Genomic DNA, 111,293 nt, shown 5'->3' with positions numbered 1-111,293 from the left:
CATTGAGATAAAGATAAATTCCCTGTACCAAAAAATGTATTTCGCAATTGAATATTTGGCTTGTGAAAGGGAGTCTTGCATTAAGTAAATAAATTTGACTTCTTGATTTGCAACATACTTTTGCATTGATGAAATTTAATTTAACGTAAATCATCTCAGTTGCTTCTATTTTTATTTATTTTCCAATAAATCCTTTTATACTATTTATAATCATACATTTTGTACAAGTTGATTTGTAAAGCTGTGTAAAATATTGTTCTAATACACTTAAAGTAGTATAAATAGGTACAATGGAATTTAAGTATAACATTTACTCAAAGCTTAAGAAACGAAAAGTTAAAAAAAAAAAGTTTTCAGTAGTCTCAGCATCGATAGTTATTTCAAGTTTCCAGTTGGTTTATCTATTCTCTTGCACTTCAAACTCTGGTCAGTTATTACTTTTTCCTCTAATTTCTGACTTTTGCTTCTCTGCCATTTTAATTGGTTTTCTTTTGCTGGCCGGCGACCACAAACAACGGGCCAAACTTCTTGGCAACCAAAACTTTTTACCACTCTGGACATGTTTATTACTTTGCCACAATTAAGCCATATATTTCTTGGACAAGAGTTGCTCTCCAGCTGCTTTACTACGTTTTTTCCTGCCTCCAGTTGTGGGTCAGTGGATTAGTTTTCAGGCTTTCCAGCATTGTTTTTCCCAGTTTGAATGCATTCGAGTGTCTCCCACTCTCTAATGAGCTGTGCCCGCAATGAAGTTCAATGTTGTGGCTTGTAAATCTCCCCACATGTGCTCCACTTTCCGGCAGAATCCCATTTCCATAAATATCAATTAAGCGAGAGGAGCGACTATCAAAAGTGACAGAAACATGTGGATGAGTCTCGAGTTTCCCCGCACAGTTGGCTTCTGGGCTTCTGGTCTTCTGGTCTTTGGTCTTCTGGTTTCCCAACTGGCTACCTGCCCTACGCAGTTTTATAATTGGACAATTTACTGAGGGGCTGCCCCTGGAAATGTCCCCCTCCTAAACTCTCCAGTCGAGCTCATCAAGTTCTGCAGTCCATGGTCTGGAGTCTATAAAATGTAACTGGGGGAAATGTTACCATTTAGGCGTTGAGGCGTGAAGCGCAATGTGGGCGTGCCCATCAGAATTGAAGTCGTGTGCTGGGGTTAAAGCTACGCCCCATTGGATATACCCGAATACTCCAATACCCCAAAATTCAATTAGTCAAAGTCGAAAAGCTTTGCTCACAGTCCCGTAAGCAGCTTAGTTTTCCACAAACACACACACACACTCACACACACGAAAATTGTTATGAAAATGCTTTCACTAATTTTCAAAGCTCTTCTAATTACACTTTGAGTTTGGGGCTGGAATTTTCCCAACGAGATGATGTTTCTTAGTCATTTGGCATCCACTAAGCGGTCACTAAGCGTCAATATTTCATGCCTAAGCCTATTAAAGATTATTGTGCCAGCTTACACAGACGCAAATGACAAGTGGCGGGAAAATCGGAGGAAAATGGAAACTGGCGGGACATGCCAACAATGTGTGGAGTGTCAAGCCTTGATTGGAGCGCATATTGGCTGGCTGATTTGCATAATGTTGGATAAATAGTTGTACAAGTATTCAGGGATATTATTAAACTTGTCAAGTACTTAGTATCGTATCGATTTTTAAAGCTATAGTCTAGTTTTGGCCACATAGTTTTATTTAAATTAATTAGAAACATGTTTAAAGACATAAATAAAATTCTCAAGTATTAGTACAAGCAGTATATCATTTTATCAGCTTTAGAAATCAAGTTACACAATTTACGACCCCATTAAAGCTCTTTAATTTAGCATTAATGAAAAGTGCAACCTACTGGCAAACTCCCCCAAAAACCCCCGTACAAATATGGCCCCTTTTCCTGTCAGTTCAAACCCTGATTGTTAGTTAACCTGCGAGGCATTTACACTTTGCTGGCAAACATTTCATGAATTCATTTGTGCGACAGCCTGGAAAATGTGTTGCCAAAATGAAAAGTTGCCCAGCCAGACGATGCCAGTTGGGTGATAGAATAAAACGTGATTAGCAGGCTGATTTTCTGCTTTAAATGGATCATCCATCACAGTATCCAGTTTAGTTGTGAAGAGTCCAAGAGACATGAAGCTTCAGTTACTTTTGATCGGTTTGTCTTGCGGCTTGTGTTTTTCTCGTCTAACCGACAAGAGAATTCGGCCAACTAAAGAAAATCTTTTTGAGTGGCTGGGCTCGATATTTCTACCACCAGTTACTACAACAACGACTTCAGCTCCTGTGATAGGAACAACTTCAACTACAACCAGAAGGACAACAACAACGACAGCCACAACTACAACTACAACTACGACAACGACTTCAAGACCTCCGGTGGAAAATTTTCCTATAGATAGGGATTGCGCTTCATGTCGTTGTGGACTGATCAACACCCTACATAAAATCGTAGGAGGTGAGGAGACGCGGGTTCATCAATATCCCTGGATGGCAGTGATTCTGATCCACGATCACTTCTATTGCTCGGGATCACTGATCGATGATCTATATGTCCTAACAGCAGCCCACTGTGTGGAGGGAGTTCCACCTGATCTTATTTCCCTGCGGTTTCTCGAGCACAATCGTAGTCATACGAATAAAGATATAGTAATTGAAAGACATGTCTCCAGGGTAAAGGTCCATGAACTATATAACCCCCGAAGTTTTGACAACGATATAGCAATCCTTCGACTCAATCAACCCGTTGACATGGAGAATCACCGATTGAGACCCATTTGCCTGCCCGTACAAGCCTTCAGTTTTGATCATGAGTTGGCAATAGTCGCTGGTTGGGGATCTCAGAAGGAAGGAGGCTTTGCCACCGACACTTTAAGGGTGAGAAAGAAGCTATAAACTGTGAGTGTTAGCTAACAAAATTTATTTAAAATTCAGGAAGTTAAGGTTTTAGTGATACCCCAATCGGATTGCCGGAACTCCACTTCATACAAGCCGGCACAAATAACGGACAACATGATGTGTGCTGGATACATTTCGGTGGGTGGCAAGGACGCCTGCAGCGGCGATAGTGGAGGTCCACTGCAAACGACCTTCGATGAGACGCCGGGGCAATATCAGCTGGCGGGGATTGTTTCCTGGGGCGCCGGATGTGGCAGACCCCAATCTCCGGGAGTTTATACCAGGGTCAATCAATATCTCCGCTGGATAGGATCAAACACTCCAGGAGCATGTCATTGTATGCCCTATCCCGAGGAGGATTACTGACATTGGTATTTTAAAAAATGTTTAATTTAAAACAGCATTTATTATAACACAATATTTTATAACAGAACAATAAATAAAATATAATAATAAATCAAAAATCATAAATAATGATTAAATAAATTCTAAACTGTTTGAGTTTTAAAACAGTTTACTAACACACCTTTTTTTAAAAATATAGTACGTACAGGCAATTAAAATTATACATCTAAGTTTGCTTGATAATTTAATTAAATATTTAAATATACTCAAAAAGTTGAGTGTTAAAACATTAAAGATATTTTGCAAAGTGCACAAGTGTACACATGATTGCAAGCCATCCAGCACATCGATCAAAAGTTTGAGCTAACTTTTTGGGTAGATTTTAGCAAATGTTGCATAAACTACTTGGAATTCGCTTTGCATACCCCCTGGGGAACATCTCTATATCCATAACCACATCCGTAACTGTAGCTGTTGGCAAATAAAAAAGCAATTCGGAACTGGGTTACAACACTTGAAGGTAAGCTACATACTTCGGTCCTTATAGCTCCTTGGAGAAAAGTTTGCCAAGCAGATGGAACGAGGCCATATCTCATACATATAAATCCCAATTTACTGGCGAAATATTTTGTGCAATTGTGATTGTTATGCATTTTGCATTTGTGCAATCATGAAATAACTCTCTACCTGCTCGCAAAAATGGAAAGAAAGCCCAAGGACGCGGCAAACTCACAGGAGCAAGTTTCACTGCCATTTGTGGCTAGTTTTACAGTCCGTGTATTGCTTATTTACAAAGTTGGATTTCGAAAAGGCATACAGATAAGCGCAAAGTTCTTAACAAATGTACATCAAATTATTTACACGGGGGAACTGGTAAATTGAGTTTCGATTTGTTGGTAATCGAAAGTTAAGGTTCGTGAGATGGAAAGTTTTTAATATGAATAAAATTATGTTTTTATGATCTTTGTTATATTGGTAAAATGAAATGAAATTTAAATTTTATTGCTGGCATTTTGATTGATGATATGGCCAATCAGCGATGTTAATATATGGATGATATTTTCTAAGTTTCGCCGTATAAAAACTATTAAATTGCTATCTATATACGATTCCTCTTCCCCTTTATAACCATATATAGCCCACACTCAACACCTCATTTCCTTTGGCATTTTCCCATCAGAAGACAAATTGCCAAACCCTAAGGAGAGATCTTTTCGTGTTGCCCCCCATAAAGCATAAAGATACATATGTAAATAGTTTTACCATCGCTTTGCGTCATTAAAAATCTTTACGACTCCATATTAAAGTCAGACAAAAAACGGGAAAAATACAGGAGAGAAGGGAGAAATACGAACAGTAAAGGAACATTAATGCCTTGCCAATAAATTTGTCTCACCACCAGAAACTCGTAAAGATTTCCTACTCAAACCCATAAAGCAGTCTCAAAAAAGTTTGTGCGTCTCAGAAGTTAAAGTACTGCCGACCTGCATGGATTTCCAGCTAAACGACAAATAACTTGGCATTTAATAACTCCGCATTCGGAGGGCCTTTGGCTCCCCCAAAACTTCCCCGCCCCTTCCCCCCAACATCGACTTCATTATAATGCAGCTAAAGTCCCGACTTCAGTCCTGTTCCATAATTTAATACTTGCGCGCTTTGTCGCAAAACGAATTTATGTGTTGAAACTAAAGCTGAAATTGCGGCTTTTGGCCAAAAAGGTGTGTTTCTTCGTGTGCGTATGGGTTATATTAAATGGGTGCGTGTGAGAAAATAAATAAGGTTGCGATTTAGCTTGGAAAAAGAATCTCAACAAATTAGGCGTTCCCTTTGATTTATAATTAGGTATCGTTACATGGTAAAATGGTAAACGAAAGCTACTAATTTTTCCCCAAAACATCCGAAATGTATTACTTATATTGTATTTATTTTTTTATTTTCAGTCATATCATATCATATATATCATATAGCTCCAAAGCAAAAAATAATTTTTTTCTAATTGTAACTTTTTTTTTAATTTATTTAATTTTTTTAATAATTGTTTTGGACAAAGTATTAAATTTATAGCTTACAATTATCTTTTAGTTTTATTCAAATCGGAAAACGATGTCGATGTAGATCAAATTGGAAATGAAGATTTATTACAATGCAAAGACTTTCTTTAAGGTTCAATGCCATGTCACCTGGTCAAGTTTGAAATTTATAATTTAGTAATGTTTTTGGCACTAAACAAAAAACTTAATGTCGTTTCCCCAAAACACACTCTATACACCCCCTAATATCCAATAAAACTCCTGCTCAGATCATCGTTTAAACATCAAATTTAATAATCAGGCTGTCATGTTCATAATTGTGGCTCTTGGGGGCAGACAGGCAGGCAGCCTGGTCATCGAGCTTATTCTCCATCTGGCTGTGCTCCTCGATGGGCAATCATGGCAAAAGCCACCGGATTGGAGAACAAGAAACATTTCTCAGAAGGCAAAACATGACACATCTCATTATGACGACTCCCAAAAGATCTCAACCGCAGAATCCCTCGGCTTCTCTCATTTCGTGTGCTGCTGTCAGAGCATTTTGTTTATGATTTTGTAGCTGTCATAAAGTTATTAAAAGTATGTGACATTTTTATGACATTATGACGTCCCGACTCAAGGTTCCTCCTTTTGCCAACCGAAAAATCTGCTTTTGGGGATTTTTGACGGGGGAGAGCGGGGTAAATAAGAGGATACCGGCTTTTGTTTTCATCGCTCGAAAGTTCTGGGAGTGAGCCTGAACAGCTTCGCCCTGCCGTCCGCCTGTCTTGAAATATGATATCAAATAAAAAGCAAATTAAAGACGATAAAAATCGTGTCTGGGCTCACGCTGAGTTATATGAAAGATGCTTTTTTTTGCGCCTCTTGCAAATGCTGTTCAAGTCCCCAAACCAAATCCCTTCGAAATCAAGTATCGTTTAAGTTTCGCTTTTGGTTTTGGTTCTGGTTTCGTTTTCGTTTTCGGTTGCCTGTTGTTCATCTTGTTATTTGGTGGCTCATAAAACTTGTAAACATCCGACTGATTGTGCCCCTGTCTGGCTTTTTCTGTTTTTTTTTTGTTGTATTTTTAGTGTTTTGTGAGTCCGTGTGGGTGCTGGCATTCAGTTCGAATTGGTAAGATATTTCCAGATGATATTACACTTTTGATTGGCTTTGGTAATGGGGTACTGAGGGCGTGAGAGATCAAAGGGCGATAAGCGATTTAATTGCCCATATGTCCAAACTTATTGCCTTCGAAAGAGACCAACTCAAGTTACTATAATGGAAGGTTTAGATATGCAGAATGGGAAATGCTCAAAGGAATGGGATTCGAGTTGAATAAACAAAAGATATGGCCGAGGTGAGTGGTCAAGAGATGCGACCTGTGGCACCGTAAAAGGGTTCTAAGGTTTGGTCACTTAAAAAAAACACAAATGCTTACTTGCATGTTACTATTAAAATACTTAGTATATAAGATCTAGCTATTAAATTGTACCTTGTTATAAGCACACATATATCATATATTTCATTTCAATAAATAAATTTAATTTTGGTATAAAATATTACACTGATTTTAAAATTATTTATTAAATATTTTATTTCTAGCCAGTTTAAAAAACAAAAACTCAATATTTTGTTAAGCCCACCGGTTTTTCTATAAGCAAACTGATTTTTAAGAGGAATTAATTATTTTTTTATTGATTTGAGGAATGAAATTTTCCTCTCAGTCTTGTAATCTTCAATTAGATGTAGTTTAAAATAGATTTAAATAAATATTTTCCATCCTAATTGCCTTGGGGACTTATCACTTAGTTTAGATTATTGGCGACATCAACTTCAAAGTGCGTTTCGTTTGGAGGTGCGAAGATTATATCGTTGTCTTTTTGGCGGCTCTTGAGCGTTCTTGTACTGGGTATTTTTGTCGATATAATCGTCATCGTCCTCATCCAAGTCGTCCTCTTCGTCGTCCTCATCATCGTCCTCGTTCTCGTCCTCATCCTCCTCATCGCATTGCTGATCGTTTGTCTTTCCATCTTTCGGTTCCGCGTTTTCTTGCGTCTCGGAGTCCACTTCGATTTCCACAATATAGGAGATGGAATCTTCCTCTGTCTTCAATTTTAAATTCTTCGGTTTTCTAGATTTCGTTTCTTTAAGTGCCGGAGAATCTTCGCTGTCACTTGAGCTGGACTCTAGGAATTTGGCCACACGTTTCGGGGGCTTGGCATTGGCTTGTGGCTTGGCTTTTGCTTTCAACTTACTGCTGCTGCTGCTGGTCTGTGGACCCTCATCCTCCTCCTGATTGAGATTCGAGCCGCCACACAATTCCTGCATGGCCTGCTCCAAGTCCGAATCCTCCACGGCCTTGCCACCAGATGATTTCAATTTTCCCGCTGCCGAGGTGGATGGTAAAAAATCCATTTCCGGTCCCGAAGAAATTGGTGCGAGGCCATCGTCTTCATCGTCCGAGTAATCCATTCCAATGGGCAGATTCTGTTGGAAGCCAGTGGACTTGTTGGTGGCATCCATTACGATGTCCTTGTAGCCGGTGATCTTACTGCCATAGCGCGGCAGATACTCGGCGAAGAAGTCGTTGACCTTGGATAGTTCCACCTTGCCATAGTAACCAGCATAATCGGGCGCCTGTCCGATGCCCAAGTTGATCACCGATTCGTGGGGCCTCACGAATTTGTCCAACGAGGCGCCTTTACTGGGAGTCATGTCCAATAAGGCATTATTGAAGGCACTGCGACCCCGTTTCACATTCAACTGCGCCAGGATCTGTTTGTTGAAGAGATCGTTGCTATTGCGCTCCCTCAGGACCCCCAAGTCCGCCTGATAACCCAACAGAGTTTGGAACTGACATCGAGCCACCTGCAGAGGCGAGCGGCAGGTGAACGAAGTGGAGCAGAGGTCTCCTCGTCGGCTCATCCTGTCGATGTGGGCAGCATTCGCCAGGTGAAGCGGTGGCAGCCGAGACTCCTTTCTCTCCGCATCCTGATCTCCAATTTCCTGGGCCTCTTCGACCAGCGTTTGCAGCTTCTGGAGCGACTGACCCCTGGTGAAGATTGGGTTCTGATAGATCAGCAGGATGCTGGACACCTGCCGATCGGCCGGTGCAGCACCCTCCCGTCGCTCGAAGCCGTGGGCCAAAAGCAGGCCCGTGAATTGCAAGGGGTTCCGACAGTGGAAAATGGAGCTATCGCTGGCCAAATGCTCCTGCAGGCCACCATAGTCCAGCTCCAGTTGGCGACCATTGGTCGACCACTTGAGGAAGTCCACCGAGTCACTGGAAGTGGCCAGGAAAAGTTTGAGGACAAAGGGATAGCCCATTAGCGGGTGGTCCGACGGCGATTCTGGGATACGAATGCCCAGCTGGCGGTAAATCCTACGATGATCTTCCACGGCCTCTTGATTGATGTTGGAATTATAAGCAGAATTGAATTTAGATGTCCGTGGCATTGGTTTTGCCTCGTGCACCGGACTAGCTGAATCGCTGAACTTCTGCAGAGTTTCCAGGGTGTCCTCAAACTCCAGAAAATCTAGATTTTCCGGCGACGACCTTGACTCCAGCTGTTTGCTCCCATTTCCCCGACTTGTTGCAGCTATTTCTTCCACCTCGTCAGCTGATTCCCCCACAACACATTCCTTCACTTTCTGTTGGCCGCGCAGCTTAGTTCTAATCCCCGACATTATCTTTCCGTATAGACAAATTTCTACGACTTTTTTGTAGAACGTAAGTAGTAAAATTTTTTCACAAACGAGCAAGCCGGAAAAATATTTAGACAATCGATAGATTTGAGTTTACGTAGGGTTGTCGTAAACGTTAAAAACAAAAAGATACAGTGTTGTTAAAGTGTCTTTATGGTTACTTACCACTTTTAACGATGATTTAAAAGGGGTGTCCCAACTAATTTAGCCAAAATTTCAAAAACGGCAACACATATTTTTAGCAGTCACTTAAAAATATTATATTGTTATGAAAATTTACCATTATATAGTATGTACGTATTCTTTTTATTCTGTTTATTTTTCTAATTATTTATTTATTTATATTGCATCCTAGCAGCATTTTAGGCTTATAACATCATATATTTATTGCGGCGCAAAAAAATTATTATACTTTCTACTAATCTCTAATATTGTTTGTTTTCATTTATCGAACAATGAAGTTATGAACATAAATAAAATTATTTCTTCCTTAGTCTACCATAATATAAAATACATACTATTTAAATGAAAATTCAACTCTAGTTAAAGAGTGGAGAAAAGCCGAAACCAAACAAAGCCCATTTCATTCTATTTGAATGCGTTGCATGCATTGTTTGCAATAAATCTATTGTTATTTATACCCCCAAAACCCCCAAAAACCCTGTTTTTCGCTCACCCTTTTGTTCCTAAGGGCGGCAAAGTTCAAAAAGCAAAGTAAGGGAAGCCTTTCAAATGGGGATTCATGGGCTATATCAATAATAATGCAGACCGAAGCCGAGACAACAAAAAAGCCGCCAACATTGACACTCAACTGGTCTATAACCAATCAATGGGAAAAAAGGAGAAGGCGATAGCGGGCAGAAAGAGACAGCTACAGAATAGTAGCTTTAAATTGTCATTTATATGAATATTTAATAAACATCCTTTAATCATGAGGCATCCGTTGCGCACGCCCCAAATTATTCTGACTGATGAACGTTATTTGGATGAATGGATGGCTGAATGTGACCTGTTGTTTGATTCTTCTTTAATTATTTTTGACGGTGACGTAAAAAAATCAGACTACCAGCAGTTTTAAACAATAATTTAAAGTGTCACCGTAGGTAAACTACAAAAAATTAAGGTGATATAAACATTTCAAACATTTGAAAATACAAATACTCTACTTTAAGTTTTACAATACATATTTTTGGAACAGATATTTGGAACTGTTTTATTTCAAAATATTAAATTATTCAAATAATTTATGGTGAACCTTATCTATTATCTTAATTTATTCATTGTGAGTAACTTGCACTTTTGTTTCCTATATTCCTGCTTAAGTTATTATACTTATTCTACTGAATATATTAATGTATTTTATTACTCATTTACTTTTGCGAATATTTCCGCCAATTTTATTGTTCTTTTATTACAGTCGTTGTTATTTTGCGATCCCAAATTTGATGACAAAGTTGTAATTTCCTTCTGAAAAACATAGGGCAGCCCATGAAAAGCTGCATAACAAGAACGACAGCTGTATATGACGAATAAATTTACAAGTCCAGTTGGAAAAAAATAGTGTCCCAGCACGCACGTGATTTTGACAATATAACTCCCCCTACTTTTTTCATTGCTTCCTATTTTTTGTTGCTGTTACTTTTGGCGGAACGAAAAAAGTTTTCTTTGTTGTACTTTTTTATGATTTGAGTTGGTCGTGTGACGGAAGCCATACTTTATATGAGTTCATGAAAAAACTACATGAGTTTCGGTTTCAGTTTAACATTTTGATGAAGGGCTGGGGATTTAACTCCTTATCTGGTCAACCGATAAGCTTCGATCGAATTAATTTTTCCGCCCAGTCAGATCTCTCATCTCTTTTTTCTAAAAATATTTTATTAAAATTGGGAAAGATCATGAAAAGTAAATGCTAGAATGCCGCCGCCAAAATACTGCTTTGTTTTTGTTTAATGCGTGTCAAGTGGTCATAGATTATGTATTTTTATTGTTTATGGGGCGCTACTCCAGCGGTTTTTTCTTTTAGGTTTTGTTTTCCAAGCAATAAAATAAGAGGAAGACGGGACATGACCTTCTACCCCGTATTTTCCAGCTATTTTCCGCCCTTTTTCGTTGTCAATTGCATTTTTATGATCCCGATTCCAATTTCGATTATTTTCCGTTTTCTGAAGTGAGTCACTGCAGCAAGTGATACACTCTATAAGCTTCTCTTTTTCGAATGACTCATTTGTGGAGACAATCGAGTTCCAATCCATCAATCATTTCACATGCCATAAGCCAAACCTTGGAGCCCCATTGAACTTATTTGTCTGCTCTTCTTTTTCTTCGCCTTTAGCTTCGGCTAATTAATATAAATGAATAATTTCCATAATTTTTGAAACTGCATATTAAGGGACAAAGAGCTGGGGACTTGACAATTAGCGGCTAAAACATAACTTTGTATTGGGTAGCATGCAGATAAATCATTTTTCAAAACACAATGCATATTAATGATCATGGGGTAAGTTTAATCTTTTTCTTGAGAAACACCATAATTAAATATTTCGAAAGAGTTTACAATAAAGTTCATTAAGCAAAGGATTTCTGGGAATAGCTTAAGGAAGGGAAATGTAAGAAATATATTGGTTTATAAAATGGGATCTTTGTTTGACCATATCACATTTTCTCGTGCTATTAAACTTTGGAAACATCTACCAAACCAACTTAAAACAATTAAAGGCACTTTACAATTCGAAAACAATCTTAAATCATATCTTTGTTACAGTTGTTGTTAAATTTCAAGTGGCGTTATAAACAGAAAAAGCGGTTTCAAAGGTATTTTTAAAAAAAAACTATCCAGTCATAAATAACGTTTACAAAAATTATATTTCTTCCAATGTCGCATTTAGTGAAATTTCTCAAGACAAAATCAGTTCAACGAAAAATGTATATCTCCCAAAATTATCTACAATCTCTCACCCATGTTAAAAGTGACTAATTGAATGCCTATTATTCTCCCTCTTTGGCTGACCCTCAATCGCTTGTGCTCTAAAAAAATGCATTCCCGTTAAGACTAGAGGCAACTCCCGGTTTTGGTAATTTGATATTTTCGTTGTCCACAAATTTTTCACTAAATATGTTTAAACTCATTTCCCTTTTTCGTATCGCTTTCGCCCCTCGTGTCTGTAGTTATTCCATTCCCTTCGGTTCTTTGTCGCTTTGTCTTTTGGTTGCAGTGTTTTGTCTAATGAAGCGTTTAAACTCCCGTCCGTGGATGATAATTAACACAACTCCATTTCCGAACTGTACTGCAAAAAGGGATCTCATTAACCCTTGACATTTGTCACACGAACTCAGGGGAATTTTATTTGGCGTTTATTTTTTTTTTTTTGTTTTTTTTGAGTAGAAGGAGCTGTCGAGTGGATCCCAAGTTGGAGTTGAAGTTTCGGGCTCCTTTTGTCTGCTGTACAAGTCAATCTACGTGACATCCTTTTCATCCTTACTTTTTTACTCCTTTTTTTTCCCTTACCAAATTGTTGAAACAGATGTCAAATTGTTGTGCATTTCTTACTTTTTTGTTGCCTTTTCCTATTGTATTTGTTTTCTTTGCCATCACGGTGGTGGCCCCTTTTGTTTTCGTTTGTTTTGGTTCATTGACTTAGCGCGGTTTCGAGTTTCTGTGAAACACTCCACTCCACTCCACCCCCATGGCCAGAAACTCCTCCAGGGTTCCTCAATCGATTTGCAGTCCTCGAATAGGGCAACTTGATATGTCCCTCACTTTAGTTGGAAGGGAATCGGGAGTGATGAAAGTGAAGGGAGCAACACATGTGGTTTCGAAATTTGTAGATTCTATTAAAGATAATGCAATCTAGAGTTATGGACCATCTTTCGAGTAGTTGCCAAGGCTGGGTCGTATATTTAGAGTCCTAATTTTTCCGTGAAGTTATGGTTGTTAAAAGTAGATCTAAATTAGATCTGTATAGATCATTGGGCATACAATTTATATGTGGTTTGCATGGTTCGTAAACTTTTACGGGCTGAAACTATGAAATTAAATAGAGGTAGTCGATTTTTAGGCTATTCATGTTTCGAATTGTAATTTTTATACTAGAATTTGAATATTAATATAACTAATTATAAATAAAACATACGTTTGCAAAAAAAGTATTTTGATGGGAAGTAAAAACCATTGTTGGGAAGTAAACAAATAGTCAGCAATATTTTATGCCACTCTAAAGTTATGCCATCCGTTTCCCTAGTTATATATTCTCCATCTTGTCATTCTTGTTCTTTTTCCACACCTTTCTGAGCGAAGAAGACGTAGGAGACAAGCGAGGACACGCGGAAAGTGCGAAGAATCATTTTGCGATAAATAATACAACTTCATCAGCGACAAACGAACCCCCAAAAGCAAAGTCCCTCCCCCCGAGAGAAACCCCCAACCCCCCGCCCCGAAAAGCGTGAGGCGTGCATAAGTGAAATGTGCACAAGATACAAGATACAAAGATACATTCAAGACAACGGCGAACGGAGCAGCCAAAAAGGTAATTAATCATCGTCATGGGGCGTGTGCACGATTCGCTTAACGTGCGCCTTTGGCGGTGGTTCCCCCCTCAAAAGGGGCGGCCAGGGGCTCACGGAGGGGTCTGCGTGGGGGGCTGCGAGGGGTGCTGGCTGAGGGTCAGAGTTTGGTCTGTGCAGAGTCAGACAAACATATTACTCAGGGCATTTCCATATGGTCTACTCGAAAACTACACTTGAAAGACATAGCTTTTGCTCTATGAATTTGTACTTATAAGTTTGGTTTAAAATTATTAATTTAAATATATTTTGTTTTCGTTACTTAAGCATATAATTATGAATTACATTTCGAACTGTCGTTAGGCTAAATATAATTTATATATTTGTTGCTGCGAATATCAATATGGGCACTATGTTTTTATTCCTTATACTTAATCAACCAACTTTTACTATTAAAAGTCTTATACTAAATAAAATATAATCAGCAATAAAAATTAATTAATTAATATTAATTAAAAAAGAATTAACAGCTTATATTAAAAATGTATTTAATAAAAATATTAAGTTTATTTAAAATCGGGTACAAACAAACCCAATTTTTTTTCTCTGTATCTTCTTCTCCGCCAGCTTCGAACAAGGAGGCGTCTTGGAGGGGGCGTGGTATGGCGTGGCAATAATCATAACGAGCCAAATTAATGCGTTTCATTCTACATCAAGCAGAAATCCCGTGCACTTTTTTTGCCCACCCTTCTGGGTGACACATTTGCTGATTTAGCAAATATGGGGAGTTGTTGGATGCTTGAATACTTGGATACTTTTCCCCCTTCCCATGTTTTCTGCCCCCCAGAACATCTAATATTTTTTAGGCATGTGTGTAGGCGCCACTTCTTCATAATTTGAGAGTTTCTAAATTTTTAATTGATTGTGTGCATGATTTCAGCGATTCCGCGAGCCATTTCGTTTGGCCAACGAGGCGTGGTAGGCTGTATTTATTTAGCTAATTGGATGCTGATTAATTAATAAGATACATGCACGAGAAAACAACAGATTAAAATAGACTGCGGTATTTATATTAAAAAATATATATTTATTTATATTTTCGATTGTCATAAAATAGAAAAAAAATCTCTTCTGACAGTGCTGTTATCAGTGCTCTTAACATTCCCTGTTAATTTTCCCGCTACCTGTGGCCGCGTTATAAATTCTCTTGGATCGGTAAAAAAATCCACGTGCTTACAAGACAATGAGAGAATTTATTGAAATAAACAAAAAACAGCTGTTGATGGCAAAGGCAACAGCAATGCAAAACGAAGGCAAAGAGAGCCTGGCGACCAGTGAGAGAGAGAGTTGCTATAAAAAGCGAATACATCACTTAAAGGGATTTTTATAGCAAGTGTGTGGGTTTTAAATGTTAAAATTTTGTACAGGAAATAACTGGTTTTTATCTTTTCAAAACAGTTTTATTTAAATTTTTTTGAATTTTTTACATTTGCTTATTTTATTCAATTTTTGTGGATAAATGTTTTGCCAAACTGAAGTGTTTCAAAGAATTTTTAAGGTAAGGCACTGATCTATATATATTAAAACAATATACTTTAAAAAATGAAACGTTTCGACTGAATTTTTTTTATTTTGATATGTCAATTATGTATAAAATGAGTACAATAAAGTGAACCGACCCCTTTTAAAAAACAATATGGATGTATTCAACATAATGGTTTTTAAATACTTTTAAGCCTACAATTTTGTAATATCCATTAAGATTTTTGCAATAAATAACTAAGGTTAAATTCCCATGCACCGGCATTTATTGCTGTTTTCTCTCTGAACATCCCAGACTTATCCCATGCGATTTTCCGGACAACCAGAGAGCGCTCGTTCGGAACGAGAGAGAGGCCTGTTAACTCGCTGTTAACCGATTTATGGGCTTCTTTTACACGGTAACTTCATAGAAATCGCTCTGACTTGAGAATTCTTGTTCTCGCAAGGGCTAACTTCCCATACAAAACTCGCTCTTAACCGCTAGCTGTTAGCGTTGCTGCTGTTAATTCCAGCCGTAGGCCATTGAAAATTCGAGAGAAGTGGTTCGTTCGTTTGCTGAAGCCGCTGCCTTCAGTTTGAAAAATAATTTCGACGAAGGCGGTTCCCACGCGGGTGATTTACCGGATAACAGAGTATCTGCGCTCCTTGGGATACAAATTTACGTAAAATTCGCTGGCCAATTGGAGTGCGCGAGCTGGCCTTAAAAGTTAAGAGGTAGTTAAAAGTTTCGGGCCATAAAACACAATTAGAAGTGCAAACGAAAAGAAAACAAGTTATATATGGATCAAATTCAAACAGAGAACGTGCTGCTGTTCTAAAGATTTTATTGGCCCTTTGTGTGCGTGTAATTGCCAATTGCCTTGATTGATAACCGTTGACAGCGACTTTCGCACCCCCGCCCAATAAATTCCGCAATTATATTAAAAGCCAAGGGCTGCCGGAAAGTGTGACCAAAGTGCGCTAGAATTCAATAAGTGAAGAAGAAGAAGAAGAAGAAGAAGAGGAAGTCGGGGCATCATCCCCACTTTTTTACGCCTTGCCAAGCGTGCAAATTTGCGGAATTTTCAATAAAAATTACCACATCAATATAATTACAAAGACGGTTGCACAGTGCAAATAAAGCAATCATAATAAAGGATTAATTGAGCCTGACAGAATTTGCTTGACATAAATTAAAGAGTGTTTGCGTAGAAGGTGGAAACATCGGTGCTGCCATTATTTATCTCTTTTAAAAGGTAAGTCAGTGTACGAAATTTTTAATTGATGGACGTAAATGCATTGCAATTAAAGAGCCACACAAAACCTGATTCGTTGCATTCTTATCGAAAGTGCTCAATATTTATGATTTGGAGTGCAGTTCGAAAATAGTTGTAAGACATTCTCCGATTTAAAACAATTTTAAGAAAAGAAGGTGAACATATTAAAAATATCTTTTGAATAACTTCAATATCTTTTTAAATAAAATTAATTACACAAGCCAAACTAATATGTAAATTCTATCGAGCCATTGAAAGTGTCAATAGACTGGCAGTTTTTCGGTGGTTTTCCTGCCTCACCTTTTTACTTCCTTACCTTTATGGTCAATTTGAAGTGGGTCAGAACTGCGTTTTCAGAATGCCAGGCAGGTTTGACTTTTCAGTTCTATTCGACAGGGCCCAACCCTCGAGTGTTGATTAGCATAAATGTACAAAGGGCCTTTTTGTTAACTGTGGCTGGCATCTAATTAATGTGAATGTTGCTGTTGCAGTCGCTGGCTGCATTGAATTTAAATTGAAGTTGGCGGCAGTTGTTAAGGCTTTCCCGAGCCGTCTAATTATGCGGCGTGAAAATGCAACGCATGTACAAATATTGACGCATCTTGTTGTTGCTGCAGTTGTTAACAGTAATTTCTAGTTGCTGGCTTTGTTTGCTTTTCGGTACGTGCGTCTTTTTAAAGTGGATCTTGAATCGAACCTTATTGAAACAGTTTGAAGTGGCCCGAAGGCATTTGTTTAAACAAAAACATGCTTGTAGAATAATGATGGATGCAGACAAAACATTCGACTTATGTGCGATGTAGTTGAAGTTTATATAATTAAGTAAAGTTAGAATAAAAAAAAAAGTTATAAAAATAGTCATTGAAGAAGGGAAAAAGTTGAATTTTAATTTTCTCGTAATAATGCTTAAGTCAGTAAAAATATTTCATTCAACTTCAGTTAACTACTTGAAACTGTGCGAAGTGGCTTGAAGGCAATTGTTTAAATAGTAAGATGCTTGTTATATAATGATGGATGCTGGCAAAACAATCGTTTTATGTTTGACGTGATAAAATTATGTAATGTAAGGAACAAAGAAGAAATTTCCTTAATAATTTGATTATGAATCAGCGAACAATTAATTTGTTTTTGCTCAGAACAAAACAAAAAAAGATTATTTGTACCCTTAGCTCTTTATCTAAACCGTATTGTTGCCCAAATATATTAAGCTATTAAAGTCAAATTAATTCTTTCTATAAAAGTTTTAAAAGTATTTAAATAATATTCAACCATGGTTTTTCGTATGATTTTGCATTATTTTCCTCTTAATTTTTGTATTGCCATCAAAATGTAACTAAGGCAAGGTCCTTTACTCACCTTAACCCAAACCTGTCACTCGACAGACTCAAGTCACAATAAGAACATTGCTGTGTTCTTCAAAATATGTGGGGTTGAAAATCTAGTTCAAGTGCTTGGAGAGTAATTAGTGAATGCAAGCATTTGTGTGTGTCATGTTGCCTGGAAATTGTGCATCAAAACATTCTTAATAAATATTTACGCACAAAAAAAGGAAACGAGCTCTCTCGCTGAGCAAAGAATTTACCTCAAGTGGACCCTCAAGTGGCTAAGAAAATTTAGGAGAGGGAGCTGTGTTAATTAAAAAACACCAAAACTATGCCGAAGGAATGGAAATTGCTTTTTAATATTTTCAACAAAATGAAGACTGATTTCCACTTTAAGATTAGCCGCGGAGGAGCAACTGTGCCTGCACCTACGCACTTGAGTGACAGACAGGGGTTAAGAGGTGCGGGAAAAGGCCCCTACCTGGCTATGCTCCATCTCTTTTTCCCGGATGACAGCAACTGTCACACGTTACGCATTAGCGTTCTTCCCTCTCCCTCTGATCCCTCGTCTACATCTTTTTTTTGTATATTTAGCTGGGGACTGGGGGCTTGTGCAATGTTTGTGTAAGTGTGTCGGATCGCACACAGCTGACACAACTTAACCCACCTCTTGCCGAAAGAAAGTGTGAATGAGATGCGAACTGCATTAGTAAATCGAGTTAAGTCGGGCTAAGTAAGTACTTTGCCCGCTGCACTTTCGTTAGCGTCATGAAAGTGTCAGAGGTGTTGGCTCTTATGGAGTTATTCCCGGAAAATGTGGGTAAACAGCTGCACTTACATCGGGTGATACCCAGAAAACGATATTCTAAACACGAATTACCTTACTCTATGGGTGTTGAATAAAACAGGATCTTTCTTTTTGTTTAACATTTTTTTTAATACTTGAACAACTTACACACACTGTTTACTTTAACCAAAATTAAGAAATAAAAAAAAATTAAAGATGATAGAGTTTTCCATCCAAAAGAAATACTTATTTAGAAAAATAGTTTTACTTAAGAAATATTTATGTACTTTGATATGAGGTCCATTATGCTTTTTTATTTGTTTTTAACATGCACCTTTCAAATATATACTTTTGTTAATAATTCAAAAAAAAGTAATATGCCCATTTAATTGAACTAGTTTCCAATTTATAAATTTATTTAGAGGAAAACTGAATAACTGAGTTCCAGGGTTAACTTTTGTTATACAAACTTACCATTTCTTTAATGTACATTATTACACCACTTTACTCCGTTGAAAAATTATCGCTTTAGTAAATTCAGGGTCTCACCTTAACTCTGGCTGAAAAAATTACCGAATTTAGTCTCGTATATCCTCCATATCTTTTCCATCTCACCCACAACTATCTGCTTAGCCATTGGCCATTAGACCAGGCCGCTCCCAATCCGAAAACTATTTGAATGCGAAATCTGTTTGTGATGTGAATAATTCCACCACATTACACACTTGCCTTCCCCTCGTTTTCCCCTGGATTCACCGCTTTTCAGTTGCATTTGTGGTGCACATTTTGCTAGGCAAGTGGTTGCATTTCGGTGGTTTCAAACGGCGGTTTCGGCGGTTTCGTTTGGCTCTCGTTTCGCGAAAGTTGATTTGTTTGAACTGATTATGGGCATGTTCGGTGCGGTTTGCTTTGAGTCTCTGGTCCCGGATAATAGTTTTAAATAAGTCGGCGTCGGATTTAATTGGCCAAACTAATGTCCACCACATCGGATCAACGGCTATGCCTCACATCTGCCCACTCCAATTAGGCAAACTCGGTGACAAATAAGAGATGACATGGGAGACGTGACTTATCTGGAAAACACAAAGCCCCAATCCGAGGGGCTGAGTATCGTCATCTTCATCGGGTCTTGATGTCATTCTGTCTGCCCGGTGTCAGTGGGCATTAAAAACAAAACAAATTTGGTCCATCCTACTCGTGCTGGGAAATGCTGTGAAGTTTTCCCTGTTGCCCAACCATCTTGCAGATGCCTACACCTGTCGGCCGACTAATTTATATCTGGTAGATAAAACATCGCATGACATGTGGTCCATCTATGTATATATAAACACACTCAGAGTTATGGCCAGAGTTGACCAATATGAAATCATTAAACAACGGCCATAGAAAAGATGACGACAGGCAAACAAATTTGTTTAGAGCCTCGGTAATTTGCATAATTGAGTTGGAGTGTGGGGCATTGTATTGGGTTACAGATCCCAAATAGCTGATAAATAATAAAGTGCTGGGCTGGCAAGGTTGGTGACATTTTCCTCGGAACTCGGACAGATCTTTGAGTGATTGAGTTATGGTTGAGATTTTCAAGAGATTTTGTGGCATTAGGGTTTTGTGTTTTATGGCCATGTGCGTGGGGACAATTAAAAATTTTATGCAATATTGGTTTTCATGTTTCGTGTTTTTTTGGTAGGTTTAATGTTTAGATGAAAGATATAAAAAAATTATGCTAGAAACGGACTATATAATTATTGTAATAAATAAATAAATAATAAATAACATATCATAATATAGAATAAGAAAATATATTTACGTAAAGCCGTAGCCTAGTTTTACACTTAAGCTTACAGAGTACAATTAAATAAATATTTACCTAACTTTAATAGCACGCAAAGTAATAACTAAAAAAACAAAAAAAAAAATTTAACATTTAAATTAAATTATATTTTTTTTTAACTCACTATCTGATTTATGGACTTTAGCTAGCTTTTTTACTAGTTAGTAATTAACGTTTATAAGCCATCGTTTCGTTAAGTATTGAATTCAAAGAACCACCTCTGCAAAGTCATTACTTCGAACATATCCTTTTGCTATAACCGTCGGAATGATCTATTCCACGTCCATCGAAACTACTTCGTTTTAGACTGAAGGGAAACTGAAAACCTTCCATCACAGTTAACTGCTATTTTATGGACTCCCCCCTCAAAGATATAATTTCTGAGTAATCAGAAACTGGCCATTCAACCCATCCATCTGCCCACAACGATTACACAATTTGCATCCGCCTCACGTCCAGTTGGAGTGTCAGGATCTCGGGACTCAGCTACTGAACTCAAGCCAAAGCCAAAGACCAAAACAAAACCGAACTCGAAACCGAAACCAAATAGAAAACTGCGTTAAATTATGATAAAGTCGGGTCCGCACACAAAAAAACCCATTCTCTCCATCGGTCTTTCTTCGCTTTACATATTTTCCAGCCGCCTCGACCGCAAAACGAACTGACCAAATGGCTCAGACAGACGGCGGGGAAAACATTTTGCCATTTTGCTAAATGCAGTTTGGCTGCAGATTAGTGCGAGTTGATTATTTACTTTGGCTTCAAATTGTGCAATGCAAATAAACGGGGAGCCAGCCGCAGCATTATTATGTTAATGGCAACGAAATGCAGTTGCAGTCGCAGTTCTCGGTTTGTTGAACGTGTTGCCCATGCGGGTCGTAAATTCAACTTCAACTCCAACTCCAACTCCACTCCGACTGAAAGTTTCCAGCAAAAGACCAAAGTCAGCGCCAAAAGGCGAAATGCAACGCAGGCTAGCCGATGCATGTTGATTACTTTTATTGCTATTGACAAAACTCGGGGGAAATGCCAATGCAAAACTCTTGCGGCGGGTAATTCTTTTGTAATTGACCAGCTGCCGTTGGTTTTTCCGTCCTAATTTCCGACTTGTTATTTAGCTTTTTCTCGAGGCCAGCTAACGTTGCCAAAAATAGTGAACGTACTCTGTTGATTTGTGGGAATTTTATCGTTTAAATATGGCTGTATGATGAGGTTTGGTACATTTAGCATTTCATTACCATACTTTTGTATGCATTAAACAATATTATTGTTAAATTGTATTTCATAGAATTTGTAGTAAAATTGTTTAAGTAAATAAGAATAATAAATAAATACATTATTTTTTATAGATCTTATTCAAAAAAGCATATTTAATAAATCACCCCACGCTAAATTCTTTCTTTGGCAATATATTATCATTATAAATTAAATATGACTGAAACCCCATTGGTTTGGTAAAATAAACAATTTATTACCATACTTTTAAGCATTTAAAATATTTGATTATTAAATTATATTGCGTATAATTTGTTGAAAAATTGGTTAAGTAAATAGGAAAAATAAATGAAATAAATTATTTTTGTATGCCATTATTTAACATCCCACCCTAAATTCTTTCGTTGAAAATCCATTATCATTATAAGCAGTGCTCCACCTTTATCTTTTTTTAACCTGTATCTTTCAACATTTTCGCACATAAATCTTCTGCCTTTTGTATACCAAACACGTCGTGGGTGATCTTCCTTTTCTTCGAGCCACACAAAAGCGCATTCAATGATTGATTATCTTCCTATAATTTATTAATTTGACACCCGCGCACGAAAAAAAAAAAAAAAAACTAGACGGGTTTTGTGAATATTTTAAAAATCAATAAATTATTTCAATCATTTTTGCGCAAAGAAAAAATTAGTCAAAAGAAAAGAAGAGGGAGAAAGTTGCATGATGATGCGCCCGCATTCGCATAAGCAGTCAGAAAAGAGGGAGTGAGTAGAGAAATGATTTCTGGCGACTCATGATAAGGCTTACAATAGTCCCGGGAATTTATCTTGTCCTGGCAATCGCGTTCGATTATTAACCCCCATAAACAAGGCCCTCGCTTTAATGGCGACACAGTAGCCCTTAACCCCTCGTTGCCTTCAACCCCACTCCAAACCCACAGACATGTGGTCCAGACTACTCTTTTTCATTACCATGTGCCACAGTGCACCTTATCCTTACACTGAAAAAATAGGGTTACTTAAAATTATATTTTATCAGCAAAAAAATCATAAAAATTGGAAAAAATTCATTAAAAAGGAATGTGATACTTTTAAAACAATTCTTATGATTATTATGATTATTTTATTTGAGTTTTTATACAAGTTTCTTTAATAAGGTGTACTTATAAAGTTTATTATGTTTACAACCAAACCATTTTTCAACAGAACTATTTTCGTGATCAAAGTTTTGTTACGTAAAAATCCTCTTTGTTTGTGCACTGTGTGCTCTTCTAATAAATGTTTTTCAATTTTCATTGTGGTTAGTAATTTTTCTCCTCTGCTCATCATGCAAGTTCATTGTTGTTGTCTGCGGCTTTTCGTTGAAAATAAGGAAAGCAATGGGGAAAATGCTTTATCATCGACTGGAGGCCAAGGCCTGAGGTTCGCCTTTGTTGGCTTATTGAGCCATAACTGCAACTTTATTTGTTCTTTCTATCGTTACAATTTTTTTGTGGTTTTCCTCATATTTTTTTTGCTGATTAATCATGCTTTTTTGGTGTGGCAGCTGTTCTAATGCCGGCGGTGAAAGTTAATATTTCTTATTTTGATAACTTAATTAAGATTTTTGTGAAAACTAATTGATAGTAATTTGAAGTGGTTATGTTGTTTGTTCGGTAACATTTCACATTATTTTTATTTTGTTTTGGCTTAAAGAGCTAATTTGTCAAACCTATTTTAAAAAACTTTACTTAACTGCAAACCGTTCCCAAAATTCATAACACTAATTAAAAAAAAAAAAACAATTGGTTTTCATTAATTTTCTGCTACCTGAATTTTTACTACATTTTCAGTAAACCCCCCAGCTGTTCTATCAATATTAGGCAACGCATCATCATCTGGCATAATTTCTCCTGTAATATCCATTCCTTGGCCACCAAAAACCAATTGGCAAAGTCATCATTTTTCACGGTATGCCAAAGGCACCCGCTTATCCTGTCAAAAATGTTTTTTTTTTTTTTTATATTTTAAATTTCCCCCTTAAAAAAGGAGCAGCAAGGTGACCAAGCTAATGCCATGTCCTACCATTATATTCCAACGTTTATTTTGTGCCGTCTCACCGAACCACAAATGTTATAAATCATTCTGCTGGGCATATTTTTAATAGAGTTGTTACTTGTGTTTTCATTTTGTTGGCATTTTTTCGCCCTTTTTCGGGGTCGATTGCGGTTGATTTTTTTGTGTGTTAATTAAATGCCAGACTAGTTTGCGTTTTTGAAAAGGGTTTGATCTTTGTAATCTTTTAATTAGCCAACATAACTCCTTTCCCCCCATTCGTTTGCCTAACCTTATCTCTGTTTCTTTTTTTTGCAGGTGAGTGAACTTGCGGAGGGACAACAAGCCAGTGAAATGATTCAAGTTAGAAAAGTTTATAATCAACCTAACAACGGAAAAAGAGGAAAACCATTCGTTGAGCAAAGTCAAATCAAGTGAAAATCTTTTCACACCCAGAGATATACAATAGAGAAAGACGATGCCGGATAGGGAAGGATTTCCTTTTCTTTTGCCTCAGACTTCACTTTCGCCCGGCAAACAAAGCGGTTTTTGTGTGTTTTGAGTGACAAAACCGCAACAGACATTGACTTTCCACTGGTTTTCCTCTCCGGGGTCCCAGAAAACTTTAAAGAACCGAAGCCAGGAACATTGTCATCATCATCATCAGCATCAGGCAGCCCAGCATTTCCTTCCGCTTGTTAAAGGAGGTTTTATTTGGGGATTTTCGGGGAAGGAGGCTCAAGCTTCTTTCATTTTTTTGCAAGCGTCACATTTGACGCCCCACAAAAAAAGGGGATTAAAGGGAAAACTTGCGGCCGGAAGGGGTGGCTTTTCGAGGGTCTACTGTAACTACCTCTCGGCATATGGTTGAGTTGGTTTTGGCTTTCGGAGCTCCACATGATTGATGGTTCTTCTATGGCCCATGCATTGCCCTTTTTTCCCCACACTTTGGTTTTCATCTGCACCTGTTGTCACACCAGTAAACTGGAAAAGTTGCTGAAAAGTAAGGAAATGCCTTGAGGAGCTCTATAAAAATGGAACAGTCCATAGGGAAATATCCCTTATAACGTTTATCATTGCCATTTCCTTTTGGGTTTATTATTCCTTCGAAAAGAGACCCCTAGGAAATGGAGATTATATGCCTATAATACTTGGGGTGGTTAAGCTGAAAATCCAGCTTTCTGTTGCAATTGTGCATTGGATTATTCTTTAAAGAATTTTCAAAGTTTCATGTTTTTGAGCTTCATTTAAGTAGGGCATAGTTTCGATTCTTTATTGACATTTCATTGACAGATGAGTTCCGTCAAGAAACCCTTTTTTTTAACACCTTTAAAAAAGTTCCGTATGTTGCGGCTTAACTTTCCCTTTTGCCTCACCCATTTTTCCAGTTTTCCGATGGGCTACTCCCGACATGGAAAACATCTCTAAATCTCTAAACAAGCTGCGTCTCATTTCTCAGTTCTCGACTCTCTACTTCCGAGACTTGTACGTCAATGTCAGACTTTGACAGATGCCAGCCGGCAGAGAAAGGAGAAAGGAGCTGAGAAAAAAGCCGAAGCATGGATTTACTTTTATTTTATTACTGTCATTGTAGCTCACTCGCTGCTTCTTTAAGGGAAAACCTTTGGGTCCAAGGCTATGGGGGTGGTGAAAGTGGGACGAAAGTGGGAGGAAAGTGGGCTGATGGTTGGCTTCCATTGCCGTTATGTGGCTTTTGCGTAAGGATACAAGCTCCGCTCATGGCTGTCGTTATCCCTTTGGCTGCTTTATCATCCATCTGTGTTCCCTGGCTTTCTCCCTTCTTTGTTATCTGCTGTTTAGTCAGTCGGCGGGGCGATGGGTGTGTTTTTTGGGGAGAGGGGGGAAGAATGAAAGTCTTTCGTCCTGCTCCTTCGACTGGCAGCTTTTTGGCAAGTCGTAAATTAAAAATGGCTTAATATGTAAATCCTTGCAGCTCCCTTGCATCTCGCTCGCTCCGTCTAGCTCTGGCTCTTTCGCTCAGATTACTTTTGTGGATATTTCAGCTTACGCCTGTCCCTGTCTTCCCTGTCGTCCATATCTCTGCATCTCCATCTTTTTCTCGGACATGCTGCATCCATTGTGGGGTTAATGCTGCTGTGTCCTTTCAACCCCACACATCTGCTTATTTGCCCGGTTGTTTTTGTTTTCCTCGGCTGTTGCGACACTGATATGCTTGTGTTGTCATTAGTCAACAACCTCGTATGGATATATGCCAGTGAGTCTCCTTGTTGTCATTTTTGTTGCAAACATAACTTTTGGTGAAACTTTGGTGCTTACAAAATTGAATTTCAGTTGGGAAAGGGAAATTAAAGCTTGAATATTCAATTGTCAGTGACATAGACATATAAATTATCTTTTTTAATGTATTAACTTCGCAGGTTTCCTCTTTTACTACCTCTATATAGTTCAAGTTGTCACATAAGCCACGACCCATTCGCCCTTTCCTTACCCTATAAATTTGCATTAATGGTCACATCGCATCGTTCCAATTTTCCGAAATGGATTGCCATTAATTTATTCCCTTTGCAAATTGCAGTGTCATTTAATTTCCCACTTTTTTCTGTATTATTTTCCACACCAATTTGCATTTCCCTCAGTATGCATGTGCGTGTTGTAATGCATTTTAGTAATTATTTTAGCTGCTTTTCACTTTTGTTGAGGGCAGTCATTAACATTTGAGCTGGGCGCTAGGAAATGGGTGGCGAGGGGACTGGGAATTTGTCAACATTCCTTGCCAACTTTGCTATAATTTAATTGCCTTTATGACTTTACTAGATGAAAATTAATGATTATCATTCATCAAATTAATATATATTACTTTGCCCATGACAACACGAAAAGAAGAAACCGACGCTTTTTTCTAGACTATAATTGCTGATGAGATGAGATACTTTTTAATGCATTTTTCGATTAATTGTATTGTAATTGTAGCAGTTAATTATATTTTAATATGCGATACTTTGTGGTAATTGCGTGATTTTGTTTTGCGGCTTCATACAAAGTATGAATTCCTTAATAAGATGACTATTTAATTATTATCATGAAAGTATTTAAATTGAACTTATACATACTTCAGTTCTAGTTTAGAAATTAAACTAAAAAGTATTTAGTATGGAATTAATACTTATAATTATTTTTTCTGTAGTTTATTTTCAATGCACACTTATTAAAACCAAACTTTTGGTGTTTTTTTTTGGGTGTAGTAATAGACACATACAAAAGTAATAAATTTGGCTATGAGTTGCAGAAGTTTTTGGCTTACTTAAATAAAAACATTAAAATTACAATCGAAGTGTATAATGAGATTTAATAAAATTCACTATACATGCATTTACGGGTGGAGTTAGTAAATTGAGGAAACTTGACATAACTTTCCTCTTAATTAAATACCATTCGCTCACTTTTTGAAAACCTTGTCCTTCGGCCTCTGAACACGAAAGGTGCAGAGAAGATTCTCGTCGATGCACAGCATCGCCCCGGCATTATCGAACTCCCCGCAATAGTTGGGGGCCGAGAAAATGGTGATCAACTGGCGCTTGGCGAAGAATTCGTAGCCATCCTCGACCACCTGGTGACCCCGGCAAATGAGGTTGAGTCCGAAGCGGTGCAAGAAGGCACTGACCACATCGGAACCGAAGGTGTGGCTCACACCCCGTTCGTTGGGAGCCCAGCCCATAATCCGCAGGTCCGGATCGGACCAAAGGATGTCGCACACCAGTCCGGACTCAGGGATCTCGATGGGTCGCTGGATGTTCCTTATTTGCTGCATGCTAAAGAGATGGGGACTCAATCCGCCGTGGCAACAGAAGATATTGTCCTCGATGATTGCCGCCAGCGGCATGCAATTGTAACAATCGACGAAAGTGCGCCACAACTTAACCGTATGGCGCCTCTTGCACTCGTCGTAGAACCCGTAAAAGTGATTCAAGCTGGAGCACTCGTGGTTGCCCCGCAGCAGGTAAAACTTCGATGGGTGCTTCGCCTTGAGGGCCAAAAGCAGGGTCAACGTCTCGATGGACTGCTTGCCTCTGTCCACATAATCGCCCAGCAGCAGATACACCGAGTCCGGCGGATACCCATTCGACTCGAAGTACCGCAGCAGATTCATGTACTGTCCGTGAATGTCACCCAGTAAATTGATCGGTGCTCGGATCTCCAGCAAAGTCGGCTGGCTCAGCAGGATCTCCCTCGCCAGGGCACACACCATCTCGATTTCGCGGGCAGACACCTGGATGACGCCTCCGAGGTCCCCCGCCAGCTTTAGTTTCGCGATGATCTGGTCCAGGTTGATGCCATCATCGTACCTAATACTGCGACCTTTGTACTCTACTGCCCTGCTTGTAATCTTCTTCATTACTACTATTTGGCAAGGCTCTTTGCGGCTACTTTGAATTTCAACGCCGTTTCAGAAGTGGCCCGGATTATGTAGTGTTTTATTGTCTATTTCGTTTGGGGAGTTAAGGGGGAAATACTTTTTGAGTTATATTTGTTGTCAATGCTTTGAAGCATTTTTAAATTAAAGACCTGATAAAGTGCCAAGTGCTTTGCGTTTTCTTGACAAATCTCGGCTAAACAAAAAGCATTCCAAAGCACATAACTGTCATTCAATCAACTAAATTCGAAGCACCAGCCACGACTAAACGTCCCCCCCCCCGCCCCTTCATCTTTGTGTGAGCAATCGCATCCGTTGCTTTTATTTTTCAAATCAACATAATGGACACTTTGCCCGACGGCAGCATCATCCCGTCACCTCCCGCCCCCCTTTTGGCCACCACCCCTCCGGCCATGTCCATGCATACATATACATGTAAAAAAACACAAAGGCAACTTCAGTTTTTGGACTTTGACAGCTGACATAGAATGCAGAAAGCGAGCGACGCATTTTCGAGTGGGTGGGCCAACCCCCCTCGCCTCACCCTCTGGGGGGTGGATCTAGCCCCCAGCCACCGTTCTCCGCAGTGAGTTCTTAAGCCAAAACCTACCGCAGATGCAAAATGGTACGCTTTGTCCTTTTATCTTAAATTAAGAGTCTTATTGCACTGGTCATAAATATTAGTTATATCTTTCATAAATAATTTATTTCTTAATAACAAAATTAATTAATTAATTATAGTAAAGATTGTAGAAATCAAAACATGAGTAAAATAAAATATGTAAAAAAATTAATTTGTGTATGATAAAATTACATTACATTAAAAATATTATCAAAATGTTTATCATTAAAATATGACAAAATGCAATTGTGGTTTATAACAATACTGTTATTACTATCTTCTTATTCTGATGCCAGGTCGATAGTCCAAATAAAGCGCCACAAAATTGCCAACAAATGTGCAAATTCTATAGTTATTTTTCACAGTGCTTGTCATTTTCCTAACTGCAACTCGGAGTGTTGTTGTTGCTGCCGCTGTTCGGGCCTGTTGTCATGGCAAGTGTCACAACAGTCGCCTGCATTTTGTTGATTTTACGAGCATGTGACAGGCTGAGATTCTGCGAATGCATCAACCCTGAACCGAGGAAGGGAAATTGGAGGGGGGATGCGGGGGAGTCGGAAGCGGGCGACAAATGTAAGTCGTGTGATTAGTAACGGATTCCGCAAAAGGGCGCTGCGGAAAAGCGGTTGGGGTAGCCCCAAGCACTCAGAACCTAGACCCACTCTTCTTTTGGACTTCATCCCTGATCCATCAAGTTGACAAGAGCATACATATCTGCCCACATAAGAGCATTCTTTGATGAGGATTATTTTTGCACATCGCCTTGACACAGCCGTTGTTGTAACCACCCGCAATTTCAAAGACTTTTAGATTACATTAAAGTGTGTAAATTTATTATTATGCAGACATTATAACAAAGAATTTTAATTATATTAATTTTCTTTGAAGGGAATTTGGGCTTTACCAATTGTTTTTTCCTGTGCTCTTACAGTTTTGACTGTTTTCTTGTCTAAATCTGAATTGCGTTAATAACAGAGATTCAAAGACATAAATGTTCATAAAAGTTTTCATGAAGGTCTTTTGCAGAATTTTTTTAACTATGTTAAATTCATGCAAATTGTAATAATAATAATAATTTAAAGAGGGTAGTTTTTAGTCAGTGATGATATATATTTTCTTAATATAAATTATCCTTATGTTGTGCAAGTAAATATGAAAATATTTTACACGAAATATTATCTCTGCACTTTGTATTAAGAGAAAGGAGAAAGAGGATGGAGGTTACTATATTTGGATGAGCGGCTTCTGTTTCATATAGTAAACACAGCTGGACTATTTCTTTTTCGTTTATGTTGGCTTTCAGATGAGTTTTTCCTTATCAAATGCACTTCTCTCCTACATTTCACATCTCCCTCGCACACTTTTGTCATCTCTTTCTGCCGCGCTCCTTACTCTGCGGATGATATTGTTGATTTTGGATTCCCGCACACATGGATACACTGAATTTTTTGATTACTAAAAACCAACAAGTTTAAATTAAAAAAAAATCTTTTTTAACAAAGTTGGCTTAATTAATTTTTCTGAATTTATCTGAATTATTTTATTATTATCTGAATTCAACTGAAATATATTTACAAAATTAACCTCCAGTTTCAGAAATTTGCTTGTGTTAAACATATATTATGTTTAATAACTACAGTAGTTCTCAGTGTATCAGCAGTAGCTTTGTATATCTTTCGCTCCTTTTCTTTGTCGCTGTAGTTGTTAATTGCTTGCCGCTACTTTCTTGAACTCCCCCTCTCTCTCTAGTGCTCTATACCCCTCTCTTTCTTCGGTTAATCACTGCACACATCAATGCGGTAGTTGTTGTTGGCTTTGCTTAATGGGTTTTTATTTGTTTATGCATGTATGAGTACGAAGATGAGGGATGCCCCCTGCTGACCACTCTTCTTCTACATCTACATCCCTTTCTATTTATCTTGGATATAGTCGACGCTTCTTCAATTTTCCAGACCCATGGGAATTTTTACAAATGTTTTGAACGACAAGTGCTCTTTGTAAAAGAGGGCGGTGGGCGGCTAGAATTTCGAAATTGTTTATACTTAAATGGGCGTGACAGCAAAAGTTCTTTTTGATTTTTGCCCTCTTAACTTTTGTTATTAATTATTTGTTTGTTTGGCCTTTTGAAGTTTTTGAATTTTTTTCAAGGAGAAAAAAAAGTTGAAAATAGAAAAATCGTTTGTTTATATGATTAATCATTTGCGTGGAGTGCTCTACATTTTTAAAATGGAAAAACTTAGAAATAATAAACAGCAAATAAAAACGTTTGAAAAATATGATTTCTTGATATTGTTTTACTTTTACTGTCAAGTTTTAAGCAAAATGAAATATTTCATTTTAATTTAACAAGCATTTACTTTGCAATGACTCAATTTACTTTGTCCACTGAGAATACAATTTTCTCTCAGCCTTCATAACAAACCATCAATCAAAGTCTTTGACCATTTCGCGTCAAAACTCCAAATCAATTAAATATTTATTGATGGAAAAATTCGGAAATAAATATAGAATTTCTCTTGCAATTTTCATCCCCACACATCCGATAGAAAACATCAAATACATCTGTATACAGTTACAAACTTAATTAACATTGGAGCGAAGGGAAAATGTCATTTCATAATTTCGATTTTTGACGTTTGCCAGGGTGCGATGGATGCAGTTTTTGCGGGCTGCGACTAATTAACACATTTATGGAGTGACAAACATGATGTACAGACATAGGGCGAGTGGTTCCTACTGCCCTCATAAATGCACGATCTGTTCCTGCTTATTGGTAAACCCACTCGAATGACCCCGGGCATTAACATTTGTTGCTGCTTTTGTAATTATGCACAAACCGAAAGGGACAACTGTTGACATTTTCAATTGTCCTCATTTATTGCGACCCCAAAAATGTTTGCTAATTAAGCAATCAGATAGTTGTCGCTTTGGTAATGAAAGTTTTCAAGGGAAAGTTGGTAAGAGAGAAAGGACCAATATTAATTACTACACAAAATCATTAAGTGTGATTGAACTAAATGTAGTAGTTTTAAACTAATGTTACTTGACGTTCAAATGAACTGACTAATGAAGTAAAGATCTTGTACTTTAAAAAATGTTAAGCCCAAATGAAACAAAAGATCCTTTTTTGGTAAAAAGCAAAGTTCCGGAATCCCACAGTGGGGCGGACAAAAGGTCGAGAGTTCAACGCAGAGATACGGACAAAAATACGGACGGCGAGACGTGTGCCGCCAAAGCTTTTATAGCTGTCGCCGTTCACACAATGCGGTCCGAAACAAATATAAATCAACTCCGGAGGCTGAGGATCCCCCACCACTTTTCACTTTATGCCGAGAAACAAAAGATTCCGCCCGAGAAAAAAAAAAGAAGGGAGATAGTTGCTGGTTTTTGTTTATTTATTCATTGATTTTAATACACTGCCGCAGACAGGGGAGTGAAAAACTCCTTGTAAATGGAAATGCATTTTCGATAAAGCATTGGAAATTGATTTTACCCCGCCAACACCTTTTCGCCCCTTCCCTTCCCTTTCCTTCCGACTAATTGTGACTGCGTGTGTGTGACGTTGGGTGGCATTTCATTCTTCGTTTTTGGGAGCTGCTTTGTTTAGTTCTCATTGATTTCCAGCTGTTCTCCCCGCTGCTTGTTCGAAATTAATTTTCCCTCTAAACGGATTTCCATTGTAATTTTATTTTAATACTTCTTTTTTTGTGGCTGCTGCAGTTGTTGGGTGTTCCCGTTTTATGGTTATTTTTATGTTTTAATATTTATGGTTTTTAATGTTCCATATTTAGTGGTTTCGTCTGACTGCCGCTTTATACACGAATCTCCTGTTTCCGATCCCCACCCCCCACTTCAAACAGTGCCTGTTTTATAGGCTTGTTCTGCAACGGAAATTGATCGTAAAATCCCACACTGACTCCTAAAAAAGTTCACACGCTGCAGGAGAATGACGTGGAGGAGGAATTATTTGGCAGCGGGTAAAGAAACTAATCTTTTTTCTATGAATAATGGGATTAAATACTTGTTAAGTGAGCATTGATGATTTGGCCAGAGGAATCAGGTATTAGACTCTAACATCAACAGTATGTTTAACCGTATATTTCAATAATAACATGATGAAAATCAAAAGAATCGAGAACCTTTCTTGAACTACTCAAAATATTTCTCTTTCTTCTCTAGTTGATCCCTTCAAAGTAAGGCTCCTTCTTGGTTGTTTGCACTTAGCCAACTGGAGTGTAAACAATAGAAACCAAAAGAGAAGAAAATGTAGAAGCACTGGCCATAAAAGCAAGTGCAACACTTGATCAGCTTAAATCAAACAAAATGAGGAATAACATTTTCACTCACACTTTTTCGCATTTCCACTCACTCACTAACAAGTCAAGTCAACTCGACATGTCGGTTGGTGGAAAAGTGGGTGGAAAAGGGGCGGAAAAGTGGACGGGGTGCGGTCGTTGAACGTCCAAGTCGGTGTACTATATGTCTCTTTGTGCGCCACTAGGGGAACTGTTATATATTTTCCAAACATTATAGCACTTTACACTTTTCACACGCTAAAATAATATTTTTGCAGGCTGCAGAAAGAGGGGTGGGGTGTAGACTTCACGAAGGAAGTGTTTACTCTACTCCATTTGGCCAAAACCGTCTCCCCATCTCTTTCCCTTAGCCTCTGCCCTTCTCTTTCTTCTGAGTGGGGGCTGTGCAAACAGCAGGAACAGCAAAGGGAAACAAAAGCTGAGGAGCTGCGCCAAATGTCAAGTAGCCGTCAATTAGACAGGGCGACATGGGCACCAAAAGAAGCTCCCTGAAGGAAGGGAGCCCTTTGGGCCAGGTCCCAAGCAGCCAGTGAGCTGGGACAGTTTTGTTAACCGCAATTGGGCACACAGGACGGGATGAATATCCCCTAGTTTCAAAAATGGGCCTGTGATGGTACATGGAGAATAAAACTAATGAAATCCATTAAATATTGGAAACTAAAAAAAAAAAATCCTTACACTTATATGGAAGTTTTAAATGTCCTTTATATATATTTTCTTATATTAGAGAGATTTTTTATAAAAACTCAATAGCTTCAAATAAACAAAACAAAAAGGTAACGCAAATTTTAAAAAATTTGAAATAAATATTATCTTCTTTAACGTGTTGGCTAATTTAAAAAAAAATATATATAAAAACATTAATCTACTCCAAATAAGAATGTAATTTTTTCAATAACTTTAGATTTCAGTGTATTTTAAGTGTTTGCATCCTGGACGCCTTGTCTTCGCCTTTTTCCACTTCGTCTTCGTTTGCTTCGTTTTTTTGTTAACCAGGGCTTTTGGGCAAACACTTTTACCGTTGACTTTGCTGCCCTTCTGCCGCTTGTTGTTGGTTTTACTTGCTTTTCCACGCTTTTCCTTCCAGAAAGTCTTTGAAAGGCACGCAGAAAAACCGCTTAGCATGTTTACCGCCATGTACGTTCGGCACTTGAATTCGCCGCGTTGCATTAGTTCGCCGCATGTGTTTGTGGCTATTACCAACGCCTAAGTGCAAGCGCCGCATCAGGTGAGGAAATGGGGGAAAAAGGTCGGAAAAGCGGGAAACGCGCGAAGTACGGGAAATGGCGGGAAGTGAGAAGTGGGGAAGTTCGAAACTCTGCCGCCGTCGCTAATGTTTGCTTTGCTCTGTTTAACCCATAAACGTGCTTTAAGCCCCGCCGACTTTTTTCAGACTGTGTGTGTGTTTGGGTGTGTAAGTTGTGCTTTCGCAAACATTTTTTGCATCGACAAAGAGTCACGCGCACACGCACGCAAACACGGGAAATGGAGCAACTCTGGTAAGCTCTCCGTAGGGTTGCCAAGTGGTTGCGTGTTTTTTGGGCCTATGTAGCGACTGTACTTTGGACACACAATTTTCTGCATGGACTACTTGTAAAGTCTTCAGGTTAACATGAACTATAAAGGCTAATAACTCTATTCTTTCAGAAATTCTTTATGAGTTAATTAGTCCAAGTTTTAGTTTTCAAACTAGAAAGTGCTATAGAGTTGCCAACATTATACGATTTTTCGCACTTTTTACCAAAATAATGCAACATAAATACTTCTGACATGGGTAAAGTTTTCCGAATATTTCCTTAAATCTGTTATAAATTTCTTTGGGTTCCGAGTGGGATTTTCTCGTCCTTTGAACAAATTTTATTTATTACACAAAGCAATTTTTTCACCGCATCAACTAATTGCGTATAAGTGAAGCTTAAAAAACACTCTCTCTTGCTCTACCTTAAGCCAGGCTAATCACTTGCTTATCTACCGAAATCTGTAGCAATTAATTGAGTTGCACATGCCCCATGTCCCCAATAATCCCAAGAAAAGAACTCGATCTTAGCTAGAAGTAAAATCTAATTAATATAACAAAAAAGAACAAAGCAATTGAGGAGAAAGAAAGGCGGAAGAGTCTGCGACTTCTAAGTCAGGGACGTGTTGATGTCCATTTAAGTTAATACTGATTAATGCCGACAAATTAACTATGAAATTAATCAATGTCCGAGTATGTAGAGCAAGTTGAACAACAGCGGAAAGTCAAAAGAGGCCCACGGTGATAAGCCAGCTCCACTGTGGCGACATCTAGCGGTGGGGGAAGCTGTGTTTTCGAGGGGTCAGAACTTCTGTTGTTTGTCACTTGTGACGATTTATCAATGCCAGCATAAATAAAGAGACGAGAGCATTTCATCAAAGTGTCAGGCAGATTATCAACTCGGCGACAGAGCAGGCGAATAGAGATAGAGGCAGCCTCCGTGCTTGACTTCAGTTGACTCGACCGCCTTATAAATATATGTGTAAATAATATAGCATTGTGCGTGTTCGCAGTCCATCAAACATCATGTGATAATTCCAGGTTCATCAGCATTATAATCAACATAAAAAAGTCAACTTTTGTGCACCAACTAAAGTATTTACTTATTTATACATGGAAACAGAGCGCAAGAGACATGTCAGTGGGCATTTACCATGCAAAAGTGAGCATAAAAGTTCCCATCATCATCCCATTCCCCATACCATTCCCATTTCCATTCCCATTTCTTGGGGATGCTTCTCTGCTGTGGATGATGATGATTGAGCAATGGCACGCAACGACTTTATCTTTATCTTCATTTTTTGGCATCCGAAATTGCATAATTTATTGCGTGTGACAAATCATGAAGGCAGCCGGTGACACTCGTACGGAGTAGGCCCAACAACTGTTTTGCATAACTAATTAAGTCTGACGGAAGATGGACATGGCAGTTGTTCCAGGTGTCACAGGGATTAATATAGTCAACTGATGTAACACGGAGCCTTTGAGTGGCTTAAAACCGAGTTGAAAGAATGAAGAGTTTTAATTGGTATGCAAATGTTGAGTTTGAGGATTGTGTGCGACTTTCAAAGTGATGTAAGGAATATTATTTTAAATGCTTGGACAAATGTTGTACTCAAAATGTACACATCTTATTTTAATAAAAAACAATCTCCTTGAAATGACTTAAATTCTAATTGCATCAAAAGGTGACAAATACTTTGACTACCCACGATTAAACCCTAATTTTCCTTAAATACCCTGTTCTATATAGAAACCGCTTTCTAGACCCCCAGTTTTGCATGAAGCACCTTTGATATTCATAATGAAGACATTAGCCGGAGAAAAGGGCCTGACAATCTAAATGAGAATGCGTCAACATGCAATTGGAAAGCGCATGGCATATATTATCGGCTAAAACGCACCAACTCGATGATATTGGGCTCAGCCGGTTTAAACAAGCTCCCACAAATTCGTTGCCACACAAACTTGTGTCCACTTAGGAGATGTCACAACACCAGATGGGGGCCACGGATCGTGGCAGAGATAGTTAATTGTGACCATTGGATGCCCAAATTTATGGTAGCATTCTCGACGGGCGTTGAGAGAACCCCTGAATGTGGAATAAAATCGCTAACTTATGGACTGCAGCGTCGGCAATCGCAGCGAAGATTTCCAGTAATCTTGACCGACATTGGTTGCATGCATAAATTTACCAAATTATGGCCCCCACACACGGAAAAAAACCGAGTATGTCCCCAACCTGAGGCTATGGGGCAGAATAAAAAAAAATCGAAGCATCAAGCCATCATCCTTCGCAAGCTAATTGAACCAGTAAATCGCAGTCACATTGCTTTTGGCTTCAGTTTGCTTCGAGACGAACCTTTCCTTCAGTTTTCTGTTGCCTTGCTTTTCTTGGCTTTTTTGGCTTCGCTTTTTTCTGCAATTCCAAACCATTTGCTCCGTTGGTTTGCCCTGGGGATTTTCCACTTTGGACACGACTTTGTCGTTTTGTCTTTCGATTGGAAAGTTCAAGTTTTCCTTGCCCCACGGGCCATATTCTGTCATATTTTTGGACGGTGTCATAGATAGGACAAAGGAAAGGCACAATTTGAAGCTAGAGGTGGCAGAAATTAAAATAAATAAAAGTGTCTGAGACACGGAAATGAGCAGTTCTATTTTTCGCATAACTTTTATTACAAATTCCATTTAATGCCATTTGCATATTTTCAAAAACCATTCGCTGTTAGAATATTCAAATTAAATTCTTATCAAAATCCAAAGATGAAAGGAGAATGGGATATTGAGTTACTTTCTATACAAAACAGACGTATCCTGCGGCTCAGTACAAACATGTAAGACAATTAATAATACTTAAAAAGGGCAAGAGGTGGAGAAAGTCTCTAAGGGATAAGGGATATTACAACCCACACACATATGGATATCCCCCTCTATTTTAAGGGGGTGTGTTTTGGGCAATGAATAATGTGCACTCACCTGGAAGCATTAAGCCGCCGTTCTCCCCTTCTCGATGAGTTATTTGCAACATTTTTCGTTGACTTTCGTTCTGGAGAAAGCACCGAAAAATTATTATAAATTACGTTCGTATATTTCGACTTAAATTGAAATTAGGTGCGATAATTAAATGCATTTTTGTCTGCCCATGCTGAGGGCGCCCTTTGACCCTAGGTAGGTGTGGCCGGAACATATGGCACATGGCAACCCAAACAGGTCACAAGGGTGTGCGTACATTTTTTGTTGAATCAAGTGTGGTCACTTATGTGGCGATATACATCGAGTTGATTTATGACAGCACATGTGGGCAGTTTTGGGTGGAGATGGTCTGCAGAATAAATGAAAGTCAGGCATGAAGTTTACAGCTGCTCAGAATGGTTTCAAAAGGTGTGAAAACGGGCTTGGAATTAATTTAAATACAATAGGGTGAACTCTTCTAAAGCAGTCGAGCATTTAAGTATTGTAATGTTGAATTCGAATTATTTTTAATTAGACTTCTTACAAACCTTAAATGTTGGAAATTTTTGCGTATTATAAACATACTTCATAATAAATTTAATAACCAATTGCTAAACTCTTATCTCTAATTTTTCTTTCAGGTAAGCATTTTGGACTTTTGGACTTTTGTTATTCAAATCCTGGCGTACATCATACGTAAGTAAAATCATAGAAATATAAAATGATTTGCTAATGCCTCGAAAACGCAAACCAAACAATAGGGGGAAAAAAATCATATTTGCCCTGCAATCAATTTCGGATGCATTCCGTGTGTGGAAATGCTATTCAATTTCCAATTCATTGCCATGCAATTTTCAAATATGTTTGGGATTTTAAATGCGCCTTTGATGTCTGCGTTGGCGCCCCCCGATTTTCCCATTTTCCACACTTTCCTCATCTAGCTGCATTCGATTCGTTCGACTCCCATGGGAGTGGTAACATATGCAAACGGCATTTTGTGGCTGCATCATTAACAGCATGAGCCAGAGGCGTCCAGAGGGATTCAGCGGCAGGGGTCGGGGGTCAAGGGCTCCTTTTCGACAGACAATCGGGGACCTGGCCAAAACAATTACATTTCAATTTGGCCGATGTCAAAATCAGTCTCGAGGCCCATACTTTGCCCCCAAAAGCCAGCCACTGCCTGAATAATTGTTAATTGAAAATTGTTGCCAAACAGCGGGAAAACCGGCAAAAAAGGGATGGGCCCTGAATGTAGCATGTGGCCAAAATATTTATGCATTTAAACAATGCCAAATGAGCGCAATAAACAAAAGAACTTGGCTTAGTCAGTTTCTGGAAATTGTTCGGAATTTCCATAAATTATGCACAGATAAAGGGAAAAATCAGTGGGCTGCAGTGTATGGATTTTGTCGAACTCGAAATTCGATAATCATTTCATTTTGATTGCAAATTTAACGCAATTTAAAACCGAAAAAATTGGTGGGATATTGGTTTGAGTCATTATTCGCATATTCATGCAAAATTGAGGGCTCAAAAATAAACACGAAACACTAAAATTCTCGTGTCAAGTTCTGGCGTAAAACGCCGCAATACAAATCAAACAATAAGGGCAATTCCATTGATTTCAATGATCTCTCAGTATATACGTATTTTATTTCGATGGCAAGCTGGACAAATTAAAATTCTTTAAATGAGCTTATATCATCAAAGGAAATGAAACACTAAATGTTTTCCGCAACCAATATATCTGTCAGTAATTTCGAATCATTTGAAGCTTCTAAAATGTTATTGTCGGATGATACTGATAATTGTTGTCATTAAAACGTGATTAAATCAATTTTATTATAAACTGTTTTACCAGAAGCGTAAAGTGCTAGGGGAATTTTAATGAAATATTCCCGCTAATTGTCATTATCATCAACAATTTTAATTGTTGCTCGAAATATCAAATAATTAAAATTGATTTGGCACCATATGTATGTGATGAAATTGGTGTGATTTTTGCCTGGTGATTTGCAGACTATTAAATTTAAATCAAATGCCAACTAATGATTATATAACCATTTTGCATAGTTCCCAGTTCTTCCCCTTTTGTCTTTCTCTATTCCCTAATTACTGCAATCATCAATAAAACATCAAAGACCAAAAGCCGTCGACAAAAACTAATTTGGCTGAGGAGGAAAATTTGCTGCCACCTGTTTTTGGCTCATCAACATCGCATCGAGATAGCTGAGTTAATGGTTAATGGTCTTTAAGAGCGCATTTAAAACGCGTTTAGTACATGCGTGTGGAACTAATTTGCAATTGCCCCATTCTCCCCATTCCTCAACTCAATCTCTTTCCTTTCTTTCGGGAGGTGTTTCTGTGGGATGTGGATATGGGCGGAAAAGGATTGTAAAATTGTTGGGGATTTTCGCCTAACTCATTTCCGCTTTTCCTTTGATATTCCGTCCAAAAACTGAACCGAAAGCTGCCACAAGTTTAAATATTTAAACAAACTAATTAGCTTATTATACCCTTGCAGAGGGTATTATAATTTCAGTCAGAAGTTTGCAACGCAGTGAAGGAGACGTTTCCGACCCTATAAAGTATATATATTCTTGATCAGCATCACTAGTAGAGTCGATCTAGCCATGTCCGTCTGTCCGTCTGTCCGTCCGTCTGTCCGTCTGTCCGTCTGTCCGTCTGTCCGTCCGTTTATATGCAAACTAGTCTCTCAGTTTTAAAGCTATCTGCATGAAACTTTCCCAAAAGTTGTCTTTCTATTGCAGGTAGTATATAAGTCGGAACAAGCCGGATCGGACGACTATAGCATATAGCTCCCATAGGAACAATCGGAAAAATAATTGAAAAAAATTATAACTTTGCTGTTTTTTAATTTTTTGCTTAGTTCTTTGACATATAGCAATGGTTAAATATTTCAGAATTATGATTTAAATTTCATCAAAATCGGACGACTCTAGCATATAGCTCCCATAGGAACAATCGGAAAAATAATTGAAAAAAAATTATAACTTTGCTGTTTTTTAATTTTTTGTTTAGTTCTTCGACATATAGCAATGGTTAAATATTTCAGAATTATGGTTAAAATTTCATCAAAATCGGACGACTATAGCATATAGCTCCCATAGGAACAATCGGAAAAATAATTGAAAAAAAATGATAACTTTGCTGTTTTTTAATTTTTTGTTTAGTTCTTCGACATATAGCAATGGTTAAATATTTCAGAATTATGGTTTAAATTTCATCAAAATCGGACGACTATATCATATAGCTCCCATACAAATAAAAAAAAAATAAAAAGAACAATCAAATAATTAAGCTGCAAATCGTCATAGCTTCAATGTTTTTAAACATATACGCAAGTAAATCATAATTTTAATATTTTCAAAAATATTTAATTCTTGCGATAGCTGCAAGGGTATATGAACTTCGGCTTGCCGAAGTTTGCTTTCTTTCTTGTTTTAATTGAAATTTATAGAAAATTGAAGCGCATTCGACCCCATGAAAGGATATGAAAAATGTAATCTAAAAGGTAGAGTATTTTCTTGGGATTAATTATGCGTATTAGAAATAATTTATTTATTAAAAATTGCTTAAAATTGAAAACGAAAGCAAAGCAAAAACTAGCTTTAAAAAATAAAATTTTATATTTAAATTAAATTATCTCTAGTCAAAACTAAAAAAAAAAGATTTATTCATTTTGTTTTATGATCTTCAAGATTTTACTTAATTTTCTTGCCAAATGCACACAACAAACTCTCTGTGGGCATATTAGCTCTGGCATTTCTTTTGGCCACAGTCATTAGCCGCGGCTAACAAAAGCTCGCTTACTTCGTTTACGTGTACAGTGGAGCCTTAATTAAATTATGACTTCGTTAATGTACCGTTACACTGTGCCCACTCCATTTTAGTGGCTTTGCATGTCGCTGCTCATCAGCCGCAAATCGCAATGGCGACACACACACACACACTCATTAACATTAACACACTCACACACACACTCCCGAAAGCGGGAGTAATTTTTGTTTCCTTTTCCGGCGCCTTTGTTATTTTGCCCGGCACTGTTGTGTGTCCTTATGTTGACTTCCGTTGCTTTGGCGTTTCGTGTCAGCCATTTGGCGAAATGTAAATAAAGTAATTAAAGTAATAAAATTTGTTTTAATGTTGCCAACACGCCGGCGAAGTTCGGAGGATCCTTCGGTGGAAAGGTGATAATTACGCTTATTTAATCATTTATTATGGCCATTTTGATGTGCTCTTTTACTCTGTCACCCCGTTGTGTGTTTGCTATCTCTAACTAATGCTTTCTTCCTCTCTCTTTCCCGGAATGTTTGTTTTTTTGTGCAATTGTCGATTAATTTGTTTATGGCACGAAATTGTCGCGTTTATCACGTAGCTCACCCGGCTGTTCATCACCTGCTTTTGCTACTACTTTTACTTATATTTCCTTTTTCTATTTTCCTTTGTTCTATAGTTTGTTTATTTTTGCTTTTAGTTAGCATTTGTGTTACCCTTTTAAAAGGACCTTTGCCTTTTCTTAGAATTTGGCTGTTTTATTTTTCCTGTCTATTTAAAAACTTTGGATAGACAAGATTAAAAAATGATATGCTTACCTATTAAGTAATTGCTTTAATTTTTTTGTGTTAACAACGGGCCTGAAATTATGAACTGTTCATTAAGGCTTATAAGCTTCCTGTTGGTCAAGAAACTATAAAAAGAAAAAAAAATACGAATAATAATTAACTTTGCACATTTTCTGCTCATATGCATATGCATACAACAAACATGCATATATAAATTTTAATTTAAATAAAAAACCCTCGAAGAAGGAGACCCCTGCCCGATTGCCATGGAAACTATGAACGCAAAAGTTTTGCAGTGCATGCAGACGGATATAAAAAACAATTTTAAATTAAATACCAGACAGCACAGACAACGAAAATAGAAAAAGAGCTCTAGACCTCCCCACTCGGAAAATAAAGAAAAACTGGGAAAAGCACAACAACAGCAACAAGCGAAACAGCTTCATTTAAATGGCACGCAAGGGCGCCACTTGAGTCCTGGACATGCTCCAAAATGCCCCCGCTCCTCCGACTTTCTCCCAATCTGAACTTCGGCAGACAATGTAATGAAAAAAACTTCTCACACTTTAGAGAAAAAACAGAGCCGGAATTAGAAGTATAGAGATAGCCAAGCCCCAACAAATGTCTAGGGCGCGTATTAAATAGTTGCCATTTTTTTAGGATCGTTCCCCCTTCCCCTCACATTTTTTTTTTGCTGTGTATCCATGAGTAAATAATTTTCAGGTTCAAGTGCCATATAATTCCCTTTACTCTCCCTCTCGTTTTCTACAAATTACACGGTCTCTCAAAACCCACCCACTAATTTCCTTTCCCTTTCCGCCCAAAGAGCCCGCATAAATAACGCCATTAAACATGTTCGAACAAGGAGCCAAGGAAAAAATGGGGTGGGGGTCGCTTTTAGTGGGTGGAAGAAGGTCGGGGGTGGTGCTGATGATGTCCCCCTTTGCGTTTTTAGCGCTACATTTTTATCTGCCGCCCATTTCAAGTTTTCTAAACAGCGTTTGGCTGGCACACTTAAAGAAATATTATTTGGGAATAAAAGTAAAAGTTAATTTAGTACACAGTTGATGTTGTATGCTAAATTTTTAACTTGTACAAAAAAAAAGGTAACAATAAGTTTTGAGAATTCTTTTAAAATAAATAAAACTTTATAGATGCTATTTACAATTTAAGAACTATAAATATTTTGCACTGAAACTGTTACAAGATAGATGTCTTCAAAACTATTAGAGTTCAAAAACCAAATTAATTTTAATGTATGAATTTATTGGTAAGATTTCATTTACCTGTCAGTGAATTTTTCGTTCTTTTTAAAAAGAGTAAATATTTTTGAAGATTGTGTGACTATCATGGATACCCTTAAAAGAAAGCAATTATATAAAATGTTAATTCTTTTGACTTCTCTCAGTGTCCCACAGATACGGTTTCGGTCTCAGCCACGGCCTCAGCTCCCCAGCATTTAGCTCTGCCATATTTCAAACGATCCAGCTCATGTGTCTGAGCCCTGTCGTGCGGTTGGCAACCAGTAGACGGCAGCCTGTTCAATGCCCTGGTATCCTGCTCCTGTTTCGGTTTCTGCTCCTGTTTCTGCTCTTGTATCCTCTGGCATCCTCTGGTTCCCCCTGAGAGTTCCTGTTGCCGTTCACCATTTCCCATTTCCCCTGCCAGGCTTTGGCTTAATTGCCAAATGTGTTTAGGTGCGGTTTCGCCTTTCCATTGTCCTCGCTCTTGGACGTGTGCTAGCGCTTTTCCGCCCGGCAAAATTAAAAAAAATGTGGCAGTGGAAAAACAGGGAAAACAATGAGGGGATGGGCTCATGAAGGACCATACAACAACTGGGGCCCTTTATTCGATACATCGCACAAATTTGCATGTTTTGGCCGGCCCAATTCACGTTGAGCCGAGTGAAGCTTTTGAAGTTTTATGGTTGCCATTTGATAACTTGGCACACGAATGGGGAGCTATCCTGAATGGCAGGGGTGGAGCTGAAATATTAGGCAGGCATCGATGGTTGGAAAAACATTACAATTGCATTGGCTTTTTCGTGATTTTCCTATCAAATGGATGGTCAGTTAAACGGAATTTTTTGAATTTTATTGTTATTTTTTTTAAACTTTAAATTGCCGGTTCTGGTTCTTTAAAATTAAGAATAGCTTAGTAACTTGTGTGTCAAAAACGCAAGTATTCGCATTGGCAGACATACTCTTTACGAATTACAAGAATACACTTTTCATTTTAACTAGCAAAAGGTTATTCCTTCTTGTCTTTGAACTCTTTAATAGTCTGGTTCTTCCACCTTTCAAATTAAAAATGTATTCGGATTCTACGGTCCTTACTCGCGTACTTTTTCTTTTCAATGAACGCTACCATTTATTTACCTTCAACAACTCCGCCCCGAAAAGAATTCTAGCATTGAAACACTAATTACACTCAGTTGACACACCCCCACATACAGCCACGCCCACCGCCGCGTTTTCAGTTCAACTTGGACACGCTTTTTGTGATATTTGCTACCCTGAAGTCTAGACCCGATAATGGTGACCGACTTTTGGGGTCAGTCTTGACCAGATTCCCTGCTCCGAAGAGAGTGGCAGGCAAGCTGCTTTTGTCTGATTTCTGGCTAAACGGAATCACTTCAAAGGCTGGGACCGAAAAATCCGAAACATAAATGCAAATTTCCCCAACTCACCCTCCATTTGCCGACTTACGACTTCCCCACTTTTCGTGTGGCGCTTGTCGCTCGATTCATTTCAATATGTGCCGAGGGTAAATTATGAAACTCGGGGCGTTTCACTTGTTAAAACAAATTATAGGTTTCGTTTTGATTATTTTGAGTTTTTTTCCCTCGCTTTTTGAGGTAGGTAGGTAGGCCCTGGTGTATAATAATACGAATTCATTTGCATATTTTCCAAGTTGAGGGAACGACGGAAAATTGCCGCGGGTAAGGAGCGAGTAAATGAAAGCCTAGAGGAAGTCGGATTACTAGCTGGCAGTCCTGTAAACGGGTCAGAGTTCAAGTAAAGTTGAAGACGTTATGGTTTCCTGCTTCATATTCTTCATCTGTCCCACACTCAATCCATAAATCGCCTTTCCATCGATCTGTCTGTCACTGAGTCGGCCCACAAATGTGTCAAACCGAAGTCAGATCAACAGCACTAAGCGGCATATTAAATGCCAGGCCATTGAAGAGGCGAGCACTCTTCCAGCCGACGACTCATTTAAACTCAAAATGTCAGATTATTAAACTTTGATAAGGCGCTCGGAATCATACTCACTCCGATGGCCGTGGGCAGCAATTGAGGATGAGCCTCTGCGTCAGAGTGTCTGACTTTGAGCCGGAGCAGGAGTCCATTGCTTCATCCGTCGGCTCACTCACTTCCCAGCTTTCGAGATGTGTCGATTACAATGGCAATTTCAGGCCGTCTGACGTCTGATGAGGATCATCGCGCTCACGAGGCATGAAAAATTATGGCACGTACTGCCACAGCCCGGGGAGATTTCCCGAAATGATAATCAAAGAAATCATACACATATATGACTCCTCCTTTTGCCGGCTATATGGAAATAAGTATTGTGCATTAATGATGATGAGCCGTGGCGAAAAGTCTTTAAAAATTGAGCGTAGCTTCATCGTTGATGAGTTCTTTAATCTTGGCTTGGGTCTAAAAAGTATTCTGTTTATAATGCTCAGCTTTAATTGGAAGTTTTTAAATTTTTTAAATTCATAATATCTTAGTTTTATTTATGATTGCCAGACTTTTTCCGAAGTTTTGATTAACAGTTAAGCCAAACCTGAATTTAGTTCCCGAGATCCATAATCGAATCAATCAATTTGGGGCCCAACTATGACCACGCCTTCCCCTTTCACCCCAAACTTAATATAAATGCAAATTTAAATCAGAAATTGAAGAGAGTCTGAGTCCGAATCCGAGGAAAAGCGATGCGTAGCAAATTCAAAATGAAATGAAACGAATCGCTGGACTGGCTTAGTTTGTCCGTCTCGACTTGGACTTTTTCCATAGAAATGCATTAAAGTTTGTTGCTGCAGAGGGAAAGATTGGGAGGCGGAGATGAAATATGCACACAAATCATTTGGTTAGGCTGGGTTTGGGTTCGGGGTCTTGGTTTTTATTTTGGCCAGCAGGTAGACAGATAAAGCATTGCCAAATGGTAAAAGCTGTTCAATGGATCGATTTAACCAAAGCTTACAGTGGGTAAACAAACTTGTCAGTGGTAATCGATACAAATAAATATGTTAACATGCAATTTTTTTGTTTTCCCCGCCTTTATTTATTTTAAAGTATAGTTTTCGTCATAAAGTTCATAATAAAACTGATAATTAAGCATTTAATCTTAATAGTAGCATTCTAGTAAATCTCACATTTAGTTTCAAATATTTCCTGTGCACCCACTGTAAAAATTGTGTTATTTTGGCTTATGCAAAGCCAGTTTTATCAGATTAGGCCTATACCCCCTTACAGATTCCCCCCGATTCGGTTTCGGTTTTATGAATTCCATCTTTGTTGAGCTTTGGTTACGCTTTTCGGCTTTGGCTTTGGATATGGTTTCGGTTGGGTTTGATTTGATTTGATTTGCTGAGCGTTTTCTTTTCTTACGATTTCAAAAGCCACAAAACCAGACACAAACGCATCGTTAGCCCTGTTTTTGTTGTTTGCCGTCGATCAAAATGCAATCAAAATTGTGCGGGTTCCTCTTGGTCGAAAACTCCTCCCTTCTTTATGGTCTTCACTGTTCCTCCGGCTGTGTCCACTGGGCTACTTTGTTTGATTGTGTCCGGGCACCACAAAATAGTTTTGTTGCTGCCTCGTAAAGATTTCTATCGCAGAAGATGGAGAGTTGAACGGGGGGAATCCATAGAAATATAAGGCTGAGTTGGCCTTTTCTTTCGATTTTCCGTGGCTTATTATTTATGGTAAGTGTCTGTTTGGGATTGTAATTGATTTTTACAGTTCTCGGCTCTGCGGTTTTCCAAGAGTTATAAACTCTGGCCGAGATCGGATCAATGGTGGTTCAAATGGCATCATAAATAACATGTTCCAAGCGCTTTTGTTTTCATGATGAAAACGTTTGCTTGGAAATGGTTAAAAATTGCCTTAAAATTAAGACTCTAAATAATAAATTTAGTAGCTCATAAAGATGATATGGTTAAAAATTGCTTAAAAATTGAGACTCTAAAAAATAAATTATGAAGCTCATAAAGACGAAATGAATAATAATTGAGACTCTACAAATAAATTTAAAAGCTCATAAAGACCTTTACATTTATAGAGGCTATGAGTTTTTTTTTGCCGCTAAAGAGTTATGATAACCAGCAACGAATATTAATAGGAGCCACTTTTTTAAGATGATACATTTTTTATTGTTAAATTTTTTAAAAATCAGTTAAGGTTTAAAAAAAAAAACTAAACAAAACGAATAAATTTCACTTAATCAAGTGCTCTATCTCTTGTGACTTATAAATCATGTACAACCCAAAGAACGAAACCTTTTCGATTTAAATTGATATCTTTATCGCTTATCTTTGATCCAAAAGTTGGAACATGTTGCACCATTAGTATAATTTTAAATACCCTAAAAACCTTCTAAACTACATTCAAAATGCATTAAAGACGCGGAAAAAAGAACAGAACCGAGGGAGTAGGCAGCTCGAAACGAAAAACGATATAATCCAATTAATCCTTAAACGTTTTTTAAAAGCATATAATTTAAACACACGCCGACGCCAACGAGCGACAAAAGAAACCGAAGGGAGTCCAAAAACAGAAAATCAGAAAAACCGAAACAGGAACACACCCAAAACAACAATGGTACCCAGAGTGGAGCACGACACACACAACAATGCCAAATTCGATCGTCTGGGATCCAGTTCGGTATATGGTATATGGTACATGGTATAGCCCCCTCTGTCTATACGGCTTCGCTCCGTCTCTGTCGCCTCGCCCCCTCTCTTTCTGGCCCCCTCTTACTCACTGATTGCGATCGCGAGCGGAAGGTGCGTGAACAATGGAAACAATCGAACATAATTAGGCTAAAGTGCTGCGGATAAAGGCGACTCCTTCTGCTTCGCCTGGCCTCGTTCATAAATAAAAACGACAACGCAAATAAATTGTAGCGAATTTTTATAATTAATTGTATTGTCGTCGGGACTCGTTTATACCATCCGCCCAGCAAGGGGTTAAGCGCTCGGCAGTAGTTTTTGCTGATTTGTCGATAATGCTGCACAGTAGGCGGAGGGGCGTTGGGGGCGGGGCACAATCGGGGTTTGTGTATTAAAAGCGCATTAACAAATCCCCTAATCAGCGTTGGCAAATCGTCCTCTGTGGGTGTCTCTCAGTGAATCCCCTCCCCTTCCACTGATTTTCCCTGGGATCTGCCATTCGAAAGCAACTTTTGCTCACTCTTAGTCTATTTTTGCTGTGGATTGCATTGATTGAATGATGGTTTAACGAAGGAGAGCCAATAGTTAATTAGAAGATTAGTTTCTAGCAGATTAAATATGATTTAATCAGCATTTTCCTTACAACCATTTAGAAAAGGGAACCACAGTGACAGGGAATTTATGACTTTAGTTTAATAACTTGTCGCATAAGTTTTAGTTTATCAGGTTACAGTTTATTAATAATGCTAGGAATAAGATATTATAACCTTTTTGAATACTTAAAGATTTGGAAAAACAACCATAAAATCTTTTCTAGTATTGGTTACCTTTGCTTATATTTATTAAACACTTAAATGCCAGTCAAATTAATATTACAGAGTTTGGTAAAATTTAAGAAACTAATTCAACTACCAACCTTCTAATATTCGGTTGTCGTTCCTTTAATTTATGAGCTCTCAGAGATAAACGCATGCTTTCTATCTTATAATAAACTATAATAATTTATTGATTTCCTTTTAAGGCTGCCCTGCCATTGACCCAAAATTAATCTGCTCGGAATTATCGCTGGCAAGAGGGAGAAATAGCCTGGTCAATTGTTTGGCCAGCAAAAGGCCAGTTTTTTGTCGTCTTCTGACACGGCCTGAGTTCTCATTATGCAAGTATATCCTGGGCCACAGATCCTCCATGTGTATATATTACTTCTGCCTGGCTGCGTTAATTCGCTTACTTTAGTGGGCCGGTTGGTATGTTTTCCGACTTTTCCGACTCCCGCGCTGCCTTTCGGCTTTTTCCACTTCTTGTTGGCTTAGTTTCCTGCTTGAGCGCATTTGCAGCCGTCAAAGGAAAGGCCTTTGAAGTTAATCCTACACATATACTCACACAAATGTGACCTGGCCTAGACTGGCATCGTATAATTGTGTTTTAGCATTTAACTTTGGCTCCTATTTTTTTTCTTTTGCCGCTGTGCTCGCTTTACCAATTTTGGTGTGCACTTCTTTTTGACTCCCATTTCGACTTCTCGGGGCCATTGTTTGCCTAATTTTCTGCCTCTGGGGAATAAAAAGGGGGCTGCAACTCCAAATTGGGTGATAGATGATTTGAGCCAAAGAATGAGTTCAAGTTGCTGTGAAATGAATGGGAAGTTTGCTTGCGGTCTTTCAATTAGTTCAACGAGAGTTGGTCGAGCTCCAGAGGTTGATTTTCTGGGCTATGTTCTTTAACATCACTTACGCTTTCATGAATTTTAAAGATATTTTCTCCAGATGGCTTTTATTCATTTAATAATAATCACCTCTTGAATACAAATTTGTGAACACGTCTCTTTCTATTCCAAATACCTACCATATTCTTTATTTGGCGTAAGATAAACACACTCTGTCTTTAGCCATATGGATATGTTTTATAGACCACCTCTTCCCTCATAAAACCACAGCAGCTGTTACAGCGTATGAAGAACATTTGGCAAATGCCACAAAAGACGACGCGCTGTGCCTGCAGGTAATTTATCTAATAAAATTATTATTACCATATATTATAATAAATGAGGCTTAATAAGTAGGCTAAGATATAGGGAGAGATGCCGAGTGAACCAGACAGATTTTCCATGGCAATACCTTCAGCACCCTGGTGTTTTCATCCGCCTTTCCCTGAGTTTTCTTTCAAGGAGGCTGCCGCGTCGGTCACGTGCCGCTTTCGCAATTTGTGGCGGCGTCTCGGGCGACAACTGGGAAAACCGCACAAATGTCTCCCCGGCTCGGGCACCCAAAAATAGCTAAACAATTTGAAAAGATGTCGCACAATTTGACGACACAAAAACACGGGAGTGCGACAACGATGTAGACGAGACAAACGACAAGGCGACGCCGTATTTGAAATGCAAAATAGGCAACACCGATAGACACGCCTCCTTTTCGGTAAATATAATCGATGTATCTGCAAATCAGTGGTAAAAAACCGAATTTGAAAGACACACAAAAGCAATCAACTAATCAAGTTTGATTAATGTTAGGAAATGGGTTAGTTTTCAGCCATGAGTAAGATAAGTTTTTGAGAGTAATCGTTCATTCCAGAATTTATAAAAAGAAAAAAAAAATTCCTAACTTTCTTGCTCATTTTCTTTAGTTTTAAACATTTTCACATTTACTTCATTGATTTTTACCCTCGGCGACAAACTATAATGATTATTTACCCTTACAACTTTCCCTTGTCGTTGCACCCATTTTGAACATTATTTGAAGCCACCACCTACCGAAGCCAAAAGGTGGCCTACAAATTGCTTCATTTGCCCCAACCACTGTCTTTCGACCAACCCTTCCAAAAAAAAGGGGAAAACTAAAGCCAAAGCCAACAAATATTTATGTTAAATTTGATGTTGAACAACGACCAGAATGGGAGCACACAATTGAAATGGCGCTTAATTTTTTATGACCATCGCAAACACTCAAGTCAAACAGGCTAACCACAACAACGGCAACAACATGAGTATCCTTGACACGGGGAGGGTGCCATGCCGCCCAAAAACAAAAAAAAAATTCTTCCACTTTTTTGTTTCCTTCGGCGGCGGGGAAATTCTTTTCTAACCGCTACAATTTTGCGGTTTGTAAAACTTTTAGCCTTCTCCTCTTTTTCTGCTTGCTGCTTTGTTTTGGGTTTTGTTTGCCTCTTCCAACGCGGTCCTCTTGTGCCTTTTTTACTTGTTTTCCATTATTTTGTTTGCATTTGAATTGAAAATTAGTATTTCGGGCACTTTAACTTCGACCCCGCTGCTCCCTGTGCTAATTTATCATGCAACATTCCAATCCCCCCGGAGGATTTTTCACTTTCCATTTCCATTTTGCTTGTCAAGGGTTTTCCCGGGGTCTTCGTGAAGTGTTTGTTTAGGTTTTTCTTACATAATTTTATTTATGACATGTTTGATTGGGTCTTTTAAAGTCCGTCGAGAGGAAGACAAACACTGGCGAAATCCTTACAAATGGGCTGCTGGCCGAGCTCTAGGAATTTATGCCAGGACATGACTCAATTGCAGTCAAGTCGCTCACTCAATTCGCCGGAACGAACAGAACTTTACAATGTAATAAAGTCCAGGGGCCGACGTGGCGGCACTCAGCAAACAGAAATAAACACGAAACAGAAGCAGTAACAGCAACAGCAATAGCAACAGAGTGTGAGTCCCTTGGCCACCTAACTTTTCCACTTTTCCCCGGCCCCCGGGCGGCAAATCCTCCGAGCACCCCACAATCAAAGGTAGACGATGTCGGAGAGCCTGCGCAGACAATGTCGACAACGACAACTAATGAGTTCCTAATTTAAATAAATTTCCACTCATAAATTAAAAACTAAGAGACAAGGACAGTGTGTGTTTGAGTGCGCACAGGGAAGTGTTGAGGGTATAGGGACTGCGATAGTCTGGCTGTCAATTCGCTTGGGTAATGAAAAGCTTAAATGGCTTCAACATGTTAAAGTAATATGTTTGCAGTTGCTGTTTTAGAAAAAAAAATTCAAAAAATAATATTATTGTTGGGGAAAAATGATAGCTTGTAGATACAATTCTTATTACGACAAAAAAGGTTTAAGTTTAAGTTGAAATGAAATTTTTGCTAAACATATTATAAAGCTTTTAGAAAATTAAATGACGTGTTAAGTAAATAAGTATATATCTTAAAGGTTTTTGTTATATTTTAGTTTCCTACTCATTAGTCAGTGCTATTCAATTCTTTACGTCTTTAACTACACATGCCTCGTAGTATTTGCAATTATTTCAGCTGCCTTATCGGCTGGCTCTCTAACAATTGAAGCTCCATTATAAAGTCAATCGCCAGTCAATTTTAGTCCCCTTTGGCTCGGAGGCCGCTTCTGCTTGGATTCATTATCCTGCAATGACCAAAACTACTTACAAATTTTGTTAACGGCCGACCAAAAGCCGCACTCACGCATCGCAGGCCGACTTTATGAGTATTCTATGGGAAGACAGAACGGAGCAACGAGCCGCGCATAACCACATGAATCAGTTTCTAGCCCCGGCAACTGTGCGCTAAATGCCGTGACAGCCGCCAAGGAGCTCCAAAGTCTATGAGCCGGGCCCAAAGCAAAGCGCAGGTTGAGGCAAAAACCAAAACCAAAACCGAATCGGTGGCCAGGAATCCAAAAGACGTCGTAGATACGTGAGGCTCAAAAGCAAAACTTTGGCGCATACCAAAAGTCAATGAGCCATTGAACGATCGATCCGGAGATATTGGGGCAGGGGAGTTGTAACCCAAAGATGGTCATCTCCAGCCATCCGAGCTCTCCATCTACTTTGCTCATCTCCAGTGCAGGCACAATTCACATTTTTGCTACGCCGCATTTTTAGCCAATTTAAAGTCTAATTTAAGCAGGCGCATTCGCAACGCACGTAGAGAGGTGAATGGGGGTTTCGCAAAGGATTGATCTGGTCTGGCTAATTTTGAGCACGTACGCATATAAATTTCATCAAAATTCCGATGGAATAAACGCACAAGCGTTTAAAACTCGCGAATCGCTTTTTGCCAACCATAACCAAAAAGGACATTGCGCACACAAACACACTCGCAAAAAAATTCATATTAAATTATGGAAAAAGGAATTTTTCGGAAAAAGGAATCTGGCTGCTGGTTCTCGGCATCGTTGATATTGTTGTTGTTTTGTTGTCTGTCTGGCCTTTTTGTCACTGAACGCATAATAAACATGTTTATTAACATTTTTCGCCGGCTACCAGGCAAACAATAAATTAAGAGCGGAGGGCAAAACAGCCTGCTGCAACGTGTTGCGCGCAACATTCATCAGCGCCACGGGCGAAAAAAATCATCGAAAAGCGGAGCAAATAAAATACGAACTCCAAAAAAAGAGGAAAAATTAAATAATTACTTTTGGGCAGCGCAAATTGAGGAATTTCTCAGGAAATAAAGAAGAAAGCGATGGCACAATCCCTTTGGTTGTATATATCATACATTAGGAGCGAAATTTAAGCAATACAATTTTTTTATGTTGCACATTATACTGGTGTATAGTTTGAAGTACAATATTTATATATTATTCTGTTCTCATATTAAATATGAGATAAGAACTCTCATTTTACAATTAACAAAAGACGAATGTGCTATTAAAACATAAATTATTTTTCGTCTTCAACGAAAAAAATGCAAATTAAAATAATAATGTTTTTTTTTGGGGCTTCCATTAATTTGAGAGCACACCATCGTTGAATGATTCAAGCTTGGGGCCATTGCGGACTTGATTTAAAAGCCACTCGATACGACTTTCCGTTCATTAAATGCACTTTATAGAGCGGCCGGGCGATCGCCGCTTTTGCATTAATTTCACATGCAATTTACGCTGATTTATTTGATCTGGGGCTCTGGGGCTCTGGCAGGGCCGTATAAAATGTCCACCGACAACTGGTGTCCCCTGGTCTTGGATTTCTGCCCCGGCTGTCTGTTTGTCACTCAGCGCGCGGCGTCTGGGATCTTGAACCCGTACCCGTACCCGTACCCGAACGCGAACCCGCTTCCTAAATTGGCTGTGGCCACAAAAGACTGCAGCCCCGACTTCGGGCCTTCTGCTGCCTTCTGCTGCTGATTTGATCGATTTGTGTTGATTGCCTGTCAGTATCGGATACAATGGCTCCGGGACCAGGGGAAAGGCTCTTGTTAGGTGTCAGTCGGGGCAGTCAAGTGTTAAATATATACATATATATATGGGTAGATGGGTGTATGTATGAATGCGAATGCACGGGCAGCAGCTCAGAGTTTATGTTAACTAAAAGTGCATAAAATCTGCAAAAGGAGAAGGCAAAGCCAAGTCCGACGGTTGTGTCAGTCAGTCATTCAATTCACTCACTTGGCTTGACTTTTTATGCAGAATTGATGATGGCCAAGGTTTTCTCGCTTTTCTTTTCTTGGTAAGGCTTAGGGTAATGCCAGATTGTAAGCTATATGGGAGGTTTGGCTTTGAGCCAAACTCATTTGGTTATTATCCATGAGTTTCAAGGTGCTTGAGTTTTGTAAATAAACAACCAAGTTGAGCAAATCAAATTAATGGAGCTCTTTGAGCTTTGAGGAGTTTTCCGTTTCGCATTTAAGTTTATCTCCATTATCTCCAGTTCTTTGAAGATTGCTCCAGTCACTGAGCTATGTCTCCCTGTATTTACGCTTTTTTAAATGCAATTTCTTATCATATTCCCCCTTTTTGCCAGCTTACTTCACTTTATATTGTATTTACATTTGAGAGCTCTGACCTTTTCGACTGTGTTATCATTCTAACGTAATCTTAATCACTTTGCTCAATGTTCATTCATCCACATCATCAATTTCCCTCTCTTCTTTTTTCTCCGAGTCTTGTTCACTCTTTCTTCTGGCCAAAAGACTTCAACTCTGGATGGATTGGCTTGGAGTTGTCTTGAGTTCTTTTTGAGGGTTTCTGGTCTGCAATTTTCCGCTTTTCCCCGCTCCTTTCTTTTGTGTGTGTGTGTATGTGTTTTGCTTTGTGTTTCTACATTTGCTTTTTATGCCGCTTCAATGGAACTTTTGCCGCCCTTATCAGATTTTCAAGTTGAAAGATTTGCTGCTGGCCACCAACAAAAATCACTACCAAAACTCCTGTGATTTCCCTGCACTTTCCACCCCGCTCCACTTGCATTTCAATCTATTTTCCACGCGCGTGCTTCCTCGGTTTCCTTTCAGTTCTCAATGCATCAGTCAACTGACAACGCCCAGAACTTCACCTCTGCCACCTCGAAGTCTCACTCCTCCGCCCGAAAAACAGCATTTGCTACTTAATAGTTGCTGTTGTTGCTGTTATCGCTTCGCAATCTGCCGGTTTCGACCCCTTATGGGCCAAGTTAGTTAGCCTGGCCAGGGCAGGCAGGCAAGGAGGTTGGGGGTACTGCCCCCTGTTGGCCATATTAAAAATGTATATAAAACTCTTAAACAAACCTTCCTTCGACCGAATCTAGCCGAGATGGTCAATGGTCAATGGCTCCTGCCCCAACTCCCCCGTGCACTGGCACAAAAATTAATATAAAAATCAATAATATTAAAGATAGAAAGATTGTTTTATGTTTCAATTTTTTTTAATTTTTATAATACAAAAAAATGTATTTTAATTGCAATGGAGTAAATGAAATAGCTTTATACCTATTTTTCTTCACTCATTTTAATTATTATATGTGAGACAAAAGCATCAAAATTCATTGTCATAAATTTATTGATTCGAAAGTGAGCACTATATATGTTTTATGAACACTTTCATATATAAGTAGACTGCGATAATAGAAGGTAAAAATAAAATGCAGAATCAATCGATTGCATCTATCAAAATATATATTTTTCAAGAAGGGCTGCCACTTTTCGCTCAGTGCATGGCTACTCCTGCTGATCCACCTCCTACTTCTGCTGCTGCTGGTCCCTGCTGGTTCTTTATAGATTTCAATAATAGATTTTTCGAGTCGGTTTCCTTCGGTTGCGTTACTTGTCTGCATTGCCGCTGCCTAGCTGCAATTTTCGTTCATTCGGCGTGCAAAATTGTTTTTCCTCGTTGGCTGCCTTTTGCACTTTTTTCCTATTTGCCATTGGCCATGAACCCGCTGACGGTTTGTGGCTCTTTGCTCCCGGCTCCTTCTAATGTGTTTCTTTTGTTTCGTTTTCGGATTTCGGTCGCAATGCAGCTGTGCGTTGAACCTTTTGCCAATTGCAATTGTTTCAGTTGCAACTTGGTGTTGCTGTTGCTATTGCTATTGCTATTGCTGTTGCTGTTGCTGTTTCTGGCTTAGCTGCAACATCGCTCGTTGCCGCCACAATTCGTAGTTTGCTTGTTGTCCACTTAAAGTGCCACATTTGGCATAGCGAAAATTGCAGAACGCAATGCATGAGGTCAAGCTGAGTGAACGATGTGGTTGGAGTGCTTTTGCGGGAAATGGGGGAAACCTTTGCGGAAATTGCGATCGGGGTGGGGGGGAAACCCTCATTTGTGCAAAAGCTGTTCATGGCAATGACTTCGATGAGTTGGTTTGGCTTTAATGCTTATTTAGGGGAACTTATATAGCTATCGATTCGGTTATCGGCAAATGATGAGGGATGCAAACAGACGCGCATTGCATTGCAATCATGCAATGCTTCTCTAATGGAATCTAACCAATAACGTTGTATTATCGAAAATGCAATCAACAACAATCTTTGTTGCTTAATAATTCTGCTTTTTATTATTTTAATTATTTAGAAAGTGGTAAGCATTTAAATTTCTTATGCTTAGAAAATTTGTATTAAAGCTTCCACTTCACTGGTTACTTTCCTCTGGCGATTTTTATAATTTGCTTTGAACTAAAATTAATTGCTTGGAAAATTGCTAATAAGCTGCTGTAAAGGGGGCAAAACGAGAACATTAAAATGTGACTAACCAGAGATTAAGATAGTTCCAACGAGGATGTGTGGGATGTGACTTGGCTGACTGAATTCCTCCTGCGGTTCAGAAAAGTTTTCCAAGATTGCGATTAACCAGATGCGTGGCAAGGTGAGGCCCTGTAATCAGAGAGCTACCACTTAAAAGGCAGAAGGGAAGGGCAGGGCCAGGAAACTGTGTCCCGAGGATACGTTTAGTAAGTGTGAATTTGGTGTCATCAGTGGGAAAAAATCGGAGAAGCGGGCATGGGGAAGGGGAACGCCCCAATGAGGGTCGAAGACAAAAGTCAACGGAAATGTGCGAGTTTCGCCCGGGGCGCAACTAAAATTGGCAATGAAAATAAGCGTAGATTACGACTGCAGAAGGGAAGGAGTCGAGTTCCTGGCCATCGCCATCAAGCGAAACCCATCAACGTGTAATGAGAAAAAGTTAACTCGCTTCGAGGCATTCGTTGTTGTTTCAGTCACTGTTTCCCGGCGTGTGTCTCTGATTATATCACCGCCGTGGAACTTGGGGGTCATTATCTGCTCGGAGCTCCCAAACCGAAGAATCCGAAGATGTCGATGGACACATGCTGGTCACTGCGAGGGCTAAATGCCGCTATTTAAGTTGTAAAATTTAAAGGCAACTCATAAACTTTGCCCCAAGTCTGTTCGGGTAGTGGGAAGCGAAAGATTCCGGATAAAGTCATTTTTTGAATGGCCTGAATGGATTTTGTAAGGGCAAGCTGTTGAGAACTTTAACTTGCATTTTAAAGGCGCTCACATTGGTAAGAAAGGTCAAGAAGATGAGCAAAGAGTTCTCTAAAAGTATTTTAATTTGCGCCAAACTTTTATACAACATATTACATACAGCTTTGATTTACTTTCGATTTCACAACCCAAACATAACCTTGTGTCAGTTGAGGGTACCATTAGGCCACAGAAAATAAATCAATTAGGCACAGTTTCCAGCTCACATCATTAATTTTTTAGGCCAATCGGCCAGGCGGGCGGGAACAAAATGATACATACAAACATTATGCAGTACACAATATGTCAAAGATTGGACTTTAAAGCGGACAACATTAGTGGATAATTAACACGCCCTTTTCGAGGAGTGTTTGGACCCCTTCACCGCCTCCCTAACACCGTTTTTTGGCCAACTTTTGTGATGCAAATGAGGTTGTAACATGCGGTGTGTGAAGTTTATCGTTTCGTATGTGTCCAAATAATTCGCAGTTGGGGGTCCACCCACATATATAAGAGTATCTGTATCTATGAGTGGAGCATGTGGTTTTTGTCTGTTAAAAGTTTACGCTGCGCTGCCTTTTAACTCAACTGCATTACTCATACGCCTCTTATTCCTCTCTAGAAAATCATTAAAAACTTGCATCCCATCATAAAATTGCTATCACCTAATGGTATGCAAATGACGGTAATTAGCCTTAGTTTTGTATACAACGAATATTTTGACTCTGCAGCCCATAACTCATTTTCTTGTTTTCTTTCTCTCGTTGCAGGTATGTATTTTCAAAGCTATCTGCCTGATATATCGATATTACGAATGCACTGATACCCAAGTGAGTTTTGAATGGGTCTTAATGTGATTTGCATGAATTAAGTTACGAGTTGGCATTTTTCACTCAATTCGAGTGTGGGTGTGGGAGTGGCATTTGAGTTGTTGTGACATGTTATGAAGCCAATTTGGTTTTGGCTTCGTCGTAAATCAGATAAGTGATGCAGGCGCTTGGAATGAATTAAAAGTGGAGGAAATAAATAAGGGGACTATATATTTACAAATCAGAATGGATTTTCGACGATATAAGAGGGCATAAGTTTATATTAAATTAATAATATTTGTGAAACTAACATTTACCTTTACTTGTAAAAAGTTAAAGCTCAAGCCAAAGCTTATAAAAACGAATCATTATGCCACTATTTCTCAGCAGTCCTGTCGCTCACATATCTCCTCAGAAAAAATTCCATTAGGCAGTGATTAGCCAAAGTCAGGGAAACCCACTCGAAAACGTTTCTTCACACGCCTCTATCAAAACGTCTTGAGCCGACCAACTAAGACAAACTCCTTTTCCGAACTACTCTTAATGATGTACAGATTAATGTTTTTACCAACAACAACTCGGGGAAAATTCAACCAAACGCCCGAGGCGAGACTTTTTCCAGCCCAAAATCAACGGCGGCGGAAAACTGGAAACCAAATCAGCCACAAAGCAACGCCTTTTGTGCCAAAAACAGAAACTTTAACTATTTATTACCGAATCACTTGGGGCTGACTGGAGTAAACTGACTGTCTGAGTGGATATTCAAATGCATTAGCTCCGAATGTCAGATATGACAGCTGCTGCTCTTTTAGCTATCTGACTATGTCTTCCTGTGAAATGTTTACGGAGTCGGGGAATCCGTTGCCTTCATCTGCGTCAAAATGTTTGTTACTCCGGCTGCTGTCCATTGCAGTGGTGCACAGAACAAAATATTTAATACTTTTTAATGAAAAAGATTTAATTTAGATTTGGGAATTAAATTCGTAAATTTGTAATTCAAATTCTTTAAGACATGAAAAATGTTTTAAATGCTTAGTTTCCAAAATAAATGCTTTTAAATACTTGGTCAATTATATCAAAACCTTTAGTTAATGTCAAAAAAAGTGAATGTTTTTCCCAGTGTATAACAATTTCGTTTCAAGCCCCTCCCTTTGTCTAACTGGCTGAGAGCTGCTGTAGCCAAATTAGCGCCTTTGGCTGCCCGACATTGAAAAGGGTCTAATGGGTCGCGTTCCGATGTTTGAAACTTTAGCCTGCTCGCTGTTAATGATCCAGAGCAACGTTGGTTAATCGATTTATGATGTCGGAGGGAAAATGAAACGCGTCTGTGACTCTGGGAAGATAAGGTAGAAACAGTAGCCGAAAAAGTCCGACACAGAAAGCAACTTTAAGTCCGCCACCCAAGCTGACTGACTCACTGATAAGGCAAAACGTCAACCGATGACGGCTAAAAGCGGCGGGGTTGGGCGAAATAAGTTTAAAAACTATTTCCTCCGAACTTGTCTGCACTTTACAGAGCGGATTGGTAGGGAGACTCAAAGTAGCGTAAAATAACAATAAACAAGAAATAATCATGTTGCGGAAGAAGTTCAAGTCCTCGTCGCTTTTCCACTCCCACAAGAAGCCAATCATGTGTAAGATTGCAAGGCAGGAAGACGCTGTCTGTCGGACTCTTGCCAACTATTTGGCCCAGAAGGAGCTCAAGTAAAAACTGCAGGGACTGGAGGAGCGCCAATGAAGTTGTCCTCGATGAGGCGCCTTCAAAATGTCAACGAAAGTGAAGCAGATGCGTTCGGGGAAAATGCGCAAGTTTGGCAAGTGAAAGGCGAAAGGAGTCGTTGGGCGGAAAACATATTAAAGTTTCTCTTCTAATTGTTGGCTGTAGTTGAAATATCTTTAATTTCCGATGTTATATTAAATAACTGTCAGGGAAAAGTAAAAATTATAAGATTAAGAATTAAAGTAAAGGAAGTTTAATTACATTTCATTGAATTATTTACAATTTTTAAAAAGCTATTACTCATAATAAATAAGTTTATTTTAAATAATTATTTAAGTTTATGTTTAAAGCTCTTTAAGTGGATGGTTTGATGAGTATTATTTGTTCTCTTTAACTTTGCTTTCATTTTTATAAGATTCCTTCGCCTACACTGGCAGTTTTGCTCAGTAAAGTTACTTTTATTCATTAGCTTAAGGCAGATTCAGTTTGTTTTACATTCTTGCTAAAATCCAATCCCCAGCAGTGGCATTATGTATACATGGAAAAGCAGCAGCAACATCAAAGTTTAGTAACTAAGGCAGTTGTCGCATTAGTTGTGATTATTATCCCCAGACTTCGCATATGGAGACATAATACCGCCGCTCCAATCTCCTCTCCTCCGCCTCCAGGGAATTTCATTCAGCTTGTGTAGGTGTTGATTTGTGTTGTCTGCAGCGAGTAGAGAATTCTCTGATTTCCCCGCCACGAAACTCAAGGCAATTGGTTGTTGAGGCGTGAGTGGAAGTGGATTAAACTCTTGGGCAACTGGCATTGAACTGTAATCAGTGTAAGCTGTCAGACATTATTTTTTCCTAGGGAAAAGTCATACGAGAGATGTGCTCGTATTCATTCATTAAATTTAATGGCTGAAAATCAAACAAAAACCTGCCACAAATTCCTGCTATCATTGCGGACAAAGCTATCTTCGGGGATCAGGATTACAGTCCATCGATTGGCCTGACCATCGCCTTATGTATGGCCAGGAAAAAAAAAGAGGAAAAAAGAGGACCAGAAAAAGTGGCGACTGCCAAAGTTGTTGCAATTGAATTTGCATAAATTGTGGCCGGAGTCGAGTTCCTTCTGGTTTACTGGCTTGCTCTGCGGTTATGCAAATGCCCCACACACACCCCCTTGTGTGCATTTGAAAATGCATAAGATTTATCCAAAGATTGCTGTCCATTAATTCAACTTGGATTTACTTTTAGCATATTTTACTACATGCAGCGGATAGACTTTTTGTATTCACAGTTCGATTCGGACTTGGATTCGAATGCGCAAATTCTTCTTTCTCCCTCCTCAACTACTTGCAATAAATTTGCATTTACCCACAAAATGTTTTGAACTATTGGGGTTTTTGAATTTAAAGGGGCCTTCGGCTTACCTTGCGTTTCGATCGATTTGCGGCTGAATTTATTCAAATCGTATCTGCCAGATCTAGTGAGTTTATTCAGTCATATTGATTAGTTTTTGATTGCTGGCATTTAGATCGAGAGATGACCTTTTTGAGCTACCATTTGGGTTGCTAATTCCGGCTGCACTTTAGTGACTCTGCCACTCAAGATAAATAAAAATGTCAAATGCCACAAATGCCTACTGAACCTCTAACCACTATAAATACTTAAAGTCCACATATTCGAGAGTTAAACACTATTTAATAACGAAATACCTTTCCTGCGGTTTACGACTGAAAATTTCTATTACATTTGTGTCAAAACAAAAGGCATTTTCCTTTATCAAAAACTAGGCCAAGAAATGTTGACCGAAAAACCAAAAGACACACAAGCTAAGTGAAATTTGTTAGGACCAAAAATGCGATGGAAAACCGCAGAAACCACTGATGGAAAAATGTGTGTGTTAGTTTGCCGCCTCAGCAAAGGCAAACACACATGAAAATTTAAATCCATTAACTGGTCAGAATGTTATACACAATTTATGAGGCGCATTGACAGCAGAACCGGAGGTGGGTCCTTGTTTTCGAACCTACATATATATTGAGGTATTTTTGAGGATTTAATGGCAACCGCAGGCATCCAGGCAGCCGGGCCCAAACTTTCGACTTGTTTGAATAAACAGGACACACTGTTGGCAATAAAACCAGCACAACTAACCAATAAACCCGGAATATCTACGGTTAGAGGGTCTTTCTGTTTTTTATTTGGGCGGCCGAAAGCCGCAAACGCTTTAAATATTCGAATGGACACACGAAAATAGTTTCGGACTAGGCTGACATTTTCGTAGCTTTTTTCGGTCCAAAAGCTTGGGAATAAAGTTGTCACTTTACACACGATTGGGCGATGAGCTCTCAGTTCCTGTTTCGAGGAGTTGGATGCCTTAAATATTTCATGATGTGAACTGTGCCAGTCAATTGGGGGAGCTCTTCGCCGGCACTACGTGAAAGATTTTCCCTTACCCTAGATGTTGAAAATACTTTGATTTAGTCACAAAATTTGTAGGTTTATTTAAAGGGTGTTTCTTATTCTCGACGTTTTCTTCTTTCAACGAAGTTTCCCAACTCGTAGGCTTCAATTTAGCTATTTTCTCAATGAATTATGTACATTTAAAAGTAGATAAAATTGCTGGCTAAGAGACTTTGTTGAAGGGAAGAAATTTAATCGTTTGTAGAACCAGTAGAGTTATTGATTTTTAATATGGCAGTTATTACAAAAAAGTGGTTGGGTAAGCCAAGTCAAGCTAGAAATTATCAGAATGTAAGCCATAATTATTTGGTTAAATATTTTTTTTATTTCAACATGCTAACTATTATTAGAAATATAAGTATATAAAAAAATATATTGTAGATAATGTAGATCTTGTTTGCAGCTTACAAAGTAAACTTAATTAAGTTCAATTAAAGTGTGCAAAGTCGGGCCGAAACTTTAAGCCGCAGACAGGCTCGCCCACGAAAATAAAGTTGCAAAGGAAATTAGCGCCATTTGACTCTACCACAATTTCCAAATCACTCAACCCTAACTAATGCGATTCATTTTCGTGTAAACTAGCGAGACGCAAACTTTGTTCACCCACAAGTCACATGAAGGGAAAAAAGAGGAAAGCGAATTTAAGCTATATATTCGGATGTTTTTTATGGCCCTTTTTTCGGTTGAAATTCAATAGCAGATAAATGCAGCTCACGATTCTCAACAAGTGCTGAGCCAAAACCAAGGCTAAGTGCAAATTTGTCAAGCCACCAGGAAGTCGAGGAGAAATTGAGGGAAAAATGTAAAAAAATGGATTCGAAAAGGGTTGGTGATTGAGTGAGCGATGTAAGTCAGTTAGTCAGCGGCGTTAGTTCCCACTTCAATCACTGCCACAACTCCAGCTGAACAAACTTTTTATATATTTTGCGTAAACATTTTTTCGTTGCACCGAAATGTACGCCATTTTTACAGCTGGAACTACATTTTTCGATTTTCGCCATGATGTACATATATATTATTTATTTAACATGAACATTTGTTTAATGTTCTTGTCAATTTTCACAGAATAGCAATTTGATGTGGATAAAGAAATGTTTTTATTTATTTTTCGATTAGTTTGGTATTTGAAATATTGTAGACTATAGATTTTTTCCACAAACTGAAATACATATATAACATTCCTTTGTTTCATAAATACTCTGAAATATTTTAAAGTTTTTGGATTTATTTTTCAAATTATTCATTTGACTTTAATATTCATGGCCACAGCTTCTCTTTTTCCTCTTGTGCTCGCACCCCAAGGACAATCTTCATCCTTGTCGTGCATTTTTGCTGGTTTCATATTTAATCAATTAAAAAATGGTGTGTACGTGCATATTTGCGATCCCACCCTAGAGTATCCCTCTTAAAAAATGGAGAATGGTGCAAAGCGGAGGATGAGATGCCAAAACCCCAAATGCACATGTGCAACGCTCCAGAGGACTTCCCTTTCGAGTGGGGAATTTTAATTTCAAAATAATAATAAAAAGCAGCCGCACCCGCTCCATTTTTTCGCTTATTTTTTGTGTCCTGTTCTGAAGCCTGACAATGACATGAAATTGAAGCTATGTCTGCGTGTGTCCCCAGCTTTTGTCTAATTGTCGCTTCACCCACCCAAAAGCCACCCACCATCATAATGCAGTCCCCAAGGTCTCGGAGTGCATGGAAAAATGTTCGCATATGTTGCGCCTTTTTCAGTGGAGTCACGGAGCAGAACAGTTGTGGAGGTGGGGGGCTTTTCCGAGAGGAGGAAAATTCTGGGGGTGGTGGACCCCGTCGACTTTCGTGTGGGTCTGAGTGCGTGTCTGTGTGTTGGCAAACAAATTACAGCTGCTATTTTCAAATCATTTGGGGCCATAATTTAGGTGTGTGTCCGTCACCCACTCTCTTTGCGTGTTTTTGCCTTCAAATGGTCAGCGCTTGTTGGGTTTTCCCCCTCCCGGTGGATCTTGGTAAGTTGGGCTGGGAGGGGGGTTTGGGGGTGGCATGCTGGAAAAGCGTGAAATGGTTTGGGTGCGTCGGCTGTCAGAATTAATTTGACCTGCGAATTTCTAATGGAAACGGTTTCAGGGACTATAAATCCAACAAATATAGAAAGAAATATGGCGAAAGATGAAGTATTTTACAAAAATATATATTAAAAACTTTTATTAAATATAGAACGTAGAAAAGACTACTTTCCTTTCAATGCCGTTAAACTATGCCAATACATTAAAATTATTTTACATTTCTTTAAAACTTTAACCCTTTTAAATGTCTTTCTAAATGTTTACTCGACTTAACCTTTAATGTGTATAAGTTCAAACCGTTTAAGATGATCTTCCATTGTTTATTCGTGTGTCTCTGCTTATTTGCAATAACAATAACGACGAACAAGTGCAAAATGGTGGCACATAAATCAAATAAGCGACAGAGGCAGAAAATTCAGCTTCTGCAGTTGCCACCTTAATATGTACATACGATATGTACATATATTGTACATCAGGTAAGAACAACAAATGGGAGCTGTGAAATTTTCGCTTTTCGTGTTTGGCATTTCAATTGGAAAATGTGCGCACATTTGCAATGAAATTCAGCCAACAAACTGAGAATTTATGCTATAATTTTGTGTTTTATGTGCGTTTGGCGGGTGGGCGTGGCACACACACATACTCCCCCGCCCTCAACAATCATTTTATGTGTTTGCTTTTGTTTTTGCCCTCAGTGGATAAGAAAAAAATGCATTACCATTAATGCTGCCGCTCTTTTTTCGGCCTTTTTTCATTACACAAAATTATTTAATTTCCTGCAGGCGGCACGCAATTTGATGAGCAACTGACAGGCTTTCCACCCGCTAAAATCCAGGGAGTAAAAGTTGGGGCATGTGTCTGCTGATGATGATGATGATGATGTCCTGTGAAAAGTTTACGACGCTGCTAACCATTCTATCCTCCTGCTTTTCCTCTTTTCTTGACAGTCGGAATTTTCTTCTCGCTTTGATGCGGAAATTCTCGCAACTTTTTTCCAACGTTTATTTAACGTTTATCGGGGCCAAGTTAATGACTTATGTGGGTCATTAGCATTTGAAGCTGGCAAAATGTTAAAGCTTCCCGTCTTAGCAAAAGGAATTTTAAAAACTTTATGAGTGAAAATTAGGATTATAGAACATGTTTAAATGCTTCCTTGGAAATGCAATGGTTTTTGCTATTTAATGGCTTTTGAAAAGAGCTTATAAATGTTTATGCTTTAAAGAAAGTTTTATATTAGGTTTTTAGCAAGCCATTTTCTCATAGCAATTTTCAAAAATCCCACTATTTGCGGGTTTGGTAGAATATAATAGAAGTGTACAACTTTTTGAGTATTTAAAAACTTTTATGTTAAAAGCATAGCTACCAAATATTTAAAAAAAAAGGTTTATTTAAAACATATCGACCTGTATTTAATATAAAATTGTATTTATTTTAAAAAAGAGAGTTGATTATCATTTGAAGTCTGATTCCTCATTGAACCTCTCAGCAGCCACTGCCGCAGTCGGCTTCCTGGCAGATTTCGCATAGGGAGGTGCTAACCGAGTAGAACTGGGTAGCCCGGCGCTCCAGGACGTAGTAATCGTAGAGGACGACGTAGGACGGCCTATGCATGGCCACCGCGTGAACGCGAGTTGCTGTCACCATCACGCATTTGGGGTCACCAGGCCTCAGGCTGTCGAAGTAGACGACCACCATGGTGTCGTCCTTCTTCGTCTCCGCGATCTTCACTGCGGCGGCGGACTTGGTGTTGGCCAGGTCTTCGTCATCGGCGATGTAGCCGGAGGGCAGTTGGACCTCCATGACTGCCATGTTGGAGGGCTGTCCCATGTCACTCGCCTCAACGGGAGTGTATTCGAAGCAAATTTTGAGCTCGAGACGGTTTTTGGGCGAATTCTTAACCGTGGTCGCCAGCTTGAAACTGGGCCTTGCCTCCTCGGTTTCCACGTTGTGGCGGGACGAGAGTTGGACCAAGGAGACCCCACTGCCCGTGGCCGAGACGTGGACCTCTCGGGTAGTACTTGGGAGCTCGTGGGTCTGCACTTTCAGCGCCTTGTCGGGTGTGACCTTGACGATGGACCGCCTTCCGTTTTTCGAAACGGTGTAGCCAACGTCCATATCTGCGGAGGTCATTATGGCTTGCAGTGCGAAATTGGTCAGGGCCTGCAGGCCCACGACCGTGTCATGGGTGGAGCCGAAGCCCCCGTTGCTGTTGCGCTGGGCAACCAGCCACTGGACAATGGGCATGGGCGAGTCCGTCACGCCGTGCTCCAGCATGGCGAGCAGCACATAGGAGGTCAGCTCGACGTCGTGGCTGGCAACGGAGCGTTCACTTTTGGACCACCACTTGAGGTCGTTCTTCCGCCGGGCCATGCTCTCCAGCCGGGCCAGAACGGATTCGACTTTGGGGTGCCTGGCCATGGCCAGGACCAGGGCGGCGATGGCCATTGAGAACTGGTCGTCTGAGTGGTCCACCCTGTTGACCACAAATTGCAGTCCCCTATCAATCACACGCTGGTATTTTGCCCTTAGCTCCTGCAAAGAATTTAAGGATTTTAAGGATGTCAAAATCATATGCTCGAACAACTACAGCAGCAGACTCACAGTGTTCTCAAAGAAGGTTAGCAGGACGTAGGAGGTGAAGGCCAGGGGATTCTTAATCTCACTGTATAAGGCGCCATTTTCGGGAAACTCGCCATTTCCTTGTTGCTTGGAGGCAAGGAAGTCTAGCCCAGATGTCACGACATTATATTCGATGTAGGTAAAGTTGGCAGCCATGTGGAAGGAGCGGATCACATAGGCGGTCAGCCAAGTGCTGCTTGCAGAGGATTGGAAGACACTGAAGGAGCCATCCCCTTTCCTGAAGGTCAGCTCTCTCTGGTAGCCAGTGACCAAATACTTCCTGGCCTGCGCTTCGATGCTGGGGGCGTTGCGACGAGTAACCTGCAGGTATCGCAGCACGAGGATGTTGGGCACGAAGTTGATCATTGTCTGCTCACCGCAGCCGTTGGGCAAGTTAACCAGATTGTCCAGGTGCTCGATAACGGGTGCCTGAAGGTCACCACCCACTTCGAACTCTATGACCTCGGAGCCTGGCACAATGTCCGTGGGAAGCTCCACCTGCAGCGTTTTCTCCAAGGGTCCCACACTCCGGCGATGCAACCGATTCACTTTGACTAAAATGGCTTTGTTGACGTACTTGGTCACGCCATTGGCCTCCACCTTTAGCCTCTGGTGAATGGTGTCCTGGGCAACAGGACAAGACGCGGTGATCTTCAGTGTGGTCAGTCCCACCCTCTTGGTGCGAATCATGAACGTGAGGCTCCTGCCGGTGTCGGCCGGTATCCAGAGTCGTTTGGTCCTCTGCCTCTCCAGCACCTCCTTCGCCTCGTTCTCGTTGACGACTTCGGAGAATTCGTACTCCTCGTCAGAGTTGTCCATTGTAACCGTCGCCTCCACAGGTTTACCCAAGTAGTTGAACACCACCACTGGAACAGAAATAACTTCGCCTCGCTTCACGGAGTACGGCAGGTTTATGGATACGAAGAATGGCCGGAACACACGGAGTTTAGGTTGACCCTTGGTCGTGGCAATGCCCGAATCGGGGTTCAGGGAAAAGCCAGTTACTACCCAGGAGGTAATGGTATCGGGGACCTTCTTATGCACCATTGCAACTCCGTTTTGACCCACTCTGCGGGTGACTGTCGTTAGATTTATGATCCCTTTGGAAAACTACGGAAGACTTACTCAGTTATGTTCATAAACAGCCAGGTTTCAGGGAACTCCTGACGAATTGGTGGAGGTGAACCTTGCGCACTGCTCTTCTGCACAGGCTGCGAAGGAGCTGGGGGTCTTCCTGTAAATATTTAATATTAATTACTGAGCCTTCTGGGCAACCGTGAAATAGCTTACCTTGATTCGAAGAACTAGCCTTGAAAAGCGATCGACTGAAAACACCGCATGATTCTAAATAAAAACAGTTTCCAATTGATAAAGCTATCTTCAAAACAAATCTTCATGACTCACCACTATCAGAGGTACAGGGACCCCAGTTTTGATTGGAGCTTATGTTGGCATTGGTTAGGGTCACCATGCTGGTTGACGCGTACTTGCCGAGATCGTTGAGTATGTGTTCGTGGCTGAGGTCGTTACCAGAGCTCAAAAACAGGACACTCTGGTCCACTGCCAGGAGGCCTACAAAGGAATAGGGATTGGTTTTCACTGCCAGATTCACAAAATCGCCCGGCTCTGCACTCTTAGGCACTTCGATTTCAATCTGAAATTAAAATAAATAAAATTACATCGAGTTAAGCCCCGATTTCATTTGGGTAAACTCACTGAATTTCCAAAGACCTTCTCGATTTCGATGGTTTTTTCGTCGAAGCGCATTACCCCGTTCACAACGTAGTGCACAAAAAGCGTGGCTTGGGGCACCAAATCGAAATTGGATCGGAAAGTGAGGCTCTGGGTTTGAACTTCCCCAGCCACTTGAACGTACTTGTTAAAGACGATCCTTCCCCGAGCGACAATCGTAAACATAAAGTGCGGTAGGTATTCAGAGGATATAACCTGCACCTCAACCAACTGTCCCTCTTTGTGCCTGTATAGAAAGATAAATCGCGGTTAAAAGCGTATACTTGTTGAGTTAATTTTGAGAGTACTCACTTCCTATCATTTACCTCAATCCTAAGTGACTTTTCGAGCTTTGTTATAGATTGGGTTATGGCCGGTGCTCCTCCAAATGTGGCAGTTACCTGGCATTTTCCGCACAGAGTATCGGGGAATACCATTCTCGTGATGGCCACACTTTTAGCTATGGGATTCTCGGTGTTTCTTGTAACTCCACAGCAATCAAAGTGAAATCTAACGTTGCTCTTCGAGTCCATGACCCGCGAACCGTCCACATTTGAGACGGCAACGCGGAAGAAAAGGTTCTGTCCTGGCCTAAAGTTCTGCGGCCAACCGTCGGGCAGAAGTTTGTAGCGATTCTGATGAAGAGTCACATAGGCGGAGCTGTTCTGCTTGAGGTCCGTGAGCTCCTCGGTCACGGTGGCCACAACTTTCAGCGGCGACTTCTCGGTGGAGTCAAACGGGAGCTCCACGTTGACCATCCCGTCGATGGCGACAGTCCTCTCACTCCAACCGCCCTCGATCGAGACGGTAACAGTGCCCTTTACCGGCTTGCCGAAGGAGTACTTGGCAAAAATGGTAGCCTCGATAAGCCCATTGGCGGCCACCACGTCCCCGGAAGTCCTGATCCTGACCCCGAATTTCGGCAGCACGTACTTGTCCACCTTGATGACCTTGGTCTCCTTGCCCTCGCCCTGCACTGCAACTGCGATCGTCCAGTTTCCCAGCACGGGGCGGTCGGACAGTTGGAGCTCTCCGGAGAAAACACCTTTGGTCGGCTTGACCTCCTTCCACAGCTTGATGCGGTTCTTGTCCCCGTCGTGGATCTCGATCGTAATGGGCTTGTCGATCCTGGCGGGCTTCGTATCCCTGTCCAGGAAGAGGACTCTGAACTGTAGGAGGTCGCCCGGCTTATAGGTGGCCTTGTCCGTCTGGATGTAGATCGAGGCCTTGTCCTCGGAGAGGGTGAGCTTGGTGGACTTCCTGAACACGATGCCCTCGACTCCCTCAGCCACAAGCTGGTAATCACCACTTGGTAGTTTGGGGAGATCAAAGGACAGCAAGTAGGTGGACAAGGGCTGAATACTGATCTGATAGGTTTTGGCCCAGGGTCCGTCTACGCTGACCTTTATTTGACAAGGTCTATCAGACTCATGCAGGGTAACGGAAACCTCATAATTGGTGTTGGATCGTATGGTGTCGGGTCCCACAACGGAAAAGATACTGCAATGGTTAATTTGCATACATTTTTAAAAATCAGCTCAAAAAAAAAAAGATTAAATTCAACTTACCTCGTGGCATTTATTATTAATACATATTGAAGTATAAAAGTCCACAGTAACAGCCATGTCATTCTGCTGAATATTTTCGTTAAGCGCGTTTTAGTCGTGGGCTTGACCGATTTTATTCATAAGTCAGAACACAATGAGATTTTTGCAGAGCGAGTGATTTCTTATATGAGAGTCTCTTCTTATCTGTTGGGTTCAAATGGGCTATCAACAGACTCGGAAAACCCACAAACAAGTCACAGTTCATTTAACAAGAATTGTAATAAAATATAGGAATGTGTTTGAACGAGCCAGATCGGACGACCATAGCATATGGCTCCCATAGGAACAATCGGAAAAATAAATTTTACAAAATTTGAACTTTGCTGTTTTTAAATTATTTTTTTGTTTTTCAAGATATGGTATTTGTTAAATATTTCCGAATTACGATTTAAATTATATTAAAATCAATTTAATTTGTTTTACATTAAACAAGCTCGTTTTATAAATCCAAATTTTATTCATTTTTTATTAATCCCCAAGGAAAATATCGATGTTTGTCCAATAACTGACACCGAGAAAAGCATCCTTTTCAGCCTTTAACAACGCATGGCATTCAAAAAGTGCATTCACTTGGCAGAATAAAAATCTGTTTGTAATAATAATCATCAAAAGCAATAACCTCAGCTGGGGGAATCACCCCTTTCAGCAACGCAACTTTTTCCCTTTGCTCGGAATTGATATGATGTATAAAATTGCATTTATAAGCAATCATGTCAACGCCAAGAGAAATATGAAAATGTGAGAAGAAAACATCGCCCTCAGCCCTATTGAGAAAGCCAAAAGTGACGTCTGGCTGATTTCCTTATATGCAAGGAGTTTGCGTGGACGAAGTGGTGGTAATTTTGCCACAGGGTAAAAATTCACTTCACACCTACGCAGGCCACAAAACATGAAATCGAAACGGAAGTGGAGTGAACAAGTGTGAGACTTCTATTCCAGCAGGAAATGCATTTGGCCCGGCTTCACTTTTAGTGTCAACTTGCCTTCTGCTTACCTACAAGTTTTTGGCGCCATTACATTTATTTTCTTTTTTTGAGTGAAATGAGAGCAGACAAGTTTTCTGCTTGTTTGTCGGCTGCCTGAGGGCGTGAAGTGTCTGAGCTGCAAAATAAATTCCCTACGAAAATGACACAAGTGATGTGACTGCAAAGTATGTGGTGGGCGGAGGGGGGACTTCAGGGACTTAAACAAAAAAAAAAATATTTCATTTAATAAAGTTGTTGTACAAAGTTATACAGGAAACGGCAGATAAAGCTAAATGTATGCATAACCTTTTATTTTTAAAGTGACCCCCATTCAAATACTATCAGAATTTGTTGTCACATATTTTGTATTAGCGCCTCATCCCAAGTCATATAAGTAAAGTGCTATTGCGGGCCTCCATTGACCTGTGCAGATAATAAACGCTGATTAAATTATTTAAAGAACCAGCAAACTCTGCTCCAACTGTAACTTTTGTCATGCTAGCAGCTCATTAACAAAAATCGAATTCGAGGTGGGGAAGTACATCTTTCGGGAGCTGCTTAAAAGCCAATCCGAAAATAAGTGGCTTTTTGAGGCATTTAAAAGCCCAAAGTGTCAGTCTGTCAGTCAGCAAGGCACTTGTGCTCAATCAGCGGGTAGATATTCCTATGGAGAATGGGGACTCTTGTGTGGGCGGGTGTGAGATTGCTGAAAGGGGGCAGGGGAAGACTCATAACTCAAACCATCTGAACAGCAGCAGGGTCCAACGAAGTGTCCCAAAGTATCTGTTAATAGGTGAGCCTGTCTATCAGTCAGAAAAATATATAATGTATGTCTGTGGAAGCCTCACTTTTATGGTCGGCATTAAAAAAAATCTTTGCCTCATTTAATGGCTTTAAAGCGAAAACGGTAGACAAAATGCCAAAAGCTTGTTAGGAGGAAAAACGCTTCACTTCACGAGGAGGCATTTACATTTTGACTGCTGCCCCTGAAAACAGTATCCGCATCAGCATCATACCACATCAATCAACGGCACTGGGCAACATTAAAATGGTAATTTAAAACCGCGAGAGAAGCCTCAGGACACAGGCAGTTGGAGCAGGGCGAACTCAGGGAGAACTCATCATGCCGACGTTTTAATGATTGGCCGCTGGCTCCTTTCCGTTGGTCCGACGCTATGCAAATGGTATCCTCCGACTCACAGCCCTCAGCTCACAGCACACAGCTCACAGCTCCCAACTCCCCAAACTGACTCGTAAATCAAGGTTGCAACACCTAACCAACCTGAGGGAAATGCCCACGGATGGGCAAAGCGGTGAAAAGGTGGAAAAGCGAACCCGGTGCAGACGCAGTAAAGTGTTTTGAGAAATGTCACCCGTGGGGCGTTTTTGTCATTTCAAAAAGTGTTCAATCAACTGTCAGCATCCAGAACCCAACCCACAGATTGAATATTCCTTGGCAGACATATTCTATGTATTAATGGTAGCCAGAAAACCTTTTAGCTATTAAGTTTAATATTAACATAGTAGTTTTAAATTAATATATACAAATCTGACTTAGTTAAATTTGACTTATTTAATAACTTTCTAACCTACTTAAATTTCTCAAAGTAAAAGCATTCTAACAATTACCCAACAAAGCCCTGAAGCCAATTAACCTGCATATCTAACTAAAGAACGCACTTGTAGATGCGTAATGCAGCCATTGTTCATTGCATCTCCTTTAATTAAGTACATATTTCTTCACGTAGTGCCAAGCTTTCATCGGGGCAATTAGCCATTCATAACTCATGTAAAATCAACAACACAGACAGCCACTTGAGAGGCATTTAAAATCCGCTTAGCATCAGCTTTGGCCAAGCGAAATCGCAGCAAATGACCCACAAATGAAGCTGAAAATACGAGTTCTGTGTACTTAGAGTCCCTCGTCTTCGGCCCTCCCCTGAAACCCATTCCACCCACGCCGAGTTTTAAGTTTCCCATGTTGAAAGACCGGCAGCAGCGTTCTCTTTCTCAAGTGTCTCATATGACCGAGGGGATCCCGGTCTCTGAACCAGACCCCCAACACGAACCAGTTAGCTGCCACATTGAACTGAACTTTGAATTAAGTTGAGCGGCTTCCGTCACAACAAACACTTCTGCACTCCTGCTGGGGTAACCGAATACTCTGGCGAGTGCGAAACAGTTTCTCGTATTACCCAAGAAGATATTTGTGATTTCTCAGAGCTTGAGTTTAATTAGTAAATGAGGAATGTGGCTTGTAGTACTTAATTAAAAATAAAACGATGTTAATATTTAATTCTCAATCAAAACCATGCCTTATTATAAGAACCATTTCTGTTGTTGATTTTAAACCACAAATGCTAATTAAATTAATATTTTACCTGTACTCCAATAACTAATTGAGAATGTGTGTCTTTTCTCTGTATTAAATAGTTCTGGGATTGTGGGAGTTTCTCCAAACTTAGAGCCAAAAGTTAACTGGCTTTGGGAGTTGATCCACGTTCCCCGAACAATTTCTGGCTTAAGCAATTATTTGTCTAAAGTAATTGCCAATTGGTCGCTGAAAAAGAATGGCCAGAAGAGGCAGAGCAGACGAGACATCAAACAATCAAAGAGCTTCCCTCTGTCCTGTCTGCTGACTTTGACTTTGTGTGGGGAAAGAGATTTGACAATTGTTCGCGCTGCTTGTTAGTTGTCCAGCGATTTCCGTTTCCGCTTTCACCGCTTCCACCGACTTCAACTTTTCAACTCCCACTCGAAAGGGATCTGAAACTATAGCCACTGGGATACGGTGTCTGGCATTGAAATGAAAACAAAGCCACAATGCCAAAGTCAAAGTCAAAGCCAGGCGAGAAATTGGCAAAGCTGGCCGAAGACTGGTAAAAAGGAGTAAATTGGCAACTGGCAAATGGTGAAAGGGATTTTAACAGGGGTCCTAGCCATCATTGGTATTTTATTAATAGCCGAAGGGATCGCCGAAGGCCCTTGGATCAGAATTTCTGCTGCGTGGCTGCTTTTGTCATTCATTTCGTAACCCCAGACGCCTTTTGTCTGGCCCGAAACAATAACAACAAAGCAATGAAATCGAAAAACGTGCTGTTAGACCTCCAACCCCCAAATAAAAAAGGGAATTTTTATTTGCCGTCTATCGGCATTATTGACTTTGGGCTCTCACCGTCAGCTGTGACCAGCAGGCAAATAGGAAATGGAAAAGGAACTGAATCGGGAGCAGGAGCAGCTCCATCGTCTGCGGTTTGCTTGGGAAAATAGAAGGTTACATAAAAATAATATTTCTCGCTTACTGGCTTTTTCCCCCATTTGTGTCTCGTTCCATTTGTGTTTGCATTTCAACTTTCGTTTTCAATTTACGGGGATTTCTGCTGGCCTTTTCAGATGGCCCCCATAAACAGGGTGTAAAATGCACCTGAACTGCAGACAATGGGCTTTATAAGGCAAAGGAGCTTTGTGCTTTTTTAAGAGATGAAAGTGGAAGTAATATACAAAAAATAACAGGAAAAACAAAGGCACTGTTAAATGAAAAATGTCTTTGAGGTTAATGAAAAGCTTTTATTGACATTTTTCTATCATCACTCTTTTTAAATCTTCGAGCGCTTATTTCCATAAGTTTCGTTTAAATTGACAAGCATATTCGTGCAATAAAATTAAGGGATTTTTATATTTTAAAATGAAACAATTACTTAAACCCTTAGTCATCCTCTCCTTTCAATAAAAACCTCTCCTAAGTGGTTAAACTTTCAATTGCCGCTCGTTTTAAGGATTTATGTAATTATAATAAAATATGATTAAAATCGTAAAAGTTTTCCTCAAGCGCATAAATCTCCGGCATAATTCAATTGCCGGCGATGAGTTTTAATGAAATTGCCAAGAGAGTTTAGCAGACATCGTCTGTCAGTCTGTAACTCAGTCAAGGGCCACGGAGCTCATCGATTACATCTCATCAGACAGGGAAAGAGATGGGTGGAGGTTCAGGGAAAGAGAACGATGATGTGGTTGTGGTTGTCGGCTTAGTGTTTTGGAGTGTGGCAAATAAATTGACATTTAGCTGTGCGTGTAACAAGATCAAGTATACGCAACGTCGCCCTCGCCAGCGAAGTCTTCGTAACTTTGATTTGGCAGCAGAGCGAGAATATGCCCCTCATTAATGTTGCATGGCCCTGGTGCCCCATCGAATTGGCAAACAGTTTTCCTTTATTTTCCAAAACGGAAACCAAACTGACAGCACAGCAAACCAAGTTTTTCCCTGACAAGAGGTCATACATAGTACGTCATGTTGCTGCTTAGTACAAAAAGTACTGCGAGTACACGGGAACACAAGGAAATCCATAACAAGCCACCTGACATTTTGATGTGGCGATTAGTTCGTGTCCTGATTGTGTCCTGTTTGCTGTGGTTGTTCCTTTAAAGCGTTTTTCTTGGGGATAGTTTGTGGTGGGGATGGAAATCAGGGATGAACTATAAGAAATACTATGCTATACCTTACGATTCGCTGTTAAAAAACTTTCGAAGGGACTACATATTAAAAAAGTTAATTAAAGTTAATTAACTTTAGTAGTATTAGATCTACCAACTCAACATGTTGTGTTTCTTCTTTGTTTTTATTTACTTACGCCCCTCATGTTTTCGAAATTAATATTCATGCTCTGCAGCCCTGTAAGATCATGCATGCGTGCATTTTAAGACTCCTCATACCCTCATGTTGTTGATGTGCAACAGCGTGTTGCATGTGCAACAGCAACTTCTTGTCCGATCTGACTTAAGTTAAGTTGTTAGCCCTGCTGACAGTGATGAAAACTTTGCTGACAGGCCGAAAGTTGCCGGGAAAATTGCTTACTTAACGGGCAGAGAGATGCGGGTTTGAAAAGCCACGGCTCAGTGGGCAATCGATAAAGTTATCGTTTATCAGGCACAACTTTGCGGAAGAAGGCTTGATTTGCCTGCAACTCTTTTCCATTCTCCGTCAGACCGGTCTGAGTTTTTCATGCACCACATAACTTTTCCACATAACCTGACCTAGATTTTTCCATGTTTTCTTTTCAGAACGATGTTATAATTGCCATCAGGCAGTCAGGCAGACAGGCAGACAGACTCCCACTGGAGGACACTTCATCTACAGCCAGGTGAGTTCCAATTACCAATCCCCCTGCACTGCGGAAATGCCGTTTAAAACCAATTTTGTGGCCCTCGCACCTGTTGAAGTTCTGCCATTGCCTGCGAGCTGGTTTAAAGAAGTTTTCATCACATTTCCTGACCAGAAACTCGGCAAAGAGGGAAGAGTCTTTAATGTAACACGGAAATGCCGGTGCGGAGCTCTGAAATTTGCCAAAAGCTCTCCTCATTTCCGCAAAAAATGCAAAGCGAATGAGGATGCGGTGGGGGGGCGAAAGGTAAATAGGGAAATGGCTGAGGAACCCAAGTAAAAGCAAAAGTAAAAGTCCAAGACCAACAATGTGGATCTGCTAAAACGCTTTGGGGAAAAAACTCCAGTCAACAGTTTGTTGCCTCTCTTTCTAGTTCCTTAGCGAAAGTTTTGACAAAAATTTAATTAAATCTCTGTCAAAGTCAGGACATGGAGCGAAAAATAACCGAGAGAAAGTGCGTGCTTCAATGTCAAAGGGACCTTGAGAAGCAACAAGTCGCTAGATATTTCCCGAAACTCTGTTTTCTAGCAACTTAAAACTTAACAGAAGTAAGCCGATTTGTGGGGAAAAACCCTCTAAAGGGAAAGTTCACTCCGCATCCGGTAAATAATACTCCATAAAGTATACGCCTGTTGCCCTGGAAATACTGGTTGCTTTGACTAAATATATTTAAATTACATTTACGTGCTTCCTTTGCCATTCTCTGGCAGCCAGGGAAATGGCATTCGAGCATCATGAATAAATAAATTTTATGCGTAAAAATAATTCAATTATAGGCACCACACATGTGCGTGTGGGTATCGGGGATCCGACTTTCCTTTCAGTCCATTTCAAGGGAACCTCTTTGTGGTTCCATCCCCTCTGTTATAAATAAATTGCTCGAACATTTTTTGGGCCTGCTGGAGTCAGTTCATTGAATTTCATTGATTTTGCTTTTGATTTATTTTTACGGAAAATAAGGAAAGAAGGCAGTGATGAAAATACTTGTGTTTTTGGCGAGGCGAGAAGGTGGACTTAAATCGATTTGCATGTTTTAAGGAAGGGTAGACAGTAAATTTAACATCTCTCAGGTATCCATTGTCTATTAAATGCCGACTTTCATGCTTAAATTAACATTCCCTTTGCTTTTGCTTTTTTAGGAGTCCCAGTTCTTAATCGTAAATCACTCAGGCCCAATCAACAGGTTTCCTGAGTCAAACCCATTTTTCAACTTGGCCACCATTCAATTAACAATTGAATTTATATGTGTAACAGCGGGAATGGAGGAAAAGCGGCGAAAACACTTGGGAAAGTCCCCCAAAATCGATGAGCAGACATCCGAAAAGTCTCTCGCTCTTCGCTGCTAGCTGCAATTAAAAGGCAATGAATTCAGATCTTTCACTCCCTCCATATCCGCCCCCTATCCGCCCACAATTCCGCTCTTTCTGCGCCTGAGAGGGGGCGTGGCCAGCTGTCGTCTGCCTTGAAAAGTGAGGAACACTTAGGCGAAATTGTACGCCAACAGCTGGCCTTAAGCGATGTCAGTATCAAAATTTTTTGGGGCTGCTTTGTGTAATTTATTGATTTAAATGGCATTTGGGAATCTGCAAAATGTTCCATTCGTTTTGATGTGAGTTTTTAATGAATCAAAGCTTCATTCCACAATTCCCAAAGTGTTGCCACATTTCCTCCGTAGAACTTGATTACTCAACCCATTTTTTTTTGACTAATAAAATTATGAGCATGTTAATTCTTGGCTCTTATTTAGCTGCCAATTAATAAATTTTCGAAAATTCCATGTCCCTTTATTTTCCTCATTTTCTTTTTTTCCCCTGCTGTGCTGCCCTAGATGTGTCTGGCATATTAATGAACATTTGTTTTCTTTACCCGAAAATCGGGGGTGAAGAAAATTTATGTGCTCAGGTTAAATTCCTGGGATTCTTTTTTGTCGTATTTCGGTGTTTGTAAAGTTCTGTTCATTTGTTAAATTAATTTATGTTTGTTGACTGTGAAATTTTTACAACATATTTTGCGTAGGCAATGAGGGCGGTGGTTGAATAGACTCACTTAACCCTTTTGATAAATGTGGAATTTATATGTTTGTGACAAAAACTTAATGACAGCTGTTGAGCAAGTAAACAGTTGGGAAAGATATAGCTGCTTAGGAATGAACTTCAGAACAAAATCTATTCATTTAAAACTTAATTTTATGGTACATTAAACTCGACATTTTCCACTTGTTAAGTTCCCTTTTGCTGCAATATTTTCCCGACCTGACCCACACATTATCTGGAGACCAACTTCAGTACCACGTTTCACATATGGCCCCATAAATACTCACCCAGGACACACCCACTCCCTGAACTTTGACCCGAATTTTGATCTCATTTGCATAGTCCTCCTCTTGAAAAAACGAGTGCGAGATACAAAAAATAGGGACTCCCTTAAAGTGAATTAAATATGAAATCTACTCTAATATTTAACTGAGCACAGAAACTCATATGGGGAAGGGGGCCCCTTAACCCATTAATGCCTTCCTGCACAAAAAGCAGCCCCCAAGTGGGCAATCCAACAAAACAAAGAAACTGTGCGATACGGGACTCTAATTGTTATATGTTTATCCGCAAAGCAAACTATGACCGCATTAAGAGAGCGAAGGACCTACCCCAAATCTAGATATATTCACTTTTTTTGACCCTCTATTGCTCTGTGTGTGCCATATCCCTGTAGTGCCTTTCCGAGTTGACTTTGGCCATTTTTTAATGTGCGCCACTGGCTCGGAGCTCGGGACTCTGGCTCCCAAAATGTATTTCGCTTCATTTTTTATTTATGTGGGTATGTGTGTGTGGCACCTCCCCTTCTACTGCACCCCTACCCCAAAGGGGGAAAAAAGGTTTGCGTGCCAAATTATTGTGCCAGTGGCCTAAAGTTCCTTTTTGGCCGCCTTTTTTATTCCAACTGCCTCATTTATTTCCTGCTCTTTTTTTCCGTGCTTGGGGCAGCAGCCAAAACGCAAAGTGCGTTGTACTCTTTTCCTGCATATATATTTCGGGAGCTGACTGTTGAAAAAATATTGATTTTTATAATGTTAACCACATCGTATGGTTACGGAAGGAAAGGTTAATTATTGAAACAAACATTAAAAGGTGAGGGGAAAAAGCACTGCTTTAAGTTTATATTGAGCTATTTACATTTATTGATCCTATTTAAAAATTACTCAATACGTTTAATGTTATTCTTTTAAATGCAGTACGTCTTAGCCTAAGCTCAATAATTTAATCAATTTTGTATTATTAGATAAACAAACCGTTAATGAAATATTGTATAGAATTTTCATAAAAAAGGTTTCGTATTAAAATTGCTGGCGCATTGCAATTAGCCAAGATTTTGAAAACCCTTAACTTTAATCAGTTTTTTTACCTTAAGTTTGAGATTAAAAGCCACTTTCTATATTCTTAGATTTTACTTAGCCCGTGCTTTATTTTCCCCTCCCACTTCTGCAGCCATAAAGATCTGATGACTTGAGTGCTGCAACTGCTGCTATATCATCTGAAGCTTAAGCGGATGGCCACACACTCTAAAGCATAAACTTGATTTTCCGCCGCATTCGCTCCGTGCTCCACTTCTCACTAACTCAACTTTATCCTGGCCATAACATGGCACAATAAAAACGAGTTAAGGATCTCTAAACCATTTTAAACATTTAGTGCACCGCAGCGCCCAAAAAAAAGAGGAGAAGCTGCATATAAAGATAAAATATTTCATTTGCCAGTCCCTCCTTTTTTTTTTTTTTTTGCCAGCATTCAACGTTTGTAGACTTAATGCAATTGTCGCATTATTTCTCTTACTTCTCCGGACACTTGGCGAAACACTCTGCGAAATGATATATACACAGGGGCAGATATATATAAAAACGTATATATATTTTTTTAAATACCTCACTCGAGTGTTTTTTTTCGGTGGCGGTTTTGTTGTGTTTCGGTTTTTATTTTGCCGCATGGCGTCTCGTCTGGCGTCTGCCACGGCGTCTGCAAATTCAGTGGAAAAGGGGGAAAATAGGGGCAAATAGGGGACAACGGAGGGAGATTTTCTCCTCGGGATGAAATAATGTTATGTGTGTGCTGCTTGTTTGGCTGCTGCCTCGGGCCTCTTGGTTATTAAGCCATTTTCATTCCCCACTTTTTGTTGCAAATCAAGCAAAGTGTTAAAAAAAAAAAAACAAATTAAATTAAACTGAAATTCTTGGCCAGTGGAGAGCCGTATCACATGTGCGCAAAGTTTTTTATTTTCCCAGACTGGTATTTGCCGTTTTAGTTGATGCATGTCCTTTTTATCCTTTGAGTCTTTATTTTTTGTGCTCGGCTTAATGAAGTTTTGCTTAAACTTAAAAGCTGAACCTTGTACCTAATTTTTATATTTTATTTTGGGCTTATTAATTTTAAAACAATTTTGTGTAACATTTGTTATATAATTTTCATTGTTAGAAAGCACAACTTTTTCAGGTCACAATTTTCCATTTATTTCTGTCGTTCTTTTGGCAGCCACTAATTGAACAAACTAAGACCACTCACTTTACCCTCCGCCGGCAGAAAGAACTAAACACAACAAAACTCTTATTTGCCTGCCAAGCGACCAACAATTGCATTAATTATGCGTGCAGTGAAATATTTTTGGGAGTGAAAATGTTGGCAGAAAAGCGACGGCAAGCCTTGGAAAAGTGCTGCCAAGAGGGAAGCACTGCTCTGTGGCGACAACAGCAATTCATCTTTGATGGCGGATGCCGACCAAACTCATGAACACCCAGACCCCGGAGACAATTTGTGCGTGCAAAATCTGGGAATTCATTTCTTTGTTTTGCCTCCGCAGTGTGTTTGCCAATCCAATAAGTCTGTGGTGGAGGCCACGGGACGGGGAAGCGACCAGGAGAGGCCCAGTCCCGTGAAGAGGAGCAAATGCTAATCTTGATAAAAATAAACGCACTCGGGCACGTTGCTACACGTGGAGAAACATTGTACTTAAAATAAATTAAGTTTTTAAGGTCACCAATTTTAAATTCAAGTATGGATTTAGATAAAAATATGTGTTACAAGAATCATTTTATTATTATCATAACGGTGAGCGTAAGTTTATCCTGAAAAAGATTTGTATATACCTACAAAATTCCATATAACAAATGTAAATACCATATCAAATTTTATTTCTAAGCTGTGTTTAGCAGTTTTTTTTTTAAATCTTTTAATTAGGAAATTTCATATTGTATAGGTAAATTCTACAGAAATATACAGGCATAAATAAATTTATATTGTTTTTTTTCTCAGAAATTTTGCTTCCAGAAAACAAATTTTAAAAACCTTTCAAAGATAAAAATTATTCAAAAAATAATCGAATAATTTCAATAATATTCCTATAATAATATTACGAAAAAAACAATGTTTCATCTTAAATTTTTTCAAACAACTTTTTTCACAGTGTAAGGGGGTGCGAAGAGTGCCAAGACGGCATCTCACGTTTTTCGTCGCATTTTCAATTTGCTTGGCATTTGCCTTTTCCCTGGCCATTGTCAGTCAGATTGCCCCGCCCCTCATCGCCCCTTTCCACCGACTAAGTGAATATTAATATTGACTTTGTGAGCTCCTCGCATAGTTCACAAAAGTTTTTCACCTTTGATTGCTCGACTCGCTTCCCAGCTTCCCTGCTACACTTCCCTACTTGTCCTGCTTGTGGATGCTGCTGCCGCTGAACCCTGACCTCACCTCAAATCCACCCTAGATCTCCGCGACCCCTCGATTGCCATTTGTGGCCTTTAAAGTCAATGGCATGCTCAGCGGTTCTTTTCCTGGAAAATTTATGTGCAAACTTTATGCGTGGCGCACTGGGTCCTTCCGTTTTGCTCTTCTCGGGGAACTCTCGCTATTTCTATTATCAGCATTTGTTGCTCTGCTCTGTCGCTTTTTTGTGGCTCCCTCCTCCCGTCTTGACATTATTTTCCCATTTTTATGGCATTTAAGTTCAAATGAGGAACGTGGGATAAGGATACGACACCCTCGATTCGGGTGTCACTCCCAAAGAATTTTCCCAGGAAACAAGCTTGCTCACCTGAACCAAAACAAAAAAAAAACCAAGATTCCAACAATGTCAATATAATTAAATGAAGCTTATAAAACTGAACAGGAAGGCGAATTTTAGGAGGAGGTTGGGAACTGTCTTGGGAAGCACATACAACTTTGTCGATTGGGTTTTTGGTTTAGCTGCAGTCATAAAGAGAATGTATATGGAGGAAATGGAAAGTAGGAGAAAAAAACCAGTGGATAGAGAAGCCTAAATAAGATGAGAAAGTCCGCAAAGGTTAGTCTCAGCTTATGGCTAGCTTAAAGCTGTAATCCTTGAAAAGAAAACCCATCTTGTGTTAAACATGACATTATTAAATTTACGTGGCTTTTTGTTTCTCTGTACAAAAATGAAAGCATACGAGCTCTTAGAATATAATGTATAGTATTTTAGTAAGTAAACCCTTATAAATAGTGCATTTTATCAAAAGCACTGCAATATTGTGTTTATTATTAAATCCAGAAAAAAGAACTGCTCAAAAATAGTAAGAATAATTTCTTTTTTTTATACCCCTGCAGAGAGTATTAAAACAGGCAGGTACTGCGTCGATATTGCTTGCACTTTTCGTTCGTCCTCTGACAGGGTTAGTTAGCCTTCATTTAATTAACCCATTAAATGCAGCGCGCTTCGATCTTACGGCTTCCATTGAAAAGCGAGCATCCGAAGTGCAGGCAGCAACTTTCGACTTGTTGGCCTTTGACAGGCCCCAATACCATTTTCAACAATCAACTGCCAACCCCTCTTTCTCCAAACCCCTCTTTCTTCTCTCCGGGGGTAAGTTTGCTTTCAAAATATTTGCCACAATGAAATCATGCCTGTTTGTGTGTGCCACCGAACCCCCACTGCACTTATAGGCCTCCGCCTCTGCCTCAAACAGTTTTTTTTTTTGGGGCACAGGAGGGGTCACAGGGGGTTCAAAGTTGAGTTCGCTTGGCGTGCGAAAGTTTATTAAAAACTTTGTGTGCTTTTTGCAAACAACACAAACACACTCACCCTACCGCGCACACAAACGAATTTTTTGCTAAAGGAAGAAAACAACAAGCGCAACTGCCATGTGAAACTTAATAATTCACACGGGAGTGAATTTTTCACAATTTTCACTTTTTTCCACCGACGAGGTTGGGGCCTTTTTCGCTTTTTCGCTTTTTCGCCAATTTTATTGAAGCGTAAAATATGAACCAGAACCACAAGCTGAACGAATGAATGAATGGATGGTTAAGGGAGGGCGGAATTCTCTGTGAGCTTTTAACTTTTGTTGACATTATGAAACCTCAAAAGTTTGCGTTTTGCTCTTTATTATTTGTTTTACAGCTAGTTAAGGCCATTGTTTCCAGTGTATGTGTGAGTTACAGGGGGGCAAAAAGGAGCAAAGTGGCGGCTATAGTATGCCCCTTCTCGGTCCATTGTCTGTGCTTTTGTATGCAAATCAGAGTCGAAAAGACAGACACTCACAAGTGGAATTGAATAGCTCACTGGCCCCCTTCCATGTGTAATTTGTTAATTACTTAATTGAGTGTTGCCGCTGGGCAAACATGTAATTTATGTCGGCTATATGCGATTAGTGGGTAGTGTGAGGAGTTTCGAGTTTAAATATAAGTATCCGATTGAAAAGTGATGTATATTCATAAGTGGCTGCGAAATATGTATATTGATGGACAAAAGCTATCTGATTTAATAAATACAAAATACTCGAATTTGGTTAAATTCCACATTATTAGCGTACCTGTCCAATAAACTGCATTTAATAAATGCAAATAAATGCATTCAATGCATTCTTAAAAAGTTAGATGTTTTTGGGATAGTTTGAAACAGGTTTTTTTGACCCTGTATTGGACTACAACTCCCGCAACTTTTCAATGAATATGCATGTAGGATTCTATTGCAAAAGTCTTCCTGGTTTTTTTTTTTGGCCGTGGCGAGAGCTCATCATGGCCATAACTATTAGACGGTCCGACCGACTGCATTATGCAAAACTTATAAGCCATAAAATGCAGCCGGCTGGGCCTAACCTGCCGTCCCATCCTTTTGGTCCTGTCTGGTAAGTCAGCAACTTTCGAATGCAAAGTTGTCAGCACAAAAAAAGTTAACGCCGAGAGACCTAACTCTCTCCCACTTAATTTCTACAGCTCTACGGTTCTCTGTCTGCGTCTCGACTTTTATGAAATATTAGCTACCAACTTATGCACATAAATCTTGCAGTGTCGTAGCGAGACTCCTCTGCCGCAAAAGTTTTTCGTGAATTCCACGAAAAAAATAACAAAGAATAGAGGACCTACCCAAAAAAAGGTGTGAAAAGAATGGAGCAGTCGTTGAGTCCATTCAAATATCGCATTTCAAATTGCAAAGTATCTTCATTAAAATATACACTAATTTGGACTGCAAGTGCTCAAGTAACTTTGGCTGAGGAGTATGTTGAGAAAAGGATAGGTTCCTTTTTTTGCGCATATATTCCATGCAAATATAATCTTAAAGTTGGACTGCAGGGAAATGACTTTAATTGAAATTTAAATACAATTGTTAAAGTGGTTGGTTTTTGTTGACCACCAGAATCTGCAATAGCCACCGTTTTCCTTCACTGAAAATGTATTGCAAAATAAATTATGCATTTACTTAATTAATGGACATAAATAACAAAATTAATTTCCGTAATCAAACCGATGAGCTTTAACCATATGTCATCATTTATTTAAAGAAATGCCTGCCGCTGTGATTTAATCTGTTTTAAATATTAAGCCCAGTTTTCCGTTTTGTGTTTGTGTTTTTGCAGAGCCCCTTCAGTCGCAAAGATGTGCAGCAACAAATGGTGGTAACATTTTCGCACCACAAACGGGACAACAAATAATTATCGAGCAGAGAGGAAGCACCCACAAGTAGTCGACACAAAATGGCTGACCACACACAGGCCACAAGTGCAGGAGTGACCACGACAACAAGGAGCAGGCCATGGCTGAGTGGAGCCATTCCCGTGCTGCTGCTCCTTCTCCTCAGCCTTGTGACCCTGCCCCCGGAGTGCTCCGCCTTCTGCCCCTCGAAGTGCCAGTGCCTGGGTGGCGAGGCCAACAGTCGGGCACTGTGCGTGGACGCCGCTCTGGAAGACGTGCCCATCCAACTGAATCCGGAAACCAAATACATTAACCTCACGGTGAACCGGATACGCAACTTGGAGTTCTCGCTGCCCTTCTACATGAAGCTGGAGATCTTGGATCTCTCGCAGAACATCATCGAGACGCTGGGCTCGAAGAACTTCGAGTACCAATCGGAGTTGCGAACCCTGAACCTGAGCAGGAATTTGGTCAGTTCCCTGCACAAACACGCCTTCAAGGGGCTAACCAATCTGCTGCTGCTGGACCTCAGTTTCAACCGCATCGAGACAGTGCATCCCACGGCCCTCAGCGATCTGGCCTCCCTGGTGGAACTGGATCTAACGAATAACAATATTGTCAGCCTGGAGGACAACTCTTTCAAGGGCATGAGCACCCTGGAGGTGCTGGTATTCCGGAACAATCGGCTGCTGGACGTTCCGGCCAGCAATCTGTGGCATCTGCACGCCCTAAAGAGTCTGGATATGTCCCTGAATCTGGTCGAGTTTGTGCGGAACGACAGTTTCGAGGGACTGAAGGAGCTGCTGGCACTCAGCTTGCAGGGCAATGTGATGAGCGAACTGGACCTGAGTGCCTTCGAGGGACTTATTTCTTTAAAACATTTGGATCTGGCAGATAACAATCTGACGGTGAGTTTATTTTACATCAATATTTAAGAAAACATTATCAAACATATAAAGAAAAATTTACAAATTGAACTGACAATGACTGAACTATACAGACTATCAATCTTTAATGATCTCAAGGTTCTTTTACAATTTATATACATGCCAAAATATATATGCAAAATTGTTTTAGTTTAATTTTATTAATTTATATTTAATTATAAAAGAATAGCTCTGTAAATTCTTCATTGAGTAATAACTTGCAAAATCACTTTTGCAAACGAGAACAAAGTGTAAACTTGCACAAACATTTTCCAACCTTAGCCGCAGAAAACTAGCATTTCTGGTCTCATAAATTTCGACACTTTGCCAGGACTAAATCCTGCGAGCAACACTTTACCAAAGCGGATATCCCACCCCTCACACGACCCCGTCTAAGTTCGTCCTTCCTGGAGTCTAGCTGCATTTTGCATACGCAAAATTAATAACCATAACTCGTTGTTGCTGTCCGCCCGCTCACACCCATGTGAGGCAAGGGTACACGCACTGGGCATTCGAGTCCTTTCGGCCGGCCATGTCCTTTCTGCTATTTATGCATGCAAACATGTCCGTGTTGCCTGATTTTTGCTGCCTCCTTCGCCGCTGTGGGTGTTGTGGCACACTCTTTGCTCAGGCCCTCGGCTGTTTGGCCAGCGTTCTCCTCGTTTGTTAAACGCTGCCTGCTTTTCAGCTTTTCTTCTTTTCCCCCAGAGCCAAACTACTCGTTTCCCAGCAACTGAGTCGGCTTAAAGCTGCCTTAAACTTTACGACCAGACAATTGTGCAAAATTGTGGACTTAAATCGAGCGAGGTCAGGATTAAGCTGAAACTGAGAAGTGGGATCGAAGAAAGTAAAAGAAAATAGATGTTTAAAACCGAGAGAGAGGAGTTCCTATGTATGTATAGTTAGGTCTTAACAGTGTTCAAAGATAGACAAACAGATTGGAAAAAAATAAAGTCAATAATAAGACATCCTAATCTTGGTTTTTTTAGGAGTCCATTAAGGTCTTAGCTAAACAACGTTTTAAATTTCTAACGAATTTAATTGTGCCTAAACATAACTAGTCCAAGTTATATTGTTACTGACTGGTTACGATTGCCAAGACCCTTTGAGGTCACACATATTCTAACTAAACTTGAACTTGTACTTTTTATACTAGCTATCTTGTCTAAAATGCAACCATTTTTGTTGCGATTATAACCAGGCTAATAACAGTTTCTTTTAACTAGTTGTATAACTAGTTGTTCTTCAAACTAGTTCACCTTTTTCCTGCACGGAGGCTGTTTGTGAGGCAGACAGAGAAGGGGAACTTTTGGTTCAGTTCTGCAAATCCCCTGCTCAAGGGTGAAATTGCATCTCCTGGCTGGCATACCACATTATGGGACTGAAAAAGGGGATGAAGTCTCCAGAAATGCGATTTTATGTAATCACAGATAGCCTGGCCACGGAGAAAAATTACAATAGCTGTCGATATCATTGAATTATTTTATTTTCCAAATAAATATCTGGAAAACTTGATTATTAAATTGCAATTTAATTTCAAGTTAAGTTACATTTTGAAGTTAATAATGAATTTTATATATTTTATTTATATGTATTAATAAGCTAAAATTTAAGAATGGGAAATTACTCTTTTATTTTAAATTAGTACTGACTGCAAAAAAAATGTTTTGTAGCAAATTATTATTGCTTCAAACGTATTCTTGCACAAATGTGCAATTTGACCAGTTGGATTTTGTTAGATTTGTTTTCTGTGTAGTTGCAACAGCAGGAACCTATTTATGCAAACTGATGGATGCAATGCAACCGAGTCTTGGACTCCAAGTCGTCTGCCTTTGGTCCGTGTGGCTTCCCAGCCACCTGTACAGCCACGTATATACTTTTGGTCGTTAGGAGGAGATAACGTGTGCGTGTGGGTCCTGTCTGATGGCTAAAAAGCAGTTTCTAAGCAGGTGCAGCAATGGCAAGGGCAGCAACCGCGCGTATGAAACGGCAACTGACGGTGCAGAGGAATTTATGGGACGCTCGGAATCAGTTCGAAACTACTTAAAATACCTTTTGGAATTTTGTAGTTGGAATATGGTCGGTCTACCACCCACTCGCTGTTCTCCCAACCCTTATTCCTGGTTTCCTAGGATGTCCTGCTGCAAACCTGTTCCGGTATTTTCAAATGGCATTCTTTTTCGTATTGGACAGATTGTTGTTTTATTATGCACAGAGGATATAGACGCCGTCAGACATTCTGCCCCATTTTGGCATGCGGTTAGTGCATGAAATTGTTGTCTGCATCTGCATAGTTGTGTAGAAAACAAAGAGGGGTAATGCAAGGGCATTGTGTCTGGAGTCTGAAACAACTCATGAAGCTTGTAAAATGCAAAGGGTAAATATGATTTATGAAGTGCGTTAGTCTGCCAGTTTAAACGGTGATTTGACTAACAAGGCAATATCTGTTACTCGATGTTGAAATCAGGAAACGAGTAATTGGTCAAAGGTGATTTGACCTAAAAACATTGGGCAGAAATATCAATATGAATTGTGAAACTTAAGAAAATGACTAAATAAAGAATTTAACAACGGATAAATAAAAATGCAAGTATTTTGTGTTTGCACAGGTTTAAAAAAGAAAATATTGTCCAATATTTTGATCGATTTGAAATTTAAAAGGAGAAAAAACTAAAAGTTAAAAGTTTGGCCAGCTAACTGATTATTATAAATATTTAAAATTTTGTGTGTTTCCTAAAATGCAAATCCATTTTCCCTTTCCATTACATTAGCCTCTAAGCCTCTATTTCTGTACAAACAAATTCATTTTATTTCAATAGCACAGGTTGAAATAACTTTTGAACAATTTTACATTTTCATAATTCAACTTAAATATTTGCTGATGAATGGAGTGAGATGTGTCTATTTGTACTCTCTGTTGTGGGCTTTGATTTTGCATTAAGTGTATAAATATACACAAACTCTCAGATTAAACGGAATAATTGCAAAAATATTCGCATAAAGTTTCAATAAAACCATATTTCGCTATATTTTTGTTGAGTGCGTACATCCGAATATATTTATTTGTCATTTTTCATTCAGTTTTGTTTGTATTTTGATGCATAAATTTTGCAAACGGTTGCACAACTGCAAAATCGTTTTGCTGGAAATTTTATGTTTTTCTGTCTGAGAATTTTAGCAGGTGTGGACTGTACAAATTTGAGTTATAAAAATGTGGGCTTTTAAAAGGGTAAGTTGTTTTTTTTTGTTAAGTTAAACATTGCTTGCTTATAGATTTATTTGCCCAATGCCTTACAAATTTCTTGACAATTAGCTCTTGTTTTCACATTTCCAATACTTTTTGCTTCTGTATTTTACTGGCAAGAACAAGTAGGAAATTAAATTGGAACATCAAAGTCAATATGATTTCATTTTCTTTTCTGGGTCTTCTCTCTTTTTTTCCAGTTTCTACTCAAGCCTTTTTCACGCTGCTCTGCGTCAAGAATTTGCTGGAAAAGCCTTTTAATTAGTCCAGCAGTCGCCGGTTTTCCTTTGAGTGCAGTGCCAACATGAAAACACCCACAGAGAAATAAAAAAAGTCTAGGGGGGCTGCAGTATAAATAATGGGGGCTAAAAAGTGTTGCTATTTGGTTAAACAGTTGCCCGGCATGGCCTACATTGCGTATGCGTAATGCCTCTTAATTTTCATCCATTTTTGCTGCCTTATGAGCTTTTGGCCAGCATTTGAATTCTTTTGCCACACACTTGGCTCTCTCCCCCTTTCTGCATTCTCTGTTCTCTGTTCTCTCTTCTCTTCATTTTTCTTTATTTTTTTCCTCCTTCCCCTGGTTTTTCCCCCCATCCAGAAGTTCATTACGTTATCGCGGAGTGTATTCGTGTCCGGACGACTGGCACGTAGCTTCCGACACGCTAGGGGAGAGAAAGTTTGGGGAGAGAGGAGCAGGGGGAATAATCGGAGAAAGGGAAAAGGCAGACGAATGACGAGTAATGGGTGTGGAGGAAGGTGAACACAAGTGGCGGCCAAAATTACAGCCAAAAGCTTTTGGCCCTCTCCTTCCGAAAAAAAAGAAGCCTTTTCTTTTATGCATGCCACACTCTCCTCGAAGCTGTCTCAGTAGTTGTAACAAATTCGTTGCAAGATTGATTTTATTGCCTCCCAAAAAGGAAAAAACACAGACGAATTTGCTGGGCAGCGAGTGATGGAACACAAAAAAAAATAGGGGAAAAGGGGAAGTACATGACGCGCGTTTCCGTTTCCGCTGCAGTCGCTTAAGCAACGCTTTTCTATTGATTTCCTCTTTTACTGTTTAGTGTTCATTTTTTGGGTTGAAGGATAGATCCTTCTAAAAACCGCAAACCGTTTTTTAAGCTGAGTGGCTCGCATTAATGTTTAATAGGAACCAAAAGGGCCAAACTTTTCATTTTGGTTTTGAATGCTCTCTAAATAAAATGCTACTTTTTCGCTTTTTTATTGCAGATGGTGCCCACCCAGCAGCTCTCAAAACTTTCGAACCTCACCTATTTGAACCTGGGTGGAAATCGTTTTTCCCAACTGCCGGCCGTCGCCTTTCTCAACTTGTTTCATTTGCGCGAATTGCATTTGAGCCGACTCGACTATTTGCAGCGCATCGATTCGAGGTAAGTTCTCGGCCAAAAATTTTTTCCAACAACTCAATTCAGTGATCCCAAGTACAAGTAAAAGTGGGTCAGGTGAAAACGAAACTATTTTCGTATAAGGACGAGCTAACAATAAACAAGACACCAGCGTAAGATGCTGTCAAGCTGTTTCTAAGTTTAAAAGCCTCTGAGAGCTTATAGCTTGGAGTAAAGAAGTCATTCAGTACACATAGTTTGGACTTAAAGTCAACTCTTAGCAAAACAAGCCCGAAATTGTACTTCCTTTTTGTTGATGCCTCAGGTTTCCATAAGCAACAACAAAATATAAATGTTCACAATGCTTAAAAATTTAATCGGTTTTGCATATATATATATATATATTTTTTTTTTTTAGATATAGGACAAATACGAAAATGGCATACAAAATTTAAAATATAATATATACTTATGTTTAAATCAAGTACTCACATCTACTCACTCTTAATACTCGTATATTAATTCGTCTGCCTTTAATTGATAAGGTGACAATGACAACGGACACCATTACTCATTTATGAGATAAGCGTTGTTGTTTTTTCCAAGAAAAAAAATTGACCAGCTCAAAAGTTCAACAAATGGAAATTTTAGGCAACATGCTTAATATGGAATTTTCGATTATTCGCGTTTTTATTGCATTAAAAGAAATGTGTAAGCATTGATTAATATTTCAGCTCATTCGCTATCCACTTCTCGTGGTCTTGAATATTTGTAATGACGATCACACCATCCTTAACAAGGCTAATAAGGCCAGCAAGCAAATATTTTTCGACACCGTTGATCGTACCAGAAGTAGCTATTACAGAACCAGGGGTATCATAAGGCGCATAAAGTGCTTCGTTTGGTTTGTCGACACAAAGTTGATTGGGTTCCACAGGTATTCCAATTTTCCTGGAGCAGGCTGCATTATCGATCCTCTTCAAAGCAACACTTTGAGTGCCCATAACTTGATCGTTGAAACTATAGAGCATGGCAGTCCACGTCATTGTGTCAGCAGTGTTCAGTCCCATGCAGATCGGTTTCACAAGCACTAAAAATGTAATTTTGTTATATTATTTATATTATTTTGCCCTTTAAATTGGTTAATTTAGCTACCTGAGTCTGGCACAGCTTTAGCTAATTTGATCACAGCGATGTTGTTCTGTATTTTCTTTGGCGAATACGTGAATTGCGGGTGTTTGTGGAACCAATCAACATCATAGCTGTCAAGATATCTGGTTTCCACTTTGCTGCAAAGATATTTTCGTTACCCTGCATTTTAAACGATTTTTTTACGACTTACATTTTATGTATATCCTTGGGAAAAGCACTTGCAACAGTCACCACAAATCCTTAGTAAACAAAATAAAATAATACTAAGCGCACTAACTGATTTCAAATCTACTTACGGCTGGTGATGAGTGCGCCAGTGAAATTGTGCTCAAACAGGGAAATCTCCCATAGGCGAACAAGAATTCCACTTCCCCAATCGCTTCCGCAGTGTTCGGTCAAAAGTCTCGTTTCGGCCTCCAACACCGTGTTGGCTATCCAGTACTTGTAGGCATTCACGTCTGTGTAGGCTCCGTTGCCCCGGCAATTTATCTCGCCGTAGCTCACCACTCCAAGCTGAACATACCTATCCTTTCCCCTGTAGGGAAAACTGGTGGCCAGCGGACCGCCTGAATCTCCTTGACAGGTGTCGCCGCCATTATTGCTGCCGGCACAGATCTGGTTCACATTATTAGAATAGCACATATCATTGCTAAGTCGCTGTAGTTCGAGGGTATTTAAAATTTTGCTTTCTTCTTCTTCGTGTGTTTTACCCCAGCCGAAAGCAGAGAATGTCTGCACTCCATCCGAAGTAACCAGCTCATCCACAATGATGCAAATTGGACGTATGTAGACTGCAAAGAGGAAAAGAAAACAAGCATTTTATCTTCTTTGTTTTTATACCCTTGCAGAGGCTATTATAATTTCAGTCAGAAGTTTGCAACGCAGTGAAAGACCCTATAAAGTTTATAAATTCTTGATCAGCATCACTACAACAGTCGATCTAGCCATGTCTGTCCGTCTGTCCGTCCGTTTCGCGTTATTTTAACTCGCGTTAACTCTCGTTGATTTAATTTTCATATCATATATGCTATACGAACTTAGCTGTAAATCAATATTGCTTCAATGTTTTGAACAATTACGCATATAAGTCTAAATTTAGAGGTCTTAAAGATTATTTCATTTTTGCTGTAGCTGCAAGAGTATATAAGCTTCGGCTTGCCGATGTTTTCTTATTTTCTTGTTTGTTAATTACTCACGTTTGTAAATCACTTCCTGTTCCAGTCGCAACAGGGCTATATCATTTATGATTCTCAGTTTGTCAAATTTTGGATGCACTATAATCGCGGAAACATTACGACGCTCGACGTGTGTGCATATTTTAGCAGAGCACGACCTGTCGTACTCCCCCAAGTGAACCGTTCTAAAATAGGATAGTTTAAACATTATTAGCAGTTTTTCTCTTTTGGCCAATGTCAGAATGGTACTTACACTTCAGCTAGTGTTCTGTCTTTTACGCAGTGTGCAGCTGTTAGAACATAGCCTAAAAGCAGTAAACTTTTAAAGATGATCGCAGGTTAAATTTTCCTTGCCTTACTTTTGTGAACAAGAGTTCCTCCGCAATAGAATTCAGTCCCATTGTATAGGCCTGCCATCCAAGAAGTGGTTCTCGGTCTGGCGGGCTCCGCATATGTCATTCTCACGGATATTGGCAACGGTCCGTCACAGCTCTCGTCCAGGAGTTGGCCAAGTCCATTGTGGCAAAGTACCAACGCAGCAAGAGCTATCGAGATCAATCCGCATTTCATTTCGCTTCAGAAGATTATAGGCGACTGACTAACTAGCTCTCGGTTCGATCTGAAAACAGTCTCAGGAGAAAGCAAACAAGTCCTCTTATCAGAATGCTCGCATACACGTAAACAATTAAAGATTAGATTCCGCTTTTAAATGATCGGAGAATATTTTTTACTCTCCCATTACGCGTAAAAGCCGACGTAATTTAAAGCTGCTGATGTTACACAGATCGAAATCTTCAAGTCGGATCAGTATGATAAGAGACTATATAGACAAGACTCATTTAAAGACCCATTCATAAACTTATCAACTCGTTCAAATCATTTTGTTTCTCTTACACATAAATACAATTTAATTCAAATCAAAATTTAAACGCATTCGTAGAAAAAAAAATGCGATAATCTTTTGATCTCTGAAAGATTTAATTTAATAGTTTATAATTATTGGTACTTATTTTACAGCTGTACAACAAAAGGAAAACCTATTTGGACGTTGACTTTTTATTTTTAATAACTTCTAAAATAACTTATTAAATTTGAACATTTCTGGAATGTCAATAAAAACTGATCAAATAAACATAAAATTTAATATTTGATCGCAACCATATGTATGTCTACAGAGTTTTACGTGGCCAAACTTAAAAAAAGAGGCTTGGCTTTGCTTGCTTTTGAGTTCCCAAACCTACCTCATATAGCTTCCAAAAATCTCGACGTTCATACGGAGAGACAGACAGACATATCTGGATCGAATCGGTAGTGAACTTGATCAAGATATACCTCAAAGGGACAGGAAAGGAATCTTTTATCCTATTACGCTAATATTTGTGGGTCTAAAAATAGGTCGGGCATAAGAGCTTAATATTTCAGATTTTTATACCCTTGCAGAGGGTATTATAATTTCAGTCAGAAGTTTGCAACGCAGTGAAGGAGACATCTCCGACCCTATAAAGTATATATATTCTTGATCAGCATCACTAGTAGAGTCGATCTAGCCATGTCCGTCTGTCCGTCTGTCCGTCTGTCCGTCCGTCTGTCCGTCTGTCAGTCTGTCCGTCTGTCCGTCTGTCCGTCTGTCCGTCCGTTTATATGCAAACTAGTCTCTCAGTTTTAAAGCTATCTGCTATCTTTCCCAAAAGTTGTCTTTCTATTGCAGGTAGTATATAAGTCGGAACGAGCCGGATCGGACGACTATAGCATATAGCTCCCATAGGAACAATCGGAAAAATAAATGAAAAAAAAATTATAACTTTGCTGTTTTTTAATTTTTTGTTTAGTTCTTCGACGTTTAGTAATGGTTAAATATTTCCGATTTACGGTTTAAATTTCATCAAAATCGGACGACTATAGCATATAGCTCCCATAGGAACAATCGGAAAAATAAATGAAAAAAATTATAACTTTTCTGTTTTTTATTTTTTGTTCAGTTCTTCGACATATAGCAATGGTTAAATATTTCAGAATTATGGTTTAGATTTTATCAAAATCGGACGTCTATATCATATAGCTCCCATAGAAATAATAAAAATATATAAAATAACTATCAAATAATTGGGTTGCTAATCATCATAGCTTCAATGTTTTTAAACATATACGCAGTAAATCATAATTTTAATGTTTTCAAAAATGTTAAATTCTTGCAATAGCTGCAAGGGTATATGAACTTCGGCTTGCCGAAGTTTGCTTTCTTTCTTGTTTGGATATGGATTCAGTTGAAATGTTTTTTTATTCAAATTTTAAATTCATAATAATTGTGGTATATGCTCTTTTCAATACTTTAACTCATTCGCTATCCACTTCTCGTGGTCTTGAATATTTGTAATGACGATCACACCATCCTTAGCAAGGCTTATGAGGCCAGCAAGCAAATACTTTTCGACACCATTGATCGTTCCAACAGTAGCCACTACAGAACCAGGTGTATTATAGGGCATGTACATTAATTCGTCAGGTTTTTCGACGCAAAATTGATTGGGCTCTACAGGTATTCCAATTTTCCTGGAGCAGACTGCATTATCGATTCTGTTCAAAGTCACACTTTGAGTGCCGGCAACTTCATCGTTGGAACTATAGAGCATGGCAGTCCACGTCATAGGGGCAGCAGTGTTCAGTCCCATGCAGATCGGTTTCACAAGCACTAAAAATGTAATTTTGCTATAGAGAGGTGGCCATTAATTTGGTTAATTTAGTTACCTGAGTCTGGCACGTTCTTAGCTAGCTTAATTACTGCTATATTGTTCTTCGTTGACCCTGCTGAATCCGTGAACTGCGGATGTTTGTGAAACCAGTCTACATCATATCTGCCAAGATATTCGGTTTCCACTTTTCTGTATAGAAAAATAAGGGATTTTAATTAGCAAGTATAAATGGAAAAATATTTGTGTAAAAAACTTTGTGTTACCACCTACATCTCATGTATGTCATTGGGGAAGGCACTGGCAACAGTCACGACAAACCCTTAGGAAACAAATATATTAGTTAACGAACAAACTGATTTCAAATCTACTTACGGCTGGTGATGAGTGCGCCAGTGAAATTATGCTCAAACAGGGAAATCTCCCATAGGCGAACAAGAATTCCACTTCCCCAATCGCTTCCGCAGTGTTCGGTCAAAAGTCTCGTTTCGGCCTCCAACACCGTGTTGGCTATCCAGTACTTGTAGGCATTCACGTCTGTGTAGACTGCGCTGTCATTGCAGGCTTCCACGCCGTTGCTCACCACTCCGAACTGAACGTAAATATCCTTTCCTCTGTAGGAGTAACTGACCGCCAGCGGACCTCCAGAATCTCCCCTGCAACTGTCGCCGCCATCATTGTTGCCGGCGCAGATCTGGTTCACCCTAATATAATGGCACTTGTCATCGCTACGTCGCTGCAGTTCGATTGTATTCAGAGTTTTGCTTTCTCTTTCTTTGTGTGTTGCACCCCAGCCGAAAGCGGAGAATGTCTGCACGCCATCCGAAGTTACCATCTCATCCAAAATGATGCAAATTGGGCGGATGTAGACTGCAGACGAGCAAAGTATTAAAAATAAAACATTTCTTTACCCTGCTAACGGTACTTTAGTTTCAGTTCAAGCTTTGCAACTAATCAAGGAAACATTTCCGACTTTCTCAGTTTTAGAGCTATCTTTAATTACTTAAAGCGAAAAACTAAGGCCTGCTTCGTACTTCATTACGCATTTTGTTTAAATAAATTTCTTAAATTTTCAAAAATGACGAACAAAATAAAACTATTTATCACTTCAAATAAGCACTATTTTTAATATCTACCAAGTAATTACAAAACTGCCAGTTCCATTTGGTGTGAAGTCGAGCACAAATATTTCTTCAATAAATGAAAAAAAAAACAAAATGTTCCTAAAACAAGAAAATAAGCAACCGTTATTTTCCGAAAATATCAGACTTAAACCATTCTCAAATTAGGAAAATCGGTTTTGAAACTCTTTAAGCTGATACCATGGGTAACCAACAAATTGTTTTATGGGGAAATACTTAGTTCGAAATTTGTTAGCTGAGTAACTGGTTCCTTATAATTTATATAGCTGTATATAAACTTCAGCTTGCTAAAGCTTTTTATAAAGTTTTTTTTTTTAGTTGTCATAACTAACTCACGTTTGTAAATCACTTCATGCTCCAATCTCAACAGAGCTATATCATGTGAGGAATCATAGTCATTAAATTCGGGATGCACTATAATTGCGTTAACATTGAGACGCTCGACGTGTGGGCATTTTTCAGGAGAGCAGGACTTGTCGTACTCCCCCAAGTGAACGGATCTAAGATAGTTTATATATCAATCAGAGTTTAATTTGGTCCATGTCAGAGTGGAACTTACACCTCAGCCAATGAGGATTCATATACGCAGTGAGCAGCTGTTAGAACGTAGCCTAAAAACAGTAAAACTAAATATTTGATTACAGCTTATATGCTGTTCTGCTCACTTTTGTGAATTAGTGTTGCTCCGCATTTAAAAGAGGATCCATTGTACAAGCCTGCCATCCAAGTTGTGAGTCTCGATTGGGCGGGGTGCCCCCTTGCTATTCTCATTTCAATCGGGAATGGGTCGCCGCACCTTTCGTCGAGAAACTGGGCAAACCCAGTGTGGCAAAGCACCAAAGCGATAAGACCTACCGATTTTAATCCGCACATCATTTCCCTTCAAAAGATTACAAGCGACTGACTAACTAGCACTCAATGCGCTTCATACAAAGTCTAAGGAGAAAGCATATAAGGGCTCTTATCAGAATGGTGCGCGCTCAAGCTCAATTTTTTTTAAATATATTTAACACTATTTAATAACCTTATAAGATGACTACGAGAGTTTAGACGCGTCATGTCTCCCAAGTGCATTTAAGCACCAGATTAAATAATTCTCAGGAACTTAAAAAAAATCCATGAGAAACATTATTTTTATAATTACACATAAAAACCATTTTATTGCGCTTAAAAACGACATTAGATTCATTCCCGAAATTATACAGCATCGGAAACCAAAACAAAATTGCGATAATATTTTAATCTGTGAGAGATTCGACCTCCGGGAGATGGCGCCAGCAATAATATTCGCTCGCAAAGCCATGAATTCAAAAGCGTCACCTGTTGTGAGAATATGGGTAAAAGCATAGATTATTGCAGTGACGTCACAACTTACTTTAATGTTTGATTTTAATTTCCTCATATCTTCTGAAAGATTGATTGAGTTTAAACTATTTTTTATATAGAACTTCAGATAGTTTATTCCTATAACGCAGTGGACAGCTGTTAGAACATAGCCCAAAAGCACTAAATTTTAATACATGATCGCAGCTTGAATGTTCCTCTTCTTACTTTTGTGGATTAGTGTTCCTCCGCAATAAATAATAACGGTTCCATTGTGTAAGCCTGCCATTCAAAAAGTGGTTATCGGGATGGCGGCATGCCCATGGGTTATTTTCACGTTTACCAGCAACACAAAGTTCATCTAGATGCTGGGGAAACCAGTACAAACGCGACAAGAGCTAACGAGATCAGTTTGCTCATCATTCCCCTTCAAGAGATTATATGCGTCTGACACACTAGCACTCGATTTGCTCTTAAAAAAGTTGTTGGTGAAGACCTCTTATCAGAAAGATGCTGACACACATGCTATTAATTGGTGAGCAGCGTAAGATTTTAGTTGATTTATATAAATGCATAAATAATACATAATAAATGCGAGTAAAAGCCTAATAAAAAAGTGATAATCTATTGATCTCATAGCAACCGATCACAATTGCAAAAATTGTACACGTTTGGGTAAATACATTTTTCCGTTTGTCACAAAATTGAGAGAATTTCCCCCAGCTGCAGAACTAAGCGCACAGACAAATCATTATTGCTCAATGTAATCAATCATGCCTAATTCGCTTTTGGTAATAAGATGCCACCACACACACACGCACTCAACGAAAGAGGCGGGGGCGTGACGGGGGCGTGGCAGGGGCAAATGCTTGAGCTCAACTCGAGCATATGTTAATTCAATAATTCCAGGCAATTTTCATATCAAATCGATGAACGAGCCGAGCCGAGCCGAGTCTGCCGCCCTTTGAGTTGGCGATGTCAATCAACCACCGACAGCAGAAGAGGTAGCTATGTGGCAGATATAGCCGCGGCGGTAGCATCAGCCACATGCCACGCCCCCCTGGGCGACATGCCGCTTTACAATGACATTAACATGACTTACATGACAAGCGATGAGAGCGTCACAGGACGAAGGACGAAGGGCGAAGAGCAAAGAAAGGGAAAGCAGACAGCATCGTATGCCATTTAAATGAGTTTAATTTGGAATTTTCGTTTGATTTTCTTGGCCCAACTTTGGTTGAGGCTTATCCGCCCAGTACCCCCATTTTCCGCCCACTTTCCACCCCCCTCCGTTGGCCTTTGTAATTGCTTTTGCTTTTTGTTCGGCTTTTGTTTGGTCTCTGTCTCAGTCTTGTGTAAACTTTTCCCTTCACATTGTTCGCAGACTGTTGAAATTGTTGCTCAATCTGCACAAGCACATTTACATGCGAGTACATATATCATCTATACATATATAGTGTATCTGTCTGTGTGTGTGTTGACTGATTTGCAAACAAAATTCGTGTTTGCCTTGACTGACTGACTAACTGGCTGACTGTCGAACAAAAGAGGTCTCGAATACGCTGGATTTTCCTTCCTTATGCTAATTTCGTGGAATTTGAGTTTGCCTAAACGGAATTCTTTGAATATTATTTAAATATACCTTTAAACTATTATAAATGAAATAGGGCCAAAAATACGATGCAAAGAAACACCTTAGACGTGTTAAAAATAAAAGAAGTAATCACTAAAAGATTTAAATATTTAAAATCTTCTGATCTTAAAAACTTTACTTTCAATTGCAATTTTTTAAATGTCAATCAAACAGACTAACAATACGCTATGATACCGTTTATATCGGTACAATTACTATATATCTATAAAATGTGATTTCCCAAGCTTAAATTCTTGTATAATTTTAAATGCTTCTGGTTTCCTTCCTGTCAAATTATTTTGTTCTGCTTTTCCTTGGTAAGAATTTTTAAAAAGCTGAACATAACATGTATACATTTTTTAGGGAATGATGAAGAAGTTGATGTTAAATTCATTAGCCGAAAGGGACAAACGCAAAATCTGAAAGGGGCTGTCAGACAAATTGTTACCTTGCCATGTTTACAAGCTTCCACCATATTTTCCCTCAACGAAATGGCGAAACATTTTAAAGTCAGGAGAGATAGACACGGATACCCCCAAAGACAGAGCGAGTCATATATGTAAATATTTATGCAAATGCGTTAATGGAAATCTGAAATGCGGATAGGATGGCTGGGGAAAAGGACAAACTGCGATGGCGACACGTTGATAGTCGAGTTTACAGGGCGACAGGATACATTTCGCCGTAACACCGTGTGTGATTTCCCTTTCCCTTTCCCTTTCCCTGAACCCTCAGATCGCTGCTCATTACGAAATCCTTACACCTAAACAATCAGCGCGAGTCCTTGCAAAATTCATTAGGCAGCAGCACGTTGTCCACCCACTTTCACCCGCTTCCACCCCTGCGAAAAACAAACAACCCTTCGAAACAGGAGTTTTTGAATTTCAGAGAGGTAGCCCATATCAAAGGGAATGCGAAAGTGAACATGACTTAATAGCAGAAAGTCATTCGGGCAAAAGGAAGGTAGGTGTTGCCCGGTTTATTTGGTTGTGGATTTCAAAATTGAAACTAATTGTTTTAAAATTTATGCGAAGGGGTCTTGCGGGGGCATGTGTGACATTTGTTTTGTGGCAGCTTTTGGGGTTGCTGTTCCCCAATTTTTGGGGCCGGCCTAACTGCCTTGACTGTGGTCTGAATTCTGATGAGGACGGATGCCAGAGTTGAATGCGACAATTGGGAATTAAATTCGAGTGTAATGGACTGTGCTGACAGTAATGGGTTAGAAATAAACTCATTGTGAGGAAAAGGAGTGCAGGACATAGACTACAAAATTATGTTTTCACTTTTGTCACTATTGACTATGTTGAGCGAAGGTGCTTTAATAATCAAAACTCTTTGAAAAATAGTTAGGGACTGTTTTAAATATTAACTCCTAAAATTTCCTAGTATGAGAAAATTGTTAAAATACATTTCCGGAAACACATAATAATAATAAGATGTTCCTCTGTTGGCAGAGAAAAAATCAATTAGTTACTTTTACAAGCAAAAGCAATTACCTTCTTTATTAGCTTCCTAGCGCCAACTCATAATATATTCTGTCCAATTTCTTGGTAATTGTCACTTGTCTTGTTATTCATTTAAACAGAATCACTTAGAAACACTGCTAATTAAGTTGGTTGCTCTGGCAGAGCTGCACCTCACCACCGTTTACCTTTCATCATTCGCACCTGTAGCGAATGCTGGTGCCTCATTATGCCAAAGTTTAGCTCTATTTAAATTCAACTCTCGCCATTCCGGCCTGGCGAATTCGAGTGCACCAGTGGGTTAAGGGGGTGGAACATGCATATGCATAAACAGACAGACTTAGACTTTGGCCGCCCAGCCGCTGCTGGTAAATACGCATAATAGCTACTCGGGCTTGAGCTGCCTCTGCTGCCGCCTTGAAATATTTCCCAGCTCATAATTTATGGAGAAATATGGCTGGGGTCGCAACATGTTTATGTTTTCCTGTTTCCGTAATTTCTTCCTGCCTTCATTTCGTCTTTTCTTCGTCCTTCTGTTGTTTGCACTTTTTTATTAACACTCTGCGTTGGGAAAAATATGCATTGCATACTTTTGTTAGCAGCAAATTTAAAGTCGGAAAACTGAGCGAAGGTCCCAACATTTTGACTCGGCCCTTTGCTAATGTTTGCTCTGTCCTTGTTTATTAAGATTCTGCCGCTGTTGTTGGCTCATTAAGCTGACATATTTCTTTGCAACGTTTCGCTTAACCAGAGCAGGGGTAAAAAGGAAAATCCTGCAAATGGCAGTCATTGACTTTACGGTTGATAATCGTATTAAAAGTCCGTTTTAATGGCCACTCTAAGCACTCACTCGATGTCCTCTTGTCGTTCAATGGGAAACATTGCAAATGTCGCCGGCAATAAAAAACAAGTCAGGAAAATGGCCCAGTATGTGTGCCATAAACGTTGTCATGTGATGTACGAGGATAATTAGCTCTCCACACATTTTCTATGCATTTGGTTGTTTACGCTGTGATATAATTAGATAGCACATTCATAAGCGAAAAAAACCATTGACAAATTGCCATCATTAGCAGTTAATTATACTTAAAGGCTTGCATAAGTATTAAATATGTGCACACAATTAATGCATTACAAGTAAATATTATCAAATGTTATTTTATAAATATATATCATGCATATATTTAAGGTACAATCACTTTCAAAACATTTTTGTTAAAAATCACCAATAATTTTATTTATATATTTCATAGAAGCTGAATAACTAAATAATGGACTTAATTATTAATAATATTTATGTCAAGCTTAAATTAACATTTTCTATCGCTTCTCTTCCTTTTGCTAGAATACTTAAATAAAAAAATATATACCTATAAAAACCTTTTTTGTAAACAAATTAAAATATTTCAAAAACTAGTACAAATTCCTTTATTCACACAAATTGAATATCAAACTTCCTAACTAATTTTTTTGGTGCATTTTCAATGTAAAATGTAATTTTCTCAAACCTTGCTCTTGACAATAATTCCACCTCCACCAAGATGTTTGCTCACTTTATTGTTTGTAAATAAACTACAATTATGTTAAATTAAATGGGCGATTGGGAACCGGTCCTGCATTTTTCCTTATAGCAATGCCTTGTTACGACGCCCACTTGAAATTAAAGGACCTGATGGGGCGTATGTGTAATTTAAAAACGTTTAAAATGTCATTAACAAATTGCGCGGCCATATCGTTTGAAAATGTGTCTCCAAGCATTTTGCGATTGCGTGCATGTGAGTTGATTATCATTTCTGCGATGGGAGAAATTTGAAAGGTGGGGCCACTGTTAGAGGGCTCAATGAACTCAAGACTGGAGATTCCCAGCTCATATTTTGATGTAGTTAAAACGTCAATCAAATGAATAGAGCGAACCGGAGCTCTGCGGCAGTGGTCCGCCCAACAGGATTGACTGCCATTCAAAACTATATCAAAGTGCGACTGACAAACTGTTTGACAGACTGCCTGATTGACTGTCCCGACAGCCGAACACTCATCCTGCCAACGAGTTGGCGACTGGGGAATGGGAAATGGCGATGTGACTGAACTCTGACGCTGTAAAGTCCTGGGAGTCGTGACTGAGCCCAGCGAACATGGACAGCAAACATTTCAATCGGATTTCGAGCAATTCCAATTCAGATTCACACACACACAAACAATTTGCATAAAAGGGAAAAAGAAGGCACGGAACAAGGCAAACATTTATGCCCCACACACGCAGCCAAAGACACACACACACACGCCCCACCCACCATGGCAGCCATTTCCGTTTCCGCACGTTTGACGTTGGCAAACGCAGACAAAATAGTCGAGAAAAAAGCAAACCCAAAAGCAGTGGGCGGGGGGCGGTGGGCATGAGAGGCCAGTCGAAAACATGAAACATGCAAAATGAAGTTTGAATCGCGGGGAACAAACCGAAAACCAAAGCCAAACAGCAAAAAGGTGGGTCTTAGGCCCCACTTTTTCCCCCCACTTGTCCCGCCATTTTGTTTGCCCTGTCACTCGGTTTTTTAGGCAGTTGAGTTGCATTTAAAGGCCAACAACAGGTCGATGAGGTAAATCATCAACCTGTGGAGCCTCTCGCCCAAAAAGTTCCTTAGATGTCACGTTCTCGTGTTGGTTTTGCCTTCCACGGATATTTGCATAATATTTGCACAAATAATTGAATTTATTTTTTGCTCGTGTGGCTTGTGCGCTACCCGCTAAATTGTTTTGGGTAAATTTCGGCTTATGTCGTATGCAGACAGAGTTTGTTTTGGTAATGCAAAGACCCATTTTTTTTTTGGGCTCACCGCCTGCAATTGAGGTTTTTCCGAAGTTTTTTATCGTAGTTAAGTTAAATGTTAAACTTGCCATGAAATTGAATGTTCAGAATGTGGAAAGATGGTAGTGGAGTGCAGGTAAATAGGCAAGGGGTCTGGGCGAATATGGTATGGTCATGATTACTATGTCTGGCTGGAAGTGTCTGGAGATTTCGAAGATTAAAGTATTGTTAGCTTATGTGTTTAAAAGATTTCAAAGTGTTTGTTAAGTTTTGAAATTATTATTTGTTTTGTTCTAGATTTTCACAACTCAAATAACCTACAACTAGGTTTTCTTAAAACAAATAATCATTCTTAAATAATTTTTGACAACATTGTTATTAAATACAATCGTTGTTATGATTATATCAACCATTCTCAATTTTATTTGGAAGCTGGTTTAATTGGCAACTAGAAGCAAGCTCTAAAGTTATTCTGCCAATCCCTTAGGTCATCAGTCAACCTAATGAATTTCTGCACCCTTTAGAGCTGGCAAACAGTTTTCGTTCTCAATGCGATTCGAATTCATCACCAGTCGCAGTCGAATGAATACGCTGCAAGCTTATGGTCTCGAAGGATTTAACAAAATGCGGCCACTTATCAAATCAATGCGCTTGCCGGGTCCTTTGGTCCTTTGGTGCTTGGGTCCTTGGGAACTGCAACTGCAGCTTGTGGAATAAATGCGTTCATTTAACATGAAATGCTAGTCGCAAGCTGCAAGTATTGAAATGAAATGTGGCCTGCTTCAGAACGCTTAAAAGCGACAAATTCGCTTTGTGTCAGCGGAGTAAGTCAAGTCAGCTCCTCGCCCAATGTTGCTCATACGCCACGTTGCACTTATTTCATTCAGCTGCAGCCACATCTGAGAATGTCTGGCAGGATCTGGTCTTGGGCTTGTGCTTGGGCTTGGGCTTGGGTTTTAGGTATCGGGTAATGCACTGCACCACTCAGCACACACACACACACACACACACACTGTATCCTTGCAGCCCTGCATCCTTACATCCTTGGCTCCAAGTCAGCGACTTAGCGCGTTGACTTAACTTGGCAGGGATTTACGACAACGCTCCACGGAGCTCGAATAACACGGAGACTTGTCAGCTTGCTGCCTCGTATTTCGTCCTTCGTCCCTGCTCCTTTAATTCCTTCTCTTTTTTATTCCCCCCCATTCATCCACCTCCTCTTTTATTAAGTTGAAATAGACGCAGGCTAAATAAATCCATGTCGCTTAAGTCGAAGCTGACGTTGTCATGTGTGTGCGATTGTGTGTGGCTCTGGAAAATGTTGGGAAGCTGAAGCTGAGCGTGTGTATGTTATTCATGTATTTCAATGCCTGGCATTTAAGTTGAACGCTGATGCAGCGTGCAGTGTGCATAATTAAAACGAACAGTCTACTGGAGCCGGGAGAAATAATAAAAAATATAGAGCGAATGGCCGGGATAAATAGTCAGGCGGCTAATTAAAGCAGTTGCCTTGGTAAAATTTTAACGAACTTTTTCATTCATCTTGAAATGTAAGCTATATCCAAAACAAAAAAAAAAAGAAGCTTAAGTTTTCTTGAAAATAAACTACAGACAGTATTAATGTATAAGTATTAATTTATTGCATAATAATATAGGCCCTGTACTTTTAAGTTTCATTTGTATAACGAAGACACTTATGGAATTATTTTTAAGCCACATATGTCTTACTTTGAAACATTCTTTGTATTAGTTTAATACTCATATTATTGAAAACTTGTTCATACCCCATAGTTAAACATTTATTTAACAATAGGTTAGTTTCTACGAAATTTTTTTTTTGGGTGTGGTCTGTTGAATAATGAAGTTCTGCAGTATATCCAGGCATTGACAAGAGTTAGTCCTTCAAATTATTTTGTAATTTTCATAAATTAAATTAAATTATTAAAATATTACTTTCTTTTTTTTGCTTTCAGAGCTTTTGTGGACAACACCCACCTGCAGACGCTGCACCTGAACAACAATCCGCAGCTGAGCGACATCCCGATGCGCCTGTTCCAGGGCAACCCCAACATCCTGGAGGTCTACATGCAGAGCAACAGCCTGCAGACGCTCTACTCGGCCCAGTTCCCGGTGGACCAGTTGCAGAAGCTGTATCTGGGTGACAATCCGCTGCAGTGCAACTGCTCGCTGCTGTGGCTCTGGCGCCTGGTCACCGGCAACTTCGAGGGAGTGGATCCGGCACTGGAGCACGCAGCCGGCGGCGCTGTGGCTGCTTTGGCCAAGGAGGCCGACGAGGAGGAGCAGGCGGACGAGGCCACCGCAGTGGCCTCCACGGACGACGGGGTGGCCGCCCTGGCTGCCTACATAGCCGAGCAGCACATAGCCAACGCCCTGCACACCACCGAGCCCAGTGCCTACGAGCTGGCCACCTCCGCCTCGAACAGGAACGCGGGCATCCTCAGCCTGGACCGTCGCCAGATCGGCTGCGACATCTGGCGTGACAAGGTGCGGACGCGGCGGCAGCTGCTGGCGATGAGCGAGGGCGAGATCACCTGCCCCGCCCACATCGTGACCGTGGTCTGTGCGGTGATCACCTGCCTGCTGGTGGTCATGATCGGGGTCAGCGTGCTCTACTACCTGCGGTTCGTCAAGCGGCGCCGGAAGTTGCTGCACGAACGCGGTCCCATGCGGACCAGCAAGAGCATCATCAACGTGCACGACCGCATCCTGCAGGGCCACAATCCCGGCGGCCTGGGCCTGGGCATGGGCATGGGCATGAGCATGACCCTGGGCGGCGGCAACCATGTGGGCGGGCTGGGCATGACCCTCAACTATCCGCACCATGCGCAGACGCTGCAGGCCCACCATCACTACCACCAGGCCATGCCGCTGCAGTCGCACGGCGGTAATGGCGGCACCGGTGGCCACGAGTACCAGCAGACGACCCTGCCCCAGCTGGATAAGCTCGAGCTGGAACGCTACCTGGCGGCCCAGACCATTGCCAACGAGTATCGCGCTTTGAAGCCCTGGGAACTGCCCGTCAAGGAGGCGGACGACGAGCCGGAACACCTGTACGAGCGGTTCGATCACTACGAGTATCCCGACACCCACACCATGAGCAAGCTGAAACAGGCGGCGGCCTTGAACCACAACCATACCACCTCCTCGGCCGGACCCTCTCCTGTGCCGCCGTCGGCGGCAAAACCGCACGTGGTCTACGTATGACGTGGACGTGGCCAGGGCGAGCGTGGATCCCAGATGAACGTGGACATGCAAATGGAAATGGAAATGGAAATGGTCGCCTTGAACCACCACCAACACCAACACCACCACCACCACCACAACAATAACAACAACTACCGGGGCTGTGTACAGAGCGCCAAGGCCAGTGGCCAGTTCTGAGTTGGCTAAATCGAGGGGGTTACTCAAGCAAAAACAGGGAAAGTGAGAGGTTAGGCTTAAGGCGAAATTTAGGGAGGATGGAGGCACAAATCGGTGTGTAATTAGGAGGACATTTCGATGGGGGGCTAAGCAAACTATGGTTTGTGATTGAATCAGAACAGCTATTGAAGAAATTCGGAGTACTCGATTAGTGACAAAAAAATCCTAAATCACTAATTCATCGAAATTACCTCCTGAATACACCCTTTTGTGTTCCAGGTTGGATTATATTTTTTTTCGAGTAAAAACAACAAAGTTTAACAAGCGTCAAATGAAACAAGGGATATGTCTACGTGTAAAGCAAACATACAAATACATACAAATGACCTACGGATAACAGATATATTAGATATGTACACTAACCGTTAGACTAAGAGAAGAATACGATTTCAAAGAAACCTTTTTGCTGGCCCCAAACTAAGCTAAGCTGCATTCAAGTCTCACTCACTTTTCTCTCCCACTCATAGTTAAAATGGCATTTAGCATTCGAATACTCTAGATAGCTCCTAGTAAATAAGCAACATACAAGTGAATTTAAAAACATATATATAAATATATATTAGATGTAGCGAAGAAGGAGGGTGCAGCTAAAGAAGTTTTTTTGTTTGTCTTTATTTGGTTAACAAAATTACTGAACTTGTCTTCAGCGCCTGCGTTATATGGAGAAAAAGGCAACGACTTTGGCAGACAAATAACCTAATGGGGACCAAATAGTCCAGTCCAGCCTAGAACTAACTGAATGAATCCAACTGCCAAAGGGGTCATTTTCACATCCATTAGCCCGCTGAACAGTGTTACCAAGTTTCCTAACTTTAGCAAACATCTTGAATGACAATATACAAAACATTTAGCGGAAAACTTAAAAATTAAATTATAATACCTATATTAACGTATCTTAGTGAGCCAGAACTCAAAGTTGAAGTAATATAAAATATAATTTGTAAATATCCCTCAATTCTAAAGCACTTATCAAAGTGTTGGTACGTTTACTGTAAATAATTTATGGAATGCATTTAAAAACTTTAGTCAAATGCATAGAATATTAATTAAGAATAATTGATTTCCAAAAAGCAATAACTCAGAATCAAAGCTCGTTAGTTGTTATATTTCGGTTGAGTTTGATTTGCGAATAATTATTTTATTTAATGCGACAACAGCAAGGCAAATAACGAACAAAACTAACCGGTATTTGCATAAAATAGCCACACAAAGCACACAAAAAGCCAGTGTAAAAAAATATTTATAAATAAAAAGTACGAGTATTTGCGTGTATACTAAACAAGCAAAATCAAAAAGCAGACGAGCAATGCACAAAATGCATTTAGAAAACAGACGAAAATAAAATCTGAATATAAATAAAAACCAGTTTGTGTATAGAAGGAGCAAAAAGAGCAAGGGAAAGGCAACTAGAAGCCATGCAACCGTAAGTTTAAATCTAATAATAATATGATATACGCAAAACTAATTAATTAAATGGTAGACACACCCACAGCAACAACAACAAAAAATGTTATTTCTTATACGAAGACTGAAGAAAATGATGAAGCAAAATAAAAAGAAACAAGAAATTAAAACCTGACTTCTTTTTCTAATCAACGGCAAATAAAGGGAACAAAGTAGCAGCCAGCAAATTTGTGTGCAGGTTGTAATAAATTAAGGATTTGCCTAGATGAACTCGCCCTTGCGCCTTTTCTTTTTTCATAGCAGCTAGCATAAAAGACGACAAATCGGCCAGGCAGCAAACAAAGCACAGCAGAAATCCATGTAAAACAAATAAAATACTTGTATATCCTTGCACAGGGAGTGGCCCCAGTGAACTGAAACCGAAACTGCAGAAGAAACGGCATAAATCTAGTGCCGAAACAAGTGCTCGACAAACACACCCGCCCACATAAGTAAGTAACCCAAAACGCCTACAGCAGGACAATGGCAAAAAAAAAAAAACAAACAGAGAGTGGGTGGTGCAAAATTGTAGCTCAGTAAACAGAAGTTAGTAAAATATTTACTGCCCAGTCAATTGTGCTGAATTGTGGGTTTACACTAAGGCTGCTAAATCCTGTTGAAGGGCTACAATTTAAGCTGCATCTCAGGAATATTATTCTACGTAGGAAGAAATAACATCAGAATTCAATTGTTTTGAGAACTCAATACTTGACCGTATTCTAATTAACTAATTAAACACTCTAGAATTTTACTAAGCGTTGTACCCGCAGATAACGTTTTAAAAAATTGTGCATGGATCGTCTATATAGCTATCATAAATACAATCATGTCAAATTAGCTAAATGTCACTGCTTTGATGATATTTAAGTTAATTTGCCTAATTTTCTTGTCAATCCTTTGATCAAAATCAGATGCCATGTTTTATCACCGTTTGAGTTTATCTTATACATTTTTTTTAAAACATATGATAAAAATATCTTATGTGGGAATCGTTATATTCACAATTACAAAGTTTTATTGGAATAAGTTTTCAATAGTTTTTACAAAAAATAAATATGCTCTAAAAGCGCTGTACGACGACTACTCTTCAAGGAATACAAAATTCGAATATATTTTGCATTCCTTGAATAATTAATTTCAGAAATCGTAAAAGGCTAAACATAAACTCAATTTCGAATATTTTTTAAGCTTCACTTTTTTCTCTCGTGTTGGCAGTACTGCTGGCTGTAAAATAAATCCTGGTAGAAAACAATCACTAACTCACTTGCGAGCACAAACATAAAATGTGGCACAACCAAACGCAAAAAACAAAAAGACAGAAGAATTAAGCAAATAAATCTGAATGCTTTCTAAATAATTAACATGCCTGGAGCTCACTTTCATTTAAACTGGGTCCCCGCCACTCATTGAGTTGTTCAACTCAACGCGCGGCTTAGACGGCGACAAATCCCCCGTGTCTGTGTTTGAATGATTGTGGGGCATTTGTTGTGGCATGAAATATAACCACCCACCGCCCAGCAACCGCTCGCAGCACCACCCCCTGAAAATGGCCCGGAATCGGGAAAGCACCTGAGTCTGCGAGAGTCTCGAGAGCCTCATGGGTGTAGGCGTGTGAATAATGGTAAGTAATTAATGTTTCGACATTATTCTTCCGAGCGCAGAAAGAGAAGCAACATTGTGCGTTGTGCTCGTTTAATTAGCTCGGAAAATGTTTCGGAAAAACTTGCGCATAAGTCATAAAGTGCAGGAAATCGAAGAATGGATGGATGAGTGTGTTCCATTAAATGCAGCTAGCCATCTGAATGGCGATTTCAGTGGCATTTTAATTGCCCGAGCCAAATGAAATTTCGTTATAGAGATGCCATTAAGCAGAGCACTCGGGGCTCAGCCCAAGATGCCAGATAAATGCTCAAACAGGACCAAGTCGTTGCGAACATAAAAACGTTATGTCCTGCAATTTGTTAAAAGATGCGCAAACTGCCCAATAAAAGAACGTTGAGACGGTCGCTTTAATGTGATTGAAATGACTGTGTGGCCAAAATCTGAGACCCCACTTCGTCTAATTGTTTGCATGCATTTTGAGAATGCGGGTCCAACAGCTGTGTCC

The 111,293-nt window shown here is 39.6% G+C and overlaps 7 protein-coding genes across 7 annotated transcripts; 2 read left to right on the top strand and 5 right to left on the bottom strand.

Annotated features, from left to right (window-relative positions):
* The first annotated feature begins 2,141 nt into the window (after nt 1-2,141).
* On the top strand, nt 2,142-3,272 carry LOC108143667 (mite allergen Der p 3). Its single transcript, XM_017268178.1, has 2 exons — nt 2,142-2,885; nt 2,943-3,272. The coding sequence occupies exons 1-2, from the start codon at nt 2,142-2,144 to the stop codon at nt 3,270-3,272; spliced, it is 1,074 nt and encodes a 357-aa protein (XP_017123667.1).
* A 3,715-nt stretch (nt 3,273-6,987) lies between these two features.
* LOC108143663 lies at nt 6,988-9,013 on the bottom strand. The gene has a single exon (XM_017268175.2). The coding sequence runs from the start codon at nt 8,948-8,950 to the stop codon at nt 7,097-7,099; it is 1,854 nt and encodes a 617-aa protein (XP_017123664.1). The 5' UTR covers nt 8,951-9,013; the 3' UTR covers nt 6,988-7,096.
* A 6,570-nt stretch (nt 9,014-15,583) lies between these two features.
* Nucleotides 15,584-109,317, top strand: LOC108143675 (protein flightless-1 homolog). The gene is made up of 5 exons (XM_017268186.2): nt 15,584-16,245; nt 76,396-76,475; nt 85,351-86,313; nt 90,809-90,969; nt 106,276-109,317. The coding sequence occupies exons 3-5, from the start codon at nt 85,468-85,470 to the stop codon at nt 107,525-107,527; spliced, it is 2,259 nt and encodes a 752-aa protein (XP_017123675.1). The 5' UTR covers nt 15,584-16,245; nt 76,396-76,475; nt 85,351-85,467; the 3' UTR covers nt 107,528-109,317.
* LOC108143679 (serine/threonine-protein phosphatase PP1) lies at nt 26,658-28,230 on the bottom strand. The gene has a single exon (XM_017268189.2). It carries the CDS (start codon nt 27,830-27,832, stop codon nt 26,876-26,878), a length of 957 nt encoding a protein of 318 aa, XP_017123678.1. The 5' UTR covers nt 27,833-28,230; the 3' UTR covers nt 26,658-26,875.
* On the bottom strand, nt 65,820-70,472 carry LOC108143674 (CD109 antigen-like). The gene is made up of 8 exons (XM_017268185.2): nt 70,334-70,472; nt 69,078-70,265; nt 68,751-69,012; nt 68,439-68,688; nt 68,325-68,378; nt 68,160-68,268; nt 67,017-68,103; nt 65,820-66,947 (listed from the first exon to the last, which is right to left on the bottom strand). Exons 1-8 carry the CDS (start codon nt 70,393-70,395, stop codon nt 65,898-65,900), a joined length of 4,062 nt encoding a protein of 1,353 aa, XP_017123674.1. The 5' UTR covers nt 70,396-70,472; the 3' UTR covers nt 65,820-65,897.
* On the bottom strand, nt 91,596-93,854 carry LOC108143676 (tryptase gamma-like). The gene is made up of 7 exons (XM_017268187.2): nt 93,611-93,854; nt 93,505-93,556; nt 93,273-93,436; nt 92,373-92,867; nt 92,267-92,315; nt 92,080-92,213; nt 91,596-92,014 (listed from the first exon to the last, which is right to left on the bottom strand). Exons 1-7 carry the CDS (start codon nt 93,819-93,821, stop codon nt 91,647-91,649), a joined length of 1,473 nt encoding a protein of 490 aa, XP_017123676.1. The 5' UTR covers nt 93,822-93,854; the 3' UTR covers nt 91,596-91,646.
* Nucleotides 95,511-97,985, bottom strand: LOC108143677 (serine protease 45-like). Its single transcript, XM_017268188.2, has 7 exons — nt 97,746-97,985; nt 97,640-97,691; nt 97,417-97,580; nt 96,314-96,808; nt 96,212-96,260; nt 95,997-96,130; nt 95,511-95,940 (listed from the first exon to the last, which is right to left on the bottom strand). The coding sequence occupies exons 1-7, from the start codon at nt 97,954-97,956 to the stop codon at nt 95,573-95,575; spliced, it is 1,473 nt and encodes a 490-aa protein (XP_017123677.1). The 5' UTR covers nt 97,957-97,985; the 3' UTR covers nt 95,511-95,572.
* Nucleotides 109,318-111,293: the final 1,976 nt, after the last annotated feature.

This window comes from Drosophila elegans, unplaced genomic scaffold (assembly GCF_018152505.1).
Source record: "Drosophila elegans isolate 14027-0461.03 unplaced genomic scaffold, ASM1815250v1 contig_520, whole genome shotgun sequence".
Lineage (NCBI taxonomy): Eukaryota > Metazoa > Arthropoda > Insecta > Diptera > Drosophilidae > Drosophila > Drosophila elegans.
This window is presented reverse-complemented; position numbering and strand designations above follow the sequence as displayed.

Coding starts and splice junctions, on each gene's coding strand:
- LOC108143676 (XM_017268187.2), bottom strand. CDS start 93,821: ATGAAATGCGGATTGATCTCGATAGCTCTTGCTGCGTTGGTACTTTGC. Junction 92,868..93,272: donor ACAGGAAGTGATTTACAAAC/GTGAGTAATTAA, acceptor TCCTCTTTGCAG/TCTACATACGTCCAATTTGC. Junction 92,214..92,266: donor CCCAAGGATATACATAAAAT/GTAAGTCGTAAA, acceptor ATATCTTTGCAG/CAAAGTGGAAACCAGATATC.
- LOC108143663 (XM_017268175.2), bottom strand. CDS start 8,950: ATGTCGGGGATTAGAACTAAGCTGCGCGGCCAACAGAAAGTGAAGGAA.
- LOC108143679 (XM_017268189.2), bottom strand. CDS start 27,832: ATGAAGAAGATTACAAGCAGGGCAGTAGAGTACAAAGGTCGCAGTATT.
- LOC108143677 (XM_017268188.2), bottom strand. CDS start 97,956: ATGATGTGCGGATTAAAATCGGTAGGTCTTATCGCTTTGGTGCTTTGC. Junction 96,809..97,416: donor GCATGAAGTGATTTACAAAC/GTGAGTTAGTTA, acceptor GCTCGTCTGCAG/TCTACATCCGCCCAATTTGC. Junction 96,131..96,211: donor CCCAATGACATACATGAGAT/GTAGGTGGTAAC, acceptor TTTTCTATACAG/AAAAGTGGAAACCGAATATC.
- LOC108143675 (XM_017268186.2), top strand. CDS start 85,468: ATGGCTGACCACACACAGGCCACAAGTGCAGGAGTGACCACGACAACA. Junction 86,314..90,808: donor TGGCAGATAACAATCTGACG/GTGAGTTTATTT, acceptor TTTTTATTGCAG/ATGGTGCCCACCCAGCAGCT. Junction 90,970..106,275: donor TTGCAGCGCATCGATTCGAG/GTAAGTTCTCGG, acceptor TTTTGCTTTCAG/AGCTTTTGTGGACAACACCC.
- LOC108143674 (XM_017268185.2), bottom strand. CDS start 70,395: ATGACATGGCTGTTACTGTGGACTTTTATACTTCAATATGTATTAATA. Junction 68,269..68,324: donor GGCTAGTTCTTCGAATCAAG/GTAAGCTATTTC, acceptor AAATATTTACAG/GAAGACCCCCAGCTCCTTCG. Junction 68,104..68,159: donor CTGTTTATGAACATAACTGA/GTAAGTCTTCCG, acceptor AGTCACCCGCAG/AGTGGGTCAAAACGGAGTTG.
- LOC108143667 (XM_017268178.1), top strand. CDS start 2,142: ATGAAGCTTCAGTTACTTTTGATCGGTTTGTCTTGCGGCTTGTGTTTT. Junction 2,886..2,942: donor TTGCCACCGACACTTTAAGG/GTGAGAAAGAAG, acceptor TTTAAAATTCAG/GAAGTTAAGGTTTTAGTGAT.